This window comes from Rosa rugosa, chromosome 3 (genome assembly GCF_958449725.1).
Source record: "Rosa rugosa chromosome 3, drRosRugo1.1, whole genome shotgun sequence".
Lineage (NCBI taxonomy): Eukaryota > Viridiplantae > Streptophyta > Magnoliopsida > Rosales > Rosaceae > Rosa > Rosa rugosa.
Genome location: NC_084822.1, coordinates 9,636,518 through 9,749,824, shown reverse-complemented (window position 1 = coordinate 9,749,824; position 113,307 = coordinate 9,636,518). Strand labels below are relative to the sequence as shown.

General features: G+C 40.0%; 11 protein-coding genes, 3 long non-coding RNA genes, 2 other non-coding genes and 2 pseudogenes across 21 annotated transcripts; 14 read left to right on the top strand and 4 right to left on the bottom strand.

Annotated features, from left to right (window-relative positions):
* Window positions 1–2,705: 2,705 nt before the first annotated feature.
* On the top strand, window positions 2,706–4,743 carry LOC133735223 (receptor-like protein 7). The gene is made up of 2 exons (XM_062162632.1): window positions 2,706–4,635; window positions 4,725–4,743. The coding sequence occupies exons 1-2, from the start codon at window positions 2,753–2,755 to the stop codon at window positions 4,726–4,728; spliced, it is 1,887 nt and encodes a 628-aa protein (XP_062018616.1). The 5' UTR covers window positions 2,706–2,752; the 3' UTR covers window positions 4,729–4,743.
* A 1,738-nt stretch (window positions 4,744–6,481) lies between these two features.
* LOC133735224 (receptor-like protein 9DC3) lies at window positions 6,482–7,342 on the top strand. The gene has a single exon (XM_062162633.1). It carries the CDS (start codon window positions 6,665–6,667, stop codon window positions 7,154–7,156), a length of 492 nt encoding a protein of 163 aa, XP_062018617.1. The 5' UTR covers window positions 6,482–6,664; the 3' UTR covers window positions 7,157–7,342.
* Window positions 7,343–15,595: 8,253 nt separating this feature from the next.
* LOC133740349 (uncharacterized) lies at window positions 15,596–19,851 on the top strand. Of its 5 annotated transcripts, none has more exons than XR_009861150.1 (8): window positions 15,596–16,342; window positions 16,969–17,017; window positions 17,438–17,557; window positions 18,250–18,347; window positions 18,533–18,661; window positions 18,752–18,805; window positions 18,914–19,042; window positions 19,163–19,851. It is a non-coding gene; the product is annotated as an uncharacterized LOC133740349 (long non-coding RNA). The 5 variants fall into 5 exon arrangements; XR_009861147.1 differs by having other exon boundaries at window positions 18,250–18,392; window positions 19,169–19,851; XR_009861146.1 differs by having other exon boundaries at window positions 18,250–18,392.
* A 16,525-nt stretch (window positions 19,852–36,376) lies between these two features.
* LOC133735818 (uncharacterized) lies at window positions 36,377–38,294 on the bottom strand. 2 transcript variants are annotated; one of them, XR_009859271.1, is made up of 5 exons: window positions 37,624–38,294; window positions 37,459–37,555; window positions 36,747–36,984; window positions 36,528–36,633; window positions 36,377–36,432 (listed from the first exon to the last, which is right to left on the bottom strand). It is a non-coding gene; the product is annotated as an uncharacterized LOC133735818 (long non-coding RNA). The 2 variants fall into 2 exon arrangements; XR_009859270.1 differs by having other exon boundaries at window positions 37,459–37,530.
* Window positions 38,295–50,200: 11,906 nt separating this feature from the next.
* On the top strand, window positions 50,201–52,187 carry LOC133737170 (uncharacterized). The gene is made up of 4 exons (XM_062164779.1): window positions 50,201–50,594; window positions 50,708–50,949; window positions 51,174–51,737; window positions 51,849–52,187. The coding sequence occupies exons 1-4, from the start codon at window positions 50,201–50,203 to the stop codon at window positions 52,185–52,187; spliced, it is 1,539 nt and encodes a 512-aa protein (XP_062020763.1).
* An 874-nt stretch (window positions 52,188–53,061) lies between these two features.
* LOC133737169 (uncharacterized) lies at window positions 53,062–54,255 on the top strand. The gene is made up of 2 exons (XM_062164778.1): window positions 53,062–53,545; window positions 53,642–54,255. Exons 1-2 carry the CDS (start codon window positions 53,062–53,064, stop codon window positions 54,253–54,255), a joined length of 1,098 nt encoding a protein of 365 aa, XP_062020762.1.
* Window positions 54,256–55,021: 766 nt separating this feature from the next.
* LOC133737167 (receptor-like protein 6) lies at window positions 55,022–58,114 on the top strand. The gene has a single exon (XM_062164777.1). The coding sequence runs from the start codon at window positions 55,022–55,024 to the stop codon at window positions 58,112–58,114; it is 3,093 nt and encodes a 1,030-aa protein (XP_062020761.1).
* An 8,821-nt stretch (window positions 58,115–66,935) lies between these two features.
* LOC133736626 (ABSCISIC ACID-INSENSITIVE 5-like protein 7) lies at window positions 66,936–70,714 on the top strand. The gene is made up of 5 exons (XM_062164178.1): window positions 66,936–67,104; window positions 67,916–69,082; window positions 69,971–70,042; window positions 70,113–70,142; window positions 70,354–70,714. Exons 2-5 carry the CDS (start codon window positions 67,961–67,963, stop codon window positions 70,426–70,428), a joined length of 1,299 nt encoding a protein of 432 aa, XP_062020162.1. The 5' UTR covers window positions 66,936–67,104; window positions 67,916–67,960; the 3' UTR covers window positions 70,429–70,714.
* Window positions 70,715–71,253: 539 nt separating this feature from the next.
* On the top strand, window positions 71,254–71,326 carry TRNAE-CUC (transfer RNA glutamic acid (anticodon CUC)). The gene has a single exon. It is a non-coding gene; the product is annotated as a tRNA-Glu (tRNA).
* A 68-nt stretch (window positions 71,327–71,394) lies between these two features.
* On the bottom strand, window positions 71,395–74,966 carry LOC133738708 (protein DJ-1 homolog C). Its single transcript, XM_062166289.1, has 8 exons — window positions 74,614–74,966; window positions 74,323–74,523; window positions 73,855–74,004; window positions 73,598–73,777; window positions 72,988–73,065; window positions 72,446–72,646; window positions 72,184–72,321; window positions 71,395–72,071 (listed from the first exon to the last, which is right to left on the bottom strand). Exons 1-8 carry the CDS (start codon window positions 74,851–74,853, stop codon window positions 71,859–71,861), a joined length of 1,401 nt encoding a protein of 466 aa, XP_062022273.1. The 5' UTR covers window positions 74,854–74,966; the 3' UTR covers window positions 71,395–71,858.
* A 481-nt stretch (window positions 74,967–75,447) lies between these two features.
* LOC133736981 (methylcrotonoyl-CoA carboxylase beta chain, mitochondrial-like) lies at window positions 75,448–79,375 on the top strand. Its single transcript, XM_062164610.1, has 10 exons — window positions 75,448–75,715; window positions 75,811–75,930; window positions 76,027–76,461; window positions 76,637–76,727; window positions 77,262–77,503; window positions 77,591–77,755; window positions 78,105–78,179; window positions 78,673–78,804; window positions 78,915–78,971; window positions 79,068–79,375. Exons 1-10 carry the CDS (start codon window positions 75,530–75,532, stop codon window positions 79,269–79,271), a joined length of 1,707 nt encoding a protein of 568 aa, XP_062020594.1. The 5' UTR covers window positions 75,448–75,529; the 3' UTR covers window positions 79,272–79,375.
* Window positions 79,376–85,196: 5,821 nt separating this feature from the next.
* On the bottom strand, window positions 85,197–86,310 carry LOC133736154 (uncharacterized). The gene is made up of 4 exons (XR_009859440.1): window positions 86,062–86,310; window positions 85,828–85,939; window positions 85,498–85,560; window positions 85,197–85,371 (listed from the first exon to the last, which is right to left on the bottom strand). It is a non-coding gene; the product is annotated as an uncharacterized LOC133736154 (long non-coding RNA).
* Window positions 86,311–87,134: 824 nt separating this feature from the next.
* Window positions 87,135–92,408, top strand: LOC133736982 (methylcrotonoyl-CoA carboxylase beta chain, mitochondrial-like; annotated as a pseudogene).
* Window positions 92,409–93,224: 816 nt separating this feature from the next.
* TRNAR-UCU (transfer RNA arginine (anticodon UCU)) lies at window positions 93,225–93,297 on the top strand. Its single transcript has one exon. It is a non-coding gene; the product is annotated as a tRNA-Arg (tRNA).
* A 130-nt stretch (window positions 93,298–93,427) lies between these two features.
* LOC133738199 (thioredoxin M3, chloroplastic) lies at window positions 93,428–94,793 on the top strand. The gene is made up of 2 exons (XM_062165661.1): window positions 93,428–93,656; window positions 94,141–94,793. Exons 1-2 carry the CDS (start codon window positions 93,464–93,466, stop codon window positions 94,458–94,460), a joined length of 513 nt encoding a protein of 170 aa, XP_062021645.1. The 5' UTR covers window positions 93,428–93,463; the 3' UTR covers window positions 94,461–94,793.
* A 7,323-nt stretch (window positions 94,794–102,116) lies between these two features.
* LOC133737166 (uncharacterized) lies at window positions 102,117–104,382 on the top strand. The gene is made up of 3 exons (XM_062164776.1): window positions 102,117–103,246; window positions 103,334–104,139; window positions 104,242–104,382. Exons 1-3 carry the CDS (start codon window positions 102,922–102,924, stop codon window positions 104,380–104,382), a joined length of 1,272 nt encoding a protein of 423 aa, XP_062020760.1. The 5' UTR covers window positions 102,117–102,921.
* Window positions 104,383–106,467: 2,085 nt separating this feature from the next.
* Window positions 106,468–110,197, top strand: LOC133736677 (uncharacterized). The gene is made up of 2 exons (XM_062164267.1): window positions 106,468–106,979; window positions 108,280–110,197. Exon 2 carries the CDS (start codon window positions 108,303–108,305, stop codon window positions 109,890–109,892), a length of 1,590 nt encoding a protein of 529 aa, XP_062020251.1. The 5' UTR covers window positions 106,468–106,979; window positions 108,280–108,302; the 3' UTR covers window positions 109,893–110,197.
* A 174-nt stretch (window positions 110,198–110,371) lies between these two features.
* LOC133736678 (UDP-glucose flavonoid 3-O-glucosyltransferase 7-like) lies at window positions 110,372–111,947 on the bottom strand (annotated as a pseudogene).
* Between the last annotated feature and the right edge of the window lie 1,360 nt (window positions 111,948–113,307).

Sequence of the window (113,307 nt, the reverse complement as noted above, 5' to 3'; positions counted from 1 at the left end):
TTTTTAAATATGTTTTTCTTTTTTTTCTATAACATACAACTTATCTCTTTCTTTTTTGAAATAATGGTAATTCTATTGATAATAGCGCATGCCAAAAATGTCATTACATACCCACCCGCTGACACATAACAATGGCCAGAACAAGGATTTGTAGAGGAGCCACAGTAGTACATAGGATAGACCAACTATATTTGAACTTATCGCTCACTTAAAAGCGAGCCTATAAGCTTTGGAAAACATAGCGAATAGACAAGCCAAACTACACTCGTTAGGTTCCTAATACAAGGGAACTTATGGTAATTAGACAAAAAGCTAAAAACATAGGTTTGGGCCAAGAGCCTAAACCCTAGCCCAAATTTAGAAGCTAATGGACTAAGGTAGAACCTCAGCCCAACAACTAAGCCCAATAGGGTAGTCACCAAGGAGATCACTCTAGGCCCAGCAGCTTGATTCGGGCCCAGTCCACCGTCTTCTCCATCATCCTCGTCGTACGTCACCTTATGGCGGAGTTCCATCCGACCCATGCCGCCGACCCGCATCGTCACGATCCACACAGCCAAGGTAGTGATCCAATCGTTCCGAGCCACGCCGCCGACCTGCATCACCACTGACCAACATATCCCCAATCGGGGTTCACACACCCCACGACCCAACGCCAACGATCGAAACCCATGGCGGCGCCGGCGGTCCAAGAAACCATTCGTGGGGATCGATCACCGGACTGTAACAACACGACCACCTGCCACCTCCACCAACCCAGCCAAACCAAAACTGAAAATACCTGGAAAAAAAACCCCTCTGACAATCCTATGGGCAGTAGACATCGATCTCCTGTTCGGCAGCAAACCCCATTTGTAATTGATTTCCTAAGCTTTATTTTCTGTAATTGGTGAGCAAATTTGAATCCATGATCCTAATTTTTGTTTCCTTTGTTAAGCAACAATTAAATTTGGAAGATAGTTAATTGTAACTTATATTTATAAATGTTACAAGTTAATTTCAATATACATATATATATATATATATATATATATATATATATATATATATATATATTAAATATGATCAACAAAAAACGATGAGTCTTGTATTATATATATATATATATATATATATATATATATATATATATATATATATATATATATATATATATATATAACCATTGAGTCATATTTTGAGAAAGAAAAAATATAATGTATTTCTTTTTGTTAAACAAAAAAAATGTCATTTTCGACCCATTTAAGCCATATTTGGCCCTATTCGGAAGGCCAGCCGACCCAGCCCTTTAGGCCCTATCGGCTCGAGTCTTTCAGGCAGGTAAGGGTTAGCGTATTTAAACCCCGACCCGACCCTACACGGCCCTAAATTTTGTTGACTTTGATTAGGCCCGGCCCGGCTCAACCCTAAGCCCTAAAATTTAGTTGAGGGCCAGCCCTAGCCCGACCCATGATGACCCCTCATTAGCTTTACTAATGCGAGTTAGAAATTGTTGGTTTCCAAGGGTTTGACGTAATGTTAAGAGTTGTTAATTGAGTTTCCATGCAGATTAGCATCCTAGTGCATGAACGATTGTAATAGACATGTGACATGTGAGTCAATCTATATATAATAAACATGAACAACAGAGAAGACACATACAACTCCAATTAAAAACTTCATCGTGAGTTTTCTTCCATTTTTCTTAGTTCCAGATTGCTTAAAATGTTTCTTCAATTCTTTAGTTGTTAGCGCTATTAGTTCAAGTCATTTTCTTTAATTTTTCTTGTAACCTAGCATGATTTTGGTTGTTTCTATTGATAATTTTTTGTATCAAAACCCTTTATTTTTCTACCGTATTTTTTTCCTTGACTTTGGTGACCCAAAATCATGTCTACACTCCTCCCTTGCTTTTGTTTCTCATGCACAATGGAGAAAGCTAGTTGCTCCTCTCTTCCTCAGTCATCCTTTTCAATATGCTCTCTCTGACAGTTCATCATTATGTCCCTATTTTTCTCCCCAGTCTCTTCCTCCCTTTGTTGACAATTCTCACTCTTCTTTTCTTGTTAATTTCCTACGTACAAGGAGGAAGCTAGCTGGTCCTTTTCCTACGTACAAACAATTATGCAACATGGTCATGAGACATGAACAAATCGACGTGGAACATATTCTTCTTGAGGCTGCCGGTATAGCAACAGCCTCTAGTCCACATCACCCATTATGTAGTAGAAATCATCTTTTCTTTTGTGATAACTAATTCCATTAATCCATTTTTAAAAGAAAAAAGAAAAGAAAAGAAGGGAACTTCAGAGGATGGTGATCACGCAGTGGCCTCTGGCTTTTCTACAGACACGGAGCACAAGCAGGATTAGGAAAGTGATGGTAGTATTGAGGATCCAGACATGCCTCTTGGTTTTGGTTAATGCTGTTGTCATGCAATTAAAAAAACAATAAACTAGGGATTATTGGTTAATGCCGTTGTCATGCTTTTCTACAGTGATCATAATGAACTAGTTGTGGACTTGAAATTCGATCAAAAATAACAAAAAACACAAAAAGCAAATTCTGCTTTCCATTAATAAATTAGGGCCGTGTTCTCCGTGTTTTGGGTCGTTGCCGACTTGCCACAAATTTCTTGTGTGTATTGAATAAAAAAGAAAAGAAATTGACCCGTACATGGTTGACCCGTACGTGATTGACTGGCGGATACAGCTCTCTTTCTCACTTTCTCTTCCATACAAATGTATGCTTTCTCCAGATCATCTAGCGCAGAATGATCAAAACATCAATTATGGGGCTATCACTGAGCTTGTGGACTAGTCTCATGCTTTCGAAACGAGTAATTCTCTTCATGTTTCATATCTTGGTTATTGCCAACTCTTTACACTCTCTGCAGCAGCCATCATCTTCCTGCCATGACGACGAGAGCTTCGCCTTGCTCCAGTTTAAGCAAAGCTTTGTCATCAATGAATCTGCTTCTGTTGGTGAGGGTGCTTATCCAAAGGTTTTGTCATGGAAACCAGCTGCTGCTAAAGGATGCTGCTCATGGGACGGGGTCGAGTGTGATGAGAAGACAGGTCATGTGATTGGACTTGATCTTAGTAGTAGCTGTCTCTCCGGCTCTATCAGCTCCAACAACACCCTCTTCCACCTTGTTTATCTTCAGAGCCTGAATCTTGCCGACAATGACTTCAATCAATCTAAAATTCCTACTACCATCAGGAATTTTCCAATGCTCCGTTATCTTAACCTCTCCGGCAGTTTCTTTTCTGGTCAAATCCCATCTGAAATTTCTCATTTGCCCAAATTGTTGTCCCTGGATCTATCCTTCAATAGTTATAGGAGTAACGGTGAAAGATCACTGAAGCTAAACCAGTCTGATCTAAGAAGGCTAGTTCAAAACTCAACTAGTCTAGAAAAGCTTCATCTCAGCTCTGTCATCATTTCTGCACCACTACCCGATTCCTTGGCAAATTTATCATTTTTGACATCTCTCCTCCTAGAGTATTGTCAGCTGCTAGGCGAATTCCCGGTAATCCTTTTTAAATTACAGAGTTTAAAATTTCTTAATATAGAATCAAATCCAGATCTCACAGGTTTTTTGCCGCCATTTGAACAAACAAGTCCTCTCATGTCATTGAGAGTTTCTAGAACAAGGTTTTCAGGATACTTCCCTTTTTCAATTGAAAAGCTTGATTCACTGAATGAGTTTGTTGCTAGTCGATGCAATTTTTCAGGTTTGCTTCCATCTTCACTCGGTAATCTTAGGCGGCTAGTTTATTTAGACCTTTCAAATAACACACTTACTGGCTCAATCCCTGCTTCTTTGGCAACCCTTACCCAACTGTCATATCTGTTACTTGATAATAATCATTTCAGTGGTTACATCCCGTCTTCTCTTGGAAATCTAACCCAGCTCACAACACTTTCGCTTGCATCAAATCAATTAACTGGTCCAATCCCATCTTCTCTAGGAAACCTCACCCAGCTCACTGAGTTAGACCTTTCTGGTAATGATTTCGATGGTCATATCCCGTCTTCCATCGGAGATCTCAACCAGCTCATAACACTTTCACTTCCGATGAATCAATTAACTGGGTCAATCCCATCTTCTCTAGGCAATCTTAGCAAACTAACTGCTCTAGATCTTTCTTCAAATAATTTGCACAGTTCCATTCCCGAGTCCATATCCAATCTCACGAATCTCGAGTATCTTTATCTAGATAAATTAAGTTTGAGCGGCAAAGTAAATTTCCAAATGTTTCAAAAGTTCCAAAATCTCCTCGTACTGTATTTATCTGGAAATAAATTGGAATTATTGTTCGAAGAGACAAGGTTTCTGAATGCAACAGCAACTTTTCCAAACCTAATGACTCTAGGATTGGGTTCTTGCAACATAACAGAGTTCCCAAGTTTCCTAAGATACCAAGAAAATTTGAGGTGGCTGGATCTTGCTGAGAATGGAATGCATGGTCAAGTACCGAAATGGATGTGGAACGTAAGCACAGAAAGTTTGACAGTCATGAACATTTCTCATAACTTCCTTTCCGGCTTTGACCAACCTCCAGTTGTTCTTTCGTGGAGCGGCCTACAACTCTTGGATCTCTCGTCCAACATGATTCAGGAATCACCACTGATACCTTCACCATCCATTGAGTACTATCTGATTTCAAACAATAAGCTAAGTGGAAAACTTTCGCCTTTGATTTGCAATCTGACATCTCTGAATTACCTTGATTTGTCAGATAACAAGTTGAGTGGCATGCTTCCGCCGTGTCTCGGGAACTTGAGTGATAATCTGCGAGTTTTAGACCTTGGAAACAACTCTTTTGAAGGCTATCTCCCTCAAACATACACGAGAAATCTGACGATGTTTGATGCTAGTGATAACAAATTGCAGGGAAGATTACCAAGGTCATTGGCGAATTGCGTAATGCTCGAGTTTCTTGTTCTGTCAAACAATGAATTCAATGATGTTTTTCCCCTTTTGGTTGGGGACTCTCCCGGAGTTGAAACTTTTGGCACTGCGCCATAATGCGTTCCACGGTACGGGTGTGATAAGGAAACCTGAAAAGAATCTAGATCATTTCCTTCAATTGCGCATTCTTGATCTATCTTTCAATAATTTCTCAGGCAACTTCCCATTTGAATACATATTCTCTGGAAATGCAATCAAAGGTACCACTTCGAATCAATTCTCATACATGAAGACAACCTCAGATGTTCTTTTTTTTTTTTTGAAAAGGGCCGGTGCGGCTGCCCTCACGCCTTCATTAATGAAACTGTCGAATACAAGGGGGGGACATTTAGCCTAAACCCCTGATTACAATAAGCATAAAGAGTACGACCCGAAATGATATCAGGAAACTCTACAAAAAACATGTATTCAAAAAAGCACCAATTAGCAAAGAGCGCACTACTGGCTTCTCCATTTGCTTTAACATTGCGGTGACATAACAGAAAGATAACTCGATGACTACGTAGCATAATTACCATAGGCACAACTTTTCTGTTATGTTGCCGTCGGGAGAGAACTCCTACGACACGCAGTTTCACCCTGCCACTAGGAGGCAGCGACCATTTGCAAACGCAAGGAACTCGCTGCCTAGCTAGAGCAGGAACATTACTGCCACTAGAGGACAGCGACCATTTGCAAACGCAAGGAACTCGCTGCCTACCTAGGACAGACCAGGCACACAAAGGGTGCAGTCCGGGACCAAGCCCACGTCGCCCTGCCACAACTCGGCAGGGACTTATTACCGGCATATAGCCACCATAACCTGAAAAAGACAAAAAACAATAAAACTTAAACCAATAAAGCGAATTTGGGCCCAGAGCCCAGGCCCAAACTGCACATAGCCCAACCAAAGAGGGGCACAGACTGCAAGCCGCACGCCGCCGTCCTGCAAGCCAGATCCACACCGTCCGACTGGCATGAATCCGCCTGCGAGGAGCACCGTCTCTCTCAGTCCACCCGATTCGATCACCATCCCACCGCAGCCTGAACAAACACCCAAGACGAGCCCGACCAGGTACCCACCCATCCCAGCACCAAGACGCCACACAGCTGCGCCGCAAAACATCGGGCCACCCCGGCATGAGTCTGAACGGCAACAGCATCCGGATCCACAGACAGAATAGATCCAGATCTGGATCGACTACGCCCAGAACACCAAATCGCCGCCGCCCAGTCCCAGAACTCAGAAGCAAAGATGACACCTTAACAGCACCGCACCTCCGCTCCTCACCTGCAGAAGTCCACAAGCTGCATCGAGAACTCACAGATCGACCACAACCTGCCACCTTCCCACGGCCACGTCTGCGCCTGAGCCCCCCTCCGGAATGCGTAAAAACAACACAGACCCGTCCGACGACGACGTCCCAAGGACGCGCCGCCGGACGGAGCATCACTCTCTGTCAGGAAAACCAGGCGCGTGAGGCGCGTTCTTTTTTCTCTTTTTTTAGCTTTGAGTCGCGATTCTTTTTTTTTCATCATACCTCAGATGTTCTTTTTAATCCTTCATATGGCGGTAAGTATTTCTCCTTCACAATCACAAGTAAAGGTGTGAACTTATTCTATCCCAAGATTCCAGAGGACTTTGCAGCCATTGACATCTCAAGCAACAGATTCGAAGGGAAGGTTCCTGAATTCATTGGGGCCCTGACGGGGCTTCGTTGGCTCAATATGTCCAACAACATTCTCACTGGTTTGATCCCCTCATCCTTGGGAAAATTAAAGTTGCTTGAATCGTTGGACCTTTCACAGAACAAACTCTCAGGGCAGATCCCTCGACAACTGACACAGATTACATTCCTTGCAAAATTCGATGTCTCTCACAACAATCTCAGTGGTCCTATTCCTCGTGGAAGCCAGTTTGCTACATTTGAGAGTACTTCATATGAAGGAAACCTGGGGTTGTGTGGAGATCCATTGCCAAAGAAATGTGGCAATGAAGCTCCTCAATTGCTACCTTCAACAGAAGAAGAAAATGGTTCTGATTTTGGAAATGAATTGGATTGGATATTTGTTCTGGCAGGATCTGTGTGTGGGTTGCTAGTTGGAAGGGTTCTTGCAGTCGTCCTCATCACAAGGAAGCGTGAGTATTTCCTTGAGATTGTGGGGATACTGACCAGACTAATGAAAAAGAAAAGTGAGAAGAGGACTCGGAGAAATTGAGCTTATTTGTTTGCCTAATGCATCTACCCATTCTTTCTGTTTTTCCCCATGTGTGTTTGTGTTTCTTTCTTTCTCCTCCCTACACTTGCTCACGCGGTATCTTCTCCTCTGTAATAAGCTTATTTAGAGTGTGTACGTTGAGTTCAAGTACGTAAAGTTCAGTTGCTTGTTCATCTCATTCAGGCTAATGCCTTGTCTTACATCAAGCTATGAATGTGCATATATTAATTGTTTCTGTTCCTAGACAAAATTCAGAAAATTCAACTACTGAGAAACAGAATGAATAGACCATCATTGTACAGTAAAAAAATCAATTCATTTTAATGGTTAAAGTAGACAAAAACATGCTTAATTATCAACTGAATTTGACTGGAGTGGAGAAAAATTCAAAGCGTATGCCTTTTAATCATTACAGAGACTTTACTAAAACCAGGACTTTCACTTAAATCATCTAACATAGCCCGAGTTATATAAAAGGGGGGGGCTGTGCCATAGAATGCACGCCCAGATCACCATCTAAGCAACAATTGGGTAGTATATCAGCAACATTATTCATATCTATGCAGACATGAACCAAACTATACTCCAGGAAAGAAGCTTGAAGGTGCAAACAAGAGTTGATGATGGACTTCAAAGGATGAAAATCATCTACATCCTGCTGCATCAGATAAAAAAGGATCTCAGAATCATACTCAATGGCCAATCTTTCAATTCGCAATCTAACAGCCATTTTGAGACCAAGTAAAAGACCCCATGCTTCAGCGACAATCACTTCCTCATTGCCAATGAAAGCAGCAAATCCCTCAATTCACACACCGGAAGTCTCGGATGACGCCACCAGCTCCAATCTTGCCACCCTGTAAGCTCTTCGCTTCATCGACATTAAGTTTATACCATCCAAGACAAGGTTTGGACCACTTGACAGGAATGAAGCAACTTGTTTTCTCAACATTACCAATACCCTGAGCATCATGCTATACCAAACTTTGGTAATGTCAATTATACCAAGCTTGTTTTCTATTTTAGTTTTTTGCCCAAGGGATTCTCTCTCAAAATTTTTTTAATAAAAGGGGTTCACAGATCTTGTTTGGACTTTGGACAATAATTTCACAATTTAGAAGTAAAAATGAACAAAAGAAAGTGAAACAGCATCATGTTGCTCCATCAAAATTTGCAACAAATAATGAAATATGAGACGGTGAGAGGACAAACCCAAAAACAAAGCTAAGAGTTCTAGCTAAGTAGATGGAAAAGATAATGGGCCAACCTCTTCCCCATGAAACCCAATAGACATTGTGCAACGTTTCTCCATCACATTGCAAGAAATAAGATGCTTCTCAAGCAAGGCATCAAACGCTGATCTATCATCTTCTGTATCAACACAATAGAAATAACCGCAAAACCCTTCTAAAGAGAGAGAGAGATGGTATTGACTCGGAGAAGGCGAGGATTTGCCTGACGACGTCGGGGTCGAATTGAGAGACGGGGGGGAGGAAGAGATTGCTGAAGTTCTTCTTGGAGAGCGTGCGCCGTTAACTTGAACCCATTCTTCTTCAAGTAGGCTTCCACGAATTTCTGAGCTTCTCCTCGTCCATTTCAAACTAGCAACCTCTCCGATTTGCAGACCCCGTATATCTTCCTTTTATGTAAATCTTCTCGACTCAGAAATCCTGGGCCGTATTCATGCTTATGGGCTTTCTGGGGTTCAAACAGTTTGGGCTTCTTTCCATTCAATTTTTGATTCTAGACTCCAAATAATGCACAGTGCACTGACCTCAATCAAATCATGTCAAGCTTCAGTAAAAGGCAAATGTCCCAAAATAAGATGGCTAGCAGTGTTCATGACCATAGGTTAGGTTAGATAATGAGATTGGGGTTAATAGCTTATATATTATCATATGCTCCGAAGAAGTCTCCGAAAACTTCTCTCTATGTGACAAAGGAGGAGAGGATAAAATAGGCTAAAAAAAAGAAGCTTAATTGGGTATTAGGGAACAAAATCAATTATCTTATGGATCCCACCAAGGGACTAATTTCCTTAAAATTAGAGTATTTGGGCATTTTCCCTTAATTTAAAGGATTGAGATTACATTCTCAAAAAAAAAAAAAAAAAAAAAAAAAGAAGATAAAGAAAAAAGGATTGAGATTAGAACACTTCAAAATTATAATGTGGGTTTATTTATATCGTGTTAGTATTGTTTTCACCCTGTTTGTCAACCTTCGGCACATCAAACATTAGCCATTAAAGGGATAATGATTAATGATTTATTCGCATTAATATCTTGAGGATTTGTTAATAAGAAAAAGGCACCGCAGGAGAGAATGTTTGGTTTCATGAACATCCTAACTATAATCGGGTTAGTTTTACTAATGCAAGTTGGAGATTGTTGGTTTTCAAGGATTTCACGTAATGTTAAGAGTTATCGATTGAGTTTCCATGCAAGCTAGATTAGCATCCTCGATTGTAATATAGACATGCGACAAGTAAGTCCATCTCTATATATAATAAACATGCAACAACAGAGAAGACACATACAACTTCAGTCAAAAATTCTATCATGGGTTTTCTTTCATTCTTAGTTTCATATTACTTAAAATGTTTCTTCAATTCCTTAGTTGTTAGCCTCACTAGTTCAAGTCATTTTTTTTCATTTTCCTTGTAACCTATTATGATTTCAGTTGTTTTCATTGCTAATTTTTTGTAATAGTGGACAGTTTCACTACTAGCATATGCCTCATAGGACACTGTCATTTTTCTGTATCTTTTGCTTTTGAGGATACGAATAACCGTATTTAAAAGTCATTAGATACGGTGCAGTCACGGAATGAAAAAGAGTATTCTCTATAGCAGGCTCCACTAACCAAAAGCCACGGTTTTAACTTTAGTGTGTCATTTTTTTATTTTAATTTTAAATATTGTATTAATTTTTTTCTCTCTCCTCATTTTCTTTTAATTTCAATGTCTTCATGGTGTCCACCTTAATTATCATTTTTTTTATCTTTTTTCTTTTCTTTTCATTATATCTGCTTCATTTTACAATATTAATTGTATTTCTTTTTGGTCTAAATAACTTTAATTTTAATTTTTGTTCGATCAAACCGCCGACATCGGGAGCTCCGCCGTCTCTCTCTCTTCCTCCTTCACTTTCTCCCTCCTCCCCCTTCTTAACTTCCTCCGCCACACAAATCTCCTCCGCTCACTACTAGAAAAATCTCTAGCACCCACCCCTTTTGGATACACTTTTCTAACCGTATCATTTGAGTAGAGCAAATGGCACCCATTTATATTTTTAGTGTTATTTGTTTAATGGATACTGATAACTGTGACAAAATAAAAAATATAATCAACAAAATAATCTAATATATCTATTAAAGACAAAAATCCGTATTCATTGCTAAGTAAAATACTAAATTGATGTATTATATTAAATATTCAGATAAATATATTATATAGATACATTTAAGGGTGTGAAGTAATATTATCTAACTATTTATTAATTTATTTAAAATTACAAATTAATCATCTTTTTCTTGCAACCATATCAACAGAGAGAGAAAAATTGAAAAATAATAGGGGCTGTGACCACTTACCCAATTTTAGACAGAAAATTGCCCACTTACTTCACCAAGAGTTATTTAACCCCATTTACCCAAACTAACAGTGTTTGACAGTATTACCCTCATTTTAATTAATAAATTACATTAATCTCTCTCTCTCTCGCTCGCTCACTCCCTCCCTCACGCTCACGGCCCAGAACCTCGATGCCTGGTGATGATCCTCGTCGCCTCGATGCCCGGTGATGATCCGCGTTGCCGTCGTCTCCGGTCACGAAAACCAAACCTCCTTCACTTCTCTGATGGTGGCGATGTCAAGGCCTTCGGAATCCGACTGAAACTCTGTCTCTGTCAGATCCGATTGGCGGAGCAGTACAGCCTGGTGATGATCCTCGTCGCCTCGATGCCCGGTGATGATCCTCGTCGCCGTCGTCTCCGGTCACGAAAACCAAACCTCCTTCACTTTTCTAATGGTGGTGATGTCGAGGCCTTCGGAATCCGACTGAAACTCTGTCTCTGTCAGATCCGATTGGCGGAGCAGTACAGCAATCGGAGCAACCATCTCGGTGCCGCGACGCTGTCGGAGCCAGCCTGTCATTCGGACCGCTACCTCCTTTGGCGCGGTCAAGTATGGAGGTCGCACATTCTGCTTCTCTCAGATTGGTGAATGGCTGCGTGGCACTACTGTTATGGTTTCTTCTCTAGCGGCTGGCGTTCGAGGTGGTCATGCCTTCTGGTGTTGCGCGTCTCAAGGTGATGGCATGGATTGTTTTGACTGGCTACTCTGGGATTGGTGTTGATGTGTTGGTGGCTCCGAGCCCCGTGGGTAGGCCACCAGATCGAGGTTTCTCTTAACATAAGAGATTTATCTACTTGATCAGGCACTTGGAAATGGTTATTTGGAAGATAATAATAACCCATTATTGGCCCCCAGTAGACACATTATTGGCCCCTAGTAGACTTTGAAATGAGGGACAGGGATCACAATAGTGTGGTGTATTGATAAGTTACCTGTTGTTTTCTGTGTATTAAAGACAAATTATCTGTGAATCATACAAAATGGTGCATTTTTGGTGGTCTATTGGGAGGCAGTAGAGACATTGAACTTTGTATTGGGGGGCAATAATATGATTATTGGGAGCCAATAATATGATTATTGGGAGCCAATAATATGATTATAAATTGATCAATTGTTCCTGTAGTTTATTCATTTTGGTTTTGGGAGTTCATACAATTCACTGGACGGCAATAATATGATTTTTGGGAGGCAATAATATGATTATTGGGGGGCAGTAATATGATTACTGGGGGGCAATAATAGCCGGATTCCTGATTCCAGTCATCGGTCGCTTGATTTCGGTTACCGGTTCCCGGAATCCGGTCATTGGTCGCCGGAATCCGGTCACCGTTCGCCGGAGTCCGGTCACCGGTCACCGGTCGCCGGAGACCGCGCCGGCCACCGGTCGCCGGAGACCGCGCCGGCCACTGGTCACCGGAGCACAGCAAGGTGGAAGGTGACTTCTCTCTCTAAGTGAGAAAGAAGGAGAGGGCAAAAAAGTCTCAAAAAAAAAGAAAAAAGAATTAATTGGGTAAAGGGGAAATAATCCCTTAGAGTGTTTTGGGTAAATGGGGTTAAAAAACAGTTGGTGGAGCAAGTGGGCAATTTTTAGCCTAAAATCGGGTAAATGATCATTTTCCCAAAATAATATTATGAGACTTTATGATATGCAAGTTCGTATTTATTAGAAAATAAAAAATTAAATTAATATATTATCCCTGTCTTTTGATTTTGAACACTGTTTTTATGTGTCTAAACTATATACCGAAAACTGTGACTTTTGCTATTTGATACTTTAATCGGTATGGAAATATAATATCTTTGAATATTAAATAATTAATATATCATTTCATAGTAGCATAAAATAATAAAATTTCATTTAACATTCAAATTAATCGTATTTCTAGAAGTAACTTTTGTATATAATTACTATTATACGAAAATCTTAATTAAAAGCTTATGGTTATCCACTTATCCATAATAATTTAAATGGTGGGTTTAATTCTTCAAGGAAAATTCCAATTAGGTTGTTCAGTTGTTCTAGCCTCTAGGCCTCAATAACATTTTCTTTGCTGAATCTGGTTTCATTCTTAGCAAAGAGCTGCCCAGCGAACATCAAATCGTCGATCAATCCACGAGGTATGTAATGTGTAACCCCTGTCCCCTAATGAAGTTTCCCTAAGAGATTACAATGATTTTGATAAGGTGTGACTTGATTGTAGGGTGGATCAATCTTGGTGGGCGACTGCGGCAGTTTGAGAAGCTTCAAAAGTCCAGAGCAGTTAAAAACTTCAAAGTTTTCAGATTTTGACATGAAAGAGGAAGAGATAGAGAGAGAGAGAGGATCATAGGTATTTTTTTTTTTTTTTAACAGTGGACATAGAGAATTTAGAGGCTCAATCTGGGAGAGAGATATGGTTGGGTGAATTCAACAACGGAGAGATATGGGTTTATCTTCAGCCCCTTTACTTTTCTGCCATGTTTTTCTCCTTCCTTGCTTGTTTCCCATGCATAATGGAGAAAGGTAGCTGCTCCTATCTTCCTTAGTCATCTTTTTCAATCTGCTCTTTCTCTAATGGCTCATCGTTATGTCCTCTCTTTCTCCCCAATTTCTTCCTCCCTTTGTTGACAATTCTCAGTTTTCTTTTTCTCGTTTCCTACGTACAAGGAGGGAGCTAGCTGCTCCTTTTCCTACGTACAAACAATTATGCAACATATGCTTCTAAAGAAAACCATGAGACATGAACAAATTGACGTGGAACATATTCTTCTCGAGAGTGCCGGTATAGCAGCTGCCTCAAATCCGTGCCACCATTATATAGTAGAAATCATCTTTTCTTTTCTTTTTTGATTACAAACGGGGCATAAAACAGGCCCAAACAGAAACAAAGAATTAGTCTTGGTGGTATTGAGGAGAACCCAGACGTGCCTCTTTGTTTTGGTTAATGCCGTTGAGGAGGACCCAGACGTGCCTCTTGGTCTTAGACTTGAAATTGGATCAACAAATTCTGCGTTCCATTGATCAATTAGGGGCGTCATCTCCGTGTTTTAACATGTAGTTGTCAAACAGAAACAAAGAACTAGTCTTGGTAGTATTGAGGAGGACCAAATTCGACGTGCCTCTTGCTTTTGGTTAATGCCGCTGTCATGTCATGCTTTTCTACAGTGATCATAATGAACTAGTCTTAGACTTGAAGTTTGATAAAAAAATTCTGCGTTCCATTGATCAATTAGGGGCGTCATCTCCGTGTTTTAACATGTAATTATTTGGGTCGTTGCCGCTTTTCTCTTTTTGTGCGTATTGAAAAAAAAAAATGACCCGTGCATGGTTTACTGGCGCATATACCGCTGTCTTTCTCACTTTCTCTTCCATACAAATGTATGCTTTCTCCAGATCATCTAGCGCAGAATGATCCATACATCAACTGTGGGGCTTTCACTGAGCTTGTGGAATAGTCACATGCTTTCAAAACGAGTAATTCTCTTCATGTTTCATTTCTTGGTTATTGCCAACTGTTATACACTCTGCATGTGGTGACCCGAGAGAGGGGTCCCACAGCGCAGCGACCCCGAGCCAATGAGAAACCGACATGTCACGAATGACATCCCGATAACTTATCAACCCGAAATCGCAAGGCTTTTTGGGTTTAGACTGTTGGTTTACAAAACACTTTCTTGGACAAATCATTCTAGCAACTGGAAACGGAATTTAAAGTGGGCTAAAGGATTTGGGCTTACAATAGGAGCCCAATTTGGAAAATAACAAATCACTAAGTAAATACAAGTATGAGAGACGCGTCCCAGAGTTACGGGTCTCCCGAAATTTTGTAAATAAGCGAGTGGAAAACAAATAAAAAGTAAATAAATAAGCTACTTCAAAATCCGATAAGAGACTAAGACCTTAATTTAATAAAGTAAAGAGAAATACGCCAAGCAAGGCCGTGTGCCTCCCCTGTACGCTCCCCGACCACATGCTCGAAACCTGCACACTGTTGTAGGGGTGAGCTTTCGTCCTCGCATGCCCAGTAGGGGCCGACCCACCCATGCTAGGTTTGAAAAATAATATACTTGAAAATATTTACTACATAATATTGTGCACGTTTATCGAAAAATACTTTAAAAAAAAAGCAACCACAAACATTTATTCTCTTTGATAAAACATATGCAACATGCTTCACACAACTTGGAGCTCCGAGATACTTACCTGCCGGCTAAACTCAAACAAATCGGTGATCGACCCTGTTCGTCATCATTCGAGAACCGGCCAACTACTCTGTAGTTCTTGTGACTACAAGTAGCGAAAGTGTCCATTTCCTGGCCCTGAGTCTCCTATGACTGGTTCACTGTCGGTACTCACCCTTCCTCGACAAACATACGAGCACAGCCCCCTCCGGATGTTCACGGTTATCGACACCGTGGGATCCCTAGGAATCAACGCGTCTAGGTCCCATTCACTTTCAGGTCACAAGTACAAACATACAATGGGTACAGTATCTCAACATGCAAGTCTAGCCTCGGTTTTCGCAATAAACAATTATCAGTTATGGAAACACAGATATCACGAGGCATCGACTAATGAACAATCAAAAACATACTTGCAGGCAACATACTATTTTACTAGAGCATTCCACATATAGAAAAGCCTCTAATAAGGAAAAGACAGCTCACCCTACTTGGAATTGGAGCGCTCGCCCAACTTAGCTTTGTTTCCGACTTTCGATACTTCATCCAATTTCATGTGCACACGCTCGAGTCCTTTAACAAAAATTATACCGATAAGTAACTAATTCATAACTCACTTTAAAATTCACCAAATAACCCATCTCTACTACAATAAAGGGAGGCGCCAGATTTGGTGTCAAAGCTTCACCAAATTTTTGAACTCCCATAATTACCCATGATTTAAAGAACAGTTCAACTTAAGTGAAAATTATCAATAAGGGATAGCAATGTAAAATACAAAAACATAAATAAGAAAATAAATACGGAATCATTGAGGAAAACAGAAATTGCCGGCAGTTAGCACGATCTGCTCGAAGAACGACTGGCGGGGCGCACGATTGGAGACGGAAGGCGGACGTGGGAGATGATTGGAGTGGATATGGCTTCCTTATTATTCACCCCACTCTCAATTTACGGTTCATATAAAAGGAGAAGGGAAAGAGGAGCAGAGCAAAATCAAACCCAGAAAGAGGAAAAAATTAGAATCAAATCGGAGACTTTCAGATTTCGTGTTCCATTGATTTGGCATTGATTTGGGTGTCCTATTTCCATTGATGTGGGCAGAGCGGATTCTTAATCAAACCCAAAAGGCAGAGTAATAGGTATCAACTCGAGCGACAGTGTTGCGGATTCGGTAGAGGTCAGCCTTGATAATTGTTTCCAGATTTTGAATTTCATTTATTTGGGTTTTTGTTTTCGATTGAAGTTCCATGTGTTAATTATTACATTGGGTAATTTCAAAGAGTGGGTGATTGCCAAATGCTGCTTCGCTTTCTTTCAATTTTTGCAGGTAAATGTATGGGAGATTTCGGAACATTGTGAAAGTTGGTGTCGGCTAATATTAGTTGCAGGTAGTGTTTCTGTATCCTATGTTCTTTTATCTTCAATCACCCAATTTGTATGCATTTCTTCTGCCAAATTAGGACCTAACATGTATAAGCAGTAAACTCTTTTCCACTCGCTTTGAATCATGCTTTTAAGGCCTCTCTGTATGATGTTATTATTACACTAGGAAGAGTGGGAATTGGTTGTCTTTCTACTTTAATATTGTTTGATTTTAGACTAGCTAAAAGGATAGGAGAGGGTATAATGCTGCTCCATTACTTTGAACAGTGGAGCCACCAAGGTTTTAGTAAGGCCATTCTGCAGTGGTTAATTATAACTCAAACAGAGGAACAAAATTAAAATTAAAATCAAAATCGACTCAGTTTTGGCGAATTACCTAAAGGTGAGACTACCTAATTGTGACAGGGTATTTTGGGGTTAAGTTTCCATTGATTTGGTTTTTGATTTTTTGGTTTTGGTTTTCTTTCAAATTTTCTTTTGGTTTTCTCAGGGTTATGCTGTTTTAATTTCGTCAATTTTCACGGAGTACTCCATACTGCTATTCAATTGTTTCTCAAGGATTTGGAGCTTTCAGTATTTTGTGTAAGATAGGTGATAATGATCTACGGTGACATTTACTTCATTTGTTTAGGTACCTGTAAAGTATTTGATTGGACTTGAAAGGAAAAGCGCAAGACCAGGTATGTTAAATTGTTTCATTGTCAACTGTGTTCAATATTTCATCAGTCCTTACTTTTTCTGTTGGATTTCATTGTTACCTAAAGGAGTGTATGTGCAAGTTTATAAACAAAGTGCCCATCTGATGTAGCTATAGCAGCAAAGCTCTTCTAGGCAATGATTTGTGTCCGTATGGTTATAGGAAGTCATAGTACTCTAATACCAATAGAAATTGTTTGCTGTCTGGCTATAGAATTGGTCTAGGTGAAACCTGATTAAACTTTCAAGGCATTTTTTTTAATTTCGTCAATTTATCTTGAGTTTCTCCTTTCTCATTTTTCAGCTGATTCTAATGTATTAATGAAAGATTGTAGCTAATTTTTTTCTTTTCTTCTTATCAAAGTTTACTATTGCTGTCTCTTGATTTTCTGATCTGTTGGCAGTCTTCTTGGTTCGTCTTTCTTGGAGCATGTTAAGGAGATATTGGAACCTGATACTTTTATTGCTGCAGCGCCTTGGGTGTACTACCCAATAATTGAAAAGTATTCAATATATTTGACATAGTAAGTTTCTCCCTTGCTTCATTTATAGTTATTCTAGAATCACATCTCCCCCCTCATCAAGCTCCCAGGCTACGAAATCTGTTGATAATATCTCATTTTTGATATTTTGAATTATTTATTGGTAGGATGTTTATTTATCTGTTATGGAAGTTTACGTATATCATTGTTTTCTTACCCCATAATGTTTGTTCACTACTGACTTGCCAAGGGAGAAAAATGCTGTAACTCAAGGAAAATAGGACTTCATTTTTGATGCCTATGCCTATGGATTTTGCATTGTCATTGCTATGTCCGGGTTTATGTAAAATGATAAAATTATTGATTCAGATTACTCCTTTTTTGCCGTTGAGTTTCTTTGGCTCTCATTGCTTCAGTTTCTGATTAATCAAGTTTTTTTTTCCTTTCTTAAAAATAGATAATTAATTTTTCGTTATTAGTGTTTCTTTTAGTGAATGCCATGTATCATACGATTTGAGCTCCTTAGGTTGATAGTTATACATATCAGTCAACAGCGCTTTGGTTGAGATAATAGTTCAGTTTCTAATACCAAAGTTCATCATCTGCTTTGTATCCAATAAAGTTTTCATGCTTAATATATATCATACTCATTCAAGATCTCTTTAAGCTAAATTTAAGCGCAGCATTTTAACTGGTTTGTTGTCGCACGTGACTCAGATCTTCTATTGTAACAGGCTCTTCAGCGCTTCCAAACCGAGCATGGAAAAGGGTTTCCAACTCATTTCTCCCAGATAGGGGCTCCTGACTTCTATACCATTCAAAGGCCGACAAGGTTGGAAAAAGCTTCATTTTTTTATCACTGCTCTGAACAAGACAGGTCTGATGGTTTGAATTCATTGTATTAAATCCACTTCCTACTCGCATTATGCTCTTTATGATCTTCGCTCATGATTCAATTGCCATGTATTTGGCTATTGAACCTCAAAGTTTATGTTTTCATGTGATCAATCAATGCAGCAAGCTTCAAGGACGCTATAAACACAGACATGCCAAAATACTGCAACCATCAAGTAAAGATGCGGTCTCAAGTAAGGCCTTGATTAGAATTTGATCTAATTCAAACTCGCCGTATTTGATTCCTTATTGGTAAGGATTTCGAGTGCAACTCTAACCCAAACTACATGGATTTTTTTTTTTTTTTTGGAATTTTAATTAATGGCTGAAGTGGTTTTCCAGATTGTTATGGGACAAGTTTCTTCATCACGCCCTCAGCCATCGAATGATGGCCAGGTAGATTAGCATTGTACTTTTCTTCCTTTCATAGATAGAATATAACAACTTATAGAACCTTTTTTTTTGTGACGATTATGTTTTGAACTTAACATAGTTACTATATAGGAACCATCCCGTGTTCATGCACCCAATGCAGAAAGGCAAAGTACAAATACCTCTCAAGGAGAGAGGAGACAATCAGTGATTTCTTCAGAAGCTATTTTATCGCAGTCTCACCCACTGGATGAAGATCAGGTTAATTTGCATGATACATTGTTTCGTTTGTTACATGTAAACAATTGATGGAAACCTTCTCTAATTTTTTTTTTTTAAATCAATTTTCTATACGGGGACACACCCGTCTTCGTATACTAGATGCAGAAAGACAACGTAGAACTAATTATCAAAGAGAGAAGCGACAGTCATTGAATTCTTCACAACGAGCAGAAAGTTTAGCCCGAAGACGTGCTAATTACCACTTACGGCGACAGTCGCGAAATACAAGTGTGGAGAACAGAAGTATGACAAATCAACTAGAAGCAATGGCTGGTAACTTACTACAATGAGTCATCTAAAAGACAAACATCTTCAACCTTTTGTATAACTATTTGGAACAGATTCCTTTCTTATTTTGGTGGCCCACATGTAAATGTTCTTATATATATACCTGTGCTAAAATGGTCGATAAAAGCACCGAGTGTAATGTTTTATTTTTTATTTTTAAGAAATAATTTTGTTATGTTGACAACACGTTGCCAAGTGTGTTAGAAGAGAGTGGTGGTTTAATCAAGACTCCAAACCAAGACCCTTGGAGTTCTAGAATGGTATTTTTTTTTTTTTTTTTTGCTACAAACTATGACATGATGTTGATTGTAGCTTTATGTCATGTTGTACATATCGACATCTTTCCTTTAACCTGTAGCTTCATAGCAGGGATTTGGGATTTTAGGAGCTGATGAAATGCTTAGTTTGTACCTGTATTAATGCAAGATGAATATTGGTTGCTGGTGTTATTTCAAAAAAGAATTACATGTGAATTTCAAAGGCTTATGAGGTTATTGAAAGTTTCTCCTCCTCAACTGTTAACTCCTTACAAACGTGGTCGTAAATTTCACTTTGTCAGTCCATTTAAGTAATGTTGTACGTCTGAAACAAATTGTAGGTACCCCCTGCAGAGGGAGAAAAGAGTAGTTGACATCACTAATCTGCTATAACATTGGTTGTCAGTCCAATGTTATAGCAGATAAGGCTGAAGGTTAACCTTATCTGCTATTTGCAATATCAAACCCAGAGAAAAAGAGTATGGGGTAAGAATTAGCAATATCAAACCCAGAGAAAAAGAGTATGGGGGTAAGAATTAAGTAAGAGTTAGGTAATATGCAGCACAAAAATTATATTGCACTCATAAGTAACATTTCAAACAAGTGTGACAAGAGAGGAAGAACAATACGCACGCGTGAGCGCGGCCCTTCCGCACGCGCAATGCGCGTGCAGGAAGGCTAGTAATCGATAATTATTAGAAACCATTCCCAACAATTCACTTAGAATAGTAGGCTCATTCGGGATATGGTGACCATATTTCTTTCGATAATTTAGTTCGGGTTAAATAGCTGATGCCATTGTCTAGTATTCCTTTCTTAAGCAACAAACACCCTTAATTACACTTCCCAAATAGTCCAAATTGAACCATTTGAGATATGGTGATTAAACTTAACACAAATGTCCCTAAAATATAGTTCGGTTCAACTCAATTGTTTTTCCTTTGTTTTAGCATTCTGTTAATGCTCAAAGTCCGGCGGTAGCCGAACCTTCGTTTAACGCGGGTCCGGTGGGCGGACCGCTACTCTGAGGACCTGATGATCTTCGCTAGCTGTCAAATGAAAGACAGGGCCTCAGAGGGAGACCGCGTTGGGCGGTCTTCACTTCTCCGATGCCTAAGTCAGTCGATGCATATAGACATCATAACAATAAATGAGTAGTAAATGCGTAATTAATGAGGAGAGAGGAGAGAACCTTTTATAGGTGAGGAGAAGGTTGATCTTCTCCTTGTTTTCAATGTGGGACTTATGTGCTTCAGTTCCCAGCGTCAGGAGCTTCTGATGCTATCTTGGCACGACGCGTGGCGGCGCGTCGGCGGTGATCTGGGGGCCATCCGAGGCTCAGGCTGTAGCTCGCCTAGCTGTGTATCCGTAGGCTACTCCTTTGGCGAGAATCAGTACCTCTGGCGGTACCATGAAATCCAATATCCGGGATATGGTAACTAAGAAAGCACTTCTAATTGTAACAGTTTCATAACTTTAATCCAATATCCTAATTTAACTCAATCAAATAAAATCCACCATTTTCATTATCAACTCCCTTCCAACATCAATAATTACTCGCTTTCTTTAACATCATACACAATTTTAGTTAACTTGTCAAAAACCACAAAATCGGTCTCTCTTTGTCCATTCTTGCAAAACAACATTTTCCCAAAATTAATAACAGACAAACCAATTCTCTCCATACATTCAAGCATTCAACCACTTTCATCCTTGTTCATTACCATGGCAAGTTTCCAACACATAACAATATCTTTTCCAATTATCCAGAATTCCACTAAGTATGAACAACACACGGCAAAACAGATCCAAACATCCAGACCCTTACCATTCTTCTTTTCCAAACTAAGAGTAAATTCCAATTGCTGCAATCTACCATCAACAGTCGTGTAAGCACCTAACAAATACCAGATCGTTAGTAACCAACTCTTAACCATTTCGGTATCCCAAAACAGAACCTGTACATGGTCCTTACCTCTTCCAGTTTCAATTGAAACTGACCCAGCAACCTTCTCCTTCCCCAAAACTTCCAGAAACGCAGAAATCCATAACCTCACAGACCTCCAAGTCCTCCAAATTAAACAATCCAAAATTAGGGTTTTCAATCCACAATAGAATAGAGGCGTCAACCAAAAAGAAGACACGACGATTACCTAACAGAGAAGGAATGGAAATCCGACAACCGTGAATAATGGAGCTACGGTGGTCCACGAGCGTGCGACGGCGCGTGCGGCGCCTATGGTCGAAGTTAGAGGTCGGGGCCATGGGGTTTTGGCGATTGACGCGACGCTGATCCTATTTTTGGAGGTGGTATCGCTCAGGCGAGGCCGGAGAACGGTGAATTGATCTCAACAGAAGGAGAGATTTCGGCAGCGCTCTTGCAGCCTTGTCCGGCTTCGGTGGATGGCTAGACTTCTGGGTTTTCCTCCTCCATGTCTACTGAGCCAAGCAATAGCGGCGGTGTGGCGAGATTATGGTCAGAATTCAAGGAGAGATGATCTACAGTGGTTTCGTAGCTTCGGGAATCGCGTGTGAAGGTTGGGGTTGATGCATGGAAGGTGATTCCAGGTGGGTTTTGGTCGGGTTTAGGTGCGGCGTCGACTGGTGGAAGCGGTGTGATGAAATGGTGGCCAGAGCTGGGGTCTCCGGTGGTGGCAGTGGGAAGAAGAAGAGAGAGAGCGAGAGGTCGGGGGAGAGAGAGAGAAGACACGGCCGAGAGGGAAAGGAAGGGAGTTTAGGGTTTTCCAACTCTTTAACCTCCTATTTATACTTATGGGTGTAAAATGACAATTTCACCCTTGCAATGAACCACCGAAATTCTTTTAGCTTTCCTTGTTCGGGTTTTCGGGCTCGTTTCATTAGTCGTTTTTCGTCAATGACGTCTTTAGTCATTTCTCGACTTCATCCTAGGCCCGAAATATGAAATTTTCAATGAAGCCCAATTCTTCTTCTTCATCGGACCAACTTTGACAAATCTTTGTCTCGACAATAATCGTTAGTCTGCCAAGCCCAACTATACTTCAATGGCTCGAATTGTAGTATCGACACTCATGATAATTTCTGAAATAAATTCCTTTACTTAAATCACCATACAAAAATTTTTAATGGCGAAAAATTACCTTCGAAAATTAACTAAAATTTTCAGGGGCTCACATTGCAGCAGCTATCATCTTCCTGCCATGACGAGGAGATCTTCGCCTTGCTCCAGTTTAAGCAAACCTTTGGCATCGACGAATTTGCTTCTGTTGATAAGGGTGCTTATCCAAAGGTTTTGTCATGGAAACCAGCTGCTGCTAAAGGATGCTGCTCATGGGACGGGGTCGAGTGTGTTCAGAGGACGGGTCATGTGATTGGGCTTGATCTTAGTAGCAATTGCCTCTCCGGCTCCATCAATTCGAACAACACCCTCTTCCACCTTGTTTTTCTTCAGAGCCTGAACCTTGCCGACAATTACTTCAATCAATCTCAAATTCCTACTACCATAAGGAATTTTCGGATGCTCAGTTATCTTAACCTCTCTGGCTCTTTCGTTTCTGGTCCCATCTGAAATTTCTTACTTGTCCAAGTTGTCATCCCTGTATCTATCATCCGATAGTGACAGTCCTAGTGAAAGGTTACTGAAGCTAAACTAGTCCAATCTAAAGAGGCTAGTTCAAAACTTGACTAGTCTTGAAAAGCTTCATCTCAGATCCATCATCATTTCTGCACTAGTACCCAATTCCATGACAAATTTATCATTTTTGACATCACTCCTCCTGGAGAATTGTTAGCTGCTAGGCGAATTCCCTGTGAGTATTTTGAAATTACATAATTTAAAATATCTTAGTGTAGAATCCAATCCAGATCTCATAGGTTTTTTGCCTGTATTTCAACAAACTAGTCCTCTCATGTCACTCAGAGTTTCCAAAACAAGGTTTTCTGGAGACCTCCCTTCCTCAATATAAAAGCTTGATTCATTGAGCGAGTTAGTTGCTAGTGGATGCAATTTTTCAGGGTTGCTTCCATCTTCACTTGGTAATCTTAGGCAGTTGGTTTATTTAGACCTTTCAAATCAATATTTTAAAACGCTGAGGAGTAGGCCGAGGCGTTTTTTGGTGAGCCTCAAGAAGGCGTTAGCCTTGAGGCGTATGGTGTAAGCTTTATGTATAAAAGACCTATATTTATGTAATTATTACTCTTATATATACCACATTAAGAGTAACCAAAAGAACATTATTAATTGTCATTCACTCATAATAAATATGACTATTTCTGACAGCATATCAATTAACACTGAATTACTGTGGAATATGGTACTGGTATTATACAATTGGTATTATACACAAGAGACAATCATATACTATTTCGGGCAGCATATCAATTAACACTCAATTAACACAATTATTATAATGACGGCATATCAATTAACAGAAGAGACAATCCTACATTACTTGGCCTCAATATAGTAAACCCAGTTCAGCTCCCATTCATAATCATCACTGACTCTCTATGAGAGCATCAACTTTCATCATTTTGATGCATTACCATACACCAAATCACCAATGCCTATAGTTATCTACACAAGGGAGTCCAATTACCAATGGCAAAGAATAATTAAAAAGTCAAATTGCCTCAATATCTTCCAACTACTACTTCAAAAGAGAAGGACCGAGAACAAGGCTCGGAAGGCTGCTGGAGAAGAACCCATTCCTGAAGAGGATCCTTCAAACCCCATTTTCAAGCCACTCCCCGAGCCTTCACGATTGGACAGCTTTCTGATAACAAATCAAATGTCAAACTACTGCAACCAAATTAATGGGGTTGCTAGACAGAGCTTCAGCAGATTATATTTGACGAAGGCATCAGATTACATACAACTTAAATCACCAAATTACATACAACTTAAAAGTTCCTTACTATGCAATCAACCCATCAACAAATGATGCCCAAAAGTAAGACATTTACTCAGACCCAAATACATATATGGTTGTCTAGACGGGAATAACTCAAACCCAGATAAATATAACCTTGGTTCAAACACTATTTTCAAGATTTATAATGGAATCAATTGGAATCATACCTTCAAATGGCCTGTTACGAATCGAACTCCAATACCTTCAAATGGCCTGCTGCGAATCAAACTCCAATACCTTCAAATCACCTGCTGCGAATTGAACTCCAATACCTTCAAATTGACTGCTGCGAATCAAAATCGAACTCCTAACTCGAACTCTGGATTAGGGATCGAATTTGCTACCTTTTGGAAGAGAAAGGGCTGAAATCGGCTCTCCAACACTCAATTAATCTGGGGTCGCAACCTAGAAAGGCTTTAGACCCAATCTGTTTCAAAACGACGTCATTTTTCATTTGTTGCTGCGCGTTACGCCTTTGGCGCCTTGAGCGTCGCCTTTCACGCCTTGGACGCCTCAACAGCCTCATCGCCTAACCATTGAAACACACTCAGATTCAGGCCAGATTTTTGCTTTTCGAGCAAGGCGCGTTTTTTAATTCATTGTTTCAAATAACACACTTTCTGGCTCAATCCCTGCTTCTTTAGTGACCCTTAACCAACTGTCACATCTGTTACTTAATGCTAATCAGTTCAGTGGTTACATCCCATTTTCTCTTGGAAGTCTAACCCAGCTCATAACACTTTCGCTTGCATCAAATCAATTCACTGGTCCAATCCCATATTCTCTTGCAAACCTCACCCAGATTACTGAGTTAGACCTTTCTGGTAATGATTTCAGTGGTTACATCCCGTCTTCCATCGGAAATCTCAACCAGCTTGTAAGACTTTTTCTTTCTATGAATCAATTAACTGGGCCAATCCCCTCTTCACTAGGAAATCTAAGAAAATTAATTGAGTTAGATCCTTTTTCAAATAATTTGCACAATTCCATTCCTGAGACCTTATCCAATCTCACGAATCTCGTGACGCTTTATCTAGATAGTAATAGTCTGAGCGGCAAAGTGAATTTCCACAAGTTTCTAAAGCTGCAAGATCTCAACACACAGCATGCATCTGGAAATAAATTGGAATTATTGCTCGAAGAGACAAGATTTATGAATGCAACAATAATTTTTCCAAAGTTTATAATTCTGGGATTGGATTCTTGCAACATAACAGAGTTCCCCAAGTTTCCTAAGATATCAATAAAATTTACGATGGTTGGATCTTGCTGAGAATGGAATGCATGGCCAAGTACCGAGATGGATGTGGAATGTAAGCACAGAAACTTTGATGGTCATGAACATTTCTCATAACTTCCTTTCCGGCTGTGACCAACCTCCAGTTGTTCTCTCATGAAGCGGCCTACAACTCTTGGATCTTTCATCCAACATGATTTAGGGATCACTACTAGTACTGATACCTTCACCATCCATCAGGTACAATCTAATTTCAAACAACAAGCTAAGTGGACAAGTTTCACCTTTGATTTGCAATCTGACTTCTCTGAAGTACCTTGATTGTCAAATAACAAGTTGAGTGGCATGCTTCCACAGTGTCTCGGGAACTTCAGTGATAATATGCGAGTTTTAGACCTTCGAAACAACTCTTTTGAAGGTCATCTCCAACAAACATACACGAGAAAGTGTTAGCCAAATAGCCGCCCTCAAGTATAAGGGGTACAAGTAATAGTATAGGAATTTAAGAAAGGTTGTCGAACCCACGAGGATTGGATTCCTTTCACTAGCTAGGGTATTAACCTAAGGAGAGCTAGAATATGCAAATGTACAATCACAAACCTAAATTCACAAGAAATCTAGACTCATGGTGAGTATGTGCATTAATGTGGTGGTAGTGAGATTGTTTGTTGGATAGAGCGGTGAACCAAATTAAAATAAATGCTCAAATGTAACATAAACCAGTACTACTCTAAACTAAATTAGTAATATAATGGATGAAGTTAGGAGTTGGATTGTCTACCACTAACCTCCCTTGCAAGTATTGAAGTTCAAATACAAGTGATGCTATTTTTCTAATTTTTCAAGTACCCTCTTTGCATCCAGCCGGATAAGACTACAAAGGCTTAAACTCCTTTAATGTTATCAATTCCAACCGGATAAGTCTAGAATTAACAACGACCTAAGAACAAATCATATTACCGGTTAAGTCTCAATTCATTGTTCCTAGATGCATGCAAGCAAACCAATCCTAGATCTAGGTGATTTTAACTAACAACCTTCACAAGCACATAGAGGATACTATCATGCAATCAATGCTCAAGGTTAACTACTCCCTAAACATTTTTTCATGAGATGACAAACACAACACATTCAAAGTAGTTAAGTTTGAATGAATGCATTCACTTCTTGAATTAGCATATGAAGATGAAAATCACAAATAACATCAAATGTAAATTAAAACATCAATTCGTACAAGTTTGGCTAGGGCATTCAACCCTAGCCCCAACAAAGTACTACTCACTCATAATTACATATACTAACTTCATAATAAAATTAAACACCAAAATATAATCTAGAGTAAAAGTGATAGAGTTGGCTTAGTGGTGTGTTGGATGATCCCCAAGCTCACGTCTTGGTAGTGAAGGTGGTGGTGGTGATTCCCTCTCCTTCTTGCTCTTGAAAATTTGATGATAAAAGATAGTGAAGCTTCTATTATGTATTGTGTGAATAGGTGGAGTAGATGGAGAAAATGATGATAGAAAAGAGAATGGAGAAATGATGTAGTAGTGGTGGTGTTAATGGAGGTAGAGGATAAGAAATGGTGGTGGTGATGGAGGAAATAGAGTAGTATGGATAGTATGAGTTTGGATTTTGGGAGGTGGATATGGAGATTTTATGAAGGAGATGAAGAGAGAAAGAAGATGTAATGGGGTAGAATGGATGATGGTTTAAAAGTGTAATAAAGGGATGCTTATATAGAGAAGAGAGAGAGGAGTAAAATGATGAATGGAAGCAAAGATAGCAGCTCATGCATTGTAAGAAGCAGGGAGGTGGAGTATGAGAGTGGTAATAGATCCTAAAAATAAGGGAAAAATGTATGGAAGAGATAGAGTAAAAAGAGGGAAGTAATGATGAGCTATTAAAGAGAGTAGAGTAGAAAAATATGGCTAAAGGAGTAGACATGAGTAGCTAGCTCTCTTTATTATGCATGGGAAGTATGAAAATGAAGAGTGTTGGAGTGGTAATGATTAATGATTTTTCTCATTATTAATGTGTTGTTATATTGAGGATTTGTTAATAGAATAAAGGGACCATAGGAGAGAATGTTAAAATTCTTGAACCTCCTAACTATAATCAAGGTCATGCACGTACGGGTACTCATGGATTAGCTTAGGGGTCATCATGTGGCCCTTCGGCCCCAAGCCCGATAGGCGCGCCGAACCCCGACCCGGCCTTTGTATTAGGGCGGGCTGGCCTGACCCATTCTCAAATAGGGTAGGGTATGGGCCATGCAAATGAAGCCCGACTTGACCCTTCGGCCCTATCCGTTTGAGCATGTTAGGGCCACGCCCAGACCGACCCTATAAACCCGCTCAATTAAGCCCTAATAATTTTCTTTTTTTCTATTTTTTAAATATGTTTCTCTTTTTTTCTTTAACATACAACTTAACTTTTTCTTTGTAATTCATTTCCTAAGCTATTTTCTTTAATTTTTATTTCATTTGTTAAGCAACAATTAAATTTGGAAGATAGTTAATTGAAGGGTTAATTACATTTTACCCCCCTGAGGTTTGGGGGTGTCATCATTTCACCCCCTCTACTTTTAATTTTGACTTTTTACCCCTAAACTTTCAAATTTCAATCATCCGTGTCCAATTTCTCCTATTCCGTCCAAATTGGACGTTAAGTCTGACCCTTGAGGGCTAAAATGGTCATTTCAACATAAAAAATAATAATACAATAATTTTTTTTTCTTTCTGTTTTTTAGTTTTTTTTTAAAAGAGTTTTTTTTTTTTTTTGTCTTCAACCTATACACCACAAGTTATAATAGGTTTATAAAAACAAAAAAAATACTCTAGGTGGGTGAAAGCCGCTCGCTGGTCTACGATATTTGTGATATATCTCCGATAAAGTGAATAATTTTAGGATATATCCCCAATAAAGTGAAGAAATATTTGTAAAAAATAATTTTACACTTTATCTGTAAATAAATATATGTACATCCCCAATAAAGTGAAGAAATATCTGTGTAAAATCATTTTTGGTCTACATATTTGTGATATATCTCCAATAAATTGAAGAATTTTAGGATATATCCCCAATAAAGTGAAGAAATATTTGTACATCCCCAATAAAGTGAAGAAATATCTGTGTAAAATCATTTTTTACAGATATTTATTTACAGATAAAGTGTAAAATTATTTTTTACAGATATTTCTTCACTTTATTAGGGATATATCCTAAATTTTTCACTTTATCGGAGATATATCACAAATATCGCAGACCAGCGAGCGGCTTTCAACCACCTAGAGTATTTTTTTTGTTTTTATAAACCTATTATAACTTGTGGTGTATAGGTTGAAGACCAAAAAAAAAACGAAAAAAAAAATATCTTTAAAAAAAAAACTAAGAAACAGAAAAAAATAAATAAATAAATAAAATAAAATAAAATAAAAAACAGAAAAAAAAAATTAATTTTATTTTTATTTTTTTAAATTCTTTTATGTTCAAATGACCATTTTAGCCCTCAAGGGTCAGACTTGGAGCAAGTTCATCCGTTGGGTCACCAAGTCACCCACTATTCACTGCTTTTTAGTGTTAATTTCATCCTCTGGGTCACGAGCACAGTGTATTTCGTGCCCTGGGTCACCATGGTGACCTGCACAGTGTATTTCGTGCCCTGGGTCATGGGCACAGTGTATTTCGTGACCCAGAGAATGAAAATATACACTAGCAGTGAATAGTAGGTGACACCCCCAATGAAAAGCAATGAAAATATACCCAATTTGGACGGAATAAGAGAAATTGGACACGGCTGATTGAAATCGGAAAGTTTAGGGGGTAAAAAGTCAAAATTAAAAGTAGAGGGAGTAAAATGATGACACCCCCAAACCTCAGGGGGTAAACTGTAATTAACCCTTAATTGAATATAACCACCTTAACTTATATTTATAAATGTTATAAGTTAATTCTAATATATATATATACATATCCTGAACCGTTCATTGGTTTAAGTAAGTTAGATACCTTAAAGATCATCAATTTGGCTAAAATTTTACAGAGATGATCTCTACATTAGTACCTAAAAACTGAACGGTTGAAATGTGGATATGAGACCGAAAAGTGACCCTAAACTCCAACATCACACGTTAATTTCAAAGTGAAGCCTCACTCTGGATGAAAATTATATAGATATATATATATATATATATATATATATATATATTAAATATGATCAACAAAAAACAATGAGTCTTGTATTACCTATATAACCATTGAGCCACATTTTGAGGAAAAAATAAAAATAATGTATTTCTTTTTGTTAAATAAAATAAAGTCCTTTTCGGCCCATTTAAACCCCTATTCGGAAGGCCGGCCTGACCCGACCCTTTAGGCCCTATCGGCTTGGGTCTTTCATGCGGGTAAGGGTTAGCATATTTAAGCCCCGACCCAACCCTATCCGATCCTAAATTTTGTTGACTTTGAGTAGGCATGGCCCGACCCAACCCTAAGCCCTAAAATTTAGGGTAGGGCCGGGCTAGATGACTCCTCATTAGCTTTACTAATGTAAGTTAGAAATTGTCAGTTTTCAAGGGTTTGATGTAATGTTAAGAGTTGTTAATTGAGTTTCCATGCAAGAGTGGCATCCTAGTGCATGAAGGATTGAAATAGACATGTGACAAGTGAGTTAATCTCTATATAATAAACATGAACAACAGAGAAGACACATACAACTCTAATTAAAAACTTCATCGTGAGTTTTCTTCCATTTTTCTTAGTTCCAGATTACTTAAAATGTTTCTTCAATTCCTTAGTTGTTAGCGCTATTAGTTCAAGTCATTTTCCTTCATTTTTCTTGAAACTTAGTATTATTGTTTGGCTCCAGTTTTCCTTGAGCTGGTCAACAGTCTCTTTTCTTGTGTGGGCGTGCCAGCACCGTTCGGGTACGGTCGTCGGGGGTGTCCCTTGACCTGACTTCTTTCAAGTGATTGTGGACGAGGAGAGCACCAACCTCGTCGTGGGATTCTTTGTGCCTCGTGGCGAGGAATTTTGCTGAGCTTCTTCAAAATCACAATCGATACTCGATGTTGTAGATCGAGCAGAGCGAGAACTACTAGGAAGTGAGGAGAACTTGCTAAAGCGTGACTTTAGCTTGGCTGGAAGGTTTGGTATCACTGACAGTCGGCTCTTGAGGAGACTAGGACTGGAGTGTTACTACCGGTAAGAGAAGGAGAGGGTTGCTCTAGAGAGGCTTGGATAATCTTAGAGATTGTTGTTGATGAATTGTGTGTTGAAGTGTTTCTTTGTAACCTCTATTTATAGGCTACCATGCCAAAGTGGTTGGCCTTAAACAAATGATAGTGGAGCTAAGGAATGATGAGTTTTGGAGATAAGGAAGCATAATTGGAGATAAGGAATGATGAATTTCGGAGATAAGGAGATAAGGAAGCATAATTGGAGATAAGGAATGATGAATTTTGGAGATAAGGAAGCACTTTTGGCTCCTTTATTCCTTCAACTATATCTCCATCAAGAATTCAGATTTTGACCGCGACTTCTTCATAACAAATGTTCCAATATGAGTGTAGATCATCTTGGTAACATTTCAGAGCTTTTGGTATAGTGGTCGGGCCGAAAACGCTGCTGGACCTCTTACAGGTCCAGTTTTCCAGTTTTGCTTCTGCAGAAAATTGGACTGATTGTTTGAAGGCCTTCCACTCAAAAATAGCTCTGGCACTCTTCATAATAAATGATCCTTGGGCTTTCTAGATTTAATCTAGAAAGTTTTAGCTCATTTGGATTTCGTTTGGTTAGTCTGCCGCCCTCCTTCCTTGTTTAGCTCGGTTTCTCCTAGCCGAAGTAGGAAAATGTGCTAAAGTTGACTTTTCATGCTTCCATGCTTCCATAATAGGCTTTATTTAGCCTCTAAATATATATTTCGAACTTGTCGACAATATATAGCTTGAGCCACTGACATTGGCTCAATTTCTCCAAGACGTGCCTTGTCAGGCCAAAATGCTAATTTTGGGTCCAAACATTGCCCCCCAGACCTCGAAGTCAAAGGTCTTCGTCTTGACTGAAGAGGTCTTGAATCAGCACTACTCTTATAATGTTGTTGCTCCAAAGCCACTTGTATTGGCTTGACTGTTTCCATATAGGCCTCTAAATAGGTCATAAAGCTTGAATGCCATAATCTGAATTGCCTTTGTTATGAACTGATGCTTTCTTTGCCAACTTTATTGCCCCTCATGGATCTAGCGAAACTTGGGCACGTTGTAGGAGATTAGAACTTTAGCGTGCCCCCCATGCGAAAGAGACTGCTTTTGATCGCGAATGAGGATCCTTCTCTTCCTTGGTGGTAGCTTCGCCATGTGTATAGCAACAAGTATCTGCCTTGTTCGCTGGCTCTCTGTTGATTTTCTCAAATGTAGGTGTTGGAGCCGCTTTCCTGGCTAGATCAAGGCCTATAGTACTTGGCGAAATAAGATGCAAAACAGCAAACTGTTTGCTGTCATTTAATCCTTCGCGAGTCTTATGCCGAAGAGGATGATTGGATCATGGCTATCGACATCATGACGTGTGACCAAGTGAAACCACCATATTTGCTGCAACTTTAGCATCTAAAACAGCATCGGTTTTAATCATGTTTTATTTAAAAAAACATCAGGCCGCTATGCTGGCCCTGCGGTGGTAGGAAAAGGTGGAATATCTTCACTGTCGCCTTAGATGCGATTCTCAAGATGGAATAATGATTCATTAATTATCAACTAGGGCCACTCACTGGCCCAGCTAATAAATTAATCTCCAAAAATATCTAAGCTATAAATCAAGGTGTAATGGAGAAGTATCTTCACTGTCGTCTTAGATGCGATTCTCAAGATGGAATAATGAATCATTAATTATCAACTAGGGCCACTCACTGGCCCAACTAATAAATTAATCTCCAAAAATATCTGAGCCATAAATCAAGGTGTAATGGAGAAGTGTTCCTTGTGACCTAGAAATGGCATCCAAGAAACCATTCGTTATCGATCAGGCAGATGAAATCATTGAGAAAGCCGCATTCACCTGGCGGACTAACATGAGTGTTCGATGTAGAAGTCAGACCGGAGAGGAAAGAAGTCGACTGATGGGCTTTGGTGGCGCGATAGTCAAGCGAGTCTGGGTCCCACACCTTGCGATCGTTTGCCAGATGATGCTATGGCCTATTATGGGCTTCCCATCCGCCGTCCCATCCCGGCTCTTCTCCGGTCTCCTACCGACACTACTAGAATTTTGTTCATAGACATCGGTTCTGGACCGATGTTAAACTAATTTTCGACCGATGTCTTAGTGGGTGTAGAGAAAAGTATAGACATCAGTATAAGCGCGTTTTCAACCGATGTCCCAGACAACAACCAACATCGATTCTAAAAAACAAATCGATGTATAATCGTTATAATCATCATATTTTTGTATGTTAGGTATGTCTAATTCTTCATATTTTCACATTTTATGCTTAAAAAAGTATATGTCGAACAATACCTACTTGAACATTTGCATCGATTTCTATTCCAGAAGCGATGTCCGGTACACTTGTAGACATCAGTTCCCATGAGTATTGTTTGTTCGTAAAACTGATGTTCACCTTTTGACCACACATCGGTTTGCTCCATGGTAGGTGATTTGTATGTTCATAATAGATTACGGTTTGGTGATTAGAAATCGATGTGCAGTAGTTTTGATTACATCGGTTTTGAGTTACAATTCGATATATTGATAATCATAGGACATCGATTTCATTTTTGATATTGATTTCTAATCTCTCAACTGACTTCGTTTTCCTTGGCATTACTGTTTTATTATGCTTTAATATACTTCACTTCATTTTGACAAGCATGATGTGAAAAGTTTGCATTTAGCTATTGCAGGGAAAAAAATTGCATTTCTCATCATCCAAAATTAGGGGCTTTCCATTAATTTTCTTTCCAAATTCATGATTCAACATAATTCATAAAATAAACCCCTAAACTTACAAAAGCTAGCTTGGAAACATATGAGCAACAATGTACAAAAGTTCCACACCAAGATTTGCTTCAAAGCCAAAACTAGCTAGCCTTACTCAAAAAACATCTTGGCAGTCACAGTCCTACATCAAACTCTGCATATAATCAGCCACTTCAATGCGCACCTCGTCAATTTGATTTTGGCTATATGATTTCCACGTCTTTACCGCCCACTAGAAATATATAAACAACACACAAGGCACAGTGATTGGGTAAACAAGCTAATGAAGATAATTAGTGTGGAAACCCATGGACTATCTATAGAGGCCAACACTAGCAATATAAAGACTTGGAAGTAACTGGAACGTAAAACAGAAACAGAAACAAAATAATACCTTTTTTTAAATGCTTCTATAACATCAGAGACAGATTGGAGATTCTCCAAGGGTTCCCATGTATTGGCTATCCCTGGCCAGCCACGCCCGCATAAGCACAACACCAACAGGTTGATTCTTCGGATATTACTCTGGCTCCTTTGTTAACTAATGTTGCTTCCACCTGATCAGCAAACTGACAGCTAGTTGACTCTAACGTTCTGCATACAAATTGCAGAAACAAGGTCATGTGTCACTTATCTGCAGCATACATCAAAATCCTACAAATGTAGATATTATTGATGAGCATCTGAACACAATCTAGACTGAAATCTGTCCAACAACACTTGATAAAATAAGTACTCAAATAATCTGAAAATCATGTAGAATTTCCAATAAAAGGATCACATATAAACCTGGATAACAGGTGTTCAGCTTCCAACTCTGTCATAAATGCACTAATAAGTGCAAAGTTTGAAACTTTGATCTGTCAAGTTCAAGCAAAATAAACATTTACAAACCCTCAGACAAATATCAAGCAAAACCAAAAAAGAAAAAAGAGGCATTGAAAGCATAGCATAGCAGCACTGAGAACCATTGCTAAAGGCAAAAGCCTTATCCAGCATATTGGACCGTTTCATATTTAAATCGCATTGTACTCCAAGAGCAAGATAATTTGATGTGCAGGAAAACCAACCTGTCCAGCAATATCAGGAGCAGAACCATGTATAGGTAAAAAAAGTCCAGCATCCTGAGCCAATGGGAATTATAATGTATTCAGATCAAAGAGATAAGAATTCCCACCATAGCGTACAAAATTCCAAAAGTAAATAAATAACTCAAAGTTAAATAAAAAATCCAAGTATAAATTACGATTGGCACTATGACATTTCTGGAGTAGCCAAGTTATTGACAGTTACTTGTATTGAACATATATGATGGTCTAAAGTATCTAAAACTAAAAAACCTGATATACAGAAAAATACAAGCAGTTCAAATAACGAATCTTGATTAGTTGAGTGCAGAAACAAACCATGTCAGGCTTGAACATCGCCTCACAAGCACCATATACGCACGCTGATGCAGTGCCAGCAACAACGAAATCCTTTGCTAGTTCCCTGAATATACATATGCACAAATGGCATCACTATAGGAAGCTACTTAACATCTGTAAGCATATACACTCAAAGTAGGAGAAAAGCATGCATCTTTATCCTATTTGAAAATTTGAAAAGTAGGAATAGCTGCTTTGAAAGCTCTTCTAATGATTGCACCTCTGCTTCCATGTTTTTGATATATATATATATATATATATATATATATATATATATATATATATATAGAGAGAGAGAGAGAGAGAGAGAGTATCAGGGAGATAAACTGAATAAAACAACAATGGAAATTCATTATACAATTTGAACTGATTCTTGATATAACAATGAAACATCACATACTAGCCAATTATACAAACCCTCAGAGAAGCTATCACATAGAAAAGAAACGGAAAAGAGAGAGAAAAAAACTATCACAACAACTCCAAGAAGCAGCTATGATACCTTTCTTGGTTGCCTGCAACAGTGATCGAAACCTGGACATTTCTCTTTCCTCAAAGTTCCTACAGTAACAAAAATAGCTTCAATGTTGTTAAAAATCCAGAAATTCATACGTAATATAAAAGCAATTCTGAAGTGTGAGAAAGTGATTACGAAAGATTAAAAACCCATAAGGAACACTAGCTCCAAACCCAGCAGAGCAAAACCCATCTGCCCCAACCCAGAATCAAGACAAGAAAGAGAAAAACAAAATGATAATCACAAGGGCTTTATGAAATCTGAATACGGAGTTAGAGTTCAAACAGATTGAGGATAGAGAGACGCTTACCAAGCTGGTTGGAGTCGAGCACCCACCGAGTTGAATCAAACTCTTTCACTCTCACTGCTTACTAGTAAGCACCGCAAATACTGTGTATCGATTAGTATGACTTTGTTTTTCTCTTCGTTTTTCTATCTAGAACAAATGCCCAATCCTTCTATATGCAAGAACATTTCAGCCAAGACAAGGTGAACATACAGAGACTAGAATAAAGCAATTAAAACCAAAATTGCATAGCTCACAAATTCAAGTGGTACAAAGATTGGAAGAAAGCAAGAGAGAACATACCAAGCTGGAATTGACTTTCTCCACAAACCCACTGTTCTTAAAGCCACCCAGAAACTTGCGCTTCTCAAACTCTACAAAAACAATCATACTTCAACAGATCCATACAATAATTTTCGCCCAAATGAAAACATTGAAGATAAGTGAAGCAAACCAAATCAACCCCATACTTTTTGCTGTTAATGGTCTTCAAGCACCTGTTAAATACAAATAAAAGAGTAAACCTTAAACCCTAAATCCTAAATCCTAAACAAGTCTACATTTTTCAAATCAACAAGAAAAGGGCTTATACCTTACGCTGCAGTGGAGACATCATACAAGCAAATAGACTCATCATCACTAGCAGTCACTACATAACTCGAAGCCTTGAGAAAATCCAACGAACTGATTCTACCATTCTGTAAAAAAAACAATTACTTTTTCACTTTCAAATTCACCAAGTTAAAAAGATTAGGGTTTTGATTCAATTGAGCTAAAAGCAATCAGAAACAGAGAGAGACAGAGCCATTACGTAGTCCCTGAAAGCCAGCCCAACTTCCATGCTTTGGAGAATCTCCTCCGTCAGGTTCAAAGAGACCTTATCTTCTCTTTCCAGTCCACCATTTCGCGGCCAGAATTGAAAAATCAAATGCCTAATTCTCTACTGATTGAGATCAAATCCGAAGACGAAAGCTTTGAAATTTCGGTTACTTGCAATTTGGGGAATGCTTGGCATTGCTTATTGCTCCATGTCTCCAAAGCAAAGAGACCTGAGTAAACCCAGTCAATTCAAATCAAACAAAGAACAATATCAGTGTCACTAACAATCACAAACAAGTGAATTCTTAGATCTTGAACAAAATTTTTAAGAGACTCTAAAAAGAAATAAAAATCAAAAGAGACGGAGAGAGAGAGCAGGAAGTACGCGGAATCTGCAAACCCAGAAACAAAGAACATAGTGTGGAGGCCGGTTGGACCAATTGGGGTTCCATTAATTAGATCCAATTCCTAACGAGTAATCACATAGTTCTTTTAGCATTAAAAAAAAAAAAAAAGTTCCCAAAGAAAAAACCCCAATCTAAAGAGGCATTCCATTTCCAGATGGAGCCTTAATCACACAAACACAATAACCTAACTATTCAGTAAATTTCAGTGCTATGCGCCATAAGAATTGTAAAAATTTATGACCAAATTACTTTCGATTCTCAATTTCAAAGCAAACCAGCAAAGCTTACGTAAAATACCAGTAAATTTGAAGGCCAAGTCGGAAATGCAAGCCACCACGGGTTCCGATATCTCCATGCCGCTTCTCTTCGCTGCTTGGAGAACTAGAATTGAAAACTGAGAAAAAGAAAAACCAGAAACGAAATCAAAAGCCGTCGAATTAGTGAGTGTGAAGATTTTAGTACCTTCGGCATCGGCGATAGAGATGGTGGAGAGTCTGAATCGATCTCTGAGAACCTCGCTCACTGAATCGTCTTCTTCTCTCTCCATTTTCCTCTCTTTTTTCTGATTCTCTTCTTCTCGGAGCTCAACCCGGTTTCGCCGTCGGATCCGGATTCCCGTCGCTTCCTGCCTCCGGCGCATTTCCTCTCCCGCCACTCCGCCTTCTGTTTCTTCCTCACGTCCTCGCCCTCCAGAAGCCGGTACACGATCTCCGGCAGGTCCTTCAAGTAACCGATCTCGGAGAAGGACGCGAGGTTGCAGGCGAGTTTTGGGGTGGTGCTTGTGGAGCCAAAACGCCGCCATATGGAAGCCTTCCTTGTCGGACTTTCCAGTTCCAGGCCTTGGGGTTTGGATTCGGGTTCGGGTGGCGGCGGAGCGGTGGTGGTGGGTGAGGGTTTGTGGAGCTCGGGAGGACCGAGAAGACTGGGAGGAGCCATGGCTCGATTTGTGTGAGTTAGCTAGCTGTGAAACTAGAGAGGGAGAGAGGACGTAGATGAAGGAAGCAATGGCGGCGAGTTCGAGTGAGCTTAGGGTCCAGAATGGAGGTCGAGTTTGGGAGGAGCTCCAGTTTGGGGTGAGTTCAGAATGAAGGAGTCGAGCGAGACTATGATTAGGGTTTTCTGTTTCAGTTTTGGGATCGGGCTTTAATTTTTCTAAGTGTGAAAGTTTTAAGTTTTAGTCCCCGCTCCTTCATTTCACTTAAAAGACTTAGCGCTTTTTGCAAAAGTAGGTTCCCGCAATTTTCAAACAAAACTTTTAACACCGGTCATTTTAAGACCCGATGTTAATGATATACATTTAAATCGGTATTTTCGTAAAACGATGTTAGATTACTTTTTTACATCGTGTGCAAGTCTGACCGATTTAAAACATGCGATGTCTATGAACAGATTTCTAGTAGTGCGATCTTGGAGGTTGGGGCCAGAAACATCATAGAGTCAAAATTGGTTTCTGGCCCTCAATCCAACCTCCTGATGTAGCCTGGTACAATGAGGTTCGTGCCCGCTGGCATGCAGTAGGCATTGCGGATGCTATTGACTTGTGTCTTCAAATTCCCGGCGGCCTTAATCGCTCTCCTCTCGCCGCGGCCTTTTGCTTCTGGAACACCGCCAGCAACACTTTTGATTTCCGCTTTGGGCAGATGAGTATTTCCTTATTGGATATTCTCGTTATCACGGGCCTACCCATCCACGCGGCACCGTATGTTCAAGGCCAATTTGATGATGAGAAATTCCCGCTGCAGATGACTTAGACTGGTCGCAACATTCATAGCAGATCTTACCTGTCTTGGCGAAAGTACTACCGCGGACATCATGATGAAACCGGGTTAATTGCCTTCCTCGAGTGGTGGCTCTGTAAGTTTATTTTCTATACTTTTGCTGGTAAACCAACTGGCACTTGGTCCTCTTTGGCCACTGCTCTTTATAATGGCACAGTCGTTGGCCTTGGTCAACCGGTTCTGGGTTTGCTTTATCGAGCCCTTTATCAAGTCGATATGCATCCATTCGAAGTCCAATCCTCAGGCCCCTTCTGGATTCTGGATTTCTGGCTCCAGACTTATTTCCCCCATTTTCGCTGACCAGACGTGCCAGCAGTGCCTCCAAATGACGTTCTGTTGGGCCGATGGCTCTGCCGCGAGGGAATGTATGAATCTCCGGCATTTTCCTGGTGTTTCTCGTTTTTGTATCTTCTGGATGAGATGCCGGATGTGAAGTTGGTGGTAAATAGAAGATTCCCCGCGATATTGGCAAATGGGTTTCTTCCTCGCCCGGGTCATCGCGAAGAGGCTATGATGATGTTTCGCCGCACTATTTCTTGCTCCAACATTCAATTGGCCACGGATGAACTAAGTTACAAACTTTATGCACCCAATCACTTTCCTCATCAATTTGGGTTGGCCCAGTTGGTACCCTGGCCTCTGGTTGATTCTGCCAATTACTACACCTCTTGGCGGAGATTAGCTCCGCTTGGGTCTGCCCCCTTTCAGAGTCAGTTTACTTTGATAGTGATTCCCCCTTGGGTCAGAGCGCTATACCCCCTCAACGATGTCGATGATGACTATGCTGATTGGTGGAAAGAAGTGTATGTCAACTGTTGGACCATGAATAACCGTGACCTTTTCGCCATCCTTTTCCGCGACTTGGAACATCCCTTTGCCGTGGACAGCGAAATCCTTCAACAATATTATGCTGGCGAGGCTCCGCCTCCTGTTCCTGCTCCTCCGTAACATCAACCTGTTCCGCCCCCGCAGCCGCAAAGACCCTCGCGGCAAGCACAACAGGGAATACAGATTCGTGAACATGGGGCATCAGTAAGTTTCCAACTTCCCTCACCATTTCTTTTCCTTGGCTTGAGTATCAATCCTTATTTCTAAGTGCATTTGTTTTATTTTTAGCGTACCACCCGGAGCAGGGCAGCCTCTACTCAGGCCGGGAAACAGAAGGCAGTAGCCGAGGAGCCTCCTGAGGGGGAGTCCTCTGATGATGACGATGTGAGCCTTGCTGAGGTAAACTGCCCCAGACTAATTCTGACTTTGCACATTTGGCTTTCCAGACCCCTTCTATTTTCTGAGTTGTGATTCCTCTTCTGTGCAGGTAATTGCTGCTCATACTCGCAAACGCGGTCGCGCCCAAATCGCTGAAGAGGACTTTGAGGATGACGAGCCTCTGTCAATGCGGCTGGTAAGCTCTGGCCCTGTTTTATTTTATTTAAATTTTAGAATCTGGGCAGGATCTTCATTATGTATCTTTTGACAGGTCCGTCAGAGGACCACAGATCCCTCTCTCCTGAGCGAGGCTATATCCTCAGCCGCTGCAGAAAAGCCAACTCTCTCGCTAGTTCAAGCATCAACTAATCCCGTGGCACCTCTTCCGTCTCCCACATCTACAGAGCATCTGCAAGGTCCTACCATTCTAATAACGATCTCCGATGACGACTCCTCGGAGCATGAAAGCGTGGAAAGTCACTCTGAGGATTCTGCCGCTTATGAGGAACTGATGACGACAGAGATTCTCGCGGCACTAGAGGTCCAAGAGGTGAATGAGGTGAGGCCTCTTCCTCTTGGTGACCACGTACCTGATATTACCCGACAACTCGAGAGGTAAGCCATTGTTGGCCAATGCTTTCCATTTCCCTTTTTGATCCAACCCCACTCTCTGACTTTCTGAATCTGACCAGGATTCTGTTTGTACCGAGGAGGTGGCTACAAATGCTGAGGGTCCTATCGGCAGGACAGTCGCCCCAGAGATGGAAAATGATACTGACGGTGGTGGTGCCCTCTAAGTCTCGCGAACAAATGAGACAACCGTCGAAGCTGAGGGCTCTGTGCTTGAATCTGCTCCACTTGCCCATGGTGAGCCGCGAGTTGAGTTTCCAGATTCTCCCGCGGCTGAAGGGACAGACCAACCTATTGAAGATGAAGAAACTGAGGAAGTTGTCCACCCTTTTGCATTGGTGGTTCGTGATCCTGTGGCGCCTCCGCCGCTCCTTCTCCTCCCACCAGATTCGAGAGACTGATGAGAGTGTTAGAGGTAACTCCTCCTTCTGCTGTGGATGAGGCTAAGATGGTGCTTCACGAACATCTGGGTCCTCAAGTATTGGAGACTGACATCCTCCCGCGAGTCTTGGAAGCCCTAAGGTATCTTTGCTAGGATAAGGCATTGACCCTGCAGCAATTTAGTGCCATTGACGATCTACTGAATGAACTTGGTGAGGCCCGCCAACGTCAACCGGCCGCGAACGCCCAGGCTCACGACGCTCAAAAAGCTTTGAATAGCCTCTCTCGAGAAATGGACATCTCTCGCGGTATTTTAAATGAGCGAGCCATCTGCCTGCGGGAACTACAAATCCAAAGGTCCGACTTCAAATTTCGGATCGAGGACCTCCATGCCGGTTTAGCCTTTGTTGAGAATGCGATTGCTGCAGAAGAAGCCCAACTCGATGAACCTTTGGCTGCTTCTGAAGAAATGGGCCGCAACCTGGCCCGTCTCAGAGAACGGGCCACTCAGGCCGAAGCTAGTGCTATTGCGGCGAACCTCCGCGTGGAGGAACTTTGCTTGAAATTGAGCTTTGTGGGCCAATCTCTGTAGGCCCCCTCGAAAACCGTTCGGTCTCCTCACATGCCAATAATCCTTTCTTTTCCGAGATTTAAGGCATTAATCACTCGTTAAAAAACAACGGTCGTGAAAAAAATCTCGTGAATAGAACAGTTACCTCCTCGAAAACCGTTCGGTCTCCTCACATGCTACTAGTCCTCTAATAATAGCTAACTCCTCAAAAACCGCTCCTCACATGCTGCTAGTCCCTTTTTTCCCGAGATTTGGAATCACTAATCTCGATTTACTGACATCGGTTTTGAAATTGAGCTTCATCCAAGGGTGGGGATTTGCCTGAAGTCCATATAAATAGTTGTATTTCGGGAAGGGAATACTCACAACAACTTTTCTGAAATATTCAAGAAATGGCCTTTCAGTCCTTGCTTCTTTTTCTCCTTCTTCACAAATCTTCCCCTCATGAAATGACCTTTAGCCTCTAAATTTTAGGCTTTATGGCGTAATCTTAAGCCTGGGTTAGGCCTTATGGCGTAATCTTAGGCAACCCCTTGTTTCGTCCTTCTGGAATTCTGCAACAACAATGCCAGGCTTCAGATTGGTTTAGAAACGCGAGGGGGCTCCGAGTGTGGGATCCACGATCATGCGAGATCATCTTTGTTAGAATCCCACACGCTGAGCGAAACGGAGAAAGGGAGGACAACCACTCTAAGGTTCGTCTTTCCTCCTCTGTTTCCTTCCTTCTGGACCCGGCCCGTGTTGTGCCCTCCAGATGGAAGGGGCTTTGGTTCTCACCTCCATCTCCCCCTTTCTCTTCTTGATAGAATCTTGGAGGGATGAGAAGGGATGGACTCTTTGAAGGAATAGGTTCAAGCTACAGAATGGCTGTTCCTATACTTCACGTCCAACTAATGGTGGTTACCATGGCTAGAGGGGGTGCAGAGACTCAAGCTGATATTCGGTTCCTTCACTCTCTGCCCCTCTCGGAGATAATGGGGCGGCTCAACCCGACGTTGGATTCCATAGCTGCTTCCAATTAAGGGGGCTTGGAGGCTCCATTTTCTTTCACTAGAGTCTCCCCTTCTCATGGATAATGGTGTTGGCCAAGCCTATGTTGTATTCCTCTGCCGCTTCCATGTAAAGGGGGCGCGGGGGCTCCGTTACTCCTCTTTTTCCTTCCCTGAAGTCTGCCCCTCCTTGAGATAATGGTGTGGCTCAACCCGACGTTGGATTCCATAGCTGCTTCCACTTGAGAAAAGATTCAGAAGATATCCGAAGATTCCTGTTTTGTATTCTAGCCACTTTTGGCTTTGTAATGAATGTACTGCTTTTGGCCGCAAAGCCACTTTATGAATATAAAAATATTTTCTTATCCTGATATCCAAATATCCGTGAGAAGCCAATAATTGTGTCTCGCAAGGCCCCAAATATAGGCCCACATAGTTGTATATTGAAAATAATATGAACTTTTAAAATATGTTCCGCATCAAAAAGAGCCTTGCGGCGAGGGTTTTGAGAGAATATGTATCTTTTGGATCCACTTGCTTGCTCCCAACTCAAAACTCTTAGCGCCAATAATTCCTTCTTTTGCGAGATTTAAGGCACTAATCACTCGTTGAAAAACAATGGTCGTGAAAAAGTAATCTCGTGAATAGAACAGTTACCTCCTCGAAAACCGTTCGGTCTCCTCACATGCTATTAATCCTCTAATAATAGCTCACTCCTCAAAAACCGCTCCTCACATGCTGCTAGTCCCTTTTTTCCCGAGATTTGGAATCACTAATCTCTATTTACTGACATCGGTTTTGAAATTGAGCTTCATCCCAGGGTGGATATTTGCATGCCTATATCTTCCTCCACATTATAAACCCAAATTTCCAATCCCAAAAGCATTTCATCAACTCGAATATTTCTAACAGCAATCTTTCTTAATTACTCATCATCATCACTCTTCAATTCTTGCATTCTCTCAATCCATCACCAATGGAACCACAAAACCGGCATCCAACAGAGGATGGAGGAAGTAACAAAGCAGCCAGGAGTAGTGCTAACATGCTTCGCAGGAAGAGCAGTACTAGGTGGATTCCCACTACAGATCATATAAGAATCCTAGCCTCAAGGAGCTTTTCTACAACAAGGGAGTTAGGTCCCCAACTATAGAGCAGATTCAGAGGATCTGTCTCCAGCTGAAATGGTACGGCAAGATCAAGTTCAAGAACGTTTATTATTGGTTCGTGAACCAAAGGGCTCGGGAGAAGCAGAAGAAGAGGTCCACTTCGGATGTTCATGTGCCCATGCAAAGATCAGGGCTTGTTGGTGATGACAATGTTACCAATTAGAAACATGAGGATCAGTATATTAACTTTGGATCTTCTGCACCTGCTTCTGCTTCTTCTGCTGGTGTGATGATTGCTTTTAACGGGCAGATGGGGAACTATGGTGGTTATGGATCCATGAACATGGAGAAGAGTGCTAGGGATTGTTCAATCTCAGCTGGAGGGGGAACTAGTTCTACTTTCTTTGACATTAATGTAGAACAAACTTTCATGGAACAAAGAGGAGAAGATCACCAGGAGATTGAAACCCTTTCACTGTTTCCCGTGCATGGTGAGGACATCTTTGGCAACATGAAGACTACTTCCAATGGAGGTGGCGGTCACGGTGGTGGCTCTCACACTTCCCTTGAGCTCAGCCTTTCCTGCGAGGGCAAAGCTGGAAAAAGTTTCTGGAGCTGCTGACTCGGCTTAGTAGCTTCGCGAGTGTAGGAACACTTAGAATTGCCCCCTAAGAGTTGTATTTATGACTTCTTTTTCTTCTTTTTTTTCTTTTTTTTTTTTAGCCATAATTTTGGAGATATAAACTCATCATAGACAGTTGAAAGGGCATCCTAAGACTCAAAACAAAATAAAAACAAGAACAACACATAAAGTGACACAACATACAAGAAAAAACGTTTTGGACTTAGGGATATTTCTCTTCTCCTTTCGGTAACTCCTTTGGAACATGACCAGGTGAAGAGAGGAACAATTTTGGCAGAGCTCAGCTCACTTGATTGACAGGGGACGAGACACTTTGTCAGCACTTCTCGTATCCAAACTAGACCTTAGACATCACATCCCATTGGATGCGCCTACGATGAAGAAGATATTTACCCAAAATTCATTTTGACTCTAATAATAAACAAACAACCAACGAAATAAAAAACAAAGATAAACAAAAACCGAAATATGAATATAAAACCTAAAACAAAGTTAACGAATTTTTTTTTTTTTAGGCTAAATGGGCTTAGTATTTTTTTTTTTTTAAATAAAATAGCTTGAATATTCATATACAAAGCTGTAAAAATTTAGGATTTAGGCTTAGTATTGTATAGTGTTGCTAGACATAGTGAAGAAATGATTATGGGCCTCAAAAACAGGCCTTCATGAATGGGCTTTGCGAGTGTAGGAACACTAGAATTGTCCCCCATGTCTTATGCGCGGTTACTGTCTACGACTCCTCCGAGTCCCAGACATTGGGAAAGTCTTTCTTCAAGTATCTCCCATTGATAGGGTTATGATGGACATCTCCATCCAGGTCCTTGAGATGAAAAGCTCCTTTCTCTAAGATTTTATAGATGATGTACGGGCCTTCCCATCTTGGAGTCCATTTGCCGCGACCATCTAATTTTTCTCCAAGCGGGAGAACTGCTTTCCAAACCAACTCTCCTTCGCTGTAACTCCTTCCCCGCATCCGCTTGTCATAGGACCGATTGTCTTTGTCCCCCAGCATGTCAAAGATGGAAGGCTCGCTATTTCTTCCTTCGCGAGATACTCTCCGCCAAACATTGACTTTACGAGCTGGTGGCGGTTCTTGCCTCGCGGGAACTAGGGACTTCTCCTGAGCGCTGCTCTTGGGGGCACGTGGCTTTTGCTCTTTGTGCGATACTTTGGGCTGCTATTTCTGAACTTGCGGGGAAACGAATCTCTTGGAGGCCAATGCCTCCAATTGTCTCTGATACTCTTCTAGAGGTTTCAGTAATTGCGATGGTTTGATCAGTCCTTGATCTAGTGCTTCCAAGGTTCACTTTGCTTCTCCAAACCTCCACTGGAGTTTTCTCTTCCTTAAAGAGCTCATCTCCACCGCCTTGCCCTTCTTCTGTGTATACCATCTCCCTTCTTTGATGGAGGACGTCGACACTGGCGGAATGTAAGGTCTGGTTAAAACCCCTTACCGCTTATCTACTTGCCCTTCTTCCCTCGCGGTCTTCAACTTTGAATAAGTTTGAGTCCCTTGGAGAAGGAGTTTCTGAACCACTGTGTACTCTTGGGCTGCATGGTTGGAAGTTTCTAGAGGATGATACTAACCGTATTGGCGGCAGAGATCCAAAGCGGACAGTCTGGGATGTTTCCTCATGCAGAGCTTGAGTGTCACATTCTTCCTTGCACCGCGAGCATAGGACGATGGGTAAACGAGTCTTGGATTCCCGCTTCACGACTTTGTCTCCAACCCTTTTCAAATCCTTAGCCGCGTGGTCTGGATTTTGATTCTGCTGATCTTTTTCACCCCATGCCACGTCCACCATGTTGATGCCGGTATCTGGGAAGGGATCTAGGTCCACCAACGCTGCTGCTGTTGTCGGCGCCTCTACTTGCAAACTACCGTTATTTAACCAGATTTGGATCTGATCCTTCAGCTTAACACAATCGGATGTATTATGATTCCACATATTATGGAGTTTGCAGTATTTCTTCCCCCTTAGCTGCTCTGGTTTGGGAAATGGACCGAAGTCGGTTTTCACCATCTTCGCGGTGATCATTTAATCCAAGATTTCATGCACTTTGTTCGCGTCGTAAGTATAACTTGTGAACTCTGGTTTGGTGAAAACCACCGACTTGAGCTTCACCGGCTCTTTGTACAGCTTCAGTTGCTTTAGCGTTGAAGCCTTTTTTCCAGTGAGTTCCAGGGCAGCTATCTCGTCTTCTTCAGACTCATCAGCCTCTGCTGTACTAGATTCCTCACTCTTGTAGTAAGGATCAAAGGAACTGGATTGATGGCTGAGCGCAGCCACTGTTCGGCGTTTCCCTGGGATGTATGTCCCCTTCGAGGCGTTTTTCATAGCGTCCATCTCCCTGAGCAAGTGCTCGAAACTTCCTACTTCTGTGATCAGTTCCCCCATGGAATTGAACATGCTTCCATGCTGTTTTTTGCGTTGGCGGGGCTCTAAGCCTTTGATTGCCAACTTCACCAGTTCTTTCTCCGGCAGAATCACGTTCAACTTTCCTTTCTGGATCTGAAAGCGCTGAAGGTACATGACAGCGGATTCAGTTGGCTGCTGAGCCATCTGAGTGAGTGAAGCCAGATCTACTTCCGGGTCGATAGTCCCGAAGGTTTCCTTGAACAGCTTCTCCATCGCGGGCCAACTCGCAACTGATCCCGGTTGCAGCTTAGTGAACCATGTGAAGGCAGACCCCGATAAAGAAGTAGCGAAGATGTTACACTTCAGATTGTCGTCGTTCTGGTACTGGCCACACTGTACTCGAAACCTAACCAAATGGGCCGCGACATTTTCAACTTCCTCTCCCGAGAAAGTAAAGAACGTAATGTTCTTATATCCCCTAGGATAAGGTGTCTATGTCATATGCGGTGGGAAGGGCCCCTGGTAGGCCTCCTCCAGGTTAGGCCTTTGGTTCGCGGCCCTGATCATTGCTTCTACCTCCTCTCTCCTTACATATCTTGGATCAGGAGGAGGTGGGTGAACCACTGTATCATCAACTGGCCAGATCAGCGGTGGGGCCTGTGAAGCCTGATTAACCAAAGATACGCCGCCTCCATGGGTCATTTTGTGTCGGGTTGACGTCTGTGACGTAAAACCCACTGCTGGCTGACCCTTTGTGGCTGCGGTGACCTTCGCTGGACTTTCAACCCGGTCGGTACCATAATGGTTTGCTAGAGGTGGATCGTGGTGCACGTATTCAACTCCGTCGCTGTCATATTGGGGAAACGGGCTATGATCAACAAAGGCCCCTTCATTGATTTTCAAAGTCCTGGTCCCTTGCGTGACTGATGACGCGGTGTTGTTCTTCCCACCCGTTGCCAGAGTAGTCTCTTTACCTCTGACTGATGCGGCAGTAGCGGATGTGGCCGTACTGCCGCCGCTTGCTTTTTCTCGAGCATTTGGTGGTATGTACTTGCCAGATATGGGAGACTGACCTAGAGAACCTAGAATGGTGCTAGATCTCCCAGTGTTTTATGTAGAACCTCTTTGGCCTGATCGAGGTCATCCTTCTGCATGGCCACCTGGGTCGCGACGTTGGATCCTTCTTTGCGAATCGTCGTGACTTCTGAAGCGATGTGTTTGCTTGCGACCAACAGCTCTTCGTGGTTCTTCTGCATTTTTTGGTTCATGCCATCCAATTTCCCTTGTGTTTGTTGTGCCCCTAGCTCAAGCCTCTTGACCGAGATCGTGAACTCATCAAGCCGTCGACGGTCCTCCGCAAGGGCTTTTTCCATCTTCTCATGGTATGCAGCAGAATTATGTTGAAGGATATTAAGCCGCTCTTCTATGGTCGCATTTTCTGGAACGAGAATAGGCATAAAGTCAATAGTTGTAACTGCGCTCGCGGCTACCTGGGTAATGCTAGACGTATCGCCAGCCTGATTAGGCTGGGTGGCGGGAACTTTCTAGCCTTCAGTAGTAGGATGTTGATTTCCTCCTCGTTCAAATGACATCTCTGTCGATGGAGGGTGGGGAGAAAATCTTTTGATTACTTGTTCTTCGGAAAGACCACGACAGTCTGCACGCGAGTGCGGTCTGTAACTGGAGGTCTTATGTTTCGGGCAGTTAACGTAAACCTTTTGATAAGGGTTTGCGCTTGACTGCCCAATGGCTTCTGGAAGTCTGAATTGAAAGTAGCTGAATTCAATAAGACACTGTGAATCAAGGTTTAGACGTGCGGCCCAAGTATAGTCGCCTAGACACAAACTTTCTTTCAAATCCTTTGGGCAACCTTATTGAAATGGCCAGGTGGGGGAGGGCGAACAAAAGAGGCAGAATCCATTTTGGCATGAACTACTCCCACATAGTGGTTTAGGCTCATTTGTACGCACTTCTGGATTCAATAACCTGTTATGAACGTTGTCCCCTTTCTAGACACCATTTCACATAGGCTATACTTACTAAGATGAGAAAGATCATAAGTGTGAAGACAGTTCAACAAGTGTTAATAAAAACCGCCCTTAACCTTAAGGGACCTGAACTACGCACCAATAAGGAGTTTAGGTCAATATTAACAAAAGAGACTTCACCTATTCCGTTATGATTCACAACCCCTTACTAACCTCAACTTCTTAATAGTGGTGTGATTTACAGCTCACAGTATGTCCCACTGGGCGTGCCAAAATGTTTGGCTCCAATTTTCCTTGAGCTGGTCAACAGTCTCTTTTCTTGCGCGGGCGTGCCAGCACCGTTCGGGTGCGGTCGTCGGGGGTGTCCTTTGACCTGACTTCTTTCAAGCAATTGTGGACGAGGAGAGCACCAACCTCGTCGTGGGATTCTTTGTGCCTCATGGCGAGGACTTTTGCTGAGCTTCTTCAAAATCACAATCGATACTCGATGTTGTAGATCGAGCAGAGCGAGAACTACTAGGAAGTGAGGAGAACTTGCTAAAGCGTGACTTTAGCTTGGCTGGAAGGTTTGGTATCACTGACAGTCGGCTCTTGAGGAGACTAGGACTGGAGTGTTACTACCGGTAAGAGAAGGAGAGGGTTGCTCTAGAGAGGCTTGGATAATCTTAGAGATTGTTGTTGATGAATTGTGTGTTGAAGTGTTTCTTTGTAACCTCTATTTATAGGCTACCATGCCAAAGTGGTTGGCCTTAAACAAATGATAGTGGAGCTAAGGAATGATGAGTTTTGGAGATAAGGAAGCATAATTGGAGATAAGGAATGATGAATTTTGGAGATAAGGAAGCACTTTCGGCTCCTTTATTCCTTCAACTATATCTCCATCAAGAATTAAGATTTTGACCGCGACTTCTTCATAACAAATGTTCCAATATGAGTGTAGATCATCCTGGTAAAATTTCAGAGATTTTGGTATAGTGGTCGGGCCGGAAACGCTGCTGGACCTCTTACAGGTCCAGTTTTCCAGTTTTGCTTCTGCAGAAAATTGGACTGATTGTTTGAAGGCCTTCCACTCAAAAATAGCTCTGGCACTCTTCATAATAAATGATCCTTGGGCTTTCTAGATTTAATCTAGAAAGTTTTAGCTCATTTGGATTTCGTTTGGTTAGTCTGCCGCCCTCCTTCCTTGTTTAGCTCGGTTTCTCCTAGCCGAAGTAGGAAAAATGTGCTAAAGTTGACTTTTCATGCTTCCATAGTAGGCTTTATTTAGCCTCTAAATATATATTTTGAACTTGTCGACAATATATAGCTTGAGCCACTGACATTGGCTCAATTTCTCCAAGACGTGCCTTGTCAGGCCAAAATGCTCATTTTGGGTCCAAACACCATGAAAATTCTATGTTGGAACTGTAAAGGCAGCGCCTGGCCTGGTTTTGTGGCGCAGTGCCTCTTTTATTCTTCCTCTTTAGATCTTGATGTTTTTTGTCTTCTAGATACCAGGGCATTAAGTACTTTACTAAATAAATTGAGGAAGTTTCCTTATGATGATTTTATCTTAATTCCTGCTCATGGTCAATGTGGTGGTTTGATCTTATTTTGGAAAACTAGAACTGTTACTGTCGAACTAATCAAACCCCATGATAGATACATACATTGTATAATCAAGGATAACACTGTTAACAGATCCTGGCTTACAACTTTTGTCTATGCCTTCCCTCAAAAGGAAAAACAAGCCAAGCTCTGGTCGGATTTACTAACTTTACAACCGAATAGTGAGGAAAGTTGGTTGTCATTAGGTGACTTAAACAACATTGTGAACCTTGATGAGAAACTAGGGGCAGCCAAACAGTGACGAATTATATGCTGAATTTTTCAGCTTTCTTGTATAATGCAGGTCTTGTTTCATTACAGGCGCAGGGGCTACCTTATACCTGGACAAACAACCATAAGGATGACACTTTAATTTATGAACGACTGGATAGAGCCTGTGTTAACGCTGCTTTCTTAAACAATTTTCCAAATATCCAATTAGAGAATCTCCCCATTATTGGCTCGGATCATGGACCTATCTGTTTGACAATTAAGAATAATAATGCAAAGAAGGGTAAGGCCGGCCTTCAAGTTCGAAGCAATGTGGTTGTCCCATAAGGGCTTTAAACCACTGGTACAGTAAATCTGGAATCAAAGGAAGGAAACTTGTCCTCTTTTAAATTTTCTAACTATAAGAAACCAGTTCTGCCACCAGGCAAATATATGGAATAAAAATGTGTTTGGAGATATTTTTAGAAGACTAGAGAACCTCAATGACAAGTGTCCAGATATTCAAAATCAACTAATCTTTTCTCCCTGTCTATTTGCAGGAACAACATTGCCAGGTTACAAAAGAACTTCTACAATGCTACAGAGAGGAGGAAATCTATTGGGCCCAGAAAGCGAAGGCAAACTGGCTGAATCTAGGAGATAAAAACACTAGATTCTTTCAAACAAGAGCCAATATAAGGAAAAGGTCAAACAGAATTACCAGAATACAGGACTCGACTGGAAACTGGATAGAAAATGATGAGGGAATCATTAGGACTTTTGTCCACGATTTCAAAAAGCGCTTTCACCTTGACACACCTTCTGTTAATGCTCATTTGCAGAACTTTACTAACATAATTGAACCTTGCATTACTAGTACTAACAATGCCTCTCTTTTGCAGCCTGCATCAGAAGATGAAATTTTGGAAGCTGTCAAGTCTATAGGACCCCTCAAAGCTCCGGGACCGGATGGATTACATGCAATCTTCTACCAGAATTGCGGGACTAAGGTGAAAGATATTGTTGTTCCTATGATTCAATCTTTCTTTTCGGAGAATACTCCTTTAAATTTTTTGAATCTCACAAATATTGCACTTATCCCGAAAATTGAAAAACTTGAAAAGGTTTCGGATTTTAGGCCTATAAGCCTTTGTAATGTCTCTTACAAAATAATTACGAAGATTATGATTAAAAGATTAAGACCCTTGTTACATAAATGCATCTCTAAAAACTAGGGAGCCTTTGCCCCAGGAAGAGTGATTCAGGATAATATTTTAATTGCACATGAACTCTTCTCTGATTTGAAGAAGAAGAAAGGAACTGGAGGTGCGATGGCTGTTAAGCTGGATTTAGAAAAGGCTTATAACTACTTAAATTGGAATTATCTGTTTACTTGCCTACAGAAATTTGGTTTCCATCAAAACTGGATTGATCAAGTTAGGAATTGCATATCCTCAGTGTCTTTCTCCATTCTTCTCAATGGAGTTCCGCAGGGCCACTTCTCCCCCACACAGGGCATTAGACAGGGAGATCACTTTCCCCGTATCTGTTCATCCTGGCTATGGAACCATTGATAAGGCAATTCAATAAGCTGGCAAGTACACACAAGTCTCAGGTAGGTATACTCTCCTCTCCTCTTGGTTTCAGAATTTCAAACCTAATGTTTGCAGATGATTGTCTGATTTTTGTAAAAGCTACCAAAAAGGCTGCTAGACAGATTTTTATGGTTCTTTCCTCTTTCTCTTTAGCTTCTGGTCAGAAAATTAATTTCCACAAATCTTCCCTGTATTTCTCACCTAATTCTCCAACTAGTCTTAAAAGGGACATTGTCAACATTCAACAGAAAGCTGCCATTGGAAAATATTTAGGAATTCATAACGTGATCTTCTTGAAGGATCTGCTCAACTCGAAAGAACTTCTCCTCAAGATTACAAACAAGCTTGCAGGATGGAAAAAAGACACTCTCTCCAGAGCAGGTAGATTAACTTTAGTCAAAGCAAATCTTCTCAATATGCCAAATCATGTCATGTCTTGTTTTAAATGCTCTAATAAGGTCACAGATCATATAGACAAGCTTGCAAGGAATTTTTTTTGGGGTACAACCTCCAAAGCATCACCGGTGGCTTGGAACAAGGTTTGCACCCTCAAATCTCTGGGAGGATTGGGAGTTTGACCCACTGCCTATTTCAATAATGCTGCAATTGCCAAGTTGGCTTGGAAAATACTGACTGACCAGGATAACTGGTGGACACAGATTATTAGGAAAAAGTATTTGAGGCAAACTACGTTTTTTCAAGCAAAGAAAAAACATTCTCACTCCCTAGCATGGAGAGGAATATTGGATATAAGGCAGCTTATTCTTAAGGTAATGAGATGGCTAGTAGGCAATGGTAAGTCTATTAAATGTTGGACTTTTAATTGGGTGGTTGATTGACCTTCTACTTGAGGATGCAAGAAGGTATAAACATTGATGAAACAGTGGCAGATTACATTCAGGAGCATAACTGGAATAGTGATAAACTTTTAAGGATTCTGGACTCAACTGTGGTGAACCAGATACAAGGTATCCCGATTCCTGTTTCCGATCAGGAAGATGAGTGCATTTGGGGCGGCCCATCTGACAATGGTAAATTTACGGTAAAATCTGCTACATGGCTACAACTACCTGAAGCAAATAATCATAGCAGCTTAGAATTACTAAAGAAGCTCTGGAAGCTTAATGTTCCCCCCAAAATTCAACTTTTTGGCTGGCTGCTCTTCAGAGGAAGGCTTAAGACAAGGGATCGACTTTCCAGGTTTGGATATGTCGAGGACAATTCTTGTCCGATGTGTGACAATGATAATGAAACAGCGGACCATTTGTTTGGATGCTGTGAGTTTACAAAAGAAGTTTGGAGGCTATCCAACCTTGATGCTCTGCCTTGGAATGAAGGTTATCTTCAAGTCTTCAGGAAATTGTTTATTGAACAACCATGCAACCGTGATCTATTTGCCAAGCTTCTAACTCTATGCTAGCAAATATGGAAAGCTAGGAATGATGCTATTTTCCGTGGAGTCATCTCTTGCCCCAGATCCATTGTCGCAGCTGCTGCGGCATTTCAAAACACTGACATTCAGGAAGTTCGGTCTTCAGGTGGAGGTCCTCCGCAAAACTCTCTCCACACCATCGTCTGGCAGCCTCCACCGCCAAAAGCTATGAAAATCAATTTTGACGGGTCAGGACAAGATTCATCTACGACAGAGGAATTTGTAATCCGGAATAAGGAAGGTATACCTCTGTTTGCGGCTGCTAAAGGCTTTGGCAAAACTACGGTGCCAGTGGCTGAAGCTACTGCTCTAAGAAATAGCCTGGATTGGGCCTTGCGATTGAATTATCTGAACGTTCAGGTTGAAGGAGACTCCAAGGTGGTTATTGATGCTGTCCTGGGAAGAACACACCCCTCTTGGAGGATCGCTAAAATTATTCAAGACATTAGACATCTAGCTTCTAGATTTACCACAATTACCTTTAGACATATCTATCGAAAGGCGAATTTTGTTGCCGACTCTATTGCTCACCTTGGGCACTCCTCTATTGACGGGTTTTCTAGACGAACACTGTTCCTAGGAATGCTTCTAATGCCCTATTGTTTGATGTTGTAAATTTGGTTGCCGAAGAGGCTTCCGTATTTAACCTAATCTTTTCATATCTAAAAAAAAAAAAACAATTATGCAACATGAAGAAAACCACGAGACATGAACAAATCGATGTGGAACATATTCTTCTGGAGAGTGCCGGTATAGCAACAGCCTCTAGTCCACATCACCCATTATATAGTAGAAATCATCTTTTCTTTTGTGATAACTAATTCCATTAATCCATTTTCAAAAGAAAAAAGAAAAGCTAAAAATGGGTACTTCAGAGGATGGTGATCACGCAGTGGGGCCCCTGGCTTTTCTAGACACGGAGCAAAAGAAGGATTAGGAATGTGATGGTAGTATTGACTGGATCCAGTCATGCCTCTTGGTTTTGGTTAATGCCGTTGTCATGCAATTAAAAAACAATAAATTAGGGATTATTGGTTGTTAATGCCGTTGTCATGCTTTTCTACAGTGATCATAATGAACTAGTCTTGGACTTGAAATTTGATCAAATATAACAAAAAACAAAAAAACTTTAAAAAGCAAATTCTGCGTCCATTGATCAATACATGTTCTCCGTGTTTGGGTCTGGGTCGTGTTCTCCGTGTTTGGGTCGTTGCCGCTTTTTTCTTGTGTGTATTGAAAAGAAAAGAAAAGAAATTGACACGTACGTGGTTGACTGGCCCATACAGCTCTCTCTCTCTCTCTCTCTCTCTCTCTCACTCTCTTCCATAAAAATGTATGCTTTCTCCAGATCATCTAGCGCAGAATGATCAAAACATCAATTATGGGGCTATCACTGAGCTTGTGGACTAGTCTCATGCTTTCGAAACGAGTAATTCTCTTCATGTTTCATATCTTGGTTATTGCCAACTCTTTACACTCTCTGCAGCAGCCATCATCTTCCTGCCATGACGACGAGAGCTTCGCCTTGCTCCAGTTTAAGCAAAGCTTTGTCATCAATGAATCTGCTTCTGTTGGTGAGGGTGCTTATCCAAAGGTTTTGTCATGGAAACCAGCTGCTGCTAAAGGATGCTGCTCATGGGACGGGGTCGAGTGTGATGAGAAGACAGGTCATGTGATTGGACTTGATCTCAGTAGTAGCTGTCTCTCCGGCTCTATCAGCTCCAACAACACCCTCTTCCACCTTGTTTATCTTCAGAGCCTGAATCTTGCCGACAATGACTTCAATCAATCTAAAATTCCTACTACCATCAGGAATTTTCCAATGCTCCGTTATCTTAACCTCTCCGGCAGTTTCTTTTCTGGTCAAATCCCATCTGAAATTTCTCACTTGCCCAAATTGTTGTCCCTGGATCTATCCTCCAATAGTTACAGCAGTAACGGTGAAAGATCACTGAAGCTAAACCAGTCTGATCTAAGAAGGCTAGTTCAAAACTCAACTAGTCTAGAAAAGCTTCATCTCAGCTCCGTCATCATTTCTGCACCAGTACCCGATTCCTTGGCAAATTTATCATTTTTGACATCTCTCCTCCTAGAGTATTGTGAGCTGCTAGGCGAATTCCCAGTAAGTATTTTAAAATTACAGAGTTTAAAATTTCTTAATATAGAATCAAATCCAGATCTCACATGTTTTTTGCCGGCATTTGAACAAACAAGTCCTCTCATGTCATTGAGAGTTTCTAGAACAAGGTTTTCTGGAGACTTCCCTTCATCAATTGAAAAGCTTGATTCACTGAATGAGTTTGTTGCTAGTCGATGCAATTTTTCAGGTTTCCTTCCATCTTCACTAGGTAATCTTAGGCGGCTGGTTTATTTAGACCTTTCAAATAACACACTTACTGGCTCAATCCCTGCTTCTTTGGCAACCCTTACCCAACTGTCATATCTGTCACTTGATAATAATAATTTCAGTGGTTACATCCCCCCTTCTCTTGGAAATCTAACCCAGCTCACAACACTTTTGCTTGCATCAAATCAATTAACTGGTCCAATCCCATCTTCTCTAGGAAACCTCACCCAGCTCACTGAGTTAGACCTTTCTGGTAATGATTTCGATGGTCACATCCCGTCTTCCATCGGAGATCTCAACCAGCTCATAACACTTTCACTTCCCATGAATCAATTAACTGGGCCAATCCCATCTTCTCTAGGCAATCTTAGCAAACTAACTGCTCTAGATCTTTCTTCAAATAATTTGCACAGTTCCATTCCCGAGTCCTTATCCAATCTCACGAATCTCGAGTATCTTTATCTAGATAATAATAGTTTGAGCGGCAAAGTAAATTTCCAAATGTTTCAAAAGTTACAAAATCTCATCGTACTGTATTTATCTGGAAATAAATTGGAATTATTTTTCGAAGAGACAAGGTTTCTGAATGCAACAGCAACTTTTCCAAACCTAATGACTCTAGGATTGGGTTCTTGCAACATAACAGAGTTCCCAAGTTTCCTAAGATTTCAAGAAAATTTGAGGTGGCTGGATCTTGCTGAGAATGGAATGCATGGTCAAGTACCGAAATGGATGTGGAACGTAAGCACAGAAAGTTTGACAGTCATGAACATTTCTCATAACTTCCTTTCCGGCTTTGACCAACCTCCAGTTGTTCTATCGTGGAGCGGCCTACAACTCTTGGATCTCTCGTCCAACGTGATTCAGGGATCACCACTGATACCTTCACCATCCATTGAGTACTATCTGATTTCAAACAATAAGCTAAGTGGAAAACTTTCGCCTTTGATTTGCAATCTGACATCTCTGAATTACCTTGATTTGTCAGATAACAAGTTGAGTGGCATGCTTCCGCCGTGTGTCGGGAACTTCAGTGATAATCTGCGAGTTTTAGACCTTGGAAACAACTCTTTTGAAGGCCATCTCCCTCAAACATACACGAGAAATCTGACGATGTTTGATGCTAGTGATAACAAATTGCAGGGGAGATTACCAAGGTCATTGGCGAATTGCGTAATGCTCGAGTTTCTTGTTCTGTCAAACAATGAATTCAATGATGTTTTCCCCTTTTGGTTGGGGACTCTCCCGGAGTTGAAACTTTTGGCACTGCGCCATAATGCGTTCCACGGTGTGATAAGGAAACCTGAAAAGAATCTAGATCATTTCCTTCAATTGCGCATTCTTGATCTATCTTTCAATAATTTCTCAGGCAACTTCCCATTTGAATACATATTCTCTGGAAATGCAATCAAAGGTACCACTTCGAATCAATTCTCATACATGAAGACAAATGTTCTTTTTAATCCTTCATATGGCTGTAAGTATTTCTCCTTCACAATCACAAGTAAAGGTGTGAACTTATTCTATCCCAAGATTCCAGAGGACTTTGCAGCCATTGACATCTCAAGCAACAGATTCGAAGGGAAGGTTCCTGAATTCATTGGGGCCCTGACGGGGCTTCGTTTGCTCAATATGTCCAACAACATTCTCACTGGTTTGATCCCCTCATCCTTGGGAAAATTAAAGTTGCTTGAATCGTTGGACCTTTCACAGAACAAACTCTCAGGGCAGATCCCTCGACAACTGACACAGATTACATTCCTTGCAAAATTCGATGTCTCTCACAACAATCTCAGTGGTCCTATTCCTCGTGGAACCCAGTTTGCTACATTTGAGAGTACTTCATATGAAGGAAACCTGGGGTTGTGTGGAGATCCATTGCCAAAGAAATGTGGCAATGAAGCTCCTCATCAATTGCCACCTTCAACAAAAGAAGAAAATAGTTCTGATTTTGGAAATGAATTGGATTGGATATTTGTTCTGGCAGGATCTGTGAGTGGGTTGCTAGTTGGAGTGGTTCTTGCAGACGTCCTCTTCACAAGGAAGCACGAGTATTTCCTTAAGATTGTGGGGATACTAATCAGACTAATGAAAAGGAAGAGTGAGAAGAGGACTCGGAGAAATTGAGCTTATTTGTTTGCCTAATGCATCTACTCTTTCTTTATTTCTTTCCCCATGTGTGTTTGTGTTTCTTTCTTTCTCCTCTGTATTAAGCTTCTTTAGTGTGTACGTTGAGTTCAGGTACGTAAAAGTTCAGTTCCTTGTTCATCTCATTCAGACGAATTAATGCCTTGTCTAACATCAAGCCATGAATGTGCATATATTAATTGTTTCTGTTCCTAGACAAAATTCAGAACATTCAATTACTGAGAAACAGAATGAATATAGAGTAGACAAAAACATGTTTAATTATCAACTAAATTTGATTGGAGTGTAGAAAAATTCAGAGCTTATGCCTTCTGCTTCTTCTTTTTTTTTTTTTGGATAGACTGGGGCCAAAAAGCCCAACAAACAAAACAACTACATGGTTCCTAAAAGAGAAAAATGCAGCTACCCTCCCCAAACTATTCTGTCAAGACCAATTTGATACCCAAATTCTCAAAAGTATCAGTGTGATACCCTAACACATATTTTGACATCAACGTGATACTTCCGTCAAAAATTTCTAACGGCTCCGTTTATTTGCTGACGTGGCAAGCACGTGGGTCCTATGTGATATTTTTATCAAGGGTAGAATAGTCTTTTACTGCTAACTAATTAAAAAAAAAAAAAACGGAGCACAGAGGCACAGAGCTCCATCTCTCTCTCTCTCTCCTCTCTCTTTCTCTCCTGGTTCTGGTTTTCGGGTTTCTGGGTTTTGATGGCTTTGAAGGCTATCAGTCTCTCGCTCTCTCTCCTTCTCTCGACCCCCGTCTCATCTTTCTCACCAACTTCATCCTTGATTTCTTCGCTATCCACCATGCCTCCATATCCATAGTAGCTATTGGTACTCCTCCACAACCAGTCGATTTGGACACCAACATCGACGCCGATGATGCCACAGCAGCCGTCGATTCCGAAGACGACGAGGATCACCATCCCCAAAACGACGCCGTTGTTTCCCACTAGCAGCTGCTTCCCAACGACGAATTGTGAACCAGGGGCAGAGGGGAGTGTCATCACTCAGATTAAACGATGACGTTAATGGGGGTAGAAGTGAAGAAGAAGAAGAGATTGGAGGAAGTTCTGATTCGGTGATCACGAGAGCGATCAGAGAGGATGAGAGTAGCCGGAAGGCACCGTTGACGCCGGAGAATGCAACGAGGGTTATGGGCCGGCTGCTGGCGTCTGAGTCGCAGTGGCGGAAGTGGTCGAGCGGCCTTGATGGTGGCGGACAGAATGAAAGACGTGATTTTGAGGGGGGAGAAGGAAGAGGTGGAGGAGGAGGCCTCGCATGGTTTCGGGATCGAAGTCTGGAGGTGGTTCATCTTCTTTTGCTTGAGGTGTTTGATTTGCAGGGAATCAGGGATAAGAGGTTCTGTGATTTTCGCCATTGTTGTTGAGGCAGTGGAGCTCGCTCTTTAGCTTCAACTCTTCACTCAAATCGAGCAATTGACAGTGTGTGGGAGAAGCCAAAGGTACCAAGTACCAACTGCCAAGTATTTTTCTTGGTGTAATTGTGCTCAATTGCTATCTGGATTGGTTTTGCTTTTTTGGTTATGCTGGGTTTGTTTTTAGTTCTGGTATACATGAATTCATAGTTATATGTTGCTTTGACCTGGTGATTGTGATTTTGATCGGAGTTTCTGGTATCTGTTGTTACTGACATGACGGCGGCAGTGGAGGAGGAGGACGTTGAGGCTATGGCGGCGGAGGAGGAAAGCTGCTGAGCGGATAAGAAGGAGATCGGTTTTGGAGGAGAGGAAGACATGGGTGTCTCCGGGTGCCCAGAGCAGTTTTCTGGTGCAGAAAGATTTGATTTTTTTTTTTTAATCATGTCACCCAACTTTCGTTTTGGGTCCGTCCGCCGGCAGTTGAATGCGAAGAACATGGATTTGTAGCAGAAATTGGAGAGGATGATGGCAACGTTGGTGATGGTTTGGGCGGAGGAGGAGAGAGAAGAAGAAGAGGACTGAGGTTGAAGAAGAAGCAGAAGCCATTTTTCTTTGATTCTTGGGTGGAGGAGAAGGAGCGGAGCTTGCGGCGGTTTGGCTAGAACAAAATCCCAGACGAACAAGAAGAAGAAAAAAAGAAGAAAAATAAATGAAAAGAAAAAAAATGAATTAACAAAAAAAAGGGTAAATTGGTCATTTCACTTTTTTGGGGGGCCCACGTGCTTGCCACGTCAGCAAATAGGCGGAGCCATTAGGAATTTTTGACGGAAGTATCACGTTGATGTCAAAATATGTGTTTGGGTATCACACTGATACTTTTGAGAGTTCGGGTATCAAATTGGCCTTGGCAGAATAGTTTAGGGAGGGTAGCTGCATTTTTCTCTTCCTAAAATTAGGACTTTCACTTGAATCCTCTAACAGAGCTTGAGTTACGTCAGAGGGGGGCTGTGCCATAGAATGCAACGCCCAGATCACCATCTAAGCAACATTTGGATAGTATATCAGCAACATTATTCATTTCCATGTGGACATGACCCAAACTATACTCCAAGCTAGAAAGAAACTTGAAGGTGCAAACAAGAGTTAATTAATGATGGACTTAAAACTGCATCAGATAGACAAAGGTCTCAGAATCATACTCAATGGCCAGTCTTTCAATTCCCAACCTAATAGCCATTTTGAGACCAAGTAAAAGACCCCATGCTTCAGCTACAATCATTTCCTCATTGCCAATGAAAGCAGCAAATCCCTCAATTCACACACCGTAATAGTCTCGGATGACGCCACCAGCTCCAATCTTGCCACTCTGTAAGCTCTTCGCTCCATCGACATTAAGTTTATACCATCTAGGACAAGGTTTGGACCACTTGACAGGAATGAAGCAACTTGTTTTCTCAACATTACCAATACCCTGAGCATTATACCAAGCTTTGACACTGTCAATTATACCAAGCTGTTATCTATGTAGTTCACAGATCTTGTTTGGATTTTGGACAATAATTTCACAATTTAGAATAAAAATGAACAAAAGAAAGTGAAACAGCATCATGTCGCTCAATCAAAATTTGAAACAAATAATGAAATAGGAGACAGTGAGAGGACAAACCCAAAAACAAAGCTAGTTCTAGCTAAGTAAATGGAAAAGATAATCCTCTTCCCATGAAACTCATAGACATTGTGCAACGTTGCTCTATCACATTCCAAGAAATAAGATGCTTCTCAAGCAAGGCATCAAACAGTGAGCTATCATCTTTTGTATCAACACACTAGAAATAACCACAAAACCCTTCCCAAAAAAAAAGATAACCACAAAATACTAAACCACTTCATCTCGTGATTCTCATGTACCAACTTCGAGCTAAGCCTATATCTTTGGGTACATGTCCGGCACGTTTATGAATCATCGAAAGGCACATATCTCCTAAACTTTAGTAGTCATTTGGGACACTTAATTTTTTTTCAATCATTTCATCGAACACCTTCCATGTACAACCTATCTCCCCAAAATTTACTTATGTTAACAACAATGACGGCTGAAACAAACAAATGCACGTAAGTGGCAGACTAAGCGCTGCCCACATTGCCAAATTAATATCATGTCCTTCCCAAACGCCGGATCTAAACCATACGACTTGGTCGAAAGCTGTGAATGTTATCAAGCCTATTGATTTGGACTAAATACTCGTTACTCCTCATACTTTTGCATGAAAAACAGTTTAGTCCAAAATTTTAAAATTAAACAGTTTAGTCCTTATTTTTTCTAATTCTCACACAACATGTCCTAAAATAACTATTATACCCCTCACTTTTTATTTTTTTATTTTTCTTTCTTTTTATTTTTATTTTTTCTGCCTCTCTCTCTCTCTCTATACACACACACACACACACACACACACACACACACACATATATATATATATGTGTGTGTCTGTGTATATATGTGTATATATATATATATATATAGAGAGAGAGAGATATATATATATATATATATATATGTGTGTGTGTGTGTGTGTGTAGAGAGAGAGAGAAAAAAAAAGTGAGGGGTATAATAGTTATTTTAGGATCTATTGTGTGAGAATTAGAAAGAGTAAGGACTAAACTGTTTTTCATGCAAAAGTATGAGGAGTAACGAGTATTTTTTTTTTTTTTTTTAAAAAACCTCACCCCATTCCCACCCTTGATGGGGCTCGAACTCCTGACCTCTTATATATGAGATCAAAGCCTTACCACCCCACCAAACACACACACCCAGGAGTAACGAGTATTTAATCTTTAATTAAACAAGAAAGACAAACGTGACACGTAATGGACATGCTTACGTTAATCCGTCCAATGAAAATGGATGCTTGGCTATCGTCAATGATTTACGTGGTGAGTAACTCAATAGAATGTGCATTGATAGAAGCAGTGATGAACATTTTTCTAAGTAGTCTCTAACATTTATACGGCTCAATATACAGCTTTTACAATCACTATTTGTAATTTGGATGGGAATTTTAGCTTGAAAAAATGTATATAGAAAAACCCTCCGCGCCCGGCCTTTTGCGTAAGAATGAGCTTCCAGCGTGCGGGCCCCACCATTACGGAGGAACTTATATTAAACGGAGTAAGAGGGAATGGTAGTTCAAACACGTGGCGCCTGGATATCCACCAACCATGCTTCACACTTTCAGAGATTGGATTGATGGTGTCAGTATCTCCCTTTGTTTTTCTATTTTATATTGTGGAAAACGGCATCTTCCCTACGAAAACGGCATCTTCCATCTTTCTTTAATCTTTCTTTTGTTTTGGGATCTGAACCCTACGAAAATGCTCTGGCCCACTCTACTTTAGCGATGCCTAAACTTATCTTTTTGATATTTAATATAATGGTTTCATTTTCCCTACACTGTTCACCTACCACGTGGACCACTCAAAAACGTTACTCTTCTTTGCTTTGTTTGCTAAACACATTTTGTTAGAATGTGGATCAAGATATCCATGGGAAGATCTTTGTGTTTATAATTTCAGCTCTTGCGGATCACTACACATGATCAAAACTAACTCAAATCTGAATTTATATGTCCATAAAGATTGTCGATGAATTAATTAACGACAAAAATTACATATGAATATTAGGCTAAATGAGAGTTGATTTTTCGAGTACATAGACATCAAGTTGAACTTTGTTCATGTTCCTCATCGATCTGTGTCGGTGTGGGGTAAAAATTTTGAGAACTTATAAAAACAACAAGGAAACATCCTGTCAAGGAAGAAATATATAGTCGAGGAGTGAATATTTTACCGATGAGCTTATCTCTTGTCTGGGGGGAAATATTTCGTCGAGAAAGATCTAGTCACGCCGAAACCTTTCAAGGAGACATCAGCTCAAGGAGAGATTTGCTCGAGGAGAGATTCGAATAAAATGTGATCTCCTCGAGGTAGGAGAGAATCCTCTCAAGATGAATTTGAATGAGGCAGAATAGGTTAGCGGACTTAGCCAACTCATCCGAGTCCTCAGTAAGCGGAAACACTTTCCCACGATGTTCTAGGAGTGGCGTTGTGGACCCGCTCATGTGTAATTTGCGGATCAAGCACGCCATTACACACACTAGTCAAAATATCCACTCGAGCTCGTCTATAAATACCTTGCGAAGTAAACTTTTTGACAAACAATTCAACCCGGATACACACTTACCACAACTCAAATCATTATTAACTTAGGCATCGAAGTACCTTTTGCGGGTAGCCGCCTCTTTCTTCCAGAAGCTTGATTCGTCAAATACAAGACCCAATTCCAAAGATCATAAATCAATTCCTTTATAGCGAAGCTTTCGCTCTCGCTCCAGTCATAAGAAGTATGTGAGGAAATCTTCTATTGAATTTTTCCGCACCAACACTCGGTTCCTCTTGCGATTAATACTTAAAAAGGAGAGATTGTAAGCGCTCTAGTTGTTGATGGATATGCCTCCCTCCTTTATTTAGGATCATTGTAATAGGGTCCGTTTAGGTCTGCCGCAGTTTCGTTTGCGGTAGGTAGATTTGGTTTTGGTTTCGGGAGATTTGGTTTATGTCCCCCTCCTCTTGTATTTTTCTTTTCTTTCAATAAATTCTAGGGGTTAAGAGGCTTTTTGTCTCTCTTAGCTCCTGGTTTTAGTCACACAAAAAAAATGACGGTGCGAATTGAGTTTCAAAGTTGAGTATAATTAACTGGTTTAACAATGTAAATGAAGACAATTGAACATACATGCTTCTATGTATTGGGATTGCCAAGCTAGCTTTAGAAATATCCAAGATGAACAGCTGCTTCGGATTAAGAACTGCCGCAACGGGTTGCATGACCTAGTACGTTGATGCATTCCTAATCGACGAAGTTTGATGGGCAAGCTCTTGAGCAGTAAGAAATGGTAAAAAGAAAAGGTGTGGGCTAAACTAATTTAGGCAACAACGCTTGGGCATGGAAACAACCATGCATCGAGCCCCGCCCAAAAACTGGGAATTTGAATAGTTGGTACAAAACTTGATGAAGATGAGGACACCACTAACAATAATGGCATCAGCATTGTTGCTTTGGGTTTCCCTGAGTTTTTAGCCGGGTTTATAAAATGTTCAAAATATTTCTATTTTTTAGTCACATACTTGAAAAAACTATGTTTTCAATCAATTATACTAAAGTATAATTTTTTAATTGCATGTATTATTTATATGTTTTATAATAAAATAAAATTAAAATCAACATATGCCTAAGCCCCTAGGCACTAGGTCCCTCCACACTGTGCGCCTACTGTCTAGCGATTTTTAGAACATTGATCACTGTATAAACCAAAACCTTAAAATTAGGACTATGTCATTATGAATTCAACACCACCGACCGTAATTAACAATTTAATAAGATAAATATGACCGAACTGTTTATAGAAAATGCATTATCCATATATTTAGTCAACAAAACCGATTAGATTTCACATTCAAGTTGGATGCAACTGGAAAAATTAGATTGATATTTTGAACTACAAAAGATTTGGGAAGTTTCATATTCATCGACTTCATTGTCTTTACTTACTACTATGATTAGTGAACTCCATCTGTTATCCATCACATTAATTATCACCATGTTTATGACTTTAGGAAAAAGTAAAACCGTCCATATTAGGGTCCTAACCAAGTCAACATTGCATTAACCTAAAACTATGTCGGTATGAACTCGACACCGTTTTTGTAAAATCGTACTTTAATTTTGTACCGTAATTGACAATTTAATAAGATAATATTTTTTGAATCAAAGGAGGTCTATTCAGTAAGCAGTACCAGAAATGACACACTCCTGAGGGACTGACAGAAAGAGCCATCCTTTAGGACATGCAAAGGAATAGAAACAGAACATTGCACTCTCGGGTACACCCACTTTTTAAGGACATTCAAGCACCTTTATTCTAACAAAACCTAGAAACTTATAAGCAAATTAAATAAATGTAGCAATCGAGCAGCTAGATCCTGCGACCCAAACAGAATTTAAATATTACTAGTAGATGAGGACACAAATTCCTCATCCAACATAAAAAAATAAAAGACAAATAAGAAAAATGCAGGCCAAGCCCTAGCAAAATTTGAGGCCCAAGCCCAGGAAGGGGCCCATCCCCACCCAGAGCAGTAGCTTTTCCCATCACCACGCTACCGCCATCTGCAGCACCACCGTCCTCGTTGAAACTTCTGACAGAATCGCTGAATCTGTCCCAGACTAGAGCCAGACCACCACTAGAAAGCCCGCCATCACCAGCAGCAGTCACCTGTAGCGACGCTGCCCAACCTGCACCACGAATCGGGATCCCAAATTTGACCTTGATCCCACTTGATTGGCTCCACCGCCCGCTTTCGCCCGCACGGGGATCAGAAGGCCCGCTACCAAGAACACCACCACCGTTACCAGAGCACAACCACATTGAGCCTAAGCCCGCAATTTCACCAGTTTGAAACCGCCTCTTCCTTGAAATACTCAAAAGAAAAAGAAGTCAAACACCTCCGAGATAAAGAACCACGATCAAACCCCAAGAAGGGGAAGGCATCCATTAACATGGATGAAGTTCTAGATTGAAAAGAGGAAATTTCAATCTCAACCCTAGCAGAGCAACTGCTAGGTCTGGATCTTTTCTTTTTGCATTATTTAATAAGATATTATGACCAAACTATTTATAGAAAATGCATTATCCATATATTAAGTCAACAAAACCGATTAGGTTTCACATTCAAGTTGGATGCAACTGGAAAAATTAGAATAGATATTTTGAACTACAGAAGACTTGGGAAGTTTCATATCGATCGACTTCCTCATTATCTTTACATAGTACTATGATTAGTGGTCTCCATCTGTTATCCATCACATTAATTATCACCATGTTTATGACTTCAGGACAAAGTAAAACCGTCCATATTAGGGTCCTAACCAAGTCAACACTGCCTCTACCTAAATATAGCTTCACAGTCAAAACTACATGAGATAACCTTTTTATTTTACTTACCCAGCTAATCGATAAGCATTAAGCACGACCGCCTCTTCTCAAAAGTGCTTCTGGGATTTGACTCAATACTAAGCCAACCACCCATCACAGTCTCTCTCACATGATCCAAACACACCCTACTCAAAAAAATTTGGGAGATTCACCGTGTCGGAAGCGGGCCCTACCTCAACGGCCAAGATCCCCCCACGTTGCACCCACATAGTGGCCAGACGTCAAATCACAATCCCTTCTCCTGATTGGTCCACGTTGCGGGATGTGGGTGGCTGCTCAGCAACTGTAGCAAATAAAAAAATCAGGAAATTCCGATATCTTAGCTTGGAGGGCGTCCTTAAATAGCGACTCGCGTCGAGGCGGCACAAGACACTTGTCGCACCCGGACATTACAGCAGACAAAACCCAAACCCAAAGCTTAGTCTCTCCTGAGCTCACACACACAGATAGAAGAAACAGACACTTCCCAATTTTTTCTTCACTAAATTTTTTTTCCCATTTCTGGAAAAAAAAAATTTAAAAAAAGGGAATCAAGGTAAAAAAAGCCCTTCATTTTCTCAGTGTTTTTTCTCTTCTCTATCTCTTTCTTTCTCATTTTCAGCTATTTTTAGAGTTTTTGTCTTTTCCTGAAGTTATTATGCTGGGTTTTTATTCTTTTTTCTTACAGGGAACAAATTTCTGAGATGATCATAATACATGTTTGTTTGAACTTCACTGTTTTAAAGTTTTGTTCTTTTATTTAAAAAAAATAAAATTTTCTGGGTGTGGTGGAGTTCTGAATCAAAATAGGGTTGGGAGTGTAGATGTTAAGGTGGATTAAAATTTGATGACTTTTTTATTTTTTTTGTTGGATCTGGAGCTGATAATTTTGATCTGAAATGATGGGGCAGGGGCATAGGACTTTTTGTTTGGTTCTGATAATTTGCACATTCGTACTTGTTCATAAGTATTAACTTTTTTTTCTTTTTTTAGCGGAAATAAGTGAACTTTTTTCTTTTTTTAGCGGAAATAAGTTATAACTTTTGGCAGTAGAATCTTGTGAGATATTTATGGTTTCAGGCTTCCAGCTGTGGCAAGTTTCTGTTGGGTGGTTGAATAAAGCAAATGTGAAGTTTGTTGTCAAGGATTTGTCTGTTTTTGAAAAAATGATGTCTTTGTATGATTCCCAAGTTCATTAATTGTCCTATGATACGTGTATGTAGTTCATTGAAGTTTATGGGTTTTAGATTCAGTTCTTGTATTTTCTTTTATTTCTGTGGACATGATTTTGTGTATTTTTGACTTTTTGTTTGAATATAGAAAACTGAGAAGGATATTTGTTCTTGTTCAATTGGGTGGATGTGTAGGGATTTGCCTAGTCAGCTGTTGCTTGCTAGTTTGGTTAACAGAAGATGGGATCTAATATAAACTTCAAGAACTATGGTGATGTGCAAAATGGGGATGTAAATGGTGGGAGGCTAGCTGGGAATTTCTCACTGGCCCGGCAGTCTTCTGTGTACTCCCTGACGTTTGATGAGTTCCAGAACACCATGGGAGGGCTTGGAAAGGATTTCGGGTCGATGAACATGGATGAGCTTTTGAAGAATATATGGAGTGCTGAAGAGACTCAAGGAATGGTGACATCTACTTGTGGGGCAGGAGAGGGAAATGCCCCTGGGGGGAATTTGCAGAGACAAGGTTCGTTAACTTTGCCGCGGACGCTTAGTCAGAAGACAGTTGATGATGTTTGGAAAGAGTTGATTAGAGACAGTGGTGATGCTAAATATGGTAATGTTGGTGGGGGGCAGAATTTGCCACAGGAACAAAGACAACAGACTTTGGGGGAGATGACTTTGGAGGAGTTTTTGGCGAGAGCAGGGGTGGTGCGAGAAGATGCTCAAGAAATGGCAAGGCCTGGTAATGGTGGATTCTTTGCTGAATTATTCCGTCAAAGTAACAATACCGGTTTAGCTCCTGGGTTCCAACAAGCAAGTCGAAACAATGGTCTTTTGAGTAGTCGAGTAGAGAGTAACAATAATTCGGTTCCTAATCAGTCTCCGAATTTGGCACTGAATGTTGGTGGACTGAGAACTTCGCAGCAACAAACACACCAGCTTCCCCCACAGCAGCAGCCAATCTTTCCCAAGCCTGCAACTTTATCTTTTTCCCCTTCTATGCATTTAGTAAGCAATGCTCAGCTAACTAGCCCAAGAAGTAGGGGACCCGTCTCTGCGGTTGTGGAACCTTCTAGGAACACTGCTTTCTCTCAAGGTGGTGGGTTTCCGAGTGCAGGGATTGGAATGGGTGGTTTAGGTGCTGGAGGTGTTACAGTTGCATCAAAATCTCCCATAAATCAGATGTCACCAGATGTGATTGCTAAGAGCAGTGCAGATACATCTTCATTGTCACCAGTTCCTTACATGTTTACTCGCGGAAGGAAAGCCAATGGAGCTTTGGAGAAAGTAGTTGAGAGAAGGCAAAGGAGAATGATAAAGAACAGAGAATCTGCTGCAAGGTCTCGAGCTCGTAAACAGGTAACCACAGTACTTCTGCCATCCTTACATTTATTATCTGTTAATAACTGTAACAGTGTGTTACTCATTGTCCGTGTGTTACTTGTTGTCTTTTGAAATTGAACTTACTTTTCTGTATGTGATAATCAAGGGACTTGATGCTTTAGTTGCACACCTATATTTGGATGTCTAGTGTGGTGGCATTATGTTTTAGCATAGATATGATCTGAAGCTTACAAATGCATACTTCTGTACCCCCCCCAATCCTTATACTGCTTAGTTGGAAATTGGAATTCCCATAAAAACCTTATTAGTCGTAGAAGTCATGTGTTGACATAAGAATCTGTCTGATGAATAAACAAAAGTGTGTCAGTGCATATAGAGGAATGTAAGAGTACAGCTACTGCAGCACTATTAACTCGTGTTAATGCAATATCACATTATGCTGTTCTGATCTTTGGTTTTATTGCTTTACTGATAGAAAATATCTAGTTGCACAGCTACTTACACAGCCATGTCATGTGGGGAGAAAAATAATGCTAGGAACACATAATTTTTATATGTCATCAGTAATTTATATATTTGGAGTGTGTATAGAACTACTGTTGATATATGATGAAAGTGCAGCATGATGTAAATGTGTAGTGCAGCTCCTGAACTGCCAATGTATCCCACTACTATCCTCATGTACAAGATTCAGAAGTTATCATTTCCCTTCTTAGTTTGGACACACTTTCTGGAGTGCAAAATTGGGACAATCTTTGAGATCTGTTTGAACTTTTGAGATCTGTTTGAACTTAAACATGTTTTAGAATCAGCTTAGTAAATTAGTGGCAGTCTGCTTCATTCATACTTTTAAGAAACACACCAGATGCTTAACTGTAACCTTTTCATTTTGGTTTCGTGCAGGCCTACACCTTGGAACTAGAGGCAGAAGTTGCAAAACTTAAAGAAATGAATGAAGAATTACAGAGAAAACAGGTATGGTACTCTGGGCACTGGTTGTATTAGTTTTAGCCAAACCCTCCCTGATTTTACCTTGTTGTTGTAGGCTGAAATTGTGGAAATGCAGAAAGATGAGGTACGCCATTCTTCATATATCTTGAAATTTTTACTGCCTTGCCTTTGTTTGTGTGGTTTATTTCTTCTTGCTTGACATAACCAGTGAATAAAATAAGTATGTTCGTCTAGGAATTTCTTGTAAATGAGGTGTCACTTGCATAATGATGCATAGATGAACTTCAACAGCACAGTACGCTGATCGATCCCTTTATTTCTTGAATGTTTGACAGATTTTGGAGACAATGCAGCGGAAATGGGGAGGTAAAAGACAGTGCTTGAGACGAACATTGACTGGCCCTTGGTAATTTTGATGAGTTTTACTGCAGATATGAGATGAGCGCTCGAGTTTACAAAATAGGTAGTATGGTACAAAGATTGGAGTTTGTATCTGTTATCTGCATCCAATCTTATACTTCAAACACTAGGTAGTAGCTGTATGTATAGGAGCGGAGTTGTGAGTTGTAAATTAAGACTACGGTTAGTCTCATCTTGTAGATAAAACTTTTGTATGTGTAATCTCTTGCTTCACATTTGATTGCAAATGGAATGTAGGGATAATTAAGAGAAGTCATATGTAAACTCTTGTCAGTATCATCCATCTAAACTATAACTCCGTTTCTGCTGTTCATCAAATTCATGTTCATGAAATCTGCAACCTACATTAATCTAACCAATTAGCTTCGATCTCCAGATAAGGTCCCTTCGGTTGATATATGATGATGCTTTTAACTATCAAGGTGAACTGCCAACAAAGCTACTTGTTTAGATTGGCAATCCAACAATTCAACATGCTTGATATTTTGCAAGAGGCTGATTTGGTATCAAGAACTGAGACTCATACCTCGTTGAGGTCGGCAATCCAAGTTTTAGTTGATTTGGTCTTCAGTTGACCTTTTATTCAATTGTTCTCCGTGCATATTCAACATGGTAGAATTTCCTTACTCTTTTTGAGAAGATGGAAGGAAATCCACCATAATTCTTCTGAGACGTGGATATGTCTTGGCGGTTTGATGTGTGCGCATAATTATAAAAACATAGCAACTGTGCTTCTGTGCCTGCCTGCCCCATTGAAATTTGGCAGGACTTGAAACATGGAATTAATTCAATGTTGTGGTATCGAGTATCAACAATCCGTTGTAGTCTAGTTGGTCAGGATATTCGGCTCTCACCCGAAAGACCCGGGTTCAAGTCCCGGCAACGGAATGTTTAATTTTTTTTTTTTTTTTTTGGGTTCTTTGCTAGGGATTTAATAACAAACAAATCGTTTCACAGCATTTAAATTCCTCTTCAACTTTTCATTCCAATTTCCCAACATTTACAGATTACAACCCGCCTAACTATCCTGTGAAGTAATGAAGACAACAAAATTGAGGATTAAACAAAGTGCTGAAAACACTCCCAAAAACAAAACTCTGCTACAAAGTATACAGGCCTTGCCACTCTCTTTTACATCAATTCATCGTCTCTGCAAATAATAAAGATGTTAAGTTGTTTCACTGATCGCAGAAGGTGTATCATCAGTTAATCAGCACTGGTATGAACACCTCTATTAAGGGAAAACGCACTCCAGAAATGCATGGTCAACAAACTCAACTATCTCAAAAAGCCATTTTCCAATCACTTGGTATGAACTCTTTCCATTGGCTAATGTGAGTTTGGCAGACTATATACTCTTCAAGTCCAAGTGCTGATAAAAAGTTGCATTTGATTTACTAGATTTTCACGCTAGATCAATCTAAGTTTTCGGGTACTCATAAACAAGGCCTTCTGCAACACTTCTTGCCCTTGCATGACCATATAGTTTGCTCACAATAGCCAATGCAAATTCTGCAACAGTAGCAAGTCCCCTGCTTGTGATCAGGTTACCATCAATTACTACTTTGGTGTTGTTCACCAACTCATCTGTAGGTTTGCTCGCAATGGAAGGATGGGCAGTGGCTTTCTTACCCTATATTTGACAAAGGAAGCATAACAGATTTATAAGCCAGGAAAAAATAAAAGATTTCACTCCTTTACTGAAAAAGAAGAGAAAAGATAGAGAAAACATAATTTCATGTAACCTTCAGTAAGCCCTGCTCAAGTAGAATTGCTGATGAGGAACAGACTGCTCCATATATTCTTCTGGCTAGTTCTTGTTCTTTGAGGAGACTCTTTAGAATTCTAGATTTGCTCAGCCGCTCAGCCCCAGCATTTCCTCCCTAAATATTATCTCATAAGTCAGACTACTAATTTAAAAATTACAACATGATCTCCAGATCCTGATAGGTTGTTTTAGGCAGACAAAAAAAAAATCTGTATCAGTATACATTTGCTTTGTCTCACCGGAAGAATGATTAAATCATATGTTGACTTGGCAGCAACACCAATTAACTTGTCAGCTATGATTTTGGTGCCTTGAGATGCCAAAATCTGCTCAGATTTTTCAACTGAAGCAACAGTTATGTCCACCTTTGCTCTCCGCAGAATATCTACAATAGTCACTACTTCAATCTCTTCAGAACCATTTGCAACTGGAATGAGAACCTACATGATATCGACAGAGAGCACGCAGACGGTCAACAGGGTTAAAAGTAAAATAAAAGGAAAATAGAGGTGTGTTATGTATCCTAATATCATTTCTTGTTCATCTATAAGAGCATTTTATTTTTCCTGTTTTTTGAGAGGAGAAAGAAACTTGAGTTTTAAACCTGTCTTTATGATATAATAGATTTTTGGGTTTTCCCAATTTATAAAGAAACACTATCAGGTAAACAAAGATTAGTTTCCTTTTTTGAATTAGGTAATGGTTGCTAGAGAATCAAACTGCATAACTACAGATCACATGGATAATATTCCGTAATGAAGTGGAAACAAAAGGAACTTACTCGAGGGATGTGATCAAAAGACCATTCAACTTTGTTGAACTCCTCCTTTCTAGATTCATCATCAGCAGGACCCACCAACTAATCAAAGAGACATTGTATTAGCTCAAAAGCTATTATATAGAACAAAAATGAAAAGGAAAGATCATAAGGATCTAAATAATCTGAGAATGGATGCATATTTTGGATGCAGAAAACGATAGTCAGTTAGGCAAATCTGACAAAGGATGGAGTTTCTTGAACAAAATGTGATATTGACAAAGGATGGAGTTTCCTCTACTCATTCTCATTATGAAACATCTTGGCATAATTGAAAGCAAATGATCCAAGTAACATACTTTGAAGAATATGGTAATTCTTTGGAATTTGATTAGTCCTGACATCTACAGTTACATTTAAAACCTATAGATATAAATGTTGCTGACTACACAATTTTCAGTGTTATTATCTGAATACTCTAATGTCCAAGCTGCAAGGACATGAAACCTCACTTGTATGCTTCTTTATGAACAACAACTGAAACTAATTTACTCTACATCTGTATTAAGAATCAAGGTCAAGCATGATGCATTTCAAATAAAAAAGCATTACAGTAGCAGGGCTCACCACTCACCAGCAACTCTCCAATTTCCTTGGCGACAGATTCCCCAAATAGCTGTTCCACTAGGCACAGGGCAAAAACAAAACAAGTTCCAGGGCCACGGCTTGTTGTGAGTACTCCAGAAACTTGAATGTTTGATTTGACTGCCCAGAAGGTTGGTAGCTTGTCAAAGAATGCAGGGTGGCAAGTTGTCTTGCATAACAAACTAGAAAACCATTAGCCGCAAAAATACATTGAAACTTCACAAAAGTCAACCCAAGTCAACCCACCTGCTTTCTCCTTAGAAGACCCCATGGTAGAAGTGTTACTGCTGGAGCAGCACATATAGCTCCATATAACCTCCTTTCCTCAGCCTGTTGCCTTGTAATTTTCTGAAGAACTTCGCAGTCTCTTAACCTCACCGAGCCAGGCATTCCTCCCTTATGGTCATAAACATATCAATAACCAGTGCATCCTAGAAGTTACCAAAAAATACAAACCAACACCACATTTCGACCAGAAAAAAAGAAGAAGAAGACCACATTTCTTCATATAAATCTTTTCAAGAACCTTAAAAGTTTGAATTATTACTCATCTAGCATCATTACCGCTAAAATACCAATATTTCATCACCTTAATACAATCACAATGTCACGAACATTTTTGCTTTCATATTATTATTTTTGGTCTAGTTGCTTCATATCTAGTAATGCTAACACTTGAAGAAACTTGACCAAAACTGGTTCAAAACAACTCACCGGTAAAGCCACAAGATCAAAAATTTGATCAGAACAGGAGGAAATGGAGGTATCAGCAACCAACTTAGTCCCACAAGAAGCTTCAATTTGGAGCTGCGGCTCCACCGAGGCCACAATGACATCAGCACCAGCTCGGCGCAGAACATCCACCATAATCACAGCCTCCATTTCTTCAGTCCCAAACCCAATCGGAACCAGAACCTGAAATAAACCCAAAAAATTCAAGTAACCCACTTCACTTAAAACCTCAATTTTTTTCTTTTTTTTTCCAAATGGGTATTGCAAAAACACCTTCTTGGGAGGCACAGAAGCAGCAGTGCTTGTACTCTTTGAACTAGAAACTGGGTTTGCTGGTTGAGCTGGAGAGATGGTTTTAGCTGGGTTTTCAGAGGGTTTTACAGTAGCTGCTGCTCTTCGCTGGCCGGAGGCCACGTTCTTGATTGAGAAAGAAGCAACAGTAGCCGTTGAAGTAAGGTTTGGGTAAGAGAATTTCACCGTCGTTGGTAAGAGAACTGAACACAGAGACTCCATTGCCGCAAAAGTCTGAGTTTTTTGGCGCAAGAATATCACCTTATCTTGGGTTTTACTGGGTTTTAAGCCAGTCACTAGCACTCCAACGACGTCGTTTCTATCTCAACCGTTTATATTATCAGTATTAATTAAGCCAATAAGGCTTATGGTTAAATTTTTAAAAATCCACAATTTACCCTTCTTTGATTATAGTCTAAAAATCTATAATTTAACAAAGGAAGGATAAAATAGTAAATATAATAGCAAACTGAATTGAAGAAATTACAAAAAAAAAAAAAAAAGATCTTAAACGTTTTGTTAACTGCAATGGCAGTTTTTTTTTTTTTTTTTTTTTTTTGGGAGTTGGCAGTTTAAATAAAAAAAATTACTTATTAAACAAAAAGTTTTTTTTTTTTTGAAGAAAAAAAAATATTCATAATTTAAAAAAAAAATATTTTTTAGATAAATTACTAAAACAAACTCTTTTTTTAGAAATACTAATAAAAACTCAAACAAAATGTTATAGACACAAATAAAGTATGAAAAAATAAAAAAGGCCAATTGACACACGCGTGAGCGTGTGTTAAGAGGCTAGTATATTTCGATACGGATAGACATTCCACATAAGCAGAGAGTAAGCTGATCAGTCTGTAAATACAGTTGCGTCTCTCTGCGTTTTAGAGAGAGAGAGAGAGAGATGCTTAGGATTTTGGCGAAGAGAGGAGCTTTAGGTTCATGGAGGTCAGTGAGCGCAGTACAGATAAGGAGGGATTACAGCCTCGGAGTGCTTCCTGATGGAGTTGATCGGAATTCCGAGGCTTTTTCTCGGAATTCTAAGGACATGGGTCTCTTAATCTCCGACCTCCAATCCCACATCCAAAAGGTCTGATTCTTAGTCTCTCTTGCTATGAATGAATGTGTTTATATATTGGGGCTAAGTAGTAAGTAGGGATTGACTTTGTGTTTATGTGATGTAAGGTTCTCGCTGGAGGAGGAGCTGCAGCTGTGAAGAGAAACAAGAGCAGGAATAAGCTCCTTCCTCGAGAACGCATTGATCGCTTGCTTGATCCTGGTGCTTCCTTCCTTGAGCTTTCTCAGGTTTTGAAATATACACTGAATGTTTGGGTTACGAATCAATTGGACCGGATTAGTTACATGAATTCTGTTCTGATTGTTGGGTGTTTGATTAATAAGCTTGCAGGGCATGAACTATATGAAGACACATTACCATCTGGTGGGATAATTACTGGAATTGGTCCTGTCCATGGGAGGCTTTGTATGTTTGTGGCTAATGATCCTACTGTTAAGGGTGGGACTTATTATCCCATCACTGTTAAGAAACACCTCAGGGCGCAAGAAATTGCCGCTCGATGCAAGTTACCTTGTGTGTATCTTGTTGATAGCGGAGGGGCTTTTCTTCCCAAACAGGCGGAGGTCTTTCCTGACAGGGAGAATTTTGGTAGAATCTTCTACAATCAAGCTTTAATGTCAGCTGAAGGCATTCCTCAGATTGCGCTGGTATTGGGCTCTTGCACTGCCGGTGGTGCCTATATTCCTGCAATGGCTGATGAAAGTGTGATGGTTAAGGGAAATGGTACTATATTTCTGGCAGGACCCCCACTTGTGAAGGTTATTTTCTGGACTTCTGGTGTTGTAATTGCTTCATATGGTTCCTACATTTGTCTTGTGCTTTATTGGTATCTTGCATTTCTTCTGCTGAATGTTGTGAAAAATGTGTTAGTAAATTGTGGGCTTCTGTATACATGTCTCTGTATATAACCTAGATTTATCAAATGCTGAATAGGCTGCCACTGGAGAAGAAGTATCGGCAGAGGATTTGGGGGGTGCTAGTGTGCATTGCAAGACTTCGGGAGTGTCAGATTATTTTGCTCAAGGTATTTCACTTTGTCCAATTCCGTACTTTGAACCTTGTTGCGTTTCTTTGAAGTAAGTATCATCTCAGTCTGCTTGCTATAGGCTCTCTTTACATGTCAGTTCATGGATTGGTTTGTCATTAGATATAATGAAATTAAAAATGGGACATATATGTAACTCTAGTAATTGAAATTTGAGGATTTTTGATCCATCAGTTTGGCTAATAGTGCCTTAGAGAAGGTATTATCTCATGATTGAGGTAGAGTTTGTCTGATACGATTTCCATTGTCGAAGTTGCATTTGCTAAGGATACTAGACATAATCTAGAGTTGGTCTTATTTATAAATGACTGGGTCGAGGACTATCGAGTGACAAACTAGGAAGGTGTTGTCTTTGAAAAATATATAACTTTGGAGTTTCTTTTACATGACATGTTTATTTTTGTAATCTTTTCTTTATAACCAATTAGAATTGCTATTCTGGGCATGAATATGGAGAAAGAGAGAGAGATTATCCAGTAGTGGTCTTATATTCACTCTGAACTGTCCTTGTAGATGAACTCCATGGACTTACTCTTGGGAGGAATATTATTAAGAACTTGCACATGGCTGGGAAACAGGGTTTGAAAAGCGAATTCCGGAGCATAAGTTCCGAATATAAGGAACCATTATTTGATATAAAGGAACTTCGTTCCATTGCACCAACAGATCATAAGCAACAGTTTGATATTCGTTCAGTTATTGCTCGCATTGTTGACGGAAGCGAATTTGATGAATTCAAGAAATTGTATGGCACTGTGAGGGCATTTGCACCCATTCAAATTTAGATTGTTTCATTCATTCCACGAATATTCAATTTTTTTAATTTAATAGCTTCTGTGCAGACTCTTGTGACAGGTTTTGCTAGAATCTTCGGACAGCCTGTTGGAATTATTGGAAACAATGGGATATTATTTAATGAATCTGCTCTAAAAGGGGCCCACTTCATTGAATTATGTACTCAACGAAATATTCCTTTGGTCTTCCTTCAGAACATCACCGGATTTATGGTATGTAAACTTGTTGTCCTTTCTTGTAATTCTTTTGTGAATAAGTTAGCAGTGTCACTCTGTCAGTTAGCTATTCTGAAGAAGGCACCCTTCAAACCTCTGTGATCTAAGACTTGTAACAACCAGGGCTATCCTATGGCAATTATATCTTCTCTTATTTGTGTTGCACATCGTACTTATGGAAACATAGTGTGAGAGCATGTTTCGCGTGCAGTTCTGTAGATAGACTAGTTTTATCGTAGGTTTTCCTTTTCAACAAATGTATCTGATTACGTGAGGCTGGTTAAGTGAAGATAGAACCTTGAGCAAGGTGATTGAAGCATGGAACTGAATGTCCTTCATTTTGTAGGTTGGCTCGAGATCTGAAGCAAATGGAATAGCAAAATCTGGAGCAAAAATGGTGATGGCAGTTTCTTGTGCCAAGGTTTGTTTGTTCTTGTTTCATGGTTAGAATTCTTGCATGCTTGTGAAGTTATGAACCCCTCAGTGTGTCTTAAGCAGGGGTGTTACTGCTATACGGCCGAAGATACTCTGAAACTTGTATAATCAGACTAAAGTATTTAACATCTTATTAGACAGAGGCTTATGTCAGTTTCTTTCCACCATACTATTTTCTATGATGGTTTATTCACTTTCTCATCATCTTAAGTGTTGTTTCCATTATGCAATTAAATATCAACACCGTGATTCTTTAATCAGGAATTTTTTGTTTAAAATGCTTTCTTGTTTTAAGATGAACATATTTCTCACTTGGTAATTGCTTTTTCTCCTATTTATCATGTTTTCTTTGAAGTTACTTGATGTTTTCAGTAGGAAAAGTTATTGATTCTTCTTTAATTATCATTAATCTCAAATAAAAAGGGAAGAGAAGTAGAACTATGATCTACTTTTGTAATATCAAAGATCAATGTTTACAGGTCCCCAAAGTTACTATTATAATTGGTGGAAGCTTTGGCGCTGGCAATTATGCAATGTGCGGTCGTGCTTATAGTCCCGATTTCATGTTCCTTTGGCCGAATGCCAAAATATCTGTGATGGGTGGTGCTCAGGTGACCCTTCTCATACTGCATCTCTCTAATTTATTCACCTGTCTGAGCTCCGCTGCAACACTAACAGCTGCTTTAGGTTGGGGATTGACATGTCTTTGTTGCATTCTCAGGCGGCTGGTGTCCTTGCTCAGATAGAAAGAAGCAACAAGAAAAAACAAGGAATTGAGGTAAAACTTGAGTCTTATCTTTAACGAAAGATTACTTAGTTGCAGAATCGATCAGTGTGATTTTATTTATTGGTGTTCTGTGCATGTGTGGTGCAGTGGGACAAGGAGGAAGAGGAAAAGTTCAAGGCAAAGGTAGTTGAGGCATATGAGAAAGAAGGAAACTCTTATTACTCTACAGCAAGGCTCTGGGATGATGGGATTATTGATCCAGCTGACACCAGACAAGTCATAGGACTCTCCATCTCTGCCTCTATGAACCGTGACCCAGAAGAAACCAAGTTTGGTGTATTCCGAATGTAATGTAATAATAGATACATGTCTATAAAGGAGACCGTTAGCAGCCACAATGCTAATACTAGTTCATTCAAGGGCTAAATAAAATCTTCTAACAAATAACTCAACCATTGCTCGAATCTATGACCTTTAAAATACAACTCGCACAACAAACTGCCATGCTAACCTTGCAACATTGTAAATTATACTCAGTTTTTATATTTATACCATGTCCCTTGAATTTTCTCTTCGTCAAACTATCTCTTAAAATTTCAAACAAAAATTCATTAACAATTTTTTATTTTATGAGAAATAAAATATTTTCAAATCAAGAAGAGGAATAAATTTTTTTTTTTTTTTTTTATGAACGGAAAATATTTAATTTTTTAGCAATAGATCAAATATTCATTAAATTGGGTATGTTTTCGGCTTGGGGTGATGCATTAATATCGCATGCAGGTATGTTAATTCGTCTACGATCCACATCTACTCAATTTATCTCTGCGTTACAACTAGTGACTAGGCACAAGTATCTCGTACTTACGTATATTTGAGTGCGCAATTTATATGTCAATTGCGCCGCCACAACGCACCATGATGGATCATCACTGATGAATGGGGAAATACGTTGGATTTGAAACTTCAACAATCGTCCGCCACTTAATACCTTTGGTAGGCTATCTCTTTACCGCTAGATTTGCGGATTGTCACTTTGATGAGACATACTTCCAGTCGTTAGGGGGAGATAAGAACACAAATGTTCAACAGGAACAAAGTGAATTGTCGGGATCTGTCCCCACTTTGTCTCATCTCGATCCCCGTTAAAGTGACGAGATCACACATATCTGCTGCAAATATGCCTGCAATGATGGACGTTTCTATGAGAGGACGTAACGCCACCCTACACAGAGGTAGGCATGGCACCAACGTCATAGAGAGAGACACTATGGCGTTATAGGCCATGGCCCTAGCTAGGATGCGTGGGAGACCCGTGTGTTCGAAGGATACTTTGGGCAAAATTCAATCCTTTGTTCATCGACAGTCAAAATCCGTCTCATGAGAATGTTCCTGATTAAAGTTATCGTTGGGGGACACCTCAACGTCAGAACATATTCTTAAGAATATAGAGTTCTCTGAAGATTACACTAGTGTACATGAGACGTGGGATAGAAACTCCATCATGATTGATGATGTATTCGCGCATTTCATAACGCATGAGTTTGTTGAGTCTGATGATATCGAACCACGCTCCGTTGATGAATAAATCCCAACGTAGAGAAAATTGGTCTAAATGGAAAGATGCGATCCAGGTTAAGTTGGATTCTCTAACGAAGAGGAAGGTTTTTCTAACCAGTGATGCCAACACCTCCTAACATAAAACCTATTGACTAATGGGTCTTCGTTAGAAAGTGTGATGAGAAAAAAAGATGGTAATCTCGCTTTATGGCGTAAGGCTTCTCACAAAACGCCTTGGAATCGACTACGAGGAGACATTTTCTCCCATAATTGATGTTATTGCACTCCACTACCTTGCCAGTTTGGTAGTTTCCGAATAACTGAACATGTAGCTTACAAATGTAGTCACTACGTATCTTTATGAGGATCTGGATACATAATATACATGAAGGTTCCTAATGGACTTCATTCACCCAAGTCAAGTGGCTCTAGACCATGGATCGCGTTTGCAATGAGGTTGAAACGTTCACTAAGTGACTACTTGATTGGGAAGGGATATGTAAATGCCTGCGTGATTCTATGACAAGTTTCAAATTCTATTGCGGTTCATGTTGGTGACATGATCTTCATTGGAAGCCCTTAAAGAGTTAAGGGAAATCGATGAACACTTGAAATCTGACTTTGAGATAAAGGATCTTGGGAGAACACAGTTTTGTCTCGGTTTGGAACTTGAGCATCGTGTTGATGCTTAGGCGTTTTGACAAGGTCAAGCCTTCAAGCACACCCATGATTGTCCGTAGTCTTGATTCTAAAAAAGATCTTCTTCGTCCGAAGGATGATGACAAAGATGCGCTAGAGGCAGAAGTGCCCTTCGTGAGTGCAATAGGCGCATTATTATATTTAGCTCAATGCACAAGACCGAACATCTCATTTGTAGTGAACTTGTTAGCTATATATAGTTTTGCACCAATGTGACGCCATTGGATTGGTGTAAAAAATATTTTTCGATACTTGAGATGTATGATTAAAATGAGCTTGTTCAATCCCTACAGAGAGATGATGGATTCGGACCCATCACACACCAGGCTTGCTGCCAACACTGGCTTGCGTCCTTTGTCCCCATCCCAAAACGACATTAGTGTTTTGGAAAGTTTTGCTGATGCTGGATACCTCTTTGACCCACACAATGGTCGTTCCCAAATTGGTTATGTATTCACCGTGGGTAAGACCACGATATCTTGGATGTCTATAGAACAGACCTTAGTCACTATATGTTAGAACCATGCAGAGATTATTGCTCTTCATGAAGCGGTTCTTGAATGTATATGGATTGGATCTATAGTTACGCATGTTCGAAGAAATTGTGGTTTGAATTCTACCATAGATGGGCCTATGAGCATTTATGAGAATAATGCTGCTTGCTTTGAACAAATGAAGCAAGGCTACATCAAAGGCGACAACACCAAGCATAATTAGTAACAACATACTGTTCTCAAGATCAAAGTGAACTATGTTTGATCTGAGGACAATGTGGCAGACTTGTTCACTAAGTCATTGCCTAAATCCACTTTCGAGAAACATGATGGTCGCATCGTTTGCGAAAGTTATCCGAACTCCCATGATCGTAGTCATCAGGGGGAGATGCAGACATCAGGGGGAGATGTCTCCATGTTTGGTCTCGAAACATGAAGGGTGTGTTGTACTATTTTTATCCTTCGACCGAGGTTATTTTTGTCCATTAGGTTTTTGTTACTCGGCAAGATTTTTAACGAGGTAACGAGAGGAGCACCACGTTTGGGCGACACAAAGGGGAGTGTTTAAGGACATCCGATTTATATGTCTGGCCCAAACTCTAGTAACTTGTTCAAGTTGTAATAGAGTTAGTCTTACATATATTCTCCGATATATCTTATTCATTGTATGATTCTATTTCCATGTAAGACTCAGATTCTCTGGTTGTGATCCTCTATATAAAGAGGCCATTCTTATCAATGAAAGCACAACTTATTTTCTCCCAATAATTCCGTTTTCCTAAAACAATGCTGAAATTATTGAAGTACTTGAGTCTATTCAAGAGATATAGTATTAATATAAAAACTAAGGTTAACCGAATATATCATAAATAAATAGTTTTATTTGATATTATAAGGAATATAGTATAAATATAAAATCTGATTAAAGTTTATAAAATTGTGAGGTTAGTGTGGAGGTTTGTTGTGTGACTTGTATGTAAGAGATTGTGGGTTTAAGTTATGGTTAGGTTATTTGTTGAAAAACATTTTATTTAATAGATTTCTAATAGCGGGACCCACTCCTAAGCTGACTATGCATGCCACCTCAACACCGCATCATAAACATAGGCTCCACATGAGCCACGTCAGCGAGTTAACAGACTCACCTAACGGATTTGACATATTAGATTAAAATTAAAAGTGCATGAGTATTTTTGATTAAATTAGAAGTTCAGGGACTGAATTGATTTTAGGCTCAAACCACAGGGTAGTAATCAGTATTTAGTCTTTCATTCAAATAATCAAACATCTTCATGTGAATTGGTGTTTGTCACAATCATGTCGAAAACTGAAGAGGACATGGCCTGAATTGCAAGGAGTTCAAGCTTGCATGATGCTGTCGAAAACTGGAGAGATCACGACCTGAATTGCAAGGAGTTCAGGCTTGCATGAAAGGGTGTCAACCACCATATTGAGGTGCCCAGCCTTATACTCAATTTTGTAGTCATAGCCAAGGAGCTTTGCCAACCATTTATGCTGCGATGGGGTGGTGATTCGTTGGTCAAGCAAGTGTTTCAGGGTTTGGTGATCCGTGATGATGGTAAATTGATTACCCAGAAGGTACAGACGCCATTTATCCACAACATAGAGCACCGCCATCATCTTCTTATCATAAACAGAGAGGAGCTTGATTCTTTGGGGAGAGAGCTTTGCTAAGGTAAGATACTGGGTGCTTTTGTTGCGATACGACAACGCCTAATCCGAAGCTGCTGGCGTCAATCTCTACCATGAAGGGTTTGGAGAAGTCAGGCAAAGCAAGGACCGGTGTGGTGGTGACCGCTAGCTTGAGGTGGTGGAATGCGTCTTCAGCAGCGAGTGTCCAGATAAAATTGTCCACCTTCAGCATGGCAATAAGGGGTTGGGCTATCAACCCAAAGTGTTGAACAAATCTTCTGTGATAGCCTGCAAAGCCTAAGAAGCCCCTGAGCCTATGGTAAAATCTTCAAATTTTTCTAAATTTTTTTAAAGGTGAAATCTTCAAATTTTGGAATCGGTAATTAAATACGCAACATGAAGAGTCTATGGTAATTATCGAAATTTTTTTAAGAAACCCAAGCTATTTATTACAATTTTCAAAAGTTTTAGAATTATTGAAATTACTAACACCCGGGAGGAGGAGATTCGGAAAGCTTTGAGTTTTTTTTTTTTTTTTCCGGCGAATGTTCTACAAATTCCGGTGACTCCGGTCGAAATCGATGTTGTATGAGGTATGAAAAACGATCCTCTCGTCGTGCTCGACATCTTTCTATAATTGGTTTTCAAATTTGGTTAAGTTTGGAAGAATGGGTATTTGGAGGCCGAAATTGCTTTTCAGGGCGGCTATTTGGGCTTCTCTTGGTTGAATTCCGACCCTTGTTGATATTAAAAAATGGTTGGAGCTATGTATCGATCGGTTCTTGAGGCTGAGAATGGTGATAGGGAAGTTTCCAATTATCTTGATCTGTTATGGTTTGGAATCTGTTAAATTTATGCTGAGGAATTAAAAGCATCTGTTATGGTGATAGAGCTTAAGGAATCTGATAAATTTGTGTTGTGGTCTTCAACCAGGATTTGTATTTCAAGAGGACTGTCAAATATTATTAGGACTTGTGTACTCTCCAAGATCACCTGCAACCATAATGAATCATTCTGTTCTTGCATGTTCACTGCTCATGAGAGAAATTTCAACTCAGCAATTAAAAAAGAATGACAAATCAATAATCCAAATGAAAGAGCCCGAGCATCAATGAAGAGCAGATCAATCAAACAAGCTTGGGAGCATCGATGCGTTTAATTAGCTCTCTCCCTTCTCCAGTTCTCCATTTCTACCTGGTTTTAGATTCTATTTGCAGGAAAGTATTGGAATTCAATTTAGTGTGGAAATTCTCTGAATGATTCTAAACTCTCCAATTGACACTGAAGGAATTTTCAAGAATGCAGAGAGTTATCCAGAGAAATAGAGAATAGGTTGTGTTGAGAATGAGTTCACGATCGGTATCGTCTACATACTTTGTCGTTTTGCAAGATTTGTTTTACCATAACTGAATCAGTTTTGGTAGTTAAGTTTTTTTTTTTTTTTTTTTGAGAAAGCGGTGTAAGAGCTAACTCAGGCGCCCTTACCTGAATTTATTAAAAATCAAGTAAAAAAAGATACATAGCAAGGGGGGCTAGACCAAACCTTGCCGAGAGAAAAAAATACAAAAAAGCAAAGTACAGAAGATACAAAAAATAATTGAGAAGCGGGTAGGGGTCGTCAACGGGCCGGGCCTTATTACCTTTTCTAAAAATAGCGGGCCGGGCCGGGTCGGGCTTTATTATAAATGGCAAGATCCAAGCCCGGCCCTATAAGGCGGGCCTTGCGGGCTTTTTCGGGCCGGGCCGGGTAGCCCTCGTATTTACGGGCCGGGCCGGGCTTTATTAACAAAAGAAGTTTTAAAGATATGATATATTTTTTTTAAGGGGTTTGGAACCCAACCTAGTTAGGAGGCTCATCCCCACACCCGATTTAATGTATTGAAATAAAAAGACGGAGAATACAAAGTATAGGAACATTCCCAATTACAACTTAGAACAAAAACAAATTATTAATACAACTTATATGCAGCGAACTTGGACTTCAATGCTTCTCTAAATGCAATGAAAGCTTCTTTACTCTTCCCTTTTATCATATGCCTGCAGCCCTGCATAATTGGTACAGGAAGTTAAAAATTGTCCCTTGGTTATCAAACATAAATAGAGTAAGATACTCTCCAATCAAACATCTAATTTCTACCAAAAATGTATGTCAAAGCACATAAAAATCGTACCAGTTACTAAGAACTGGTACCAGTTATTAGAGATCACAATTCCTTGGTTTTCTCTTCCTCGTCCTACAATATTAGAGATCACAATCAAAACAAGAAAAAAAATAGCATACAGCAACTAGATTGTTACTAAGAACTAGTACTAGTTATTCATTGTGACAATAAGAACTCAAAACATGCATAAAACAACATCTAATCATTCTGACCCCAACATCTAATCAAAGGAACAACTGGGTTCTTCAAAACGCATAAAAAAATTAACTTTCAACTCCTGTCCAATAAATCAAAACACCAACTTCAAAAGAAAAATAAAAGGAACAAATAAGCCATAACCTTGATTCAAAAGCCATCGTTTCAGACTTTCAGTCCCTGCTAGATTGCAGATTTAGAGATGTGTTTAGGGTATCCTTGCAGAAAAGGGGAAGCCCCCGAATAGCACTCGAACCTGCACATTACAATGATAAAAAATTCAAACATAGAAATGAGTTCTTAGTCTGAGATTCGAACCGATCTATTTCAAGACAAACAGAAAATTGAAGAAACGGGTTCTTAGTCTGAGATTCGAACCTCGATCTGAGAGAAGATCGAGGCCGCGGTAGCCGCCAGATTTGAGGTGATCGACGACGTCGTTGACTCATTGGGATTGCCGCAGAATCGTAGATCTACCAAAGCAGCGGAAGAGGGATGGAGCAGACTGGACTACTGGAGGGATGGAGGATGAAGGCATGAAGCGACGAGTTACAGGGAAATCGCCAAATCGGGGAACGGCGGAGAGAACGAGAGAGAAGAGTTGTTTTCGAAATAGGTCAATTGTGATTTGTGAGTCGAGTGAGAGTGTGAGAGACTGAGAGTGATTGACCTAGTGGGTAAGTGGGGACGTGGGGTTGTCAGTTGTGGTCTCCACTTTCCAAATCCAACGGTAAGAAACACTCATTCTAGCCTAGGATTCTCTTTATTTTGAAATAACGGTAGGATTCACCGTTTCTTGAAATTTGTATTATATATAATATATATTTATTTGCGGGCTTTTACGGGCCGGGCCTAGCGGGCTTTTGGCGGGCCGGGTCTAGCGGGCTTTTGGCAGGCTGGGCCGGGTTTCTAACCCCTAAACCAAGCCCGGCCCTCTACCCACCGGGCCGGGCCTATGGAGGGCTTTTTGGCAGGGCGGGCCTCCATCGGCCCACTAGGCCCACGGGCTAAATGATGACCCCTAGAAGCGGGGGACTAGGCCAAGACCGCGTCCAAAACAAACACAATACTACAAGACAAAAGAAAGAGGCACTTCTTATCTTTCCTGCTATTTCCATCCATAAAATAATGCAACCCCCACTATGAAAAACAATAATTTGATAGTTAAGTTGACAGACCTTCTATTTCAAAATTTGTGGACAGAACCACGCGAGTAGCACCATAAAGGCTACGCCAGCGTACTTTAGACCCAAATTTAGATTCAAACATGATTCATTGATTGTCTCTTAAAGGCCGACAGTTACAAGATATATAGATCGAGTCCAATCCATGGCAAAAGGAGAAGTGGACATGTGTCACGCAGGGCCCATGCCCCATGCCTAACAAGGTTGCAAAACAGGATTAAGGGTGAGCTTAACAAGGTTGGTTCTAACACCAACCCCCATGCCTTTTTGGTTTGGTGAACGGTGAACCTAACACAGGATGAGATTCATGAGAATTATAGACGTGGGTTCAGTTGCACAGGCAAGTCCTCTACCATTGGAGCTATGAGCCCTCACAGACCGATCATCATTTTGCTTTGAGTACTCCTATAAATTCTATTCATTTTGATCTTGAAAATGTACAAAGGAACAATATATATATATAACTGCATTCAAAATACAGAGAGTAAGCTGATCAGTCTGTAAATACAGTTGCGTCTCTCTGCGTTTTAGAGAGAGAGAGAGAGAGAGATGCTTAGCATTTTGGTGAAGAGAGGAGCTTTAGGTTCATGGAGGTCAGTGAACGCAGTCCAAATAAGGAGGGATTACAGCCTTGGAGTGCTTCCCGATGGAGTTGATCGGAGTTCCGAGGCCTTTTCTTGGAATTCAAAGGCCATGAATCTCTTAATCTCCGAGCTCCAATCCCACATCCAAAAGGTCTGATTCTTAGTGTCTCTTGCCATGAATGAATATGTTTATATATTTGGCAAAAGTAGTAAGTAGTGATTGATTTTGTGTTTTATGTGAGGAAGGTTCTTGCTGGAGGAGGAGCTGCAGCTGTGAAGAGAAACAAGAGCAGGAATAAGCTCCTTCCTCGAGAGCGCATTGATCGCTTGCTTGATCCTGGTGCTTCTTTCCTTGAGCTTTCTCAGGTTTTGATTCAATTCACTTTTGATCAGATAGCTTTGAATCATTTTTGGGTTACGAATCAATTGGACTGGTTTAGTTTTCGTACAGAAAACATGATTTCGCTTCTGATTGTTGGATGTTTGATTAATAAGCTTGCAGGCCATGAACTATATGAAGGCACATTACCATATGCTGGGATCATTACTGGAATTGGTCCTGTCCATGGGAGGCTTTGTATGTTTGTGGCTAATGATCCTACTGTTAAGGGTGGGACTTATTATCCCATCACTGTTAAGAAACACCTCAGGGCGCAAGATATTGCCGCTCGATGCAAGTTACCATGTGTATATCTTGTTGATAGCGGAGGGGCTTTTCTTCCCAAACAGGCAGAGGTCTTTCCTGACAAGGAGAATTTTGGTAGAACCTTGTACAATCAATCTGTAATGTCAGCCGAAGGTATTCCTCAAATTGCACTGGTATTGGGCTCTTGCACTGGCGGCGGTGCCTATATTCCTGCAATGGCTGATGAAAGTGTGATGGTCAAAGGAAATGGTACCATGTTTCTAGCAGGACCCCCACTTGTGAAGGTTATTTTCTAGACTTCTGGTGTGGTAATTGCTTCATATGGTTCCTACATTTCTTCTGTTGAATGTTGTAAAAAATATGTTAGTGAATTGTGGGCTTCTGTATATAACCTAGATTAATCAAATGTTTGAATAGGCTGCCACTGGAGAGGAAGTATCGGCAGAGGATTTGGGGGGCGCTAGCGTGCATTGCAAGACTTCAGGAGTGTCAGAGTATTATGCTCAAGGTATTTCACTTGTCCAATTCCGTACTTTGAACCTTTTTGCATTTCTTTGAAGTAAGCTTCTTCTCAGTCTGCTTGCTATAGGCTCTCTTTACGTGTCAGTTAATGGATTAGTTTGTCATTGGATATTATATATGAAATTTAAAATACTAATGTGAGATGTGCGTAAATTCAAGTTTGAGGATTTTTGACCCATCAGTTTGGCTACTAGTGCCTTAGAGCATCTCCAACAGCTTCCCCATATTTTGATTTTTCTATATTTTAGAGAAAAATGAGCCTCTTTTGCTCCAACAGATTCCCTAAAACTATCCCTATTTTAGAGATAAAGAGGAAAGAGAAAACCAAATTCCCTAAATTTACAGCAATCTCTAAAATTTAAGGAAGAATTATGGAGATTTTAGAGATTGCTGTAAAATAGGGAATCTGTTGGAGTTGGAGAAGAAAAAAAGGCTACAGCTTTTACTTTTGCTTCCCTATAGTACAGAAATGATAGGGAAGCTGTTGGAGTTGCTCTTAGAGAAGGTATTATCTCATGATTAAGGTAGAGTTTGTCTGATACAGTTTCCACTTTCGAAGTTGCATTCATCAAGGATTAGACATAATCTAGAGTTGGTCTTAATTACAAGAGTTTTTCTATTGAAACCTCCAAATCTATGCTTTTTACACCTCTTATCAAATTTTTAAATACTAAATTTACTCACTAGACCTCCTCAAATAACCTCTTTCATATAATTTGCAAACATATTATTATCTTTAAAATAAAAAATTTAGTCATTTCAATGATTTAATCACTCTATAAATCTTAACTAAATATACATTTCTTAATCAAACTTGAGTTTCAAAAATTAATGTCTAATCAATAAGAAAATGCCATGAACTATTCTGTTTTTTTTTTAATTTTTTTTTTCTATTTTAGCTGTGCAAAAAAAAAAATGAAGACATCATATGTTTTTATTCTAAAAAAAAAATTGTTTTTTAATGTTTTTTTTTTCTGTATTTTTTGTTCCACAATATTAATTATTTAAATATTTTTATTTATTTATTTTATTTTTTTGCAAATATAATGGATTGACTTAGATTTAGGTCATAAATCAGAAGAGAGTTTATTTTGTTTTCCCTCACCAATATGCGTTCAACATATATATATAAAAATGTATGTCACATAATCTTAATCATATTTTTAATTCTTATTAAATATATATGAATGCTTTAATGAGTATGTAGTGAAATTGGAAAAATAAAAATAGATAAGAAAATAATAAGAAATACAATCTAATATTATTGAATTGGAAAGTCTACATAAAATAAATATAATATTTTTTAGTATAATTATTGTCATTTTATAGTAGGTTATATATGTCATTTAATAATTCATAATAGAGTGAAGTCAAGTGAGCAGATTTGGAGGTCCCAAACTCCCAATAGAAACTCTCTAATTACAAATGACTAGGTCGAGGACTATAGAGTGACAAACTAGGAAACAGTTGTCTTTGAAAAATGTATAACTTGAGAGTTTCTTTTACATGACATGTTTATTTTTGTGATCTTTACTTTATGACCGATTAGAATTGCTACTCTGGGCATGAATGTGGAGAAAGAGAGAGAGATTATCCGTTAGTGCTGTTATATACTCTGAACTGTCCTTGTAGATGAACTCCATGGACTTGCTCTTGGGAGGAATATTATTAAGAACTTGCACATGGCTGGGAAACAGGGTTTGAAAAGCGAATTGCGGAGCATAAGTACCGAATATAAGGAACCATTATTTGATGTAAAGGAACTTCGTTCCATTGCACCAACAGACCATAAGCAACAGTTTGATATTCGTTCAGTTATTGCTCGCATTGTCGACGGAAGCGAATTTGATGAATTCAAGAAGTTGTATGGCACTGTGAGGGCATTTTCACCCATTCAAATTTAGATTGTTTCATTCATTCCACGAATATTCAAATTTTTTAATTTAATAGCTTCTGTGCAGACTCTTGTGACAGGTTTTGCTAGAATCTTCGGACAGCCTGTTGGAATTATTGGAAACAATGGGATATTATTTAATGAATCTGCTCTAAAAGGTGCCCACTTCATTGAATTATGTACTCAACGAAATATTCCTTTGATCTTCCTTCAGAACATCACCGGATTTATGGTATGTAAACTTGTTCTCCTTTCTTGCAATTCTTTTGTGAAGAAGGTAGCAGTGTCACTCTGTCAGTTAGTTATTCTGAAGAGGGCATCCTCCAAACCTGTGTGATATAAGACTTCTAACAATCAGGGTTGTGCATGTTATGGCAATTATATCTCTCTCTTATATGTGTTGCACATCATACTTATGGTAATAAAGTGTATGTGTGAGCATGTTTGGTGTCATTCTGTCGATAGACTAGTTTTATCGTTGGTTTTCCTTTTTAACAAATGTATCTGATTAGCTGAGGCTGGTTAAGTGAATTAGTGAAGATGTAGTGAAGATAGAACCTTGAGCAAGGTGGTTGAAGCATGGAACTGAATGTCCTTCATTTTGTAGGTTGGCTCGAGATCTGAAGCAGACGGAATGCAAAATCTGGAGCAAAAATGGTGATGGCAGTTTCTTGTGCCAAGGTTTGTTTTTCCTTGTTTCATGGTTAAAATTGTTGCAAGCTTGTGAAGATATGAACCCCTGAGTGTGTCTTAAGCAGGGTGTTACTGCTACATGGCTGAAGACTCTTAAACTTGTATAATCTGACTGCACGCAAAGTATTTAACGTACATCGATCTTATTAGACACAGAGGCTTATGTCAGTTTCTAACTTCCCACCATACTATTTGCTATGATGATTCCATTCACTTTTTCATCATCTTAAATGTTGTTTCCAGTATGCATTCAATTGTAAATGCTGTGCTGCTATAATCAGCAACTTTTTGTTTGAAATGCCTTCTTGTTTTAAGAATATATTACTCTCTGTGTGTCAACTTTTCTCCCATTTGGCATGTTTTCTTTAAAGTTACTTGATATTTTCAGTAGGATTGTTGGAAAAGTCATTGATTCTTCTCTAATGACTGAATTAATCATTAGTCGCAAATAAAAAGGGAAAAGAGAAGTAGAACCTTGATCTACTTTTGTAATATCAAAGATTAATGTTTGTAGGTTCCCAAAGTTACTATTCTTGTTGGTGGAAGCTTTGGTGCTGGCAATTATGCAATGTGTGGTCGTGCTTTTAGTCCCGATTTCACGTTCATTTGGCCGAATGCCAAAATATCTGTGATGGGTGGTGCTCAGGTGAACCTTTCATACAACATATCTGTATTTAATTTTCCCGTCTGATCTCCGCTACACAACTAACAGCTGCTTTAGATGTGTTGACATATCAGGCTGCTGGTGTCCTTTCCCAAATAGAAAGGAGCAAGAAAAAAAAGCAAGGAATTGAGGTAGATTTTCTGTCTTTCACTGATAAAAGATTACTTTGTTTCAAAATGGATCAGTGTGCTCTTATTTATTGGTATCGTGTGCATGTGTTGTGCAGTGGGACAAGGAAGAAGAGGAGAAGTTTAAGGCAAAGGTAGTAGAGGCATTTGAAAGAGAAGGAAACTCTTATTACTCCACAGCAAGGCTCTGGGATGATGGGATTATTGATCCAGCTGACACAAGAAAAGTCATAGGTCTCTCCATCTCTGCCTGTATGAACCGTGACCCAGAAGAAACCAAGTACGGTGTATTCCGAATGTAATGTAATAGTAGATACATACGAACATGTCTATAAAAGAGAGCGTTAGCAGCCACAATGCTAGTAACTTGCTCATTCTAATAATAAAACGTGTTCCTGAAATGTTGTTTGTCACAATCATGTCAATATCTCAAAGAAACCAACCCCCTTGCTTTTTCGTTTGGTGAACCTAACAGAGGATGAGTTTATGAGAATTATAGATGTGGGTTCAGTTGCACCGGCAAGTCCTCTACATTGGAGCTATGAGCCCTCACAGTCCAATCATCATTTTGCTTCGACTCCTATAAACTCTATTCATTTTGATCTTGAAAATGTACAAATGAACAAAACTGCATTCAATATATGGGGCAGAATGACACTAATTCAGGGATGATATTGTCATTTGACCCGGTCATAATGAAACATCATAATTTCATATTTCATAAACAGGAAGGAACGGGGTAGGAAATGCTTCAAATTCAAATTTCAAAATGATACGGCTTCTGCCATGGCATGATTATTTCGTCTTCTACGCCACGACATTTCAGACTTAATATCATATAAAATTCTAAGATGCATAGCACTACTCTATACCATTATCTCACTTTTTTTTTTTTAATTACATATTATTAAGCAATTTAGATGAATACATCAGATATCCAATAAAGTCTATCCATTAACCCAACTTGAAAATAAAAAAACAAAAACGCTATATAACTAAAACATACGTTGCCTGAGTACATTCCTATAATATATGTACAAACAACTGTGTGGAAGAAGTAAAAAAAAGGTCATCGCTTCCACTACATCAATTGCAAGTTCCCATCATCTCACATGTACTAGAGAAAAACAACTGTTACCTCGATTTATGGTGGAATGCAATATAGAAATATCCAAGTTGGAAAAGCCTAAGGTTATAGATCTTTGAAGAGGAGTATGATAACAAGAGCGCCCGTGGCCTAATGGATAAGGCATTTGACTTCTAATCAAAGGATTGTGGGTTCGAATCCCACCGGGCGTGCCTCCTTTTTCTAACACGTTTCTTTTTTTCCACATCTCGCCCCCCAATCTCTCTTGGTCCCACCACACTCGTCCTCTTCTCCACCAATCACTATCACCACCAAATCAATCATCACCTTAAAACCCAACTTCACCGTTCCCATTTCCCTCTCTGTCTCCTGTCATCCATGGCTGCCTCCTCCACATTTCCTTTACGCTCCTCACGCGCCGCCCTCCAAAACCCAACCTTCCTTCACTCTCGCCTAAACCCTACTACGCCCACTCCCGTCCTCTCTTTCCCGCTCCGATTGCGCCACACCAAATGGTCCGTTAAGCTTCCACCTCGCACCTTCAAGACCTTCTCCGTCCGCGAATCCAGAGGTACTTCTCATCCCGCTATTCTTCCACGTTCATAGATCTGATCTCTTTCAGTTTCGCTTTTTCGCTTCTTGTTCATAGATCCGAGAGGTTTTTGTTGTTTATGTTAGAGAGATTAGTTGCTTGCATATTTGGCTGGACTGCAACTATTATAACCAATTAAACAAATCCCGAAACCAATGATCTCATGAATTTCAGGGTCAGCTATGATCTTCGCTGAATTAAATAATAGCTTCAGAGAGATTGGTGTAATTGTATACAACTAGAAATGATGATTTGTTCTTTAAGCTTTTATGCAACTAGAGGCGATTATTATATGTTCGAGCTTTTGGTCTCTTTGAAATGATCAATGGGGGCGGTGATGTTTTGCTTTCCAATCCATGTCATCTTTATGGTATGTAAGAGTAAGACTTTAGATATATGCAGCAATGGAAACATTGACCGGCAAGTTGGCCCTCTTAACCATACTGAGTTTGTGTCTGTGCAGCTCCGCCGGTTACCACAGACTCGTGGGAGAAATCGGTTATTAACAGTGAAACTCCTGTCCTAGTCGAGTTTTATGCAAGCTGGTGTGGGCCGTGTAGGATGGTCCACCGCGTGATTGATGAAATCGCGGTTGAGTATGCTGGCAAGCTCAAGTGCTTTGTCCTCAACGCGGATGTTGATTTGCAGATTGCTGAGGACTATGATATTAAGGCTGTACCTGTGGTTTTGCTGTTTAAGAATGGGAAGAAATGTGACACTGTGGTTGGTACCATGCCAAAGGAGTTCTATGTTGCTGCCATTGAGAGGGTCCTGAATCCGTAACCATCTCTTCCTATTTGCGCCAAAAGGAGTTGAGAACAGTATTAGTTGATTTTACCCCGACATGATACTTGTAAGATTTTCCATCGCCTGAATCTTCAAAGGGTTTATACAGGCTGTACATATATATATCTTAGACATATGCCTACTTCATTACCAGCATAGGTCTTAGTTACAGCATTACCTGTTTCTGGTTGAGGCATTGGCTGAAATGTATTGCACTGTTGTTGATTGTTCATCCCCAGTTTATTTTATTGGCTTGAACACTGATTTGTGATTGTAATGCAGAGTTAATGATTCATTCGAATGAAACAAGGTTAATTGTTGATCACAAAATTGTTTTCTTTCTCATCCAATTTGGCAGGATTGATTTTTGTTACTGCACTGGGCTCCTGGAATTTGGAGCAAATCCAAATATCCAATTGCAGATTTTATCCCATCTTGTCAGTTATATCTGCAGTCTGCACCACGCTAGCATCAGAAAAAAGTTTACTATGTCAATCCAAGAACATTGTTCGCCCAATTAGGGTTACATATTACTTGGTGATGCATGCTTTAGGAATGTTGTTAGATGTCTAGGTTTTAGAACTAGTTCTAAATGTGCTTATTTTGATCCATGTACTTGGACCAAGTCTATAGCTGTCGGTTTGGTTAAGCTAGTCTAACTAATAGTGTGGATGTCACGAGTTTAAATTTCATGGACATCAGAATCAGGGTGGGGTGGGAAGTTACATTGTCATTCAGAATATAAAAAAAATAAAATAAAAAAAATAAAAATAAAAAAAAGTCTATTGATGCACCTTCCCGACTCCCACACCCACATGACCAGATTAAAATTTTCAACTTCATACGACAATTTATCTCGGCTTTGGTGGTGCAGCTGCATCTATTTTGTGCCTTACATCATTAGGGCCTTATAGTGACATGAGTGTTGCTTACCGTTTTCAAGTTCTTACTTTTTAATCCCTCCTGCTAAAACCCTCCTAGGAAGGGAAGCTCGCACTTCTCTCTCCTCTTTCCTTCACCGACTCACCTTCACCTTCCAAAGTGTTGATTTCATTTCCTTCCAAAGTCGCTTTCCCCAAATCTTCCTAATCTTTTAATTTCATATTAACCATCCCCTCCAACCCACTGTTCTTCCCTTTTCTTCATCTTTCCCACCAATTCTCTTCCTCTTCATGTACTCTCCATCAATTTTCTCTCCTCTTCCTCTTTCTCAAGTTTCTGAATCTTTATGGTTCAGCTGCACAACCTCCTCACCCATCAGAATCAACTTAAACGAATGTTCGCGGGTCTTTCGGAGCTCCGATTTTGGCGTCGCATTGCTTGTCTCACATCGGCTCGTTGGTGAATCCGCTGATGTTGATCTCGACCTTACTTTCTTTTTTCTTTTCTCTTTGGTTACTTTGTGGGCTTTCATGTTGTGTGGCTTTCTGATACTAGTACTTGAGGATGTTTTGTATGGCTTAGAGATTTGGGTTGTGGAGATCATTGGATGGGTACCGTGTTAGTTTTCTCATATGGGATTGATTGGGTTGCTTTCAAAGTTGTCGCCGGCCGATCTGGTGACGTTTCTATGTCACCATCGGGTTTGGCTGGTAGCAGTGACGTCACTACGTCATCCCTCTCCTGCTAAATCTGCACCTGGGTTGATGCATGTAGAGCTAGTTGGGCTTGTTTGTGTTTGTTTTCAGTTATTTTGGGCCTCTGTTTGTAATCTCCAGTTTGTTCAATAAAAAAGTTTTCTTCCATCGCCAAAAAAAAAAAAACTTACTTTTAAAAAAAAAAATTATTTGATACGGAGGGACGAGCGGTTGATTTCCAGATGTGATGGCTCTTTCTCTTCGGGAGTGTGAGAAGAAATTTCCATTTGTGAGGCATGTAGTTAAAGTAAGTAAGTTCATCCCTTGCTTGTAAATCACATTATAGAGGACAGCCTCATAACTTCATAAATGTCGACATCGACATATGATAAGTGGTCGAAAATGCATTCACATGTACTTAATTTCTTAGCTATTGAGTGTTTTGTTGGCCTAAATTAATTTAATTATATCATATTTCTGATTTAATAGGTTTGATACTTGAATGGTGGAATTGGACAATTAATGGCCCAAAGGAGTTGCTGTGCTTGGACTTGGAGGTGGACAAGTTGAATTTATTGGTTAATTGCCTTGTATAATTATTTTGAAGGAGGAGATAAGTGTCTCCACGTGACTTGCTCTCCTTCCTTTCTTCTATTCATTGGAAGACACCTTTCCTTTGCCTTGCCGCAGCCCAAGCTCTCCAAATACTCAGAATCAATAACCCTTAATTAAGGGGGAGTGAAGGAAACTGAATAAGTATGAAGAGCCCAATCTCCGTGAAATCAGAGAATCAAGATGGACATCATTTCAAGACAGAAGAAGATCTCCCAATTATACCAGATTCTGAGAAGAAGTGGTGCTTTCATTTTTCTTATGGAGAACTAATCTCCTAGCTAAGGCTAGGGGAGAAACCTTGGATTTCCTATGTAGTTTTCATTAGTTCGATTCGACAAGAACTTCAATGCAAATTCAGTTTTTGGATGTTCAAGTTTAATTTCTGCGTTTACTTTTTGATTGATTGATGGGTATTTGATAATCTATTTCATAGGATCAGCCATGTTTTTCCTATTGTGTAGTAAAAATATCCATGCTTTTGAGACTAAGTAGAGTTGTAGATTGATAAACAATTTCGTTGGAATTGTGTCTTGAGAGGTTGTTGCCATAGGTACAGGTTATACTTGAACTATTCCTAGAGAAATTGATTGGGCTTTGTGTGTTTGAACTACCTCAAATTGGATTCATCTTTAGTGACAGTTTTCTTAAGGACTAAATACTGTTTAGTCCTTGAGCTTTTGACCATAAAACACTTCAGTCCCTGACCTTCTAATTTCACACGTTTAGTCCTTGTACTTCAAAATTTCGGACCAATAGGTCCTTGCCGTCTAAAACCTCTGTTAAGTCGTGGTGAAATATCTATTATGCTCTCAGTTCTTTTTTTTAATTAATTAATTATTTTATTTTTTTGGAAAAGGAAATTTTTTTTCTTCCTTTCTTTCTTTCTTTCTGTTTGTTTCTTCATCATTCCTCTTAGGGGGTGGAGGAGAAGAGATAATTAAAAAGAAGGAAAAAGAAAAAAAAAAGAATAAAATAAAGAAAAAAGAATAAATAAATAAAAGAGAAAGGAATAAATTTATTAGAAAAAAAAGAACTGAGGGCATAATAGACATTTTTCCGCGACTTAACTGAGGTTTTAGACAGCAAGGACCTATTGGTCCGAAATTTTGAAGTCCAATGACTAAACGTGTGAAATTAGAAGGCCAGGGACTGAAGTGTTTTATGGTCAAAAGCTTAAGGACTAAACAGTATTTAGTCCTTTTCTTAAATAAGTTTTGAGGAAAAGAATCGAATTGATATCATTGCATAGGTGATTTAAGGTGGAACCCCAAAACCTTAGATGTGTTCATTGCATAGATGTGTTCATAAACGTCGACATCGACATACTAGTCCAGTTCGTAAGAACCCTCCCAATTTGAATTGGTGATTTTGGTGGTGCATCCTTAAGCGCAAGCCTCATCAATGGATCATCACGGTCGCAATGTTACACCCCAAATCTAGCTCACCCGTTTATTTATTTACGATCACTTACATTGAGCTTTTACTTTCCTCGATTTCTGTTTTAATTATTAGGGAGCCCAAAGAGTTGACTTTTTATAGGATTACAATTTGGGAAAATTTTCTTTTTAAGAGTTATAGAGGACACTAAATCGAGTCTATGGACATGTGGCATGCTTAAATCGGAGTTCATATGTTGAAGTTATGGTCTAAAAAGCAAAAGTTACTATTTCGGGAAACTGATTATAAGTAAAGAATTTATCTTTGGTAAGTTGCTATTTTCAGAAAGTTACTCAAAACCCTATTCACGTTTTCTCTCCAACCAACCCACAAAGTCGACCCGACTGAAACGGATACCCAGCTGTAACTCTGCCGTCCGGCAATGGATTTGGATGTAATCGGTCCCAATCGAATGCACCTTCCTCCCTTTGTCGATCTGTGGTGGTGTAGTGGGCAATTCTAGGTGTAGAAGATGCAGCAAGGCGAAAAGCATCGCGATGGAACCATTTTGGAAACCTGATTAGAACTCACGATTCCGGTAACCAATCGAGGTGATTCTTGTTGGGTATTAGAGTTCTTTGGGTGCTTATCAAACCTTCCAAATGGTTTGAACTGAATCGAAGTATGGAGGTAGAATCGAGGAGTTGAATTTCTAGGGCACCAATTTCTTTTGAGGTAAATTCTCACCTTTCTAAGCATTTATGGGCTTTGTTGTAGTTAGGAAAATGGTTATGTTGAGAGAAAGATTTTAGCATAGGTTTTGATACCCGAATTGAGGGTTGACTTGGTAGCGCGTGAGGGCCCATGGGGCCGCTACTGGCCTTCTAATTTGTCTGGTTGGGTTGAATTTAGCTTGTAGAACTTGTAGATATGATTTTAGTGGAAATCAGAGAAAGTTTGATATCGATCGGGAATTTCCGAAGTTTGGATTTCAATTGTCGATTTACGAGAATTCGGCCATTGGATTTCTCTCGATTCTGCCCTAGAACATTTAAATCGATGAACCGTATTCATGCTTTGATTTACGATTATTGTTTATTGCGAGATTACAGGGAAGCTATTCTGATTTTTGTCTTCGTATATATTCTTTTGCCATACTTGTTGGTGATTATATTACCATGCTAGCATGTTGTACTTGTTCTGTCCTTTTAGGTGATGTGACTACTACCTTCGCGGTGGAGTCACAAAAGCTCTTTTCACCTTTATAGTGATGGGGTGCTGCCTTAGTAGCGGTATCACAAAAGCCCAATACCCTATCCGCCTTAGTGGCTTACAGGTTCGGGAGTATGGGAGTACTTTTGGCCTGAGTGGCTATTACCCGAGCCTGGGAGGCTCACTTGTATGGCTATTGTCTTCTCCTATTTATACTTTGCTATTTTTGACTAGCGGGGCTAATTGGTTTTATTCTTTCGAATGTTTTCCTACACGCTTGCATGTATCGTTGATTTTATAAACATACAAGTGGGAAAATATCATTTATTTTCGTCAACTAATGCATGCTAATTAACATTTTTTTATTTACTTTCTCCTGGGCCATTCTTTTTCAAATGCCCAGTTTGTAGATCAATTTTTTGGCATTAGTAGGAGTTGAGGCATAATACTTGCATTTGTTGCTGTCATCTTGTCTATAGGTTATCTGTTTAACTTACTAGTTGTTATATCAGTTTCTTATCTTAGACTGCTTTGATTACCTTGAGATGTTATTTAAATGACTAAATACTGTTTAGTCCTTGAGGTTTTAATCAAAAAACACTTCAGTCCCTGGCCTCTGAATTTCACATGTTTAGTCCTCGTACTCCGAAATTTAGGACCAATAGGTCCACTCTGTCGAATCTCTCAGTTAAGTGGGTGACCTGGCACACACGTGGACGCCAACTAAGAGCTAAGTAAGCCGGATGGATGGCAAATTCTCCATTATGCCCCTGTCCTTTTTTGCGATCGATTAAGACCCGATCCTTAACCTATTCTCCCAAAACAGCCCTAATTATCAAAGTCATCGATCGAGCTCTCTCACCTCCTAATCCCGCCTAACCCACAAAATTGAAAACCCCAAAGTAAGAAAAAGGAAAAATCTTTTGAATCGGGGGACTGAACCTCAATCCAAGGCGTTTTGAAGCAGTAGAAGAAGCTGGATATAGAGGTGGCGACATGGCTGGAGACGATGGTGATGTTTGGGTTCCAAGAGTTGAAGACGGCGAGCAAGTGGACATCCCTGAATATAGTGAGTTTTCTTTCCATTTTGAACAACATGATGACGAATTGAACTAATTGACGAACTATTTGGATGGTTTCCAGTTTTAGGGTTTTGAACAAAAATTGGGGGTTTCTTTCGGGGTGGTATGTGGGTTGTTTTTCGGTAGTTTCTGATATTTTTGTAAAGAGTTTTGTGTTGGAATGGAAGTTTCGAGTTCTAGGGTTTGAAAATCGAAATTGGGTTTTATGGATTTCTGGGTTTTTGAGTTTAGGGATTTCCACACTATTTTGGGTTTGTGGTATTTGTGAACATGGTTACTTCAGGTTCAGTGTGTTGTGTATTTAAGTGCTTCAAATTTGTGGAGTGTTTGTTGAGAAGGCTGGGTTTAGCTTTTAATATTGTCGGAGTTGTGGGTGAGTTTTTTGCTTTTGCTTTTAATATAATACTGAAAGTGGTCCGTTAGAGGCAGTAAAGAATTTTTTTTTGTCTTTGTCTCCCATGTGTGAAGAATGGCATTTCTGGTCCTAAACAATGTTTCAAAGTGGGTCTGTTTGTCTTTTACCTCTTTATGGAGGCATTCACTTTGCACATTTATGTTTTGGTTCTTGCATGTACAGTGGCTAGGGTTTAATTTGCAAGTTCATTTCTGTTTTCTTGCTTTAGGAGTTAGCACTAATGTTGTTGTAATCCTTATGCAGCTCACCCCGATTATTTCACCATAAAAGTGTACCATGGAGGCTGCATACAGAAGGAGTGTTATGTTGGAGGGAAGTTTGACTACTACGATAATGTAGATAAAGATCGGATGTCATTGGTGGAGGTAGATAACATGGTGAGGCAACTTAACCCGGCTTATGGACAGCAAAGAATCGACTATTGGTATAGGGTAGGCGATGAGCATGATACACTTATGAAGCTGGATACAGATGAGGATGTGGTTGTCATGTGCAGTTCAGTACCGGCATGGAGGCTTATCATACTGTACTTGGACCATGTGGAGCTTCATGAAGTATTCGGGGATTCAGATGACGATGTATTCATGTACGAAGATTTCTTCTTCAGTCAAGGTGGTAAGAGTGGTGTTGTTATAGAAGAGCTTCCTGACTCGCCAAGAAAGAAGAGTGGTGTTGTTATAAAAGAGCTACTGGATGAGCCCAGACCACATTCAAGCAAAGGAGTTGTGATTAGAGAGGTTGAAAACCGTGTACCAACTCAAGCAAGCCAAGCTAGAGGTTTGGATCCAAAAGATAACGGAAAACAGAAGCTTATATAGTACCATTCCAGTGGGAAAAAACCTTCAAAAGGTGACCAGCAAGCATCAAGTGGTTGGGGCCAGTCAAGTATAGGACAAGGGAGTAGTGGTATTGGTTCAACAAGTGGTGTGCAAGGGTCAGGTGTGGTGCAAGGGACAAGTGGTATAGATGGTGAGGATTTTGGTCTACATGATATAGATGTGTTGGACTATATATCTTCAAACCTTTGGTGGTGGTGAGGCTGATGTGGAGATTGAGGATGTTGGATTTGCACAAGGGGGCAGTGAGGAGGCAGATTCAAGTGAGGATGAGGATTATGATCCTCAATTTGATGATGAGCATTATGACCACTATGGAACTGAGGATGAAGATTGGTTGGAAGAAGCAGGGTTGAAGGCAGCTTTAAAAGGCAATACTTCAAGGGTGGGATCAAAGGGTCAACAGTCAACAGTGGAAGAGGATTTAGGGCACTTTTCTGATGATAAGGATATGTTTAGGGAGGATGGTTCAGATGATGAACAGCTGCAATATGCCATTAATTCTGATGGATAGTTAGAGGGTGTGGGGATTGAATTCAACCCTCTAACTGATATGAAAAAACCAAAGTTTTGCTTGGGAATGAAGTTTGCAGATGTAAATGTATTGAGGGATGCCTTATGAGAGATGGCAATTCAGGGAGGATGGGAATATGTCTATATCAAGAATGATAAGACCAGGTTAAGGGTGGTGTGCAAGGAGGATAACTGCCCATTTGTTTTGTTTGCCTCAAAAATGCAACATGAAAGCACTATTCAGATGAAGGAGTATGTACCAACTCACAACTGTACAAGAAAGTTCAACAATAGCATGGTTCGGATGAGATACCTAACTGCAAAGTTCAAGGACTAGATTGCTCTTAACCAAGAGATAACACCAGGTTTATTAACTTTGACTTGTTTCTAACCACTTATTTATGGTTCTGATATATTTTTTAACTATTAGTTCTATTTGGTATTTTCAGATTCTCTAGCTAAGACCATGTCAGCTACCATTAGAGCTAGAGTTTCAAGGTCCCAGGCTTATAGAGCTAAAAGAGCTGCCATGTTGGAGGTTGAGGGATCCATTAGAGAGCAGTATGCTAGGCTGAGGGATTATGGGATGGAGCTGCAGAGGGTTGATCCAGCAACAACAATAGACATAAAATGTGACTTCAACAACCGGGAGAAGCTACCCATATTCAAAAGAATGTACATTTGCCTGGGAGCTTTAAAGGAGGGGTTCAAGGCTGGATGTAGAGCAGTTATTGGACTTGATGGAGCACATCTTAAGAGTTGCTTTGGGGGTCAGCTTCTAACGGCTGTCGAATTGATGCCAACAACACTTCTTGGGTTGTGGCATATGCAATGGTGGAGCTGGAAAGCAAGGATAGCTGGACTTGGTTTCTTGAATTGTTGGTGAATGACCTGAGTATTGAGAATGAAGGTGCAGGCTGGACTTTTATTAGTGATAAACAGAAGGGGTTGAAACCTGCATTTGAGGATGTTGTCCCATCTGCACAAATCAGATTTTGTGCAAGACATTTATGGACAAACTTCACCAAGCTCTTTCCTGGAAAGGTTATGAAGGATCAGATGTGGAAAGCAGCAAAGTCGACAACTTTGCCTTACTTTCTAAAAGAAATGGAGGAGATGAAGTCCATTGATGTTGATGCTTATAATTGGTTGACAGGTACTTAGTCTCCACTTAAGTTTCTGTTTATAATGTTTAATGGACTGTTTGTGATTTTTAGTTAAGGATTTTGTTTGTTATTTGTAGCACCCGAGAGGCCACCCAAACATTGGTCCAGAGCTTACTTCAGACCAGGCAACAATTGTGACGTCCTCATTAACAACATGTGTGAGAGCTTTAATGGCCTTATTGTACACGCAAGGGGTAAGCCACCTATCACAATGTTTGAAGAGATACGGATGATGAAGTTAATGAGGAGGGTTCAAAGGAGGAAAGACAAGATGGCAGCTTATGAAGGAACTATCTGTCCAAAGGCCAGAAATGTTAGAGAGAAGAATAAGATCAAGGCTGCTGAAGACTGCATTTCAACATTCAATGGTGGGGACCAAGCAGAAGTGGAGAACATTGAGGGTTCCAAGAATGTTGTTGACCTTGCTGCAAGGACATGCAGTTGCAGGAGGTGGGATTTGACTGGAATCCCATGTAAGCATGCAATTTCTGCCATCTTTGGAAAGAGGGAGGATGTAGATGCATATGTGGCCGATTGCTACCTCAAGAGTACATATATGAGTATCTACTCCAACCTGATAATGCCTGTTAATAGCATGGATATGTGGTCAAGAAGTGAAGAACCAAGCATCTTACCTCCTCAATATTCAAGGCAACCGGGTAGGCCAAAGACTAAGAGAATCAAGGATGCTTCTGAAAAGGTTCAAGATGGTGTTGGGAAACTTGGAAGGGTGCAAAGGTCACTCAAGTGTAGCAACTGCAACCAAGTAGGACATAATCTCAAAACTTGTCAAAGGCATTTGCCTTCAAAGGAGAGGAAGACTTCTGCTGTTTCTAGGAAGAGGAAGGCAAATAATGAAGCTGATCAAGGTTCTGAAAATCAGGTATACAACTTTTCATTGCACTTTCTTTGTAGTTTCAATTGCAAAGTTTAAAAGTTAATTGTGTGATAAAAAGCTATTTCATATGGTTAATGTTTGCTGCAGTCCAAGAGAGGTAAAAAGGGTCCTATGACTGCCAATGAGTTGAGGCAGAAAGTGAAGGAAAGAGCTCAGTATCAAAGCATATGTTGCATGCCATTTTTACTATCTACTGCACTTAAAAGTCTCATTCTCAAGTTAAATTGAATCTATTTTTTTTTATTGTGTGTCTAGAAAAAGTGGGTTGCAATGAAGGCAGCAAGTAGATCTGCCCCAACAAGAGGGAGGCCTAGACAAGCCACATCTGCCCCAACTACCTCAAGACCTGTTCAAGCTACCTCAACCAGCACAAGTTCAAGGCCTCCACAAGCTCCTAGGGCATCAACCAAGCAAGTTGCAACACCAACAAGATCATCTCAAAGGATAAGAGAAAATTCAGGTAAAGGAAACGAAAAATAGGTCTGCAAATTGATGAAGTGTTGGGCTGCCAAGCAAATGAAATTAGACATCCTTTTTTTGTGCAACCTTGTGCTGTGCCACTTGGTTGCTAGTTCTAATCTTTTGATAAGATGATTAGAGCTAAAGTATATGCATAATAGAACAGTTCTTGAGGATGTAATGCTCTAGTTTTTGTTTTTTGTATACTAGAGCTTCTTCATTGGCTTGCTGCAGATTTTATGGATTAATATGAATGAATTGGCAGATAATGGTATTTTCCATACTTTGGTGATTTTTTTTTGTAAGGATTTTTCTTGTGGTATTGTGGCATACTATCAGTTTATATTGGAATTGGCAGATTTCTGCAAAATTTGTGCAATTCGCAGATGGCTGCAAAATCATGTGTAATTGTCAGATTTCTGCAAAATTTGGAGGAGGTAATTTTAGGGGAATATATGAATGATTTGAAGGGAATTTAAGCTGCAGATGGGGGATGATGAAGCAAGGGTCAATTTGGACAATTTACTAGTGACATGGCATGCCAGCAGCTGAGTTGGCATGGAAGGAAACGCCATGTCAGCCACTTAACGGCAGCTTTTAATGGACGGTTAACGGAAAGGACCTATTGGTCCTAAATTTCGGAGTACGAGGACTAAACGTGTGAAATTCAGAAGCCAGGGACTGAAGTGTTTTTTGATCAAAACCTCAATGACTAAACAATATTTAGTCTTATTTAAACTCGAAGTATTTATTCAAGGTCTATGACCTGACTACGAGAGAATGTGGAGATTTGTATTGAATAAATTTGTTGACCTTACCTATTAAATCTCTTTTGTCTTGGGAATTAAAAGTTGAGATGTTTTTACTTGGTTGTGGAGTTGATATTATTTGGGGAGCATGGTGGCTCCAAAAGTATAAGGGTGGATTTTGTTTGGAAGTGTATATTGTGTTTTTTACAGGTTTTGATAGTCCACTTTTAGGGAAAATTCTGCCGTATTTTTTATAGAACTTCTCTGAAAGTGGACCTTGCAAGACCACCTCGGGTTTTAGGTGTGAAATCCGGGGCAAATCCTGTCACACAATGTCACAAGGGATTTTTCAATTTGCTATATCCAATTTTGTGTTTGGTTCTGATCTTAAACTTGGGTTGTGGTTTCATGAATTCATAATTAGAGATGATGATATAGACTGCTTCATGAAAACCGAGGGGTGGTAATGATGCTGGCGATGGCTCCAATAGTGATGATGACTTCAAGTTGAAGCCCATGGTGGCTAGGGTTTCTTCTTGTGCCATAGGGTTTGGTTTTGGTAATGGACTTGAGCTTAGGAACCTGCTAGTTAATTAACTTAATTATAATTTAGTTTTCACTATTTTAATCTTATGGGTCATTCCTGCTCCTAAGGGAGTGGCCCATATGAATTGAGAAGTCTTGGTAACCACACAGATAAATTTTGATACGAGGTGTGACATTATTTTTAGCTCACTCTATACTCGTTTATCAATCTTTTTGTGCCTTAGCGCTTAATGTGTAGTAAGTATAATATTTGTGTGGAGCTTACTTTCATCGAGCCACAATATGACGAGTTTATTTGTATAACGTTGCCACATTATCAATAAATTTATTGATTCTCCATTCTCATTTTTGTGCTAGATACGAAGAATTTAGTCTGCAATTTTTAAACAATGATTTTGACACGCCACTTTGCTTTACCACGTATCTTTCATTTTTTTAAACCATAATTTTATTGATGTTTTGTTTTTTTATGGCAATCAATTTCATTGATGGATTTGATGTTCAAGAAGACATAAATAGAAGCATGTACAGCCAATTTGCCATTAAAGGCAAAGGAATATAAAGCCGTCCATATAATGGCCGCAGTTTTCAGAAACAATACAGAATCTAAAAAGCTGTAAAAGCCCCTTTGCCTCTGTATCTCTTTATCTATGATTCTTTGAGGCTTTGAGCATTAAACCACCCCACAAACTCACAACTCTCTCTCTGGGCTTCATCTTGCAAAAGCCCAAATCCACAGTTTTGCTCAAAATCAAAAGTCTAGGTGCCGAGTTTCAGTCAAGTCTTTAACTCCAAATCAAACTCATCTGGAATTTCCTCTCCCAAAACTAAAAACTCCCCATAAATCCCCAAATCCCATTCGACCCCATAACAAAACTCCCCATATATCCCCAAATCCCATTCAACCCCATAACAAAGGCTTCGATTCTTTTCTGGGTTTTCGTTCAATCCCAGATTTCGATTCCTCTTCGTTAATTATCGAATCGGTTAGGGCTTTGCTTGATCGGTAGGATCCAAGTTGCTTGGCTTTTCGGGAAAGTATCGAACTTTGTAGAGGAGCTCTGCTATGAGGTAACCCTTTTCTCCATCTGTTCTTATTGCTCTAAAGCTCTATTCTTTGGTTGAATTTCTCATAATGGTTTTGATCGGACTATCAAATTGGGGTTGGTTTTAGGGTTCTTATTTGGTCGAAGCTTTTTGATTCATTATCTGTCACTAAGTTTAGCAAATATTTTAGGGTCATGTTATTGATTGTCAGAGTGCTTTTCTATGCTATATGATTAATTGAAGTTATTGATTGCGATCAATTCGATCCGAAAGTAGTTATCTTTTATAATAAAATGGCCAATTGCATAGTTAATGAGAGTATATATGGCTAATATCTTGTTGGGTTGCTGCACCAAGCTGTGATCAATAGTTCACATCATCTATTGCAAGCTTGGTGCCTTGAAACATTTATGAATTTGAGTAAAGCATCCATACGTTCCAGCTACCTGTTTGGGGGATCTGTCTGGTTGCTTTAGCTATACGGAAAAGGGTGTTTAGGGAATGTGATATGAGCTGGGACATTTGAAGCCCAATTGTGTGACTTCAGTGCTGTAATGGTTGTGTTTTGGGTCATCTAGATGAAAGAAGAACAAGATAATGTTTAAGAGTGTGAGTGGGATGACTTTGGTAGATTTTGGGATGGAGTTTGCTTTGGGTTTGGGGCATAGCTCATTTGCTATTCACTTAGATTGGATTGCAGCAGTTGGTTTATTCTGTTGCTCCTAAGCTTTGTGTTTCTTCCTTGTTTCCTGGTGCTTCGATTGCTGTAGCTTGGGGTTCTTCTAAGTGGATGTCTTGTCCACTTATTTGTAAGGTTTCTTTCGATCAACAATGAATTTCACCATTACTAAGAAGAAACTAAAAGAAAACTAAGAAAGGAGTAGGAAGGGTAAGAGGACCAAAAAAATTGACACCAAGGGACAAGCTTGAGCCCTGAGGTCAATAATAGAGAGAGAAGTATCCAGGATTAAGAGAAAGAGAGCCCTGAGGTCAATAATAGAGAGAGAATTATCCAGGATTAAGAGAAAGAGAGCTGACAGAGTGATGACAAGTAAAAGAGAGGAGAGTTTGGAAGAGGTGTTTGATTGAGAGTGAACATGATTGGTGAGTAAGAGCGATGGGATTCTAGAGTGAGAGAAGCACTTCCTTTTTCTTTTTTTATAAGATTATGAGACATGATACAACTTTGTTGAGTGGCTGGTTTACCTTCAGATAACTCTGCTTCTTAAAACGTTTGTTATCTATATCACGGGATTCAACTTTTGCTTGAGCTTGTTGTTTATAATTTGTTTTTCTTATCATTTTCTTTTATCTGCGTAAGCAGGTAGGCTTGAGTTTTGAGCTGTGATGGCTTGCCAAAATACATCGACATCAATAGTGCCTTCAGAACCGTCCGAGCAAAGAGGATCTTATATGCTAGATGCAAACGTGAACGCACTTCAAGCTCCAATGAACCAGCCAGTCCGAAGCTTCTGTGAAGGTCCTGTGGCTATCCTTTGGGATATTGAAAACTGCCCTGTCCCAAGTGATGTTCGTCCTGAAGATGTAGCTGGTAACATAAGAATGGCTTTGCAGGTACATCCTGTAATTAAAGGAGCTGTTGTTACGTTTGCTGCATATGGGGACTTTAATGCCTTCCCTAGGCGGCTCCGCGAGGGATGTCAGAGAACTGGTGTTAAACTCGTTGATGTTCCAAATGGAAGAAAGGATGCTGCTGACAAGGCCATCTTGGTTGATATGTTCTTGTTTGCCCTTGACAATCCTCCACCATCTTCCATCATGCTGATATCTGGGGATGTTGATTTTGCTCCAGCGCTCCATATACTTGGGCAACGTGGGTACACAGTGATTCTAGTAATACCTTCTGGAGTGGGCGTTTCATCTGCTCTCAGCAATGCAGGAAAGTTTGTGTGGGACTGGCCTAGTGTGGCTCGTGGAGAAGGCTTTGTGCCTACAACCAAGTTTCAAATGCATCCTCGTGGAGGACAGGCTGATATTGCTGGCTATTTCATGGGTTGCCATATTAATGATCATATGGATGAAGAAGAAGCTATTTTATACAGGGGGATCTCACAAAGCTATTACAATTCAAGAGATTTTTCAATAGTGTCACAATCTTTATCTGAATATAACAGTAGTTCCTTAATGATGCCTGGCGGTCCTGCTGCCTTGAGGTCACACAGTCTCCCATCGGGTCTCAATGAAGTTCCTGCTGGACCTATTATTTCCACTGATCAAAATGAATCTACTTGGTGGGTTCAACCAGGGGACCTAAATGGTCTGAGGGCACAGCTTGAAAAGTTACTTGAACTTTCTGGAGGTTGCATGCCTCTTACTCGAGTTCCTTGCGAGTATCAGAAAGCTTTTGGAAGACCTCTCTATGTATCAGAGTATGGTGCATTTAAGCTTGTTAATCTGTTTAAGAAGTTGGGTGACACAATGGCGGTAGATGGTAAAGGGCATAAGAAATTTGTTTACCTCCGAAACTGGAAAACAGGCCCTAGTGCCCCACCTTTGATTTCAACTGGGAAGGATAATAGTAGGAAAGGGAAGGGGACTCAGGAAGAGAGTATGGCTATTATTACAGGTAATGGCTCATCAGATGAGTTCTCAGAGGAGGAAAGAGTAGTTGTAGAAGAACATGATGACAGGAGTCAAGGACAGACCAATATGAGAACAGCAGGTAACTGTGAAACTGATGACCATAACCTAGAGCACTTCAAATATGAGTTGCAGGAGATTCTTGTTAGCTACTCTTGTCGGATTTTTTTGGGTTGTTTTGAGGCGATCTACCAGCAAAGGTACAAAAAACCCTTGGACTGTCAAAAGTTTGGTGTTGATCAACTGGAGGAGCTGTTTAAGAAGGTGACTGATGTGGTGGTGTTACTTGAAGAGCCTGTTAGCAAGAGGAAGTTCCTGGCTGCAAGCGTTGGCTGACAAAATCAGCTTGCTGTTGTTTTTAGCAATAGTCTGATGTTTTCAACTTGTGTGTGCGCCAAAGGCTTTAGGTATGCTTATGCAGCCTGGTGTTTCTTCCTCGCCTTTTTTCAATTTTTTTTTTAGGACACAGAGAAAAAAAAAAAAGATGACAGTAGAGGCTGGGAGCACGTTTTTTTATGTTCAATGTGTCCCGCATAGAATTGATGTTTACTACTGACATTTCTATGCAAGACTCATGCCCAGTCATTTGTAACTGATCAACTGCTAATGGGAGATCTAAATGTAAATTTACCTGTATGTTACTTTTCTGTGTGAGTATAGTAATAAACAGAAGTTAAAGTCTGCTGCACCCCCAACAAATGCTGTATCTATGATTCTACGTAACACATTACTTTAATTGATACTTATCATTGCATGTAATTGATCAACAAATGCTGTAATGCTATATCATATGCTTTGGTTGCTTCAACAGAATCAAGACTTAAGGGATTCGGGACTTTAACTCTTCAATTAGAGCAGTTAAATTGCGGTATGATGAACCACCTTCTTCAACAGCCCATGAGCGCTTTAGCTCTGCTTCTCATTGCCTCTGCTTCATCACCCACCATGATTTCAGCGACAGCCTTCTCTATGGCCTCCCTCTTCACACTGGCTTCGCTCTTCGCACTTTCCTCCTCAAATGTAGCCCACTTTTCAGCACCAACAGCAACCCCAATCCTAAGTAACTCTGTCGCCAGCTTCTCATTGTAAAACTGCTCTCCGGACACCGGCCACGTGATCATTGGAACCCCAGCAGACACTCCTTCAAGGATTGAGTTCACCCACAATGAGTGACAAAGGCCCCAGTTGCTTCATGTTCAAGAATTAGTAGTTGGGGAGCCCAGCCTCTCATTATGAGTCCCTTACCTTCCATTCTCTGCTCAAACTCTTTAGGCAACCACTCTTCTTTATCATGCTTTTCCTTCTTCACAACCCAGATGAATTGCTGCTGAGAAGCCTCAAGAGCCAAGGCAATCTCTATGAGCTGACAATCACTGAAATTGGTGAGGCTTCCAAAACAGATATAAACAACTGAATTTGGTTCCTTAGAATTAAGCCAATTCATGCACTCGTGTACTTCATCAACAGATCCTCCCCTTCCCCTCTCTGATTTATCTGTTTCTGCCTTGTTGCATAGAGAAACCGCGCCGATATGCCATGATTTCCTGCCAAAAACTTTCCTAAAATGATTTGCATAATCCGGTTCAAGTTCATAGAAGCTATTAACGATACTCCCATAGCTCCTCGATCTCCTGAGCCTCTCCACATGCTTTGAGCAACTTGGTGAGTTCTGTTTTGCCATCTAGATTGAGATAAGCTGGTACCTGGTTTCTTGTGGTCTTGATCTCATCTGGAAGACTAGGAATAACGAAAGATTCTGAATCAGATGAAACCTTCATGTGAGGTTGGTAGAGTATCACACTCTTCAAAGCACACAGGGCGAAAAAACCAGGTCCGTGAAAGATGAGCCTCGGAATCCCAAACATGGCAGCAACATCTGTAGCCCAATAATATAAAGAGTCTGCAACAAGGCAGTGAGGATGATATTGTTCTAGAATCTGCTCTACCTGAGGTGCAAGCAGAATGCAGGCTCTGTAGAGATTTTCTTTCATCTCCCGGGTTGTAGCCAAATTTGCACTTTCAATTCCTTCAGGCAACCCAACTTCGATAGATGGAAATTTGATGACAAGAAGGTCAATTTCTAATCCCAAACTTTTGCTTGATTGGATTGATTTGGAGATGAGTGGTGCATTGAAAGGGGTGGTTATAATGGTGGATTTGGAACCACGGGAAGCGAATAGTTTGGCTATGTCTGTGAGGGGTAGAGTGTGGCCATAAGCCATGAAAGGAAGGAAGAAAATTTGAAGCTGCTGATCTGTTTTGGTTTCCATGGGAACTTGCAAGAGAGTAGCTGCTATTGCAGAAGCAAAGCAATGATGATGGAGTTGTGGAAAAAAGGTTGAAGTGGAAAGATTGAGAAATGTAAGGTAGTGAGTGACTTCCACACACCACCCTCCCTTTCTGGTTACAGTAGTCTCTTGCAAATGTTCACATCTTTTTGCTTTTTTTTTTTCCTTGGGAAGTTCACTTATACATTTGACTAATACTTTTCAATTTTCATACTACAAGTCATGTGCATTAAGCTGCTATTTTTGTGTATGTGTGTTTGTATGTATATTTTGTAGGGTAGTTGGACTTCTAAATTTAATATTTAGACCTCTAATTTTTTTTCAATTATTAATAGACTTTGTTAAGTTAATATGAAAAGATAAATAAAGATAAAGAGAAAAAAAAATGAAAAAATAAATAAATACTCTTCTTACCTAGGGCTGTCAATTCCGACACGACTCGAAACCCGCACGAAATAAAGTGGGTTGAACACGCACGATTAAAAAGCGGGTCAGCCGTGGGTCAACCAGCCATGACCCATTTAATAAATGGGTCGGCCACGGGTCAACCCGCCAACACGAAGTGAACCCGTATAACCCGATTATGCTATACTTCTTCTTGAAATTTTGGATGTTGGAAGTATTTGATTATAAGATTAGACAATTTGAAATATTTTGGTTTATAATTATTGGATTTAATTATTTATAAATATATGTTCCGAGTAATCCATAATCCATTGTATTCTTCGTCTTATGGAGTTTTTAGTGAATTTAATCAATTTATGCATTTTTTAAATTAAATGGGTCGCATATTGGGTCATTTTATCATGTGATTTTGATTCATTCTTCTTCTCGTGGTTGAAGATTGAGATAAAAAGTAGAGTAACAAATTGTTGTATCTCATGTTCAATGGTGTTTTGGTAAAAATAAGGAGGTCTACTTAGCTTTTTAAGTATTCTAAAAAATAAATTAGATGTGTATTAAGTATGAGAGGTCCAAATAGCAAATTTGGAGGTCCAACTAGGGTGGTTCGTATGTTTTTTTTTTGGTGATAAGCTGTATATTCTATCTGTTACTTCACCTTTATATTGGCTATTTAGTTTATTGGTCAGGAGCATAATAGAACTTCAGTCTTGGAATAAACTAGACTAAAAGAGTATTTGGGCTTTATTTAGTTGTATAGTTGTCTTTTCTCCAGGAAATGGGCAAAACCGGAGATTGTAAGTTAAGCCCAATTGATCAAACTTAAGTTAAGCCCATTTTGGTGCTTTGATGCCTCCATGTCATCTGTGAAAATAATAATGATGATGATGATGATAATAAACAGGTTTTAACAACAGCAATCGCAGCATGTCACATTCGTTTCCTATAAAGACTTTGAATTTGAAAGTGATCAACTAGCTTGTATTTTGGTGTATGGGGAACTTTATTACATATTTTGATTTTAATTGTGTTTGCATTTATCCTCAGGCTTTGTGTAGTGA

Coding starts and splice junctions, on each gene's coding strand:
- LOC133736981 (XM_062164610.1), top strand. CDS start 75,530: ATGCTTAGGATTTTGGCGAAGAGAGGAGCTTTAGGTTCATGGAGGTCA. Junction 76,462..76,636: donor CAGGACCCCCACTTGTGAAG/GTTATTTTCTGG, acceptor AATGCTGAATAG/GCTGCCACTGGAGAAGAAGT. Junction 78,180..78,672: donor TGGCAGTTTCTTGTGCCAAG/GTTTGTTTGTTC, acceptor CAATGTTTACAG/GTCCCCAAAGTTACTATTAT.
- LOC133738199 (XM_062165661.1), top strand. CDS start 93,464: ATGGCTGCCTCCTCCACATTTCCTTTACGCTCCTCACGCGCCGCCCTC. Junction 93,657..94,140: donor CTCCGTCCGCGAATCCAGAG/GTACTTCTCATC, acceptor GTGTCTGTGCAG/CTCCGCCGGTTACCACAGAC.
- LOC133738708 (XM_062166289.1), bottom strand. CDS start 74,853: ATGGAGTCTCTGTGTTCAGTTCTCTTACCAACGACGGTGAAATTCTCT. Junction 74,005..74,322: donor TTGATCTTGTGGCTTTACCG/GTGAGTTGTTTT, acceptor TATGACCATAAG/GGAGGAATGCCTGGCTCGGT. Junction 72,072..72,183: donor TTGAGCAGGGCTTACTGAAG/GTTACATGAAAT, acceptor TGTCAAATATAG/GGTAAGAAAGCCACTGCCCA.
- LOC133737167 (XM_062164777.1), top strand. CDS start 55,022: ATGGGGCTATCACTGAGCTTGTGGACTAGTCTCATGCTTTCGAAACGA.
- LOC133736677 (XM_062164267.1), top strand. CDS start 108,303: ATGGCTTGCCAAAATACATCGACATCAATAGTGCCTTCAGAACCGTCC.
- LOC133737170 (XM_062164779.1), top strand. CDS start 50,201: ATGAAAATTCTATGTTGGAACTGTAAAGGCAGCGCCTGGCCTGGTTTT. Junction 50,595..50,707: donor ACAACCGAATAGTGAGGAAA/GTTGGTTGTCAT, acceptor TGTATAATGCAG/GTCTTGTTTCATTACAGGCG. Junction 51,738..51,848: donor AAATTGAAAAACTTGAAAAG/GTTTCGGATTTT, acceptor TCTAAAAACTAG/GGAGCCTTTGCCCCAGGAAG.
- LOC133737166 (XM_062164776.1), top strand. CDS start 102,922: ATGGTGGAGCTGGAAAGCAAGGATAGCTGGACTTGGTTTCTTGAATTG. Junction 103,247..103,333: donor TGCTTATAATTGGTTGACAG/GTACTTAGTCTC, acceptor TGTTATTTGTAG/CACCCGAGAGGCCACCCAAA. Junction 104,140..104,241: donor ATCAAGGTTCTGAAAATCAG/GTATACAACTTT, acceptor TGTTTGCTGCAG/TCCAAGAGAGGTAAAAAGGG.
- LOC133735224 (XM_062162633.1), top strand. CDS start 6,665: ATGTCCAACAACATTCTCACTGGTTTGATCCCCTCATCCTTGGGAAAA.
- LOC133737169 (XM_062164778.1), top strand. CDS start 53,062: ATGCAAGAAGGTATAAACATTGATGAAACAGTGGCAGATTACATTCAG. Junction 53,546..53,641: donor TGCTCTGCCTTGGAATGAAG/GTTATCTTCAAG, acceptor AAATATGGAAAG/CTAGGAATGATGCTATTTTC.
- LOC133736626 (XM_062164178.1), top strand. CDS start 67,961: ATGGGATCTAATATAAACTTCAAGAACTATGGTGATGTGCAAAATGGG. Junction 69,083..69,970: donor GGTCTCGAGCTCGTAAACAG/GTAACCACAGTA, acceptor GGTTTCGTGCAG/GCCTACACCTTGGAACTAGA. Junction 70,143..70,353: donor TGGAAATGCAGAAAGATGAG/GTACGCCATTCT, acceptor AATGTTTGACAG/ATTTTGGAGACAATGCAGCG.
- LOC133735223 (XM_062162632.1), top strand. CDS start 2,753: ATGATCAAAACATCAATTATGGGGCTATCACTGAGCTTGTGGACTAGT.